At 40.9% G+C, this 144,179-nt stretch overlaps 1 protein-coding gene and 2 long non-coding RNA genes across 9 annotated transcripts; all 3 read left to right on the forward strand.

Annotated features, from left to right (window-relative positions):
* The first annotated feature begins 11,958 nt into the window (after window positions 1-11,958).
* On the forward strand, window positions 11,959-13,624 carry LOC307220552. Its single transcript, XR_013840907.1, has 2 exons — window positions 11,959-13,194; window positions 13,391-13,624. It is a non-coding gene; the product is annotated as an uncharacterized lncRNA (long non-coding RNA).
* A 3,481-nt stretch (window positions 13,625-17,105) lies between these two features.
* On the forward strand, window positions 17,106-113,278 carry OLA1 (Obg like ATPase 1). 7 transcript variants are annotated; one of them, XM_079981231.1, is made up of 11 exons: window positions 17,106-17,263; window positions 18,372-18,472; window positions 20,375-20,518; window positions 25,090-25,217; window positions 61,751-61,926; window positions 71,252-71,332; window positions 71,613-71,710; window positions 104,596-104,736; window positions 105,418-105,514; window positions 107,427-107,549; window positions 112,743-113,278. In XM_079981231.1, the coding sequence occupies exons 2-11, from the start codon at window positions 18,372-18,374 to the stop codon at window positions 112,842-112,844; spliced, it is 1,191 nt and encodes a 396-aa protein (XP_079837357.1). In that variant the 5' UTR covers window positions 17,106-17,263; the 3' UTR covers window positions 112,845-113,278. The 7 variants fall into 7 exon arrangements, with proteins under 7 accessions (XP_079837357.1, XP_079837359.1, XP_079837358.1 ...); XM_079981233.1 differs by lacking the exon at window positions 17,106-17,263 and adding an exon at window positions 17,353-17,493; XM_079981232.1 differs by lacking the exon at window positions 17,106-17,263 and adding an exon at window positions 18,069-18,219.
* Window positions 80,427-85,574, forward strand: LOC307220809. Its single transcript, XR_013841114.1, has 2 exons — window positions 80,427-82,689; window positions 84,346-85,574. It is a non-coding gene; the product is annotated as an uncharacterized lncRNA (long non-coding RNA).
* Window positions 113,279-144,179: the final 30,901 nt, after the last annotated feature.

A 144,179-nucleotide genomic window follows, 5' to 3' on the forward strand; every position in this document is an offset into this window, starting at 1 on the left:
ACCTTTATTGAACGAACAGAACTGGACAACAGGGGCAAAGCAACTGCTTATATACATTTCTGAAGGCCTGGGCCACTCCCACTCCCCACATGATTGGCTGTCTAAACTTCCAAGCCGCGAATCATGACTCAGAGTTTAAGGGCCAATGGCAGAGGCCCAAATCCTGAAATGTTCTGTGACTGGATATCATGTATCAAATCAGAGCACAGGAGCTCAGAATCCTTAGTCCTCTCTCAAGCTCAGGCAAACATAGACCACTGAATATATAACATCCACCGTGGGCTCCTTTGGGGAAAGGGTGGGATATAAATTGAAACCGTCACTCTTTTGGTTTCTACGGCCACAGCAGGCACTGTAACTCTCCAATGGCTTGCCTTTAACCCTCTCCCCTCTGATGGCACACTCTTCCATTGTCTCTCAAGTAGCATCACCATCTTAGCACACTTTCTTCCCTGTTCAGTGGGGAACGGTCCACTGAGTTTAATACTCCCTGGATTGTACTTGCATGTGAGGCGAGGCTTCTGGGAGATGATCACACTCTCGACACCTTTAGCAGTCTCGGGTTGTGCTTCTCTCTCCCCCCCCCCTTCTTTCCCCTGCAGTGGAATTTCTCCCTCAAGATGCAGTCTCGTCTCCCCACTACCCTCCTCCTTAAAGCATCGCTATGATGCTCTTTGCTGCTCTAATGAGTAAGGCTACAGGAACATGTCACCGCTCCTTTAAGTGCACTATACTGACCTCTGATAGCATACAGCCAGTTTTAGTCTCCATCATTATTGCAGAAAGTGCTACCTTTTAAGCGGCACAGCTGTTTCAATCTTGTAAGAACTCAGGCTGACCTGCGTTAAGGTTGCAGCCTGTTCCAGATCTTAGAGAACTCTGTTATTTTTTGAATAACACTCTTTCCAGCTGTTGTCCTTGTATTTCTTTCTTTCCTTCACACACACACACACACACACACACACCAGCACCAAGAAACATAAGGCACATGTTATAAAACAAAATCAAAATTAAAGCATATCTTAAAAGGACAACAAAAATCAAAGAAGCTTAACAGTATGATTTTAAGCTTAACAGTATATAGTGATTGCATTTACTGCCTTTATTTTATATTTTGTGCCAAACATAGTTTTGTCTTGCAGACTTCCTTTGAAAAGCCATTGAACTGTTTTTTTGCAGGCTTGCTGAGGCTGTATCGCTTTATTTGCCTTTTATGCAACATGAGAGCCGTCCCTGGCACAGCCATCCTGCCCGACTAATGAAACATTTGCTTAACCTCATCCCTTGTCCTTTGTTCAAACATATTTCACTAATTCACATACATATTTTTTTCCTTCGCTTTCTGACAGCAAACCTGATAGCCACATCACAAAATTATGACATGTGGGGTATAAATCATAGAATTCTTCTTCTTCTTCTTCTTCTTCTTCTTCTTCTTCTTCTTCTTCTTCCTTAAGGCTTTCATTTGATCTATAATCTACCATGCTTTTGCAACCACTATCTTGATCTAGTGACTCTTTACAGAGATGGTGGGTCCAATTACACATGGGGCTTTGCAGGTAAGACCCAGGCCACCTTGGCTTAGCTGTGTTGTTACCTCCATGCAGCATCATATATGATTTGACCGGAGGCGGGTGGTTCTGTGGTCTAAATCACTGAGCCTCTTGGGCTTGATGATCAGAAGGTTGGCGGTTCGAATCCCCGTTTCTCTGTCCCAGCTCCTGCCAACCTTGCAGTTCGAAAGCACACCAGTGCAAGTAGATAAATAGGTACCGCTGCGGCAGGAAGGTAAACAGCGTTTCCGTGCACTCTGGTTTCCATCATGGTGTTCTGTTGCGCCAGAGGTGGTTTAGTCATGCTGGCCACACGACCTGGAAAGCTGTCTGTGGACAAACGCCGGCTCCCTCGGCCTGAAAGCGAGATAAGCACTGCAACCCCATAGTTGCCTTTGATTGAATTTAACCATCCAGGGGTCCTTTACCTTTTATATGATTTATTTCTGAGCAGACATGTAGATGATTGTTTGGTATGCATAGGACTGCATATCTATGTTTATCCATGTTTAGTAATCCCATTGGTGCAGTGGGTCCTGTTCCCAGGTAAGGTGTGCACAGAATTGGAGCTTAATGTATATGAAAAGCTAGTCACCAGGCAGCAGTCGGCGAAAGGTTAGCAATGTCACTCCCTGCCCCCCTCTCTAACACCTCCTAGCAGCTCACAGTACTTATTACCCTGAGTGAAGCCCGGAGAATATTCTAAAGAAAACCAACCCCTTATTTTTGCTGCAGACTTTGCGGTAAATATATGTTCTACCCAGGAGAAGGGAAAGAGCATGTTGGTGACACAAACCACAAGGTGGGTCTTTTTTACTTTTATTTTGGCGGCATCACTTTGCTGCCTTAAACATTGTTTTTAATCAAGCAGAGTTGCTGAAAGACTGCTTGACTTCGGCACGTGTTCCCGTTGTACAATGAGCTGTGTGTTGGGAGAGTGACATTGGTTTTCAGGTCATTCTGTTGAGGCACTCTCTTATTTCCACTTCCATGAGAAGTGGAACATTTCTGTATCTAGAGCTATAATTTTCTGAACCATCCGTAAGAAGGGAGCAATGCACTGCCATGGAGCTACACTGGCTCCCAGGACGTTTCGGAGCACAATTCAAAGTGTTGGTGCTGACCTTTAGAGCCCTAAATAGGCCTTGGCCCAGTATACCTGAAGGAGCATCTCTACCCACATCGTTTAGCCCGGACACTGAGGTCCAGCTCCAAGGGCCTTCTGGCGGTTCCCTCATGGCGAGAAGTGAGGTTATGGGGAACCAGGCAGAGGGCCTTTTTGGTAGTGGCACCGCCAGATGTCAAGGAAATAAACAACCATCTAACTTTTAGAAGACATCTGAAGGCAGCCCTGTTCAGGAAAGTTTCTGATTTGATCCCTGAATGCCCCGCTTTTCCTTAGGATATCTCTATTTTCATTGACGAAATGTTGGAGGGGATGGAGTCATCCGACCCCTGAGCCATCTGATGGCAATCCTATATAGGGAAGGTTTATTTTATTTTATTTTAAAGTTTAATGTTTTATTATGTTTTTATATATGTTGGAAGCTGCCCAGAGTGCTGAGGTAACCCAATAAGATGTGTGGGGTATAAATAGTATAATTATCATCATGGAATGGGATGTTCCTATTTTCAGCATGGAACTGTTGGAGGGTATACACTCAGCTAGGAAGCTTACTTAATGACTTGAGGCCAGTCATGGTTTCTCAGCCTAACCGACCTCACTGTGTTGTAAGGATAAATATTATGTAAACTGTCCTGGATGGGTGGGATAAAAAAAATGTAATGTAGTTTTGTGTCTCTTCCATCCACAAATAAAATAAAAATGAGGGATCAGTGTAACTTTTATATAACCATTTGCCAATTTGACATTTAGATTACAACTCTTCAATATTTTTTGTAGGTAGTGTCAGCACTGCAAGTTTTAAAGATGTATTTATAGTTTTCACAGGATTGCAAAGTTAAAGGCTTCCTTATGGGTTACTTGTGCTACATTCACCTTTTTGAAAATTTTTTATTATTATTTAAGATTGTATCTGCCATTGATGTCAGATTGTGTTATCCATTTAAAATAAAATAAAAACTCAACGCATCTAGAGACTTTTCATGTGAAATGGCACAAATACATTTCTTCATATTTTTTTTGTGGCTATATCCTAACCTTGACAACTTTTCAAAGAATCTCTATGGGAATTTTATTTCATAGTCTTAAACTAGGACATACCGTAAGAACAGCTTTTATAAGCTTTCTGTCCTTCAATTTTCTTAGCAGGCATACGCTTGACAGCGTCTCTCTTTAATAGTTGACTCAAAAACTTAGGTTTGTGTTTCTTTTTAATATCCTTACAAGTCTCTTTATCTACTGTATCAGATAATGATTTTCTAATACTATAGTAGTATGGTTCCCCCCTCCCCAATTCCAAAAACAAGAAGCTCTCAAGTCAAGGAAACAGCTAACATCTATTAATTTATTGTCTACCACCTTTTATATCCATTCTGTTAATTGTCATTTCCAAAATTCATGCATTCCTCATCCATTGAACATGTGGGTACCAAATTAGACATTCATCTCTGAATTCTGTGTGTCCTATGTCCTAGTACATTTGCTTGGGATTTCAGCCGTGCTGCCCAAACATATGTTTATTCAGAAAGCAAATACGTACTGCAGCTGTGCAGCCTGATTGTAGGCAAGTTGTGAGCAAGCCTTACAGACTTCAACGGGCCTTACTCACAAGCAAGCATAGGAAAACCACAACTGCAGAATTATTCCCCCCCCCCTCTGGATACTTTCTGATTTTTGACACCTTGTGCCCAGAAGTTATGCACTGATAAGCTCAGATGGAGTAAAACGTTCACCATGTTGCTGAAAACAGGAATAGATTACGAGGATAGAAGAATCATAATTTACACAAAACCCAGGCAGCTATTCTTAGAGTAAATTACATTGAACAAAGAGCCAAAATTAGTAAAGAGGTCTGTCAAGGGTGCTTGCTGTTCCCTGTACCATTTAACATATTTATAGAGGATGACATCAATAAAATGGGAAGGAAGGAAATTGGCAATGCTTTTGCTGATGATCCAGGGGAATAATAGTAGGTATGTAAGAAAACTATAGAATACATGGAATGCAAGACATTTGGTTTTTGAGAATTTCAAACTAAATAAAAATAATAGCATAAAGGTTTTAGGGGCGAGTGAGAAAACTCCTGTTCCAGGGTGTGTGCATACATGTGCAAATAATGTCCTTGAAAGAATAAACTTTCTACCAAAAAGAAAACAAACACCTCAGTCTGGAGGATAGATAAAACGGAAGAACGAAAACTGGCAATGTTGGAGATGACTGGTGGGAATTCAGCGTCTAGAGACTTTCAGATCTTCTCGCTAAAGATTAACTGTAATGTCTCCTTCTGCTACTGCTCTGAGAAACTGTGAACACGTTCAGAATGCTGACGTGCCCATTTTCTGAGTGCATTTTTATAGATCCAAAAGATAAAATACAAAAAGTGTGCCATGCACCATAGTCATGCTAGACTTCCACAACGGAGATCTTTCCACAATGTATGTTAACATCCGCATACCCAGGGGAAATATTTGTGGCTTTTGTAAATGCTCCTACCTTTCCTTTTTTTCATCTCCCACCCTCAAAAAAGCAGAGCAGGGCAAAGACAAAAGGGGGAATCTTTTCCTTTTTAATTCCCTGCCCCACCCCAATTTCCCCAGTCCCTCTATTGTTCAATCCAGCTGAGGAGATTTGAGTGTGGCCTTTTGCTACGCCAGTGTGGTGCAGTGGTTAAGAGCGGTAGTCTGGTAATCTGGGGAACCGGGTTCGCGTCTCCGGTCCTCCACATGCAGCTGCTGGGTGACCTTGGGCCAGTCACACTTCTCTGAAGTCTCTCAGCCCCACTCACCTCACAGAGTGTTTGTTGTGGGGGAGGAAGGGAAAGGAGAATGTTAGCCGCTTTGAGACTCTTTTGGGTAGTGATAAAGCGGGATATCAAATCCAAACTCCTCTTCTTCTTGGTGGACTGCAAACTGCATGCCTAAATGCGATGTGCGACCAAGAGCGCATCTAAACACAGATGCTTCCTGTCTCCACTGCATTGGTACGGTGTTGTGGTTATGCACATACAGGTTCACACCTCTACATTCCTTGAAAACTGCACAGTGCAGATCAGTGCTCATTCTGTCGCGCAGCTGAACACATCCTGTGCTGCAGGAAGAATGCATGCCGTGGGAATGAAGTTTGTATGCAGCTGGCCATACGAGGCTTAATAAGGGGAGCCAGGTGGTTGCTATGAAGGATGACAATGAGGGGCAAAGGGGTGGGAGGGGGGAGACCAACGGCAAAATGGGAGCAGCGGAATTGGCCTGCTCTTTCCGAATCACGGCAAGAGTTTGGGTTCTGGTGGTTGTAGAAGCTCTGGGGCAGGCGGGGTGGCCGCCTCTCGTGTTTCTTCCGCCTGAGGTGGCGGGTTCCCTGTGCCTCATCTGTGCTGGCTTTCCTGAGTGGTGGTGCTCTCACTGAGTGAAAGTCCCAAGTGAAAGGGTGTGGAGTTTATCTGAATCTCTGAGTGAGAGTTTGAGTTTGGGGGACAGCAACCTGGGTGGGAGAAGAGCTGCTGCAGAAAACCATAAGAAGAGGCTGCTGGCTCTGGCTAGTGGCTCATCTAGTCCGGCAGCCTGGTCTCCACAGTGGCCAGCCAGTTGCCTGTGAGAAGCCTGCAAGCATTAAGGCCTGGACAGCTCAGTTGGTTAGAGCATTGCACTGCTAATGCCAAGGTTGCAAGTTTGATCCCCACATGTGACAGCTGCATATTCCTGCACTGCAGGGGGTCAGACTACAACTAGATGATCTGCAGGGTCCCTTCTGACTCTATGAACACACATCTATATGACTAGTGTGTGAGAAACTAGATGCTTATTATAGTATGATTCTTTTTGTAGTTATTTTTATGTTCGCTGGCTGTGTATTTTAATGAAATGAGCAGAGTGAATGTTTATTAAGCTATTGGGTGTGTGTGGGTTTGTGGGTTTGAATGTAATGTTTATCTTACTTTTTAGCTGCTTTTTAAAAAAGATTACTTAAAATTGCTTTATTGTTTGCTAATTCTATCATACCTCGGGTTGCACAAATTTGGATTGCGCACCGCGCCGAACCCGGAAATACTGGAATGGGTTACTTCCGGGTTTCGGTGCTTGTGCATGCGCAGAAGCGCTGAATCACAACCCACATGTGCGCAGACACGGCGCTGTGGGTTGTGGATGCTGCAGGTTGCGAACGTGCTTCCCACACGGATCACGTTCGCAACCCGAGCGTCCACTGTATATAACCTGTGCTGGTAACTGTGATGTTTTATCACATGCGTAGGCAAACTAAGGCCCAGGGGCCGGATCCGGCTCAGTCGCCTTCTCAGTCCATCCCGTGGACAGTCCGGGAATCAGCGTGTTTTTACATGAGTAGAATGTGTGCTTTTATTTAAAATGCATCTCTGGGTTATTTGTGGGGCATAAGAATTTGTTCATCCCCCCCCCCCAAATAGTCCGGCCCCCCACAAGGTCTGAGGGACAGTGGACCGGCCCCTTGCTGAAAAAAGTTTGCTGACTCCTTATCATGTTGCTATTGCTTGCAGTTTATAAGCCACTGTGGGGTTCGATTGAATGAAAAGTGGCAAAGAAATACAATAAATCAAATCATGTTGATATCCTGCGTATGTGTACATGACACATCCACTTTACAAATGCGGTGGGTGGGTTATAAACCTTTCTTGGAATTGGGTGAAAAGCATTGCTGTTCAGCCCAACTTTTGAGGATTTGTGACTTTCTCTTCTGCTGTGCTTCTGGGATGCTGCAAACCAAAAAGAAAACAAAGGAACATGGAAGTATATTTCTCAAAAGGTGGCACACAATATTTTCTCTCTAGGTAAACTGGCCCTGACATTTCCTTTTCATTTAAGTTATTGTTTCCAGAAGTGTCTCGGCTGTTGTTCACAGTTTCTTTACAGGCAGTAATCATCTCAAAAAGCTTTTGGAGATCACAGTCCCTGAAAAAGCCTAGACGGATGTCCTAAATAACAGCATCATGTATTTTGACAGGGCCTATTTAGGTGGAAAGAATTGTTGTTTACTTGCTGAACGCTTATTTTACTTGGCATATTCGCTGAAGGACATGGCATATGAACTGAGAATCAAAACTAGAGCCATTTTCTTGTTAAACCAAACACTTAAAAAAAAAGGGAAATATTCTAACAATGCTGAAATATGCATATATTTCTAAGGATACATTTAGAGTAGTCATATATATCCGGTCAGCAAAAAAACATGGCCAAGTCAAAAAGGAGACAGCTTCCTTAAATTATTGGGATTGAAAACAGTTTACACTCACCCCGCAGAACTGAATATAGTCCAAAAGAGAAATCCCTGATTGTGGTATTTTAAAGGCAACTAGCTGCAATGCCAGCAACCATTTGTGTAAGGATTAGGCTGTGGCTGAATCACAACAAAATTGAATTGATGAAGTCATGCAACTGCAACATGAGCAGTACCCTCCAATATTTCCAGATCCTCCAAGTGTCTCTATTTTCCAGGGACAATCCTGGATTTACAGAAGCCGTCCTGGTTTCTGATTTGATCCCAGAATGTTCCACTTTTCTTTAGGATGTCCCTATTTTTATGGGAGAGATGTTGGAGGGTATGAAATTATGTGGCCCTGAGCTAAGGAGATAAATAACTATACAGCCTTTAGAAGATGTCTCTGAAGGTAGCCCTGTATAGTTTTATTATGCTTTTATATGTATTGGAAGCCACCCAGCATGACTGGGGCAATCCAGTCAGATTGCCTGGGTATAAATAAGAAAATAATAATAATAATAATAATAATAATAATAATAATAGAATAAAGGGTAAAGGGGACCCCTGACCATTAGGTCCAGTCGTGACTGACTCTGGGGTTGCGGCGCTCATCTTGCTTTATTGGCCGAGGGAGCCGGTGTACAGCTTCCAGGTCATGTGGCCAGCATGACTAAGCCGCTTCTGGTGAACCAGAGCAGCACACGGAAATGCCGTTTACCTTTCCGCCGGAGTGGTACCTATTTATCTACTTGCACTTTGACGTGCTTTCGAACTGCTAGGTTGGCAGGAGCTGGGACTGAGCAACGGGAGTTCACCCCGTTGCGGGGATTCAAATTACCGACCTTCTGATCGGCAAGTCCTAGGCTCTGTGGTTTAACCCACAGTGCCACCCGTGTCCCAATAATGGAATAGGACGTCTCTATTTTCATCGGAGAAATGTTGGAGGGTATACAGTAAAGATACAATAGTAATAAAATTCAGTCATGGATGATTGGGGGTCCGAAGCAACTGCTATCTAATGGTAGGGCTGGCCCAGCTTTACCTATGCTTTCCCCCTCAAAATTCTTCTTCCTCCTCCTCCCCCCCCCCCCTCCTCCTCTTCTTCTGGCCAATTGCCTCCTGGTGGGAGGCTTCTGTGACTGGAAGTAACCCCCAGGCAAAAACCAGCTTGAAAGGCCGATGTGTGTGCTGGGGGGAAATCTAGCTTCTTCCTCCTGCTGCCCCCAGAAGAGTCTCAGCATACAGGCAGATTCCTGCAAGCTCCTTTGTTATCTTAGCACCCAATTTTCTTAAACACCCAGTTATACAACACTTTAAAGTTGAGAAGAATGTTTCCTCAGCCAGGTCAGGACATCTGAACACTTGGAACAACTGAGAAAAGATCAGCTTTTCCAGAAAAGAAGTTCCATAATGGCGAGAAACTGGCGGCTGAGCCTGTCACCCTACGTGTTGAAGCAAGCGTTACGCAACTGTGGGAATTTATTATCTGTTCAGATCGGTTCCCCACCAGCCTTTTCTTTCTGTCAACCACTTTGTCCTTGAATGTTGTCCCCCCACCCCATCCCATTTCCACACTTCATTTCACTCTTCGAGGTTGTTAGACATTTCCACATGCTTAGTGCTTCGTATTAACTTTCCTCCGCCATTCGTTCCCGGCTTGAATCTTCCCCGAGATGTGGAAATGCATTTTGCTATTATCTCTTTTAAAAAAAATGCCTTCGAGGGTTTGTTTCTCTGACCTATTGCTGTTCCGAACAGACAATGATCTTTTGGCACGTTAGCACGTTGTAACTGGGCCCTGTGACAGAGAAAATGCTGACTTAACAAGCACTAGGTGAGGAAAATACGCATTATCCCTTTATTCTGAAGATTATGAAGACCCAAAATGTTTATTTTGTCTGCAGCTTCTCTGATTAATGGCAGCTGTGTGTGCTTAGAGCATGGTGCTGATAACACAAAGGTCACAGGTTCGATCCCCGTGAGGGACAGCTGCATATTTTTGCATTGCAGGGGGTTGGACTAGATGATCCTCAGGGTCCCTTCCAACTCGATGATTCTATGATTCTGTCACTTAACTTGATAGAGTAAGAGAAAAGATGAGGGGTGGTTTTAGGGTAGCACAACCGGTAAGATTGCACTGGGCACAAAGTAGGGGGCACCAAAACAATGCCAAAGAACGGAGTGCAAGAGATGGGGGAAACACCAAGTTTTAGTGTAGCACAGGGTGCCACTCGGTCTGCTACCGAAAAGACTATTGGCAACATAACAATTTCACCCTTTTATCAACTTATCAGGTCTGAGTTACCGTATTTTTCACTCCATAAGACGCACCTTTTTCCTCCTAAAAAGTAAGGAGAAATATATGTGCGTCTTATGAAGCGAATGCGTGGTCCCTGGAGCCGAATTGCCCAGGGGTGAAAAGCAGATTGTGCTGCTTTTTTTTTTTTTTTAGAAAAAGGGAATGGGGTGTTGAAACAAAGCTGCTGAGCAGCTGATCAGCAAGCGATCAGGAGGGGAGATAAGGGACTCTAGCGATAAAGGAGGCTGCCACAGCACGAACCACAAAAAACATACATCCACTGTTTCGTTCAGAATATTTTTTTTTCTTGTTATCCTCCTCTAAAAACCAGGTGCATCTTATGGTCAGGTGCATCTTATGGGGTGAAAAATACGGTACTTTGGACCAACACAGCAAAATACAGTGGTACCTCGGGTTACAGATGCTTCAGGTTACAGACACTTCATTTTTTTAAAAAAATAATTTTTATTAACTGGCCAATCACATCAAATTAAATCACATAATATAAATTCCGAATTACAAAGCCAAATTTTTAAATTTTGTTGGGGGAACCCATACTTCAAGATCCAAAGGGGAATTCAGATCATCTTCTTATTACTGCGTTAATGTCCAAATCAGTCCCAATCAGTCCAAACAAAGGTCATAATTCTATCCAGTCTTATCTTGGTGTTGCCACATCATATCTTGTTCGTATAATTTCTCTTTTTCCTTTACGATCTCTTTTGGCATAAATTTTGGCATTTGTCGCTCTTAAGTCCCACCGAGGAGTTGATTCACGATATGTAAACAACTCTATTTCTCTCTTTCTCCTCCCAGACCCAAGAGCTCCCACAATGCCTCACAAAATGGCGAACGGCATATTTTCCTGACTGCGTCACTCCAAAACTCTTAGCTTTCCAGCTTCATCTTGAAACATTGCTTTGGATCGAAAGTTTATCTCCACACAGCCTTAAATCCACAGCTTAAGTCCTTAATTTCTGACTCATTAGGGGAGGGGGATTCTTGTTAAGTCACATAAAAAGGTAGAGGCAGGTTTCCCCCCCCCCCTCCCCCCTCAGTCATTACCGTATCTTGACGTTCTTCTCGTATTTTATTGTTGTCTTGTTATCAGAGATCTCTTCTGTCAGCAGTATTTACTCCCCTTTTTCCTTGATGTATGTGCAATTAATCATGTCCAAATTATTTCTTTTAAAGATCATTGCAACCAGCGGCGCGAATCGGGGACGGCGTCGAGGAGTGCCGAAAATCCCACAGGAGGGCTTTGTGCCTAGTGCCCCCACCCCCACAAATTCGGGGGTGGTATAGGGCACAGCAGGCAAGGGCCGTCCCCCCCATAATCCTGGGGGGGTTAAGGAGGCTAATTACCCCCATCATAGCCTCCAAATTACCTCGTGTGGGTCGGAGAGATGTTATTGTCAGCCATCTTCCGATGCGCCACCTAGTGGCCCCCCAGGTTACAGACACTTCAGGTTACAGACTCCGCTAACCCAGAAATAGTACCTCAGGTTAAGAACTTTGCTTCAGGATGAGAACAGAAATTGTGCTCTGGCGGCGTGGCAGCAGCAGGAGGCCCCATTAGCCAAAGTGGTGCTTCAGGTTAAGAACAGTTTCAGGTTAAGAACGGACCTCCAGAACGAATTAAGTTCTTAATCCGAGGTGCCACTGTATATGAATTAATCCTGTTACTCTGCATAAAGCAGGTTTAAGAGCAGGCATCGCACAATCATATTTTATTAAGTTTCAACATTTTTAGCACATACAATCAAATCACAATTACTCATTTTTTCCTTTTTTCTCTTTATTTCCCAATCCCATCTTCCATGGTGCTGCTGTTTCTCCCTTTCTGCTGCACCCTATCTTCTATCAATTAAAACATAACCACAATATTATAATCTAATTACTTCTGTTGCTCATAGATCAAATCCTGCTCACGAGTTCATCATATGATAGTGTTTCTTTAAGTAATCCGAAAAAGGCATCCATTCTTCCATAAAACACTCATTGTTAGATTCTCTTAATCTTGCTGTTAAGTTTTGCCAGTTCTGCATAATCCAATATCTTGCACAAAACAGGTTTCTACATACAAGTCAGCATTATGTTCCATGGGGAGGCAGGGAAAACAGCTTCCTGAAATTGAGTAAAGCTTTTCCAGCCTCCGGGCGGAAGACTGTATGTAATAAGGTTGCCATATTTCAAAAAAAATGAAAATCCGAACACAAAAGTTGTTGAGCTATTTCTAGAAGTAGTAGTAGTAGTAGTTTTGGAGCTATTTTTAAGAAAATTCATCAAAATCTAGATCCCAAGCACTTGGCACCATCATTCATGGCAGAGGCCATGCAAGATGGATGGACATATGCAGTCAGATTATAGCTTGTGCTTATTGAATAAGCCAATGGAAGTAGATTTCCACCAATTGTTCTCCAACAGGCTTATTTGCATAGATTCTATTCTGTGGAAGTTTTGACAGTTGGGATTTCAACCATGAGCGTAGCCAGGATTTTTGTTAGCAGGGGGCAGGTCTTTTGTTAGGGGGGGCAGAACAGACGCGATTGGTCAGTTAGCTAAGTAGTCCTATTGTTTTACTTGAAGGGGAGGAGCTGCCCCTACCTGCCTCGCCTTGGTTATGCCCATGCTTTCAGCTGACTAGCGGTTGGAGGAAGAACAGGTTGGACTAGCAGTTGGCTGCGAGGGGCTGTCTGGTCTAATCTGTCAAGAAAAAGAGAGAGGGCGTTTTGGAAGAAAACGTACTAATTCCTCACAACTTGGAGAAGTTTCACTTGGCTAGTATTGGAAGTGGGCTAGACTGCAAATTGTGCCTTTGAGCAACATGGCAAGATCCTGTTGCCTCGACCTAGCTGGTATTTCCTCAGATTCGTTTCCAGGGATAACCGCTTTCTTGGGATTACTTGTGAATTGCTGGCGGATAATTTGGCAGTTACTAAGGACATCCAAAGAAGTGACTGTGGTGGTGACTTTGAAGTGACTCTTAAGAGGTATTGCTTTCATTTGTGCTAATCATTTCGTAATTTTCATAAGCCTAGCTCTGTAATCCTCTGCATGGTGATTTGAGAGGAAGCTGTGTTGAACTCAGGGCAATTTACTTCTGAGTAAATATGCAGAGGCTCAGGCTGTACATGGAACAATGTTAGTTTTGGTTAACATGTGCTTTTTTTCTTTAAAAATGTTTAGGGGTACTCTCATTTTGACTCAAGAAAATCGCCTGGAAAGGAAATGAAGCCGCCATCGGAGGTAGTGGCAACGAAACTGACCAATCACCGTGCTAGATTCCAACTCCTACTTCACACATTAAACACTCGCTTCTGTCTGAGACTCAGGAAACACCATGACAGGAAATGAGGCCGCCATCGGAGGTAGCAACGGAACTGACGATTCACTGTGCTAGAGAAAAAACTACTAATTAAATTTTTTAAAAATTAGTTTCTTCTCCCATTAGGTTCACAAAATGTTTAGGGGTATGCGTACCCCTGCATGCCCTCAGAAAAAAGCACTGGTGTATACAGGCAATGGCCATTGCAAGTGTTATTCCTGCCCCCCTGTGTGTGTAGGCAGAGCGTGCACTCCTATTCTATCCTATTCCTGGTCGAAAAGGACCCACACATCAGTGATTTTGCATCAATTTGATGCGCCTAGAATGGTTGCCACCTGTTAATAGGTCAGTTAGGTCTGTGGAAACATGTAATTGGGGATGGATTAAAGCTCAGTGGTAGAGTACAGTGGTACCTCAGGTTAAGAACTTAATTCGCTCTGGAGGTCCGTTCTTAACCTGAAACTGTTCTTAACCTGAGGTACTACTTTAGCTAATGGGGCCTCCCGCCGCCGCCGCGCAATTTCTTTTCTCATCCTGAAGCAAAGTTCTTAACCCGAGGTACTATTTCTGGGTCAGCGGGGTCTGTAACCTGAAGCGTCTGTAACCAGAGGTACCACTGTACATGTCTTGCATGGTTGTAAGCATCTTCAGTTAAAATTATCTTTAGTAGCAGACCAGGAAAAAGCTGGTGATCTTGAAGAGCTGTTACCAATCAGTAAGAAGATAGTGTTACCTTGGGCTACATATGCTTCAGGTTACATATGCTTCAGGTTACATACGCTTCAGGTTACAGACTCGGCTAACCCAGAAATAGTACCTTGGGTTAAGAACTTTGCTTCAGGATGAGAACAGAAATCGTGCTCCGGCGGCACGGCAGTAGCTGGAGGCCCCATGGCAGTAGCTGGAGGCCCCATTAGCTAAAGTGGTGCTTTAGGTTAAGAACAGTTTCAGGTTAAGAACGGCCCTCCGGAATGAATTAAGTACTTAACCCGAGGTACCACTGTAGTGCTGAGATGGATGGACCAATGATCCTGGAAAGCAGCTCACAGATGCTGCTCTGTGCAAGCTGAGCTAAACCAAGGTTTGGCTTAGGATGCCATCCAAACCAGAACTCATGGTTAAGCTCTCTGCTCACTAATCATCAGCTTGTAGCCAAGAACAAACCTTGCCTTAGCACAGTGCAGTGCAGCAGTTTAAAAAAAAAACTCCAGGGGAAACCAGAGCAACTATGTGCTTCTCTCCAGGAGCCTGCATATTTGTGTGTTTCCAGTAAGTAAGTTTGGCTTACGCTGCTGTGCAAACTAGGCCTGTACGCAACGTGGTAAGGCTATTGTGAGGATGCAGCAGTGGGACTATATGGTTCTTCAGCAAAACACTGATTCAGTTTAAATTTGAATTAAAAGCAACAATTTGCCAACAAAAATAGGGGTTGTACCAGCTGATGTCCAGCACTGCAGAGAGGCAGAGGCACTCAATAGTGAGGGCAAGGAGGAAGAAATGCTTTCAAAAATATGATGTATAGGTAGAATCTACTTGCTAATATCTGCCCACATCCTGTGAAAATAATGTTGACCTGCTTGGCATTTGCTGCTTGAAATGGCGAAAGGACTTGAATGCAACGGTTTGACGTGGCAGCTTGTGTGGAAAGGAAGGGCAGATGGCAATGAAAAACTGGGGGGAGGGGGGAGATAAAGAAAGAACTCAGGTGTGGACAGTCTTAATTTGGCTACAGATTAGAACAAATTCACAGTATACTATACACTTATTTCTGCCCCTGTCACTCCATACAGCAAATTTTAGAGGAAAGGGCCAAGGCTGATGTATTAGCAGTTCTTAGTAAGCACCTTTGCCCTACTAAGAGCATTGGCTTTTTTGCCCTGAAAGTGATGATAGTTGTGTGGAGTGCAGTAGAGGAGGCAGAGGCCACACATCAGAAATCTTAAAGGGGCTGAATAAAGCAACAGGGCCTTATGTTCAACACCCATGGCTTAAATCTAATTAGTTCTCAAAGAAAATAAATGAGATGTAACCTAGGGAACTTCCTGTCATTCCAAATGACACAGTAACTTGTTTTCTTTCCATTTGTGCAGAATGTTTTAAATTGCTGATGTTGGCTAGAGAGTGACAATGAAGTGAGGTATTCGGTGCTTCGGCTGTCATTTCTACATGTCAAATGACCAGCACTTGGGCTTGTTATTTTCAGAACAGATTATTGTACAAAGCACATATGGGGAAAACAGTCTTCGTCTTCTGCTCCTGATGTAGTTGGAATGGCAGTTGTAAAAAAAAAAAGTGACAAAAAGAAACCCATACTGGGATGGAACTGGTGTTTACTCAGTCTGGAAGAAACCAGGGCCACAAGCATCCTTAGTTATAGAGATTCATCGTTATAGAAGATCTGTTTGGCAAGGTGCAATCCTGTACTGTACACATTCACTCAGGACTAAACTCAATTGAACTCAGCAGGTCTAACTTCCATGTAAACACGCACAGGACTTCATAGCCTTGGCTCCACCAGGATTGGCAACGACAATCCTATTCCCCCAGGTGGTCACCTCACAAAGGTTTGCCTGACCTCTTAACACTTGTTAATTTGGCTAGATTACAATGTCCAATACACAACCCAGGAAGTGTGCTTACTTATCAGTGGGTCCACCACTCCCCTTACTACTACGCTCTAATACACACGAGCCTGGCATTTTCCACTGAGGAAATTAGCTCTGACACCCACTAACCTTAATTAAACTATAGCACCTATAAATCTCTGACAATACGCAACTTCTGAGGATTTCAAAAAAGAAAACTTTATGTTTCCCATACTTGGGAAACTTCAGCTGTGGTCTCATGCACACTTTTCTGGGAGCAAGCCCCAATGAATTATTCCGCCTCCCAAGGAAGTCTGCAACAGAAAAGAATCAAGAGTTGGTTTACTCAGAAGCAAGTCCTATTGATTTCAATAGGGGTCATTTCCCCAGGGTTTAGGACTGAAGCCTTTGTGACCTCTGAGGTCCTCTTGCTGTACAGCTGGGTTTCCCCAAACTTGGGTCTCCAGCTGTTTTTGGACTACAACTCCCATCATCCCTAGCTAGCAGGACCAGTGGTCAGGGATGATGGGAACTGCAGTCAAAAAAATAAGAAGAAGCAGCAGCTGGAGAGACCCAAGTTTGGGAACACAGGCTGATGCAGTTTCCATTCCAGGTTCAGGCAGGCAGGCAAAACCCCTGAGGAACCATGCGCAAGAGTCGGGAGGAGGTGGCACAGCAGGAAGCAGCGGCAGGGAAGCGATGAGAGTCTTTGAGCCACGTCCATCTCCTTTTGCGTCTTTCCAGGTCTGGCATCCCGGAACCCGGAAGTAAGAGGCGGCATCGGCGTCGCCACCTTTCCCTGCCCCCTCCCGCCCCCCACCCCTCGCGAGACCCGCCCTTCCTTCCTTCCTTCCTCCCTCCTCGCGCAGGTATACTCAAGGCAACCCAGTCCTTCAACACACACACACGCACGCGGGCGCGCACGCACGCACACCCCCACCCCTCCTGCGTCCCTCCGCTTCCCCTGCGTGACCTTTGCCCTCGGGCCGAGTCCCCGCCCAATAGGGAAGCTGGCAGTCCCGCCTGTTCCGCCGGCTGGCTGAGTCGGGCGACAGGCAGCGTGTCGGCGCGCGCGAGGGGTCTTCTCGCGGTGGGGGAGAGCGCGAGCGAGAGTCCCAACCGTCCCTCCCTCCCCCCTCACAGGCAACGGTGAAGACGCTCAGCTGGGCCCGCGCGGCTTTCGTGAGGGAGGCGGGGTGGGGGGGTGGGGGGTCCGCGTTTCATTCTTCGACGCGTGCCTCTCAGGCGGCAGCTCGGAGGAGGAGGAGGAGGCCCAGCTCGGCTTTTCCCGCCTCAAGTTGTTGCGGCGGCGGCGGCGGCGGCTGCCACGCGGGCCGGGCCGGCTGGAAAGAGAGAGAGAGGCCTGCTGCTGCCCGTCGGTGCGTTGCGTGGCTGGGAAGCGACCCTCTGAGGCTGCGTCGGGCTCCGCTTGCCCAGCGCCACCTGCCAGCCCGCTGTGGTTTGGGGGCCGTGGCCGGCGAGCCGCCTGAGGTGGGGTGGGCTGGGCCGCATGCCTTACTGGTTGTGACGGGGCGGGGAGGAAAGCGAAGGTGCTCCCCATGCCCGGTTCGTGAGGCGGCGGGGTGGCTTAAGGTAAATGGGCCGCTCGCTGTTTTCGGCCGCCCGAGGCCGTGAGGGAGGGCAGCCGGCGAGCCGAGCCCTTTCTCCGCGTGCGCGCAGGCGCGGTGCTGGCAGGAAAGCGGGCGGTGTTGGCTCGCTCGGCTCCGGGGTTTGCTGTAGGATCCTGCTCTCCTCGCGAGCCGCCAAGTTGTGCTTCTCGCCCGGCCGGTGTGCTGCTCCCTCCGCTCAGCCCTCCCGCCAGCTCGTTTGACTGCCCGGGGAAGCCTCTGCGGCTGCCACTCAGAGCCGAGCACGTCAGGTGGAGCCTTAGCGGGTGCTGAATTTCAATCCGTCCTTTGGGATCCGAGCCGGTTATTTTTAGCACGGCATTTCTAGGGACTTTGCAGAAGCTGCAGCAGCAGCCCAGTCTAGCTGGCTAGGGATTTGTGGTTGCAGGAAGGGTGCCATGCGCAGCCCTGTTGTGCCTGGCTGGTGGCTGGCCCTTGGGCGTCCCAGAGGATATTCTCCTTGCCTTGCTGTTATGTGTAGATGCCATGGCTCCCAAAAAGGTATTGGGCATGTTTTAGAAAGCTGACATGTTCGCCTCGGTTTATGTATCAGAACGCATGTTGCCTTGGGAGTCCTGGAGGTAAGTAAGGGAGTTTGGGATTTAAGTGGCTTCTGTTTTTCATTTCAGATGCCCCCCAAAAAGGGAGGTGATGGACTCAAGCCACATCCAATCGTTGGAAGATTCGGGACAACCCTGAAAATTGGCATTGTTGGCTTGCCAAATGTTGGGTAGGTGATTCAAGGGGGATAAACTTTGCTTAGTCATCCTAAAGATAGTAGGCCCTCCTGAATAAATTAGTGTTATGCTGCAGTATGAACACTGTGAAATATTGGTTGAGATTAGCATTTATGCTTATAAGTTCATGCTTATGTTTTACTTAAATTAGATCATTTTTGAACAAAAGGTGTTTTGAGTTGCTGTTTGAAAAAAGATATATTCTCCTGAACTGGGCTTAATGAATAGATTGATAGATAACTGATAAGAAATGAAATTATTTTAATGAATGGAAATACCTTTATAAATAATTGAATTTTCTCTACAAACATTTTAAACTTAATTATCCAACAGTTGATTTTTATTGTGATGTTATTTTGCCTGTAAATTATCTGGAAAGGAATAGTTATTTTTATTGGAAATATGTGTAAAAGAACACAAGTCTTTGATTCATATAGGCACTTTTCGTTAGACCAGCTTCCTTGGATTGTTTAAAGATGTGAGGAAATTTAAACATTTACTATTAAAAGCAATGCTGCACTGAAAGCACACTAGCTGACAGCTTCTAACCTATTTATGGCTGATACATGCAGAATAATAATAATAATAATAATAATAATTTATTTATACCCCCCATCTGACTGTATGGATACAGCAGGTGGAGAGATGAAGGTAAAGAACCTTGTCAGACTGTCAACTTTTTTTCTGTTTAGTTAGGTATTTAAACTCTACTTGATAAAGGTAATTATACTATGCAGAAAGAAGGGGCACAGTTAATCTAGAAACTTTCTTTTGGGGTCTGTCTCTTTCAGTATTTAGTTCCAACAGTGTACTAGATGTTCTGAAGAATTGGTGCTGTGGCCTCTCTCTAGAGCTTGTGAAGTCTGAGAAGAACTGACAGATACATATTGGGGAATAGTAGTGGAGAGAGGTGTAGCAATAGTAATATAGGAATATATGTTGGTGTGGTTCACAAACAGAAAGGAGACCTGTTTTGGAAATGGAGCAGTATAGCTGAAATTGTGGGAATAGTACTGGAAGGTGGAGACAGCATTTAAAGTTGTTTGTAAATAGAATTATGATGGGTTAAGATGTAAGAGACACGGAGATACATAAGAATTTTGCCACTGATTTCTGTGATAAGAGATGCTGTCATGAGATATTGATGAAATAGTGGTCACAAATTGTATTGTGGGTACATTATTGCACTTCAGGTCTTCAAATAAGTGCTTTGAGTTAGAAACCAATGTGACCTAAAACACACTCATCTTTGGTAGAAGTTTTTGCTGATCTGCCAGTTTTGTTAAGAGTAAATAGGCTGACTTCGCTTTTACCTAAGCTTCTTTCAGATTATGCCATAGATGCCATAATGATGCATTAGACCAAAATGTTGGAATTGTTTCAGCAAAAGCAACATTTTTTTTTAAAAAAAAAAAGTTTCAGCATGAATAACTGTTTCCCAGAAAGAAAGAAAACTTGGAAGAGGCCCTATAACTGGGAAGTTACAGTGGCAGATGGGTATTGGTTTCATGTTTGTGGGCTTCTCAGAAGCGTGTGATGGATTGCTGAGGGAAGCAGGATGCTGGACTAAATGGAGCTTCTGTATGATTGAATAGGGCACTTGTGATAACCAAAGCCTGAACATGAGCTGTCCAAATCTAGAAAGTCTTTACAGTGGGTAAGAATTTGAAATGTAACTTTAAAGAATTGCAACTTTGGAGGGATTCCAGTGGAAACCTGGAAAGACTTAGATGTTTCCCATGCTGTCTGTGCAAAAATAATGCAAAGGTATAGGCGGCATTAAAAATATAAAAGGACACGCCCAGCATCCAACACAAATGTACACTATATAATGTTGCACATGTGGTGTTATTGGGAAGCTGATCTCAAATTTTGCAACATTTTCTTTTTTAAAGGAAATCTACCTTTTTCAATGTATTAACCAAGAGTCAAGCTGCAGCAGAGAACTTTCCTTTCTGCACTATTGATCCAAATGAGAGCAGAGTACCTGTACCAGATGAAAGATTTGATTTCCTTTGCCAGTACCACAAGCCTCCAAGGTTAGTACCACACATGTTATCAGTTGGTTGTTTCTACATAAAGAAATAAACTTCCCAATAAGCAATATTTTCACAAAATCCATTTCTAAGTATTTAAGTGTTTTGAAGTTGTGTTGTTTGGTTTTTTAAAAAAGGATTGCTTTTGAACAAGAATCTAGTGAGAGGACCTCATAGTTTGAAAATAGGAATTCTTCAGGCAACTTGAAATAATCTTGCAAGCAAGGCAACATGCCTGAACTTTCTTATTAGCCTGCTTGTTCATACATGTGAAAGCCATTGTGGCACATGAACATCTGAAAAGAGTGGGGAAAGGACTGTGTTTCCATCTACAAAATTCTCCTTACCTGGATATTATTCGTATTTACCACATACAAGTGGCTGCTTAGATGTCTGCCTTTAAAGCAGATCACATAAAAAGCTTCACTATTGCCTATTTTCTTCATACCCTCATATCTAAGGCAGAGTTAACAGTGAACCAAGAAATTAAAACCACAATTTGTTCCTTTAGTTTTAAACACTAAAGCTAAATTCTTTCCAACTTCTAATTGCATTTGCCCCTGATATTTGGAGCATCAATTCCCACCACTTTCCCACTGCTGTCATATGAGCTGATGGGCCTTCTGGGATCAAACAAACTTCTCTCCCATGGAACTAATTCTTGTAGAGTCCTCTGCTTGTGACCTATCTCCTTCTATCACCATTCTGTATAGTGTAGCATATTCTTAGGATGCATTGCAGGGGGAAGTTCTTCTGCAGTTGGTGGGACTTGTTTCTGAGTAAACAGGCTTCACAACTGTATTGTTTAAAAAAGCTATGTTGAGCTCCTGGCTCTTTTAATCTGATAGTCTGTTAAATCATTTTTGTTAGTAAGAAGTTAGTTTGTTGTATATTCCAAGCTTTAATGGAGTTAAGGCATGCTAACGTGAATATAATGTCTGTAAAGATTTAGTAAATATCCTATTTTTCCAAAGGACATTCTTTTAGTTGAAGATCATTAGTAAAGAACAAGAAATTCCAGTTTTTATAATCATACATAGATAACTTTTTTTGGTGTCTAAACATTTTGATGTGTTTTCAGTTTTTGTTTTGGTTGTGGGTAAGAATGCATTCCAAAGTTTATACAAGAATATACAGTATGTGAAGTATTGTCTGATGTCTCCTTTGTGAACTAAGACTCTTTAACATAAGTGTGGGGAATGTCAGGCCTGGGAGTCAAATTTGGCTCTTCAGTACTCTCTCTCTGGCTCTTGGGATGCCTCACTGGCTCTGCTGTGTGTCTTCCTTGAGTGCTTGTGCTGTGCTGTGTATTTGAATTGTGATAATGTGTCTTGCTTGTCTGCAAGCTGTGATGTGTTTGGAAATTGTCTGCATGGTATGATGTGTTTGGAAATTATTATTTTTTAAATTTTTTATTATTAAATTTTATTGAGTACAAAAAAGAAAAAATATACAAGTAACCAACTACAAAAAGATAAAGAAAAGTACATGTGTTTGGAAATTATTTGTTTTAGGTGTATGGCCCTAAAATATTAAACAAACAATAAAAAACCCAAATCTGATCTACTGTACAAAGACAAGAGTTCACCCCCCCTTTTTTTTTTGTTTCTCTGGTCCTGCCCACTGTTAAGGCATGATAGCTCAGTTGGTAGAGTATGAGACTCTTAAATCTCCAGGTTGTGGATTCGAGCCCCATATTGGGCAAAAGTTTCCTGCTTTGCAGGGTTGAACTACAAGACCCTGGTGGTCCCTTTCAGTTCTACAGTTCTATGATTCTGTGAGGCACTGTGGCTCCTGCCTGAAAAACATTCCCCACCCTAATACTTAAGTCATGAGCTAAAGTTTCTGACTTTAAATAACCATTTAGGTATTACCTTGAAGATTTCATGATCATGCTATTAAGCCCAGGAGCTTAACATACTCAAAATGCCCCTTTCTTCAGGAGGAATTTTCTATCCTTTTTTTAAGTTGTCCCACCCTAAAGGCAAACTAAATCATAACTATTTATGATTTAAGTTAATACTTAGCAAAATGGCATTAGAAATATAATTCAGATTTTTATTAACCTGTAAGTACTTGGGTTATTGCTATTGTGTTGCAAAACATGTTAGATATAGTGCATAGTTTAGCTATATGTCAGCAATATTAAATATTTATATGAACTACTTATCTTGTACTTTTCTTTAGGAAATGAATGTTTGCCAAGTAGAAGTCTGATTAAAATCAATTCTATATATAAAGTGCTGGTTTTAAGCTTTAAAGCAAGGGTTGCTAACCTGAGGCCATCCAGATCTTGTTGCCATGCTGAGTGGGAGCTGTAGTCCAGTTACATCTGGAGGACCACAGGTTATGCACTCTTGTTTTAAAGCTTTAAATGGCGTGGAGCAAGGTTACCTGAAATAATTGGTTTTTCCTATATATACCTATTTGAAGCTTAACATCTTCCTCAGAAACCCTTGTCTAAGTGCCATCCAAGATGAGGCAGGTAATCACCAGGGAGAGACCTCTTTGGTAGTAGCCCAATTATGGAAAGTTTTCTCATACAGGTTTGCTTGATGGCACCTTTGTAGTCTTTTTGGAACTGGAGGAAGAGTTTTAAAACCACACACAACAACTTAACATATTATTATCTGATTATCTTATATTTAAAATCTTAATTGTGCTTTTAGTTTAAAATCATTTTTAATGTATTATAAGTTTTTGTTTTGTATTTGTTTTGTAAGTCAGCCAGGCAACCTATGTTAGGGAGCGGCTATTTAAGTTCCATTGGAATAAGATTTATCCTTGCTGGTGGAAGTTTCAAAGACTGGGAAGGCCTTTTTAGGGTGGCTTACATAGAAAGGATAATTCCAATATAATACAATCAAACTTAAAAAATGATTAAAACATTTCAAAAGCCAGCACACACCTATCTAAAACAAAATATCAAGCAAACTATTAGTTTGAAACTAGCAATAATATAAAACCCTAAAATGATTAGCACAAAGTAGCTCAGAATAAATAGGTTTTAAAAGCTTGTTCAATAGCCAGCATCAAAGGGGTTAAACATATGTACCTTGGGAGGGATTTGTAATCTAGGATTTGTAATCTAGGAGTCATATACTTCCTATAAGTGGCTTTTTAAAAATAAAGGCCTTACCACCACCTCTTTAGGCCTAGTGGAAAATTTCCCTCTTCTTGAGAGGCATTGACCACTTCCATTATTTTAGTAGCTGCTGCAAATAATAATAATAGTTATTATTATTATTTATTTCTTATATCTTATTTGCCAGGAAGGACAAGGGTTGAACGTCCACTAGTGGCCAGAATTGTGGAAACCTTTTTGAAAATATATATTTCTGAGTTTTGACACCAGTCATTTTTAGAATAGTGCCATAAAATTATCTATCATTAGAAATATAATTTAATGCATAATATAATGCAATAAACTGTTGAATTCTCTTTATTCTAGTACACAGAAAACCATGATAAAGGGTATCTCATAACTTCTCACCATTTCTGTTAGTACTTAGTGTGGAAACCTTTTGCTGCAGTTACAGCCCTACAACGGCATCCCATTGAGTGAACCAAAGATTTTAGTTCATCAGGTGTTATAACGTGTAACCAAGATTGTATGATTGCTTCTATCAATTGTGCTCTATTCCTTGCTTGCTTCTGACTGACAGGTTTCTTTAATCGGCTCTACAGATTTTCTTTTGGATTCAGGTCAGGGCTACTACATCGCTTTCTAGGTGACCAGTCAACTCTTTTCACTCTGTTTGTCATTGGTCAATTTTTAGTTAAAGAAATCCCCTTCATGTTACATAAAGCAGTTGTGCTTTCTTTTTCTGATTATTGGACTATAACTTTTAATAGAATAAAGATAATTTGACAGAGTTTGTTGCATTATATTCTGCATTAAAATTTCTTTCTAATGATACAAAAATTTTATAGTATTATTATAAAAAAGATGGATGTTATGAGCCATCAGACCTTAGAAATGCAACTTTTTCTAAAGGTTTCCACAATTTTGGCCACAAGTATGCATGTGGTAAGCCTCAATTCTTAAAGAGTCCTTTCCACAACTTTAGGATCTGCAAATTGAAAAGTCTACAACAGGAAATATTGAAGTTACAAGGGGTGTATGTTTTCTTTATTACTAGTTTCAGCTGTTCACTTAAAACTGCATATAGGTGTTCAGAGTACAGGGTGGGTGGCTAATTTGTGGCCCTCCGGGTATTTCTGGACTCCAGCTTGGATCAGCCCTAGCTGGCATGATCAGTAACCAGGGATGATGGAGGATATAGATGGAGGATATATAGGACTATATGATGTATAGGGAAGTTTTTAATGGTTGGTGTTTTTCTGTGGTTTTGTATGTGTTGTAAGCAGCCCAGAGTGGCTCGGGAAACCCAGCCAGTTGGGTGGGGTATAAATAATAAAATTATTATTATTAGTCCATCAACAACGGGAGGGTCACATGTTCCCCAGCCCAGCATAGATTTTTCTGGGTGTGTGTGCTCTGAAGATACTTGCAGATATGTGGTAATATTGAACTATGTTTCTAATTACAAAAATCTTAAATTATCTTTCAGCAAAATTCCAGCCTTTCTGAATGTAGTGGATATTGCTGGCCTTGTGAAAGGAGCCCATGCTGGACAGGGACTAGGAAATGCCTTTTTGTCACACATTAGCGCCTGTGATGGAATCTTTCATCTACTGCGTATGTAAACTTACTTTTGAAATTTTTTTATATTATTTAAGGATGTGGCTTGCCTAAGAACTGGGGCCTCAAAAGACAAGCTACTAAAGCCATATTAAATGTGCATCTGCTACGATTAAGTCATAAAAATATGATAACCTTACTCCACCGTGGTATTCTGAGGAGAACACAGTACAGTGGTACCTCAGGTTACATACGTTTCAGGTTACATACGCTTCAGGTTACAGACTCGGCTAACCCATAAATAGTACCTTGGGTTAAGAACTTTGCTTCAGGATGAGAACAGAAATCGTGCTCCTGCGGCACGGCAGCAGCAGGAGGCCCCATTAGCTAAAGTGGTGCTTCTGGTTAAGAACAGTTTCAGGTTAAAAACGGACCTCCGGAACGAATTAAGTACTTAACCTGAGGTACCACTGTAGAGGCTTCTGCTGAAGAAAGGGGTGGGTGAAACTCATTTTTTGGCTGTTTTCCCCTTGAAGCCACCCTCTCCCCAGCCATTTCCTATACTATTCTATAGGGTCCCCAGTCCACCCAAGCAGATTTTAGGGGCTCAGGAGGATATAGGTAAAAGAGAGTATCAGCAAAAATAACCCACCCTCTAGCAGCTGAAATGTCTTGTTAGTGGAGTTTCAGTGCTGAAAAATATGGACCCAATCCTGTGTTTCCATTGTAATGTGTGGCTTTGCCCAAAAATACTTTGCATTTAGTACATCATGAAGAATAATTTATTTCAGAGATACTGAATTGTATTTTTCATAACATTTCAAAATGCTGAGCAAGGTAACAGTATTTATTTAAGATGTGAAGGAAATAAGCAGCTATCTTATCTTTAAAAGACATCTGAAGGCAGCCCTGTTTAGGGAAGTTTTTGATATTTAATGCTGTATTGTTTTTAACACTCATTGGAAGCCGCCCAGAGTGGCTGGGGAAACTCAGCCAGGTGGGCGGGGTATAAATAATAAATTATTATTATTATTATTATTATTATTATTTATTAAGGTATAGGACCAGGGAATTATTATTTAACCATAAAGAATAAATTTTTCATCCAGTCTAAATACTTTGAGGCAAAACGTTTCTTATGTCCCAGTGAAACTATCCATTTGATGTTCAAAAGTCAAATCCATTTAGAATAAGTAGCAGGGGCACCGACTTGGGCCCCAGATTCTTGGTGCCCAGCGTTCGTGACATGACGTCATGACATCATGTCCCCTGTGGCCTCAGGACCTATCACTGGAAGTCAGATCCCGAGGTCTCACAAGGCTTCGGACGTGACTTGTGGGTGCTCGGGCCGCCAGGGCCCCCTAGAGATGCTGCCACTGATATTTAGGATAATTTCCCACTGCTATGGATTTGTAGTAGTTTTTTCTTCTTCATTTTGGAAAAGCACTGACTGCCAGAACATTTCTAGTGTAAATATATGCAGATTAAATTTGGTTTTTGTTGCCATTCCCCAAGAGTAGCAAAAACATATTGGTGAATCAAATTTCATTAGGATAATTGTGGTTTGAATGCATTGAGGATCAGAGGTTAGTTCTACTGTAAGGTAAATCTGTAAATAAATCAAATCTATCTACTGATATTGATTATTGGAATTTGGTCTGCTGAGTCAGTTAATATTAAATTACTGAATAGTGCTAGATTGAGTATTCAGCAAATGATATTTCCCATGGGAATAAAAGTTGATATTGTTCTGCTACACAAAGTAAACTTAACAACATACATAGCGAAAAATAATTTTTTCAAGATCAATACACTGTAAAGCAATGGAAAGATAAAATTACTGTCAAGTCTACTCAGCTCTTGTAGTCCTACTTCAGACCTATTTTTAAACAGTTATCTGCTGTTACAAGCAATGCTGAGGTGTAAGTTCAGATATGAAATGGTGGTTACTTTATATCTTATTTTCTCCATGGGAGCCAATGAGACAATATTGGTCTCTTATCCTTTACTGTGGTACCTCTGGTTACAAACGCTTCAGGTTACAAACGCTTCAGGTTACAAGCTCCGCTAACCTGGAAGTAGCTGCTCCTGGTTGCGAACTTTGCCCCAGGATGTGAACGGAAATTGTGCACTGGAGGCTCCTTTAGCAAAAGCGTGCCTCAGGATAAGAACGGTTTCAGCTTATGAACGGATCTCCGGAACAAATTAAGTTCATAACCAGAGGTACCACTGTATTGCATTCTGGTTCTTCCATGAAGTCAAAATGAAGTAGGGGTGTGTGTGTGTGTGTGTATTTCTTTAAACACAACTGAGGGCAACTTGTTTAGTTTGTAAAGGTTTTTTATTTTTTATATAAACTCTGCTCAGTTTCAAGATACATCCAGGAATATGTTTGCACTTCCAACTTAAAAAAATATGTTTTGTAAGACTTGTTTGTTTTACCTCCTGCAAGCTGAGTTTTTGTATAATGTGGTTGCCAAATGGTGACAGCTTACCTAGATGTCCTCTTTGTGGTTAACACACTGTTGTAACAAATCACAATTAGCTGAACGCTACGTATACATTTTTGCTTGAACTTTTGGCAAGTTTTCTTACTTAAAATGTATATCAGTAGTGCAATTTGCCAATACATGCTGTTGGAACTCAAAAATTATGCTTTCATGAATGTGTCACAGCAAAAATAAGCAATGTGCTCTGCATTAAAGGTGATTTGAAAATGCAAAGTGTTGTGAGAGAGATTGGTTGGTTTGACAGTCACTTCAGGAAAAAGCTTCTACAATGACTAAAAGTGTGGGGTGTGCACTGTATTTTCAGTAATCCTGAAACTAAAGTGGGCCACTTCAGATGGATTTGGGGCTTATCCAAGCCGAAGAGGAATCTTTCTTAAGCTCTTTAAACTGAAGAGGGGATCTCCAAAACGTTTTTGAGATTTCTGTGTTAAACTCTGCAGACACAGTGTCTGCAAAACCTGAAACTTTTCTCTCCCAAGCTTGTCATGCAAGGAAAACACTGTCAGGAAGCTCTTTTGTGTCCGACACATCTTGCTTCTTACCAGAGAAAACCAGGATTTAACCAGGTCTCTCCAATAACATTGCTTTAGGGTAGGGAAGTTGAAATAATGGAACATTTTTATTGTCTGTTCTGTGGTCTTTTGCTAGTTTTGCCTAGTGGTGCTTGGTTGGAAAATGCCAAAATATTCAAGTCCTGCCTTTGTGTAGCATGTCCACAAATCCTCTCATGTCAAGCCAGCTTGGCATTTAGTTTTTGTGACTTTGGATGGCAGTTCATCAGAACGCAAGCCCGAAGCTGTTCATTTTATGCATCAGAACTCCTTAGCCCTTACACCCAGCCTTCTTAAAATTTGCAAGTTATTTTCCCAGGAGCACATATTCATAAGAAAGTTGTTGCCCACAAAACTAGAGGGAGGGCAGCAAATCCCTTTAAGTTCACCCATGCCAACAAAGTCAACTTTAAAGGTGCCTAGCACAAAAACTGCCATATACCAATCTGTAATTTGGCAGATTTCTTACTTAGGGACATCTCTGTCATGTATGCTCTTTTATACAAGTTGCTCATAGAAGAATAGGGGAGCGTAAGTGAATCCTTTTAAAAATCACTCCCCAACTGTAAAGGCTAGCCTTTCAGGAAAGCCACTGCAATTTTCCTTCTGAAATTTGGCAGGACTCAACCTCTCAGAAGGGACAAACAAACCTGCAAATTTAATCCAATTCACTCCCCCAAATTTTTTAAAGACAGTTCCTTTAAAAAATAAATTCTAAAGGTGACCAGCCACCAACCCTCTGGACCTATTTGTCTGTAATTTTGCAGACTTTATTTAGTCAAGTGGGGCAACTTTGCATGAAAATTTCATCCAGTTCTGTCGAAAGGGACTTGGATGTAGCATCTGCAACATCTTCCTTTTTTTCAAACTCTGTATTCCCCAGGCACATTGTATTTTTATGTTCTCAAAGTAGAAATCATCCCTGCTGATAGATATTGCTGGAAGCTGCTTGCAGCAGAGGAGAGACGTATGATGATATCACTTAGCCACACTCCATTGCACCACCATTTTAGTGAACAAAGCAAGAGCCACATCTCATCCCCTCAGCATGTGTGGCTTTCCTTTGCCAATTATAGTAGTACTGTTTGTGCAGCTCTATTTACGCTGTGACACTTTAGCACATCTCTGAAAACTTGTAACTTTAGGTGTCACATGCATTTTGAGATGAATTTAAAATCGCAGAAGTGTCAACGTATAATGCTTCATTCAGGTAGGATATATTTTTATTCATTAATGCAGGGGTGTCTAATCTTTGGCCTGAGGCCTCTGAAACATATTTATCTTCCCTCCACCCCAAGAAAAAGCAGGCACAGTATTGGGCATGAAGAGAGGTAAATTTGGGTTCTGTGTGGTGCATGTGCAGGAGTGTGGGGTGCCCACATCTACGTTTAGCCATACTTACCCCTAGAAGGCTGGCAAAGAGTGAGCGCTATCTTAACGACTCTTGATTTAAGGACTGTAAATCTTCCATTATACATGCCTAGACACTGTTCTGAAACTGTCATTATTAGTTAAAATCTTCTATCTCCTTTTTAGCTTCTGAAGGCTTAGACTTGGCCAATACCTTGCCTTCAAACAGCTTTTGATTGATACAGACCAATACCTATTCAGTAGATTACATAGATAACAATGGCAGGGACTGAAATGGATGCAGGGGGTATGCTGTACAAGCACTGGAACCTTTCAGTTTCGCCTTATGCTATCCATAAAGCTTCTCCTGAAGGTTGCAGAGCTTCTAGAATGAGATTTAATGTGGTATAATGATATTTTTGGAAATGAAAATGAGCAACTCCTCCCCTCCTCTGTGTGTGTGTAAATAGTAGTGGCTGGTTCGGCAGCATGGGCAGGGCAAGCATTGCTCACCTGGCTTCCCATTGCTGGCAGGAGTGTCATATTGGCTCTGCTTTTGCTTCCACACTGCATTAAAGTACAGTGGTGCCCCGCAAGACGAATGCCTCGCAAGACGGAAAACTCGCTAGACGAAAGAGTTTTCCGTTTTGGAGGTGCTTCGCAAAACGAATTTCCCTATGGGCTTGCTTCGCAAGACGAAAATGACTTGTGAGTTCCTGCGGTTTTTTCCCTCCCCCCTTTTTTCTAAGCCGCTTATCCGCTTATCTGCTAAGCCGATAAGCCGCTAAAAACCGCTAATAGCGCTAATCCTTGAAGCCGTCAATGGGCTTGCTTCGCAAGACGAAAAAACCGCTAGACGAAGAGACTCGCGGAACGGATTCTTTTCGTCTTGCGAGGCACCACTGTACTCCTTGCTGCACCCCTCCTTTTCTTGCTCTTGGTAACTAGCAGCAGAGAGGAGAGGGTTTGTTGCGGTTGTTTCTGGTTGTTCACATCACTTTTAAGTTTAGCATGATGTCTCTGCATGGCCCATGTGTCTTAAATATTTGTGGCCAAGAAATGTTGCAACTTTTACATTACAGTTTAACACGCGATTTAGTTTTGCATCTTACATGGTTCTGTTTGTTTGGGGGGCGGGGATGCTTGACTTGAAAGATTGTGTCACTATGAGTATTTTGAATCTACCATTGCAACAGGCTTGTTTTTGGCGAGTCATAGGTAAAGGCTAAGGGTGGCCTGTTTTTAGTATTTTCTAGCTTGTCGCGGTCTTGAGTAACTTCACAAAATGTGAACTTGTATACTGCTGTTTTATTTTAAATTGTGTACTCTGTTTTTAAAGTGGTTAAAACTGCTAGAATGTGTGACCTACAGCACATGGCCAACGTACGTGCTTCATTGTTTCAGAGTGACAGATTCTGGAGATTGAGGACAGATATCTACATGGTCCAGTCTTCCTCAAGCTCAGCCCTCCAGATGTTTTGAGACTACAATTCCTATCATCCCTGGCCACTAGTCCTGCTAGCTAGGGATTATGGGAGTTGTAGACCAAAAACATCTGGAGGACTGAGTTTGAGGAAGCCTGACATAGTCTGTGTTACAGAATTCCTTACCTTTCCCTTCTGCTTTCTGTCGGAATTTTCATCACATTTGCTATTCTAACAGTTCGTGCAAACAGCCTAATGGGCACCCTGTAGATTTTGGCTAAAAGACAGAAGAAGGCATAAAGAGGACCAAACAACTTGGAGAGAAGTGTTTTGGGGTGGGAGTTGTATCCTGAGCATGTAATTTCTCACAATTCAAAATAGGAGTTTATGTCTCATTTTGCGTTTGGTTTTCAGCAACATGAGATTAAAATGTTGTTCCTATATGATGGTTTCTCCTTTTGTTCTTTGGTCCTTAGATGTGGTAGTGATGTGGGTTTTCGGGAAGAAATTGAATTTATTCTTCCCCTTCCCCTGTATAACCTTCTTATGCAAATCAGTAGTTTGCACCAGAATATTTTCAGTTTGCATTGGAAAAAAATTCTGACAAACAATGTACCCACCCAAACACCACAAGCATGTGATCTGAAGTATTTGAAAGGAGGGGAGGAGGAATTAAAGCACATCTGATGTGCCTTTATGTATAATTTTTAATTTGAATATTTGCAAGAAAACAAAGACAATAGCATGTTCTTAACTTACATTGTTTAAAAGTGAGAGTTGGAATCCAAAGGTACACACTAATACATTTCAACAACCCAAAGAACTGTTCATGATATGCTGACTTACATATTTGCTAGGCATAATCCCTTGAAAAACATTAATACAGCTTTGAAACTGTTGTGCTTGCCCAGTACTGTAGTTACAGCTGGCATCTATTAATTGTTACCAATGAACTTGGGGAATTGAATGTTGTTAGTGGAAAAAGAAGGCACGGGAAAGTTTTCTGCTGTACATTCTTGAAAGTTAACTTAAAATATTGCAGTTCTTGGTGAAGAGAAGACTTCATGCAGCTACACTCTTGTTTTACTTTAAAATGCAAGTGAGATTTATTTTAGAAGCTTATATTCTGTTACTTTTCAAAAAAAAACTTGGAAGTGGCATTTAACAATAAAATATGCATACAGTTTGCACTTTAGTCATAAATCTTGTCAAATTGAGTGTACAGCACTATATTCTTTGTGTGAATTTGATGATATCACTCTGTTCTAGCCTAGCTTAGCCTAGCTTTGGGACCAAGATTGTTCTAAGCACCTCTGATCTATTTACACAGCAGATAAATCATAAAAAGCCCATATGTCTGAAGGACAACCATCTCTGGCAATATAGTAGTGACAAGTGGCATACTATTTATAGACAGCATTTGCTAAGTTTCCCAGCAGGGACTTATATATCTGACATTGTAGTCCAGAAACAAGAGAGCTGCCTGCTAAGCAACAATGACAGTTTTTCTTACTATTCCAAACAGTATATCAAGATAATATACTGTACCAAGAAGGTTGAAGAGTAATGTGTTGCCTTACAAAGCTTACTATACTTTTTATGGCTTCTTTTGGAGTGAGTTTTAACTTTTTAATCCAAGCTCCTTGAAACTGAAATGACAAGTCTGCAATTAAAACAACAATCTGGTGAAACAGACCCAAGAAAGACCAGGGGGAAGCTCATCATTCTGTTTCTTATCCACCAAGGATCCATTTTTTTGGGATAAAGGGTAGCATATAAATTTAATAAAAACAAAACATTAAAAATGCCCTGCTCTGTCAGGGTAGTGTGCATCCCACCCTGTTATAATTGAAAGTACAGGGGGCAACCATTTTGCTCGAGGGTTCCGTTCCTGGCCTCCACACACATTGGTGGAGGAAGCCAACCTCACGTTTCCATCTTCTGGGTCCAAAAGGACCTGCATGTCAGCGGCCGCGCGTCAATTGGACATGCACAAAAAGGTCACCCCACCTGTACTGTAAGGGTCCTTCCCTGTCCTTCCTATAGACTTCGTACCCAGAGCTAATTGTGCCCCACTGATTCTCTCCTGGTTTTATTATAATGCCTAGGAGAATACCTTCTACAAAAAGGTCACCCCACCTGTACTGTAAGGGAAGTACTAATTCTTCAAGAGTCCACATTCTCCCAAAGTCCCACTGAATCACTGAATCTGGCTTTGCACGAAATGTGAACCAGGTCATTCTCTGCTTGCATTTATTTTGCCAAAGTTTGTGTTCCTTTTTGTTCTCATTTGGACCAGATTTTCATTTTCTGAAGGAAGCCTTCTTGCCTTAGCTTCTGACATTCAACTTGTTAACCATGCTAGAAGTTTCATGACCTAGTGAGTATTCTGATCTGTGGTATATGTTCTAGCTGAGCTTCTATTATTGTGGATTTTAATTATCACCCTAAGCATTCTGGGGAGATTTGACCCTCTTGACTTTCCTTTCAACTTCCCTTTTACCAATCCCCTCATTTAAAAAAAAAATTCTCTTTTGAAGTGAAATCTGACTGTACTAGGCTTTGTGAGCAATTACTCACTTATATGTTAAATTTGAAAGCACTATGGTCACTGTTTCTAAACTGCCCACAGCGCTTTTATATTGCACCAGGCCCTGGGCACCACTTAAGTCCAGGGTTGCCTCCCCTTTGGATCAACTCCATGACCAACTGTTCTTGAGCACAGTCATATAGGGTATCTAGAAATTTTATCTTAGTTGTGACGGGAGCAAGCACTTATCCTTTTTTTTGTTTGGGCAGTTGAAGTCATCCATTACTACCACATTTCCTCCTTTGATGCTTTTTTGAATTCATTATCTCAAGACCACTCTAGGCATCTTGGTCATGGGGATGGAAATACACCCTCTTTCCTAAGCTACTCTTGGGACTTGGTGTGCCACTCGCATCTATTCTGTGGTGAAATCTACCCCTTTTGGGATTTTCAGCTCCTTGAACACTATGTCCTCTTTGATGGTGCAGAGTAGCATTGTCTCCAGCATGCCATTCCCTGTCCTTCCTATAGACTTTGTACCCAGAGATAATTGTGCCCCACTGATTCTCTCCTGGTTTTATTATAATGCCTAGGAGAATACGTTCTACTAAAGTGCTCACTCACATTGAATAGTCATGATACCATATGATTTATTTACTTGATTGCACTAGATTTTAGCTTCACACATTTTATATTTCAGCATTAGGTAGCTAATACTTGCATATTCCAGCTCTAAGCTTGATTTTAAATGTCAGTGCTATTGTACTGGTTTCATTTAAATAATTTTGCTTTACTATGTAAGTCTATCAAACTAACATGTTGAGTGTTTGGCTGTTGGAGACTTTGTAGGTGATCTAATAAATCATTTTGTAAAAATGCTGCTCTGAATGGGTTAAAACAGTTCTTTTCAGTGTTTCTTTTTACAAGCCACCTGTTGCCTTCGATGCATAAGTGTATAAATTTGAACAAAGTGCTCATCACTTGTCAGCCATCAGTGGCAGCATAAAAATTACTTGTGGTGCTTGCTTTGCAAGAAGTTCTTTTGTGTTTGTGACACCAGCTTTGTTTTATACAATTAAAGTATTACACGCTAGAATAATCTAAATTGCAGCCACTAAACGGTGATGTAGTTCTTTTTTTTCATAGAGCTGAATTTGTTTACTGATTGTATGCAGCTATTGACTACTGCTTTAACATGACAGGTCCCTTGAAGAAGTGCTTTTCCCCCTGCTAGTACGGAAAGCTTTTCATGCTCATTAAAAAGTTCATTTATTTATGATTAGTCTTTTATTCCCTATATTTTTTTAAAATAGCAAACTAAGAGCATTTTTAAGTGATTTTGAGATCTATAATAAAATGAAGTAATTTATACTTCAAGGGGGATTGTATAATGTTTCACAACATGGTTAGCAGTTATAGTGTATAACATTAGAACTGTGCTAGTCCCTTAAGGGCAATTGGGCTCATGTACCAGGTGCAGCTTTATGCTAAGTGACTCTGTCTGCTGCACCTCCAAACTTTGCAGTTCTTTATATATATGTGTGTGGGGTGGGTGGGTGTGTACACCTATCTATATTGAAAATCCTCCCATCCAAAACATGTAAAGAAAAACATTGTCTACAGCTTGGCTCTTGGAATCAAATGCACCTTCTACATATCCACATGTAATTGATTGCAACACATGTAATTGATCCACTGGGCTTCCATTGTGTCTAGAGAAAACCTCCTCCATCAAAATGAGGTGTCAGTAAACAAAGAATGTTTCTCATTTGTGGTAGCTTTCCATATATCTTCCATTGTCTGGCAATCAGAGAAAGATACCCCTGGTTAGCAAATTCTGAATGTCATGCTAAAGCTGTCAACAAGCCTCCTGGTAACAGCATTTTGCCAGCCTCCAACTAAATACATGCAGACTATCAGTGAGAGCTTTATTGAATCCACTTAACAACATTCCTGGATCTCATCTTTGTAACACTAAATACTGTATCACCTGTTTGCATCTCATGGAAACAGCTACTTTCAAAAGCACCAGGACAGGTAGGACATACTACATCAAGCAGAATATCATTTCCAGGTCCTGCAGTATAATCTCTATTGAGTGCAAAAAAAAAAGGATGTCATATCCTGTACATAGGTAAAACTACAACTGACCTATGCACACGTGTTAGAAACCACAAATCTAGAATTTTGACAAAAAGTCGAGCAATCAGTTGTTAAACATTTCAGTTCTGAGAAACACAGACTGTCAGGCATATCAATAACTGCTATAAAGGTGCTAACAGATCTAACAATTTTGGTTAAGAGGGAAAACGTCAGACTGGGGACATGTGGTGCCAATGTGTCCAGTGTGTACATGCAGGAAGATAATACTAGTATCACTTAGCATCAGCAAGTGAAGCCTGTTTGAGCATTCCATCTTCATCACAGCAGCTGATGAAGGTGGAAGCCAAAATGTTTTGCCACATAATTTTTAAAAATACATACAGCTTGGAAGAATCTTTTCTGACTTGCCAGAATAATCTGAAATTGAACTGGTTTCTCCAGAGAACATTTCTTTAGAAAGCAGGAATATAGAGGAAAACCCATGATCAGCATTCAAAAATCCCCATTGTTCTAGGTACATTTTGTGACAGGGAATTTCCTTAGCGTGAGCAGTTTCTGAGCTCTGGGCACAGTACTGCACCTAAGATATCAGATTAAAACTGCAGAGTGGAAGGAAAGGAGGACCTTTTTCTGCCTCCCGACTTCCAGCTACTCTCTGAAAACTGGAGAAGATACCCTCTTAAGAATATTAGGGGTGTGGGGAGGGGATGGACTAGACCATGTGAAAAATGAACACAATATTTTAGCTGCAGTTCATTCATTTTTAGCTTTGAATTCTTGTTATAAAAAAAAGCACCTAGACATTCCGTTGTTGCGCCCATAACCTAGGTTTAAGGTGCCATTTAGTTCCTAGCTTTCATATCTCAGTTTCTAACACTGCCCAAGAGTGTCTCAAGTGAAAGCATTCAACAATGGAGAAGGAATGTAGCTCAGTGGTAGACATTTGCCTTGCATATCAAGGTCTGAGGCTTCATCCTCACCATCTCCAAGTATAGCTAGGAGACACCCCTATCTGAAACCTCGAAGATCTGCTACCAGTTAGTGTAGACCGTACTGAGCTCAATGGAACAATGGTATGACTCAACATAAGGTGCATTCCTACATTCTTATGTCCCCAAGCATGAAATTGAATGATCAGGATCTTCTACAAGTTTGTTCTGGTATCTTTTTAATGAGATACAGTCAAATAAGAAGCTAAGAACAATTTTTTTGTAGGGGAAGTGGAGAATCTAGGCCAGTTTTCCCCAATTTGATGCCCTCCATAAGTTTTGGAGTACAGCTCCCATCATCCCTGATCATTGGCAGTGCTGACTGGAGCTGATGGGAGTTGAAGTACACAGCATTTGGATGACACCAAGTTGAGGAAGACTGACCTTGGCTAAAAGCAAGCCTCCAGCAGGCCTAAACAGTTGCCCTATACTAGCATAAGATTTCGAGGCTTTATATGTGAGTCCTGAGAATCATTGCAGGTTGCAGAAGGTGCTTGTGTGAGTAAGCATTTGTGTATTTCGGAATCCAAAGCTCTACAAAACAAGGTTGGTTCTGTCCTCCCCCAGTGTGCGGAATATGACATGTATCAATTCAGTTGCTAACATATGTCCCTCTTGCAGGCCAATCTTCTGTGTGGGGGATTATGTAGCATGCTTGGAAGTTACCAACTTATTGAATTGTTTCTGGGTTTGCTTTATGCCATAGGCATATCCAGCAGGTTTCTTGGTAGTGGAAGTAGGAAGTAGGTATTCTGGCTTTCTTGGTCGTGGAAGTCGGAAAGGGAAACCAGTGCCCTCTTGCATTGATGTTTTTCATCTATCCCATAATTTGCTGGAGATGATCAGTAATAATGGTCAGCAACAGTGTGTAGGAAGAGAATTGCCAAGATGCTAAAGGTAAAGGTAAAGGTAAAGGTAAAGGTACCCCTGCCCGTACGGGCCAGTCTTGACAGACTCTGGGGTTGTGCGCCCATCTCACTTAAGAGGCCAGGGGCCAGCGCTGTCCGGAGACACTTCCGGGTCACGTGGCCAGCGTGACATCGCTGCTCTGGCCAGAGCCAGAGCCAGAGCCGCACACGGAAACGCCGTTTACCTTCCCGCTGGTAAGCGGCCCCTATTTATCTACTTGCACCCGGAGGTGCTTTCGAACTGCTAGGTTGGCAGGCGCTGGGACCGAGCAGCGGGAGCGCACCCCGCCGCAGGGATTCGAACCGCCGACCTTTCGATCGGCAAGCCCTAGGCGCTGAGGCTTTAACCCACAGCGCCACCTGCGTCCCTCCAAGATGCTACAAAACTCGAAACAGCAGAAATTGACTCTTCCAGTGATGGCTAGCATAACTGGTGACGATTGTCAGGAGCAGGGTAGGGCAGTGCCATTAGTCCCACATAATCAAAGGCAATAGTTGAAGCTGGAAAGTGGAAGGCATTGCACACTAAATCTGGTTCTAAAACTGCTGTTTAGTAAATTAACCCATTAAGCCGCCCAGGAGCTACTAGGGTGGCACTGGCTGCCAGAAAGGCGGTGGGAGTGGAAGACTACATTTTACCTTTGTATTTTAAAACTACAATAACTTTGAGTGTTAATGGAACAGAATTGCTATCTTCAAGCAAATTATTGTTGATTTTTAAAGAAACCTTTTAAAGTATTGCTGTTAGGCTTCTTTAAGGCTATTGTTACAAACTGAAAGTACAGTGTAAGTACATTTAGTAAGGTAAAGGTACACCTTCAAACTGAATTGACCTGACAACCCCCACAGTGATTTTGTTCACTAAAGCGCTACAGGATTTCAGTGATTAGACCCTAAAAGGAGCATGCAAACAAGGTTACTACCTGTTTTGATTGTTTTCTAAATGACAACCTGAAACTAGTTGGAAGCTTTAAGCATATGTGAGTACAATTTCCTATAGTTTCTCCCTATTTTTGCGGTGTGCTTAGTGTGATGTTACAGTGGTAAAAGTGTCATCTACGGTATTTGTAGAGGTAAAACCGGCGGATGCTGGCAAATGTGGTGGAAGAAGAAAAAGTTTGTATAAATATATAGAACTGCTAGCTTCAGTGTACATTTGTGTGCTATTTGTGTGGGGCAGCAATGTATGTCTCAGAATTATGAGAACAATGAATTATGCGAACAATTGCAAGTTCTTTAATTTTGCAATTGAGATTGAAGATACATCTGCAGAGTGGCTTTGAGATTTTTTAAAACTAAGACCTTAAAATATTTTTTTTAAGAAAGTAGCTTCCAAAAAGTAAGCAAGAATGGAAAACGTAAACAACCTTGTTACATACATTGTATTGGCCTCCTTGTTTTGTTTTGTTTGTTCAAATATTCTTCACCACTGCCAAATAAGGAGAATCTGATTTTCCTATTAAAAAAACACATGCAGCCATCAATATTTTTAGAGAAATTATTTTGATATTTCCATGTATTAACTTTTCTGCTACTTTACATGGAGTGAAATGGAGCATGTATATAAGAGTAAGGCACTGTGAGTGTTGCTGCTGGTAGTAAAGGGGCTGGTGATGTTTTACCCCAGAAATTATACCCTAGCAGCACATTGTCTGGTTCTTCCATAGTTTCTTATACAATAGGCAGTTCAGAGATCAACAGTACATTCCTAACTATGTCTACTCAGAAGTAAGTCCTACTGAATTAATTGGAGCTTACTCCCAGGTAAGAGGATTTAGGGTTGCAGCCCAAGTCTCAGTTCCCTAACAGGTAGATTTTCCATAAGCGAAATTCTGTCCATTTGTAAATTGAAAATATTCATATATTTTATAACATCATTGGCCCTCTGCTAAGTGAAGTTTTTTTATACTATTAATTAACTAGTGAATATTGTTTTCATTATTCTTCCATTACTGTATGTTTTGAAATAATTGTAATAGCTTTCTGGATTGTTGACGGTGTCTTAGCACATCAGTGAGATTTAGGTGGTTGCAGAAGAGGTAAACAAAAAAATGGTACCTTCTCCTGGGTTTCCTAATAGGTGACTATTAGGTAATAGTTACAGGTGACTAATAGGTAAGAGTTACAGACTGTCTACAATATTGGAGTGCCCCTGTAAAGTTGTGGCCTATTGAACACAGTTCTGTTTGTGCTCTTGACCTTTTGGTTCATCCTATTCTGCTTGATGGGATGCGGGTGGCGCTGTGGGTTAAACCACAGAGCCTAGGACTTGCCGATCAGAAGGTTGGTGGTTCGAATCCCCGCGACGGGGTGAGCTCCCGTTGCTCGGTCCCTGCTTCTGCCAACCTAGCAGTTCAAAAGCACATCAAAGTGCAAGTAGATAAATAGGTACCGCTCTGGTGGGAAGGTAAATGGCATTTCCATGCGCTTCTCTGGTTCGCCAGAAGCTGCTTAGTCATGCTGGTCACATGACCCGGAAGCTGTACGCCGGCTCCCTCAGCCAATAAAACAAGATGAGTGCCGCAACCCCAGAGTCGGTCACGACTGGACCTAATGGTCAGGGGCCCCTTTACCTTTACCTTTATTCTGCTTCATATTTTAAGCAAAAATGGATTTCTATATACAGTATAAAACAAAAGGGAATAAGGTGTGCTGACTGTGTTCATACATCATGTTAAACCATAGTTAATGTATAACTATTGTTAATATGAATGGGAAGTGTATTGGTGCATGCTTCTCAAAAGTCATTGCTTCATTTCTTCTCTGCTCCTAGCCATGCCAGGAGCAACAAACCACATCACATATGTCATCTGAGCCTGGGCTTATGGTTTTAAACTCCAAAACAAATCAAGAGCAGTAAGCAAAGAATGAACACTGCTTATAATTCCCACAATTGTGCCCATGATACAAAAGTATTTGTATGTCACAGTAACTACATGTGGTTTTACAGGGAATTTCCACATCAAGGATCTATAATAGGCTACCTCTGGAACTTCATATGAAAATTCTATATGAAAAATCAGATCATTTTTGCCATATATAACACAGCCTGGCTCACATAGAAAATATAGCATCAAAGTGAGTCTAGGGCCTGGTTCAGACTGTCATTCCAGGCTTCATAAATATGGCTTATTTGCCTGGTTCATTAACTGACAAGCATTAAGCCAGAGTTGCTAATTATGGAAATAATTGTGAACGCGGGCTTAGTGCCATCTTAGATCTTGGTTCAGAAGCTGGTGCACAGTGAGAAGAGAGATGGGGAGTTGCAAGAGAGCCATGCTTGGCCTAGGTGGTCACACCCAACTTCACAAACCATGGCATGACCCACGTGGTTAAACTACTTTAGCTTCCCTTTAGACTTATTAAATCTGAGTAAAATAAACAATCTGTGGCTTATGAAGCCTTGAATGGTTGTTTGAACCAGCCTAAGTCTGTTTGCAGTGCAGATTAATATGGGTTTTAGACACAAATGCAGATCAAATGCATATTCGTCCAAACATAAGCTAATAATTAGAAACAAACCTATTTCATTTTATTGGCAGTTACTGGTTAAACCTCTTTTTGGTCTTATTCAGTCTGGGTAATTAAATTTTATAGTTTATTGTTGAATTTGTTTTAAAAAAATATTAGGACTTGAATCTCTCTAAATTGGTCCTTGGTATATTTTACTAAGATTTAAACATTTAAAAATTTAAAACTATTTTTTTATTAAGCAGTAAATGCAGATTTCTCAATAATTAAGCAAAATCTGGTGAAGTTTGTTGTGTAGATTTTATTAATGTTGGACTAAAATGTTAAGAATGTGCCACCTACCACATTTAATGCTTTAGTAATTAATGGCTGCAGTACTTAAGAGAAAAAAATGTTGCTTTTCAGGAGCAAACCAATATGAGGAATGCCTTAAGAACATTATTAATGCTTTAGTTTACAAACTTTACTGGCACGTATTCAAACTCCTTCAGAATTTTACTGATCATTTCAATTCTTTTTAAGTGCTTTAAGCCAAATCTAGTATATAGAAATTTTCATTTATTTGCTTCCATGCATTTGTTTTTAAAGAAAAGTATGAATACAGCCTTTTTACTGTTTGTAAGAAACATTTACAGAAGCAGGCTTAGAGTGCAGAGATGCATGTCAGTATTCAGAATTCATATTTCCCTTGAACAGATGATTGTGATAAAAATGGTGCATGGTGTGTTTTCATTGCCTGTTGAAAGACTTGCATGCAGTTAAAATAAGCATTTTGATGGTGGTTGAATTAAGAGTTTTTTTTGTCAGTCTCTTCTCATCATGGATGATTAGACTAAAATGTCTGCTTGTCTTGACTTGAGATCACCACAGCTTCAGATAACATGCTTTGTGATTGAAGGTCGAAATATTTTGAATTCTAATAGGCTGCCAGATGAATTGCTTGAAATAGACTGTAAAATTTCAAGGCTTCCTTTTCCATCTGCTGTGAAAAGAACCATTGGGAATGGTCGAGCTTGATGATCATAGAATTACTGGATGGTGATTCTAAAACCCTCAAAGGGAAGTTGCTATGGCGATCTAGTTCCAAACTGTGAAATGATTCACCTTTGAAAGGCTTCAGGGTCTGAGAAGCTGAACACATCATTGTTCAGGTGGTCATTGGTTAGGAAATTGCTGGTGCCTGTGTAATCAGCACTCCTGTGGTAGTTAACGATCTAAAAAGGTTTGTTCTGAATGATGTGGGACAACAGCAATATGCATGAGATGGCTTCTCAATCTTAGTTTGTTAGTCTGGTGCTTGTAAAAATATAGTCAACTAAATGCGGGAGAACAGAACTGCTTTATCTGGAAGCCTTTTTAAAGAAAGAAATTTGCTCCATGATGGATGTGGCATGTAAAGTGGATAGAAGTGGAAATACGGTCTTCTAGCATCCATCTGGGCAAAAATCCTTTTTAAATGAATGAAGGGAATATGGTGTGTGCATTGGGTGGGGTATTCATAATCACATTTTTTTTAAAAAAAAAAAATGTAATACTACTAAAATGTGATTTTATTGTAACGCAGGATCTACACAATATTTAGAATGAGCCCTATTACCAAGCAAATCCCAATTGTTCTTGGGCCTTCAAGGAAATACGCTGGTTACATTCTGCTTATGAAGAAGTAGACTACAATTGAGTTGGGGTGTTGAGCAAGGATTTAAACGTTTTTGGTTATTTGGCATCTTGTTGTTCAAGATGGAGAAGCTAAGAACCTCAGCTAGCAAAGCCCCCAGTTTGCTGTTATCAGGAAGGATGGACCTGTGTTCCTTACACAGCTGACTTGCCAATGTTCACTTATTTATTTAATTTGTATATTGTCCAGTAACACATGTTCTCTGGGTAGTTTACAAGTGTAAATTCAGACAATGAGGTATAAAAACAGGACTTGAAATCTGAAACAAAAACAAATCTATATATAAAGGATGCCAATTCACAATGATATTAAAGGTAGTGACGGATCCTACAATACGGGAAGGAAATAAATTTATGGAAAGAAAGTTTCCCTTCTTCTCTGCTTCAAGCAATCTTTTATTTTATTTTAAAATTTTTGTTTCCAAAATACAAACACAAAGAACAAAATGGTTACATAATGCTGTTACTAACAGAAGGTGATGATGTATGTAAGATTCTTTGGCATCTTGGCAATTTTCTGTATATTTTATCATAATATTACAGCTTGTACTTAATTTCCCTAATCTGAGGAAAGCCCACTGTGAACAATGTGTTTGATCAGTCATGGACGGATTGCTGCTGGGGAGAGTGGGTAGTTGCCCAAATTGAGACACCTACTGGTTTGGGGCTGTAGCAGATCCTGCCTCCCCACCAAGGCTTTTCAGGAGACTTGGGAACCACAGGGGTGAGGAAAAGATAGAAAAGTTTTCTTCCGTTAGCTTTTTGCTGTTCACATTTTAAGATCCAAGCAAGCATCTTCCAGACTTCAAAATCTCCTTTTACAGATTAATTGGCAGATTCCAATCATGCTCTCAACAGTCCCATTTAGGCTGCAAAGTTGATAACTAGTTAATTGCAACATGCAAAAACTGTAGTTCTGGTTGAGACTGCTTGAATTTGCTAGGCCATTCACTATTGACTGGATCAACCTTTTCAGATGTTTCAGCAGCAAGAAAAGCGTATTTCTTAGTTCTCATCACCCTTTCTTAAAAAGAAAATGCCACTATTAACATCTGAACAGTTAGGTGCTCCTCTTCCATAGCAGATCACTATGCAACGTCTATGCACCTGCAATGATTGCAGAATTTACTCAATTTGTGCCCTCTTTCAAAATGGCTAGATAACCCTTCCCCATAATCAGGTATTATTATCCAGTTACTCTACTCTCTCTACTTTACCCCCTGCATAGCTCCTGTGCCGTACCTTATTGCTTCATCTCCAATATGAGATAATTGAACTAATGACCATTAGAGGCCCATGATCCCAATGAGGTTGGAGAACACATTTGGCAAATCTTGGATCTCCTTCTGACTTATACACACATGGTCTAAATTGTTCTCCTGTGCTAGTGCCCCACTTGATATTAGGAAGGCATTTTTATCTTTTAGCCCTGCCCTGGTTTGAGAACAACTGGGTTAGTTATCATGATGACTAAGCTCTTCCCATTCACCAGCAGTGCATTTCTGACATAAATTTAGTACTTGCATATTATTAGTCTTACCGTTCATAAAAGTAGGGGGAATTGGGACAAAGAGATCCTCTCTGATCCTTGCAAGATGAAGGTAGATGGGGTGGGTGGGTGAGTAAGCTAGTATTGCTATCACTCAAACCTATACAGTACATATTTACTTGGAAGCACTTCAGAGCCTTTGTCCTAGTTCTTGTGTGTTTCTTATTTGTCACTGGCTGGGTCCCTTGATCCTCCCTAAAGGTTATTACAATCTAATAGAATTTCAGTTAACATTAGAATAATCTCTCTCTCTCTCTCTCTCTCTCTCTCTCTCTCTGTGTGTGTGTGTGTGTGTGTGTTTGTCTGTCTGTCTCTGTGTATAATGTATGTACATTACGTATAAAATGTGTGTGTTTGTATGTGTGTGTGTATAGATATATAGATATATAAGTTGCACACACTATAAGTTACTAGTTCATTAGAACTAGTGAAAAATTGAGAATTAAAATATTCTTTAGTGGCACAAACTCTAAACAGGACTTGTAAATCAAACAAAATGATTATTTCCAAAGTCACTGAGTACTTCCATTTAAACTATATTTATACATAATATTGAAAAAAATATCTAGTTAACTTTAAAATATGTAAGTTCTTGCCATTTAGGGTTCTATGAAGCTGATCATCAAGAGGGTTGCAAATCATTGACTGTTTCTATTTTCAGAATTCCACATCCCTGAGTAATTTGCTTTAATTTCACCCAATCTAACCTATACTTCACACCGTCACCATTCAGCTCTTAATAGCTATGTTCTGTGCATAAGAAAAGCATATAAATGTCCACAATTACACTGCAAATGATTACAACTAGTTAGTGTTTTATGAAGCACTGTAGAACCAAAGTTATAAAGTATTTGAAAAATTATTCTCCCGAAGGCATTTGTCAAGAGAATTTTCTTTTTCAGCTATATATTTAACTTGTTGACATGCATGCCTCTAGCTGAAAAAAAATGTTCATTCTTACAAAATGCTGAAGTAGAGATTGCATAAATTGACTTTTAATTCTTTCAGCATATGTTTATGTGTTATCCTCTTTACATAGAAATTTATTGTCATGGAATCAAAGCTAGACTTCCACTCTGACTTCACAATATTATCTCCCACGAAGTTTATTTTGGTCTCAGATTCTATACTTTTATCGAACAATTCTGGGAAGATAGTGTGTTAGGCTGAGAGAAGGCATTCCCTCCTTTCAATTGAAAGTTTTGAGCAGGTTTTAAAAAGTTTATTGAACAGGTGCATCATAATACTAGCAATTGGACTGAGCAGCCAGTGTTTTATCTTTCCCAATTACTGGAAGCTGTCTGCGGACAAACGCTGACTCTCTCGGCCAGTATGAGCGCCACAACCCCAGAGTCGTCCCCGACTGGACTTAACGGTCAGGGGTCCCTTTTCCTTTAATTACTGATGAGTTAGGGGGAATAACTTTGGCTTCATCAAGAGGAAGCCAAAGCAAAAATGGACAGAAATGCTGGGAAAGTAGTTCAGGTCACTTAGCCAGTGTTTTCTGCCTATTACCTGATTAAACCAAGAATGAGCTTTTCTCTTTTTTGGCAGAGTTGAAGCAAGAGCAAAGAACTTGCATAAATACTTTCCAGGCCTTGAATCCAATATTAGAAACTGGGGTAGGAATGCTAGGAACCATGTGGTTCCTGGGACCTAGGTTGTGGGCACCAAAACAAATGGTTTAGGGACCTATTGTTGTTGCTGCTGCTGCTGGTGGTGCATCAGGTGGTCAGCAGGGTAGCACGGTAGGAAAAAGAGGCTTTTGCTACCTCTGTACCCTGCCAAACACCTGATTCACCTGGCAGAGCAGTGAAGAGCTGTTTGGCTGGGATAGTTCTGCAGCAAAAGATGTGTGTCTTTTGCTGCCATTGTGCCCGGCAGACCAGCTGACTGCAGCCAGGCAGGTGGAGATGCTAGGCTTCAAGGGTGACACCTGACATCTCCAACGAGTCACAAAAGACCGGTTGCCAGTTGCAAAATGCTACTGGAGTCTGGCAAATTCGAATGCTGCTTGGATCTAGATGTCTTTTGCATGATCAGAAAAGCACTTGTACAGTACAGGCTTGCCAAATTCCTCCAGTTTTCCCATTCTTCTACAGCCCCCTGTAGCCCATCCTACACCATTTTAGGTGGAGCATCAAGTGGGGTGTTTTTTTGGGGACGAGGAATAGAATAGAATAGAAGCCAAGAAATCCTTCCTGTGCAAACAGAGGTCTGCTTGATTGCCTCTGGATCCCACCTTGTGGTTTCATTTTCACATTTCTCCTTCTGGGAGAGTCCAAATATCCAGCCAGGCAACTCTTATGTCTCTGCATCAATAGCCACAGGTTACAGGTCATTTGTTTGTTAGAGAGCAATTCATCCCTCATGCTCGCTAAGCAGGGGGGCCAACTTGAGAAAAATATTGTGGTGGCCCAGGTAAGCCTCACCCCTGCATCACATGAGGCAATGCCCACACACAATTTGAATGGGAATGCCCATCAACTTTGTGAGGGTACAGCCCCCTCAAACATTTTATTGGGGGATCAAGCCCCCATGGCCCCTAGGTGTTGGCTCCTATGTTGCTGAGCTTTCCCAAGGTATATATAGAAGCTACAGTATACTTACATTGCAGGCTAATGTTTTGTAGCTGAATTGGTATTTTTTCATCTACAGAATGTATCAAAAGAAAGAGACCAGTTTCTTTCTAATGAAAGTATAAAAGTGAAATAAACAAATTGGTAGGTAAAAGGGACATGTTTAGAAAAATGTGAAAGAGCAGATTTGTCTATTGGTCCATAACAGTTATTTATTCCATGTTTGCTTAGAGACATAAATATCAAAAGTGAATTGGTGCACATATTATTTTAGTTTTCTGCATTACTTTCCACAGTAGACAAAGCACAGGCTCCTTCATATTTAAGTCAAACTAGTTTCCTGTGCTGTATCATAAAACTTTCAGTCCAATCAGCAACTGCATTTAAATACTGCAAATTGTAGCAGCAAAACAATAATTCTGCTGATTAGCCCCTTTCCATTTCTTGTAAGTGAACTGTTTATGCTGTTGAGTACCTTTTGAAAAAAGAAAAAGCCAAAACAGCCTTGATTAGTCAAGGAGTAATTGGATGACTTGATTTTAGCAAGAGAATGAATTGGTTGATGATAGCCTGTAACTAAGTGTAGTGGTTCTGTTCAGAGGAATACATAACATAGAGTCATCAGATCTTGACAGGTATAACATAAGCACTGGCAAAATCTCTGGATGTTTTGAAATAATTGTCATATGGACGGTGTAAGAAATGGCAGAAGAGTGTGCATATTGTAGAATATATCTGAAGGCAACTTATAATTTAAAGTGTGCATACAAAATGTAGATAGATTTTGCCATACTAAAATATGGGGGTGGGGAGAAGCAAGGTAGACTGCTAAGAATGTCTTAGAAGATCATGGTGCTTTTACTATAGTGCAGAAAGAGAAAATTCAGCCTGTGATTGAGAAAAAAAGTGCTGTTGGTGAGGTGTGGTCCTTAAGGATGGGAAAAAGACCCTGAATAAAGCTGCATAGAGTAAGGAAAGAACTCGGTGTAAAGAAAGTGTTGCTGCTGAATATTTGTGGTTATTTAAAAGTTCTGCTTAGGTGAATCATGAATTGGGCAAGGAAAGGAGGAGGAATGCACAGTCATTGAGACTGCTGCTCAACATTTTATCAAGATCAAAGGAGTAAAGTGATGAAGACAAACTGGAGATGGTGTGAGGTGGGATGCTGGAAATGTTTGCTCCTGGCAATGATGCAAGAAAGGGAATTTGCTATCTGATAGGGGTCAAACGAACTACAAGAGTACTCTTTTGAGGCAGACTTACTGTGTGGCCAATGCAAAGCTGGGATTTCAGATCAAATGGAATTGAGTTGCTTATTTGGTTTATTAAAATCTGTAATGATTTCCTTGAATAGTTGTTGGAAGGTGTTCTTGCACCTAGTTAGATAAAGATGGCCTTTATAGCTGTTCACATAATTTCTTCGTTTCATACATTAGGCATGGTTCCATGGTTTCAATAGGGGCTTGCTTAGGAATTTTGAACCTAAACATGAAGAAAACTTGTGCTTTCTATGTCTGTGTCACAGGAACATCAGTCATTGAATCCTTCTTCCTTCTCTTGTGACTGTGTCCTCCAAGAGGCAGAATATTGCTCTTGCATTTGAGAGTTGTACTCTCAGTGTACAAACTCAGGACTTGCTTGTACAAAGTGTACACAAATTATAATTGCCTGTTACTGTACAAAGCCTTGCATGGAGGGATGTGGCTTACCCCGCTTTTTTATTTTTTATAATATTTATTAAATTTTAGTTTAACAATAAAATACATAGGTAATAACACAATCTTTTCCCAAATTCCACATTTCATATTCATCTTTGGACTTCCTCACAACCCTTGTTCCTGCTTTCTAAACTCATAAATTTTACCAGCAAATTATTAACTTAATTTAATTCATATAATATAATTTTTCAATATTAATATCTCAAATTTTAAGATTTAACATACTCTTATCGAGACTTAATTATAAAATGTTACTTGTCCAAAATTTATCTTTTCATCTTCCAATTAGATTTAACATTTATATTCTTTATAACTAGTTTGTTGAAGCCATGTTTTTGCTAATCTTACATCTTTCTTAACAATCATACAATTTACAATATTTTTGTAGATAGTCCTTGAATTTCTTCCAGTCTTCCTCCACCAGTTCTTCTCCCAGGTCTCGGATTCTGCCCGTCATCTCCGCCAGTTCCATATAGTCTATCAGTTGCATCTGCCATTCTTCCAGTGTGGGTAATTCTTGAGTTTTCCAGCTTTTAGCGATGAGTATCCTTGCTGCTGTTGTAGCGTACATAAAAAAGGTTCGATCCTTCTTTTGCACACTCTGACCAGCAGTGCCCAAGAGAAAGGCCTCTGGTTTCTTAAGGAAGGTATACTTAAATACCTTTTTCAGTTCATTATAAATCATTTCCCAGAAAACCTTCACTCTAGGGCAAGTCCACCAGAGGTGAAAGAATGTTCCTTCAGCTTCTTTACACTTCCAACATTTATTATCAGACACATGGTATATCTTTGCAAGCTTGACTGGGGTCATGTACCACCTGTATATCATTTTCATAATATTTTCTTTCAAGGCATTACATGCCGTAAATCTCAAACCTGTGGTCCATAACTTTTCCCAGTCAGCAAACATGATGTTGTACCCTATGTCCTGTGCCCATTTTATCATGGCTGATTTGACCGTTTCATCCTGTGTATTCCATTTTAACAGCAAATTATACATTCTTGAAAGTATCTTAGAGCAGTGTTTCCCAACCTTGTCCCTCCAGCTGTTTTTGGACTACAATTCCCATCATCCCTTGCCACTGGTCTTGCTAGTCAGGGATGATGGGAGTTGTAGTTCAAAAACAGCTGGAGGCACAAGGTTGGGAAACACTGTCTTAGAGCTGGGTTCTAACAGTTCTGTTTCTAACTTTGATTTTTCCACCTGGAATCCTACCTTTTTATCCAACTTAAAAACTTCTTTAATCTGAGCATAATGTAGCCAATCTCGCACTTTATCTTTTATTTTCTCCATACTCTGCAACCTCCAGTTATCTCCATCTTTTTCTATTATTTCCCAATATTTAGGCCATTTGGCCTCCATATTGAGTTTTTTCAAGGCCTTAGCCTCCATTGGTGATAACCACCTTGGGGTCTTGTTTTCCAATAAGTCTTTATATTTCAACCAGACATTAAATACTGCTTTTCTGACAACATGGTTCTTGAAATTCTTATGTATTTTAGCCTTGTCATACCACAGATATGCATGCCACCCAAACGCATTGTTGAATCCTTCCAAATCTAAAACATCAGTGTTCTCAAGAAGTAGCCAGTCTTTCAACCAGCAGAAAGCTGCTGATTCATAGTACAACTTTAGGTCTGGCAGGGCAAATCCCCCTCTTTCTTTAGCGTCAGTTAATATCTTAAACTTAATTCTGGGCTTTTTGCCCTGCCAGACAAATCTTGAAATATCTCTCTGCCACCTCCCAAAACACTCCATTTTGTCCACAATCTGCAAAGTTTGAAACAAAAATAACATTTTTGGCAATACATTCATCTTAATTGCAGCAATACGTCCTGTCAAAGAAAGTTTCAGTCTTGACCAAGCATCTAAATCCCTTTTAATTTCAGACCAACATTTTTCATAATTGTCTTTAAATAAGTTCCTATTCTTCGCTGTTATATTTACCCCTAGGTATCTCACTTTTTTAACCACATTTAATTCTGTCTCTTTCTGAAACCTTTCTGATTCTGAAGAAGTCAAATTTTTTTCCAAAACTTTAGTTTTTTGCTTATTAAGTTTAAATCCCGCCACTCGACCAAAGGCTTACCCCGCTTTTAGATCTGTCTCTGCAAATATCCAAGAAAACTTCTTAAAAATAGCCCGTTGATGGTTCTTGACTCCAGTCCACCTTGCACATATAAATAGACTTGTTTCCCCTATGTGTTGTGAGGGGATGTAATGAAAATGGAAGCTATTAGCACATGTGACGGTGTTGTAAACATGTATACACATTTTGGGAAAAGATGATGAAGGAAATCTCTGAAGTAATAGTTTTACCAGTGCCTTTAAACCCCAAAATTATGTCTTTTATCAATATGCACTTAATTTGTAAACAACATGCAAGTTTTCTGTTAGTAGATTTTGTTCTACCATACTACAGGACTGGAAAGAATCCTCAGGTTTTTCTTTAAATATTTGGTTTAATAAAGTTATTTTTATCCTCATTTCTGAAAAAAAAGACTAATAAATTACAGATATCTCAGGTTGCAGCGAAACCTATGGGGTTTGCCTCCATTTGGCAGCCATTTGTTATTTATATCATATTATGCCAATTCTGGGAATGGCAAACCTTGGTGAAATATGGCTTTATTTGATATTCATAACCTTTTTTTTTTTTGTGCAGTGGTACCTCTGGTTATGTATGCGTTGGGTTACGAGCTCTGCTAACCCGGAAGTGGTTGCTCCTGGTTGCTACCTTTGCCCCAGGATGTGAGCGGAAATTGCGTGCCGGAGGCGCCATTGGCAAAAGCGTGCCTCTGGTTGAGAACGGTTTCCGGTTACGATTGCACCTCCGGAACAGATTAAGTTCGTAACCAGAGGTACCACTGTATTCTCTTTGTATCACATCAGTTTTATAGTAACATACAATTTGTTGCATTGTCTCTAGAAATTGTACTTTCTTTTAGGTGGTAACGGCTGTGAAACCAGTTTCTTGTTTTGTATAGGTTTTCTTTTGTATTTTTTACAGAATTGCTATTTCAACTTCATAATATAATTTTGATTTTTTTATTTATTTAAAGAATTGGGTAGATGATCTGTTTTATATGGGAATATTTAAGGAACAGTTTTCTCACTGGAGGCTCAGGTGGCTTCAGTTATTCAGAGTGCCTTTTTTCATCTTCATTTGGTTTGCCATTCTACAGTCATTCCTGGACAGAGATAGCCTGTGCTCTGATAGCTACCTATTTTGGTTTACTGTAATTGCACCCAACAGTCTACCACTGAGATATGGGTGGGGCTGTAATTCAGTAAAAGAGCAACTGCTTTACATGCAGAAAGTCCCAGGTGTGAACCCTGGAAACATTGGTGGGGTGCTTTACATGGCCACCATAAGACCTGACAATCAGCTGATCGTTGGGTCTTGTGAAGCCCTTATGAAGTGCCCCACAAGACCTGATCAGTGCTGTGAACTGTGTATTTGTTTGCATAGTTGGATTTAAAATCATGTGGGTTAATAAGTGTTGGCTGATGTCATTATTATGTCATATTTAGCCTGCAAGGGGTGGGATAGATAACAGTCTGACCTACCGGATAGATCCAGTTCACCACTTCTGCTTTATATGTCAACAGATGCAAAACGTGTGAAGTGTAATAATGTACTATAATGTTGCAATGTTCAGTGAATTTGTTTGTGACTTCCTCTGTTATACAAAACTTACTCTTCAGAGGTTTTGACAAGCATTTGCTTCCAGAAATGGAACTCACTGAGTGCTTGTATTCAGTCTCCTACCTAATGCAGTTTGTACTCTTTGAAGCAACAGCACCACTCATTTGATTGATTAGTTCTGCATTCTCTTGCAGTGCTTTCTGCATATCAGACAATATTTTCCAGATCTTCTCTGCAAATGTAAAAAAGAAAAAGAAGGCAGCTTTGTCAATCTACTCAGGACACATATTCCAGAGAATGATGTGTATTCTAATTATGTGTACATCTGTTCATTAGATGTTGTGCCGAACTATAATATGGTTCCTCTTACAAACTCTTGATTTCAGAACCCTGAAGGCCATATTCTGGAGCTCTGTTTCTAAAAGTTGCAAGTGCCGCAGTTACTCATGGAGTTCCCTTCATCAAGCCACCTTGAGCAGCATTTGGTAGAATGTGAGCTACAAATGTAACGAATAAAGTAATAATATCATTGTAGTGCTATCTTATTGCCCTGTTCCAGTGTGGCACACTGTGTATCGGATGGAGGACCATGTGTATAACCAGATGCGGCACATGTATTTCCCCTATCTAATCCAGTAGCTGGGAGTGCATTCCTGGATTTTAGAGTACTGAAGAGAGCTCTGGCTAGGATGGGGAGTCTCTCAGTTCTCATTGTAGATGGTATATTGGTCACTACTCATGAGTGCAAGTTTTATTTGATGTCAGGGACTGGTTGAAGGAATGGCGGAAGGAACCAGTTGCGGAACCCTCAAGGGAAGAAGGCTCAGAGCCCGGGGATTGGTGGTGGGACGACAATGAGTGGTCAGAGGGCAAAAACAGGGAGGAGGAGGTGTTGGAAGCTGAAGAGGTTACAGGGCTTAATGATCAGTGAGAGCCTGTGGCAGATAGAAGTCCAGAATCAGAAGCTGATGCAGGAGAGTGGGATGAAGGAGGCCAAGATAAGTTTGACTAGTGAAGCGGCATGGGTGCCTCCCCCTCCTGCTGCGACAAGCTCCTGTCCCCACCAGAACCAGGAGAGGCATGAAGAGGGCAGAGGAGAAATTCGTGTCACATAGGCACAGTCTCAGATTGCTTAGGGAAAACCCTGGAGAGGAGGTGACTTTAGGCAGTTGGGAGGGGAGGGCCTGGGACCTTCTGGAGATTACTTACTGTGCTCATTAGGCCTGGCACTGCTGTGAAAATCCTGTTCCCTCCTCCTAATAAAGAGTTTACTTCTCTTTACTGCTGGCTTGTAAACATTCAGCCTTGTTTAACTATGTTTTTAAAAAGCCTTTTTTTTTTTGTCTAGAAATAACACTTAAATAAGCTGCCTGATACTTAGTCAGCCTGTTGATCCATCTAGTTCATTGTTGTCTGTGCTGACTGGCAGCAGCTCTCTAGGATTTCAGGCAGGAGTCCTTTCCAGCCCTACCTGGAGATTTTGGGGATCTTCTGCATGTGAAGCAGCTGCTTTGTCATGAAGCCACAACCCTTCTGCATAACACCACCTCCTTGTCCTCCTTCCTCAGGCTACAGAGAAACACAAGCTTGATTTAAAGCATTTTGCATATGATTCATAAACAACAGATACCATAGTTTTCCGAGTATAAGACTAGGTTTTTTCCAATAGAAAAGAATGTTCAAAATTGGGGATTGTCTTATACATGGATAATGCAGAGGGGGCACAGGAGATTGGTTGGAGCCATGAGCAGGAGATTTTCAGCAGCGATTGAGCAGGTGACTGGCGGCTGCGGCAAGGGCTGTTGTTGATTGGCTGCCACTGCGGCAATTGTGCGGGTGATTGGTGGCGAGCGGGCAGATGATTGTTGTCTTCAGCAATGCATGAGATTGGCAGTGGCATTCTGGCGGGTGAGTGATTTTCGGCACCCCCCCCCCCAATCTCAACAACTCTGGGCAATCTCCCCCATTTTCTTAATTTGGAGTCCCCAAAAATAGGGGTCGTCTTATACATGGGGGCGTGTTATACATGGAAAAATACGGTAATTCTGGGAAGATAGTTGAACTGGTGGCTTGGGACTGCTTTTGCTGGGTGGGTGATTTCAAGAATTCAGCTCTAAATGCATACACTCTCCTCTTCACTGGAAATTCACATTGTCCCCAAATGGCAAAGGGACACAAACTATTGATGCTTTCCCACCACTATATGCTGTGTGCATAAGGAGTCTGGCAAGGCAACTCCTTTTGTTGGCCAGGTGGCATTAGTTTGAGTAGTTGCTAATCTGATGTTGTTTTTGTTTGTAAAATACATTTCCAGGATATGTGGGGAAATGCTACAAAATGTAGGAAAGGTTTGATGGCCATCGATCAAGGATGAAGTACTAGTACATTTCCTGAACTGGCAGAGAGTTGGACCTTTAAGATTCTTACCAAATCTGCTAGACTGTGTTAGTTGAATGGAAAAGGCAAGGGGAGGGGGTAAGAATGCATCTACTCATGGAATCTGAGAGAGAAGTTGCAAGTTCTGAGGATTTGCAGCCTATTATCTCTTCTGTTGTTGGAAAAGCGTGTTTGTGATGACCAGCTTGTTCTCTTGACAGAACTCTATTAGCCTTTGCCCTGCTTCGTTTTGATCTCCAAGGCCAAACTTGCTTTTCCAAACACGCTTTTCCAACAACACAAGAGACGACTCTACACATGGACATCACCAGATGGGCAGCATAGAAATCAGATTGATTATATTCTCTGCAGCCAAAGATGGAGAAGCTCTATACAGTCAGCAAAAACAAGACCTGGAGCTGACTGTGGCTCAGATCATCAGCTTCTTATAGCAAAATTCAAGCTTAAACTGAAGAAAGTAGGAAAAACCACTGGGCCGGTAAGATACAATCTAAGTCAAATCCCCTATGAATACACAGTGGAAGTGAGGAACAGGTTTAAGGATTTAGATTTGGTGGACAGAGTGCCTGAAGAACTATGGATGGAGGCTCGTAACATTATACAGGAGGCAGCAACGAAAACCATCCCAATGAAAAGGAAATGCAAGAAAGCAAAGTGGCTATCCAATGAGGCCTTACAAATAGCGGGGGAGAGAAGGCAAGCAAAATGCAAGGGAGATCGTGAAACATACAGGAAATTGAATGCAGATTTCCAAAGAATAGCAAGGAGAGACAAGAAGACCTTCTTAAACAAGCAATGCAAAGAAATAGAGGAAAGCAATAGAATGGGAAGAACCAGAGATCTGTTCAAGAAAATTGGAGATATGAAAGGAACATTTCGCACAAAGATTTCCATAATAAAGGACAAAAGTGGAAAGGACCTAACAGAAGCAGAAGACATCAAGAAGAAGTGGCAAGAATACACAGAGGAATTATACCAGAAAGAAACGGATGTCTCATATACCCCAGGTAGTGTGGTTGCTGACCTTGAGCCAGACATCCTGGAGAGTGAAGTCAAATGGGCCTTAGAAAGCACTGCAAATAACAAGGCCAGTGGAAGTGATGGTATTCCAGCTGAACTATTTAAAATTTTAAAAGATGATGCTGTTAAGGTGCTACACTCAATATGCCAGCAAGTTTGGAAAACTCAGCAGTGGCCAGAAGATTGGAGAAGATCAGTCTACATCCCAATCCCAAAGAAGGGCAGTGCCAAAGAATGCTCCAACTATCGCACAATTGCACTAATTTCTCACGCTAGCAAGGTTATGCTTAAAATTCTACAAGGAAGGCTCAAGCAGTATGTGGACCGAGAACTCCCAGAAGTGCAAGCTGGATTTAGAAGAGGCAGAGGAACCAGAGACCAAATTGCAAACATGCGCTGGATTATGGAGAAAGCTAGAGAGTTCCAGAAAGACATTTACTTCTGCTTCATTGACTATGCAAAAGCCTTTGACTGTGTCGACCATGGCAAACTATGGCAAGTTCTTAAAGAAATGGGAGTGCCTGATCATCTCATCTGTCTCCTGAGAAATCTCTATGTGGGACAAGAAGCTACAGTTAGAACTGGATATGGAACAACTGACTGGTTCAAAATTGGGAAAGGAGTACGACAAGGCTGCATTTTGTCTCCCTGCTTATTTAACTTATATGCAGAATTCATCATGCGAAAGGCTGGGCTGGATGAATCCCTAGCCGGAATTAAGATTGCCGGAAGAAATGTCAACAACCTCAGATATGCAGATGACACAACCTTGATGGCAGAAAGTGAGGAGGAATTAAAGAACCTTTTATTGAGGGTGAAAGAGGAGAGTGCAAAATATGGTCTGAAGCTCAACATCAAAAAAACGAAGATCATGGCTACTGGTCCCATCACCTCCTGGCAAATAGAAGGGGAAGAAATGGAGGCAGTGAGAGATTTTACTTTCTTGGGCTCCATGATCACTGCAGATGGTGACAGCAGCCACGAAATTAAAAGACGCCTGCTTCTTGGGAGAAGGGCAATGACAGGCCTAGACAGCATCTTGAGAAGTAGAGACATAACCTTGCCAACAAAGGTCCGTATAGTTAAAGCTATGGTTTTCCCAGTAGTGATGTATGGAAGTGAGAGCTGGACCATAAAGAAGGCTGATCGCCGAAGAATTGATGCTTTTGAATTATGGTGCTGGAGGAGACTCTTGAGAGTCCCATGGACTGCAAGAAGATCAAACCTCTCCATTCTGAAGGAAATCAGCCCTGAGTGCTCACTGGAAGGACAGATTGTGAAGCTGAGGCTCCAATACTTTGGCCACCTCATGAGAAGAGAAGACTCCCTGGAGAAGACCCTGATGTTGGGAAAGATGGAGGGCACAAGGAGAAGGGGGCGACAGAGGATGAGATGGTTGGATAGTGTTTTCGAGGTTACCAGCATGAGTCTGACCAAGCTGCGGGGGGCAGTGGAGGACAGGAGTGCCTGGCGTTCTCTGGTCCATGGGGTCACGAAGAGTCGGACACGACTAAACGACTAAACAACAACAATCTCTTCTGTGGTTAGCTGATAAGATTTCACTTGCTGTAGGTTGTTTTTGTTGTTTTTGTTTTGTTTTTATAAATGAGAAAATAGTTTCAGCAATTTGTTAGTGTAAGCTCTCCTAAAATTGTATATTGTGATTACTATACATACATATTTAAGCTAGACCCTAGCAGTTTATTTGTATAAATAAAATGTTAAAGAAAATTATTATTACAGTTGTTCATTAGTATAAATAAATGTTTAAGAATGTTGTTATTATTATTTCAGTAATATATAATAACCTACAATTATTATAATACATTGATAACAAAATATGTAATAAAATATGTAATATGTAATAACTATTATTATTATTATTATTATTATTATTATTATTATTATTTATAATTTCATCCTTCCCCAAATCGTCCCAGGGTGGTTTATGCACAATTACAAGAACGAAAAGAGTAAATACAGAAAACTAACAGCTAACACTGGGGCAAGACTGTTTGAGCATATAACGCCCACCCTGACTTGACTGCACTGGCTGCCTGCTAGTTTCCGGGTCAAATTCAAAGGGCTGGTTTTGACCTATGAAGCCTTAAATGGCTCAGGACCACAATACATCAACGACCACCTCTCCCCATATGAACCGACCATGACCCTGTGATCATCATCTGAGGCCCTTCAAAATGTGCCGCCTCCATGAGAGATCCAGAGAGTGGCAACATGAGAATGGGCCTTTTCTGTGGTGGCTTCCTGAATGTTCTCCAGAGTGAAGCTTGCCTGGTGCTTTCATTACATATATTTAGGTGCTAGGCATAAACATTCCTTTTCTTCCAGGTCTTTGGCTTAATAATAATAATAATAATAATACCGCGCCCATCTGGCTGGATTTCCCCAGCCACTCTGGGTGACTTCCAACAGAATATTAAAAACGCGGTAAAACATCAAACATTAAAAACTTCCCTAAACGAGGAATTCCCTAAATTAAACAATCTATGGCATTTTAAGCTGTGTGTGTGTGTGTGTGTGTGTGTGTGTGTTTTAGGGTTGCTATATTTTAAAAAGTAAAAACCAGGACACTCCAAAAGCTGTTGAGTTGTTTTTTTAAAAAACAAAACAACGTGATTTTTCGATTCATTTGTGAAAGTTGCTATGCTATGTGATTTTCTCTTTTTGCACTTTGAACTGTCCTGTGGTCCTTGGATGAAGTGCAATATTATTATTATTTAACAGTAATAAATAAGAATAAACATGTTTGAAGATCAGGAGGAATATTTTAAATTTCGTGTGAAAAACAATTGGTAGGCGATGCAGCAGATGATAAAGAATGAAAATTCGCTAGATATGATGAGCAAAAATTTAATAAGGACCATGGAGTTCACAGAAATGGAAGGTTTAATGTGTATGAGAAAACGGCATAGAATATTACAAAAGTTAAAATGGGAGATGATACTTCTAAGGCTATGGCCCAGGTTAGCATCAACAGAGCGAGAGAGAAGGTAAAAAATAGAGATAAACCAAAGAGATTCCAAAAAAAGAAACACTTACAGGGATTTTTGCCTTTGAACAATGTTGTACCTTTTAATGTCCACATGGCAAAATGCATCTGATTTGCCCTCAGTATGCTAATTGAGAAGCTGCTGTTAATGATTCCAGTTGTGTAATTAGGACAATTTTTTTTTAGCTTTACTCTTCCATGGGTCCTGAGGTGTAAGTATTGTGACATTCCCCATATGAGGGGAAAGTGATGTGTGAATTGTCTCAAAATGTGGCAGACTTGCATCTCTCTAAAAATATGTAGTAGATGTTGCTTTATTTTTTATGACCTCATATGAAAATACAGTAGCTAGCATTCATTCTTTAAAATGTTTTAAAGTCTCATTTCTAGAGTCAGTGGGATTGTTACTAAATAGTGCCTAAAATTTATGTTGTACATTAATTCATGACTAGGTCTAAATTTTTAAATTATAGTTTGCTACTAAGACATATTTTTAATTTTTGTTTTCATGCTATTATTTATTGATAACTCAAGAGTATCTCAGTTGAATTACATTGCCACATTATGTCTTTAGAGGGGCATAAAGTCAGTACACATGCTTCAGTAATATCTGGTTGTTTTACCCTTATGTTTCCATTGGCAATTTGAAATTATGGCTTCAACTGCACTTTAAATATGTGATAATAGCATGTGTTTCTAATAAGGGCCAGCACCATTTTGTTGAGATAGTGTGAATGGTTGTCACTCATATATGACAAATGCACCTTCATCTGCTTCTTTGATGGCCCCCTAAAAACCATACCCTCAAATCAGACCGATGAAATTAGCTGCTGTGTAAATTGTGTGTCTGAGTGGTTCATTATCTAATCACCGTCAGAACCATAGTGATAAAGTAGTTTGAAGCAGAGAAGAGGTCTGCCAGATGATTTCAGGCCTCCCCCTTTTTTGTAAATCCTGTTTCCCTTGGAAACCCATTAGTGCTGTGTAGAACTTCAGAATTCTTTGACATAAACTTCATAGCAATTCTATTTTTTTTTATATAAAATTTTTATTAGGTTTTCAAATTTTATAAAACAAAAACAAAACATATATATTTTTAAACTCTTATTTTCATTACCCCCTTTCCCTGACTTCCCCCCACCCCCTCTTCATACATCCCAATTCCAAAAATTAGTTCAGCAAGTTCTTATCTCCCATCTTTAACATATTATTGTTATTTTTAAACTTAATCCTTTTTACTTATCCAAATTTAATTTATCCAATTCTCTTTTAAACATTAAATCTTTTTTTTTCTAAGGTCGACCTAATTACCCTTCCACGAATTTCTCCCTTTGTATTTTTGTTAATTATATGTCATAATGGCCAAATACAAAAATCATAAAATTTTGAAATTCTGTTCTCCCCTCCCTCCCTACCCCAGTTTCCATCCCTTCCCAAGCAATTATCCTAGCCCGGATTCCTCACATCAGAGGCCTTCAAGTCTCTGTCAGTCTCTCTCTGCCGATTTTGTTGGTAGCCCTTTTTGTTGGTCCTCAGGTCTCGAAGGAATTCTATCTCAGTCACATCATATTTTCTTCCATCCAAGATACTTAATAGCAGTTGCTGCAAAAAGTCAGTTGATCTCCCATACTCAAGGAGGAAGTCCCAATCATATTTCTTTACTCTTTTGAATTCCAATATTCCACGTGCTCCCGGGACTTCCTCCTTCATCTTTCTCATCTTTCGCAGATTTGTAATCCAAAGATCTTCTTCTTTATTTCCTGACAATATGGGCTTCTGATTGATATTTTCCTGCACTTTTTCCATTCCTTCTTTTCTCTCCACCAGTTCCAAAAAAGTTTTTTCTGGTTCAGCTGCAGATTCCTTATCAGGCAAATCCTTTATGCATTCAGCAGAGTCGTTTGTTTTGGAATTCAAGGTCATAAGTTCTTTGTTCATAGCCGTACTCTGCTCTTGCAGGATTCCCACGAGAAAAAACATTCTATCTCTACCAGTAATTTTCCCTCTGCAGCCATTGTAATGTCTCTAGTTCCCCCTTGGGGGATTACAGTTGCTTGATAGTCCTTTTCCAACAGCCCGTTACTTTGTTGTTTATGATTACGTTGTTTCCAGCCACCTCAGTTCAAAAGCAACACTTTTAGTTCAGAAAGTTATTAAATAACAAAGTTCTTAAATTTTAGCCGCCCGTTTGACAGCTCCTTTGACAGCTGTCAAACTCCTTGTTCTTTTTCCTCCGGCTCACACACAGGACGCTCCCGGGTTCGGGAGGGGGGGGGGTTTACACAAAAGCTTCCAAAACTCCCCACTTTCTCTCCAGCACAAAGACTTCTTCTGTCAAACTCATGGAAATATTTTTTATCTAACACCAAAAACAGTACTCTCCACCTTAGTCCACCGATCCTTGCTTTAGATCGTTTGTAGATAGGGGGGTGCGGACTTCCCTTTAGCACATCCCCCGGTTGTACCGAATTCAAAGATATAGATTTTAAAGTCCAAATTCCATTCTACTCACGGGTTATTTGTTTCCAGTCCGAATTTTGGGGAAAAAGTCAGCGCTGTCCGGCCATGGCACGCGGCTTCGCTCCACTGAAGTAGCGGTCTACTCTCAGCACCACGCCGCTCCCCGTAGCCTTTAAAAAGGCTCTTCGTGGGTCAGGGAGGGCGCTTAAAGGTGCCCACCGAGTCACCAAGTCCGCAGGCTTCCGCGCCTGCGGTTTCTGAGGGTCCCCGCGTCGCCGGCGCGGTAGGACCCGTCTTCAGTAGAGCCGATTACCTCCAGAGCTCGGAGGGAATCCGCCATTAGCCGATCGTGCTAACCCGGAAGTCTCAACTTCATAGCATTTCTAATGTTTACTGTATCTAATGAATGACTTAAAATGTTCCTGTATTATTCTGAACCATTTATTTATTAAGTGCTATATAAAAAATACTTTTATTTGGCCACCTCTAATACATTGTAAGATGCAGTGACCCCGATACTGAAAATTACTGACAGATTTCTTGTTTGAAAAACACTTAAAATGCTTGTAATTAAGTTTTGCTCTGCCCTGTTGCCTATGACTGGTAGATTGTTTCTACTTTGTGTATCTTTCTTTCGTCGTCGTCCCCCCTCCATTCAGAATACTGCTTAACATCTGAATTTTGCTCCCCCTCAAAGGATCATTTGATGATGATGATATCACACACGTTGAAGGAAGTGTTGCACCTGTTCGTGACATTGAAATAATACATGAAGAACTTAGGCTAAAAGATGAGGAAATGATCATGCCCATTATAGACAAACTAGAAAAAGTGGCTGTACGAGGAGGTGACAAGAAATTAAAACCTGAATATGTAAGTAAGAATATCTTCAATTTTTAAAAGATTTTTTTCCAGTGTAGGAATGATTTTACACAGGCATGGTGCTTATCAGCTGCAGACTTTATTGTACTGGGAAAAAGGTGCTAGTCTCAGTTTTAAGACACCTCAACTTTCTACCTCAAAATTATTCCATCTACTATGTACCATGTTGCAATGTGTTAGTTACCTCAATTCTAGTAGCAAAGACCATTTGCTATGCCTATACATTTTCCCCCAAGAAATTAAATTGCTTTGAAATGCTGTATCAGTGTTTTCATCCTCAGTTTCCGATTCTACTACTTAATGTATTTTAGGAGAAATCATAATTGTTCTGGTCTCTTATAATTTCCACACTGTATTTTGCAAAAACACTCCTATATGTTCTGTTCTTCTATTCATATTTCTTTAGTTATTTCTGTATCTAAAATTTGGTCTTTGTATGATATGTATTTGTATACCAGTTCCAGAGTACACAATAGGTTGTATCAATAGAATTGCAAGCACCCCTTCTTCTGCTTCCCAGAAAGCCACTCCCGATGCTCAGGAGACCCACTGGAATGAAGCAGGGGCGACTGAAATTTTGTGCAGCTCTCATACTCATCCCACACATTTTACAGGCTCCCCCAAGCTTTAAGAGTGGATTTTTTGGGAGTGCAGTAGGAAGAAGAAATTCATTTGTGTGAACATCTTCATGCCCACATTTCCAATAATACAATCTAATATGGGTATTGCATCTGATTTCACATATACGTTTCTCATTTAATATTTTAGAACAGCAAGTTGTATTCACTGTAGTTTAAGTATTGAAAGTGGTATAGTAACATGAACACTATTGAGCTATAGATTGATTTCCATGAAGGTGAAAGGATACCTTAATGCAGAATTCCTATATTAATCACATTGTTAATTGGAATAATATAAGTGACCGTATATATCCAGGTAAGTAAGACTGTCAGCCTGGCTGTTTGATGTTAGAAATCTAGATGTAGTCACAATCTAAATTCAAATAAATTGCTATAAATAACATAATATCCTCTCTGTGTATTTAAAATTTTGCTCACCACAGTTAAAAATCAAGAAAACCCTATAATTTTAGTGCTTCTGAAAGGACAATGGGACAGGGTAGTTTATAAAAAGAAGAAAACCAATGCAGGTGGCAGAACATGGTAAAATGCTACAAACAGGAACAAGACAATTGTGTCTTTGAAGCGGTGAATTGATTCCAGGGCCTTCCCATGGACATTGTTTCCAGACCACTTGGAAAATGTGAAGGAGGATTTGAAGACCTTTGGAGATAGAAGGACTCTTGTTTCTGCTCTGAAGAGGAGATTTGTGGTGGTAGTTGGTGACCCCACTACTGAGAGGGACCGAGACAGTAGTTTGTCCTCCTACAAGTTGTGGGATGTTTGTGGTTTCCGAGGTGTGTGCATTCAAAATGTCTGCAGTCTACTGACTGTTATCCCTTCCTGTGGATCCATGTGGGAACAAATACTCCTGCTAGGCACAGAGTTGAAAGTGTTACAAGCCCCTGGCTCTGGGTAGGAAGAGGAAGAATATTGGGGCATGGGTGGTGTTTTTGTCACTTTTCCTGTTGAAGGTTATGTCTAAGGAAGAGAGAGAATACTGGCTATGAATTTGGTATCATTGGGAAAGGTTTGAATTCTTAGAACATGGTTTATGCCAGGATGGGCAGACTGTGGTCCAGATTCAACTAACTCATTTTGTTAGTGGAAGCCAGCTCAAGGAGTCCTGCTGGTGCAAGCTTTCCCCGTTCTCTTCCTCCCTTGTGTAGCTGCTGTCCCATCTCCCAAATCTGTACTGGAGGGAGGGGAGAACCCCCAGAACAGCCCATAGAAGAGGGAAGATTGTTCCATTGGGAAGGCAGAAATGCTTGCACTTATGGACTGATCTCCTTTGTACTACTTTGAATTCTACCCAACTCTAAGAATTAAGGGTAGGATCGCTATGAGCACCTGATTACTCCAGAACAAAACTCCATTCTCTTCAACATTTGTAAGTTCCAGCAGCCTAATTTAGCACATGTCTGGGAAGCCTTTTAGTTGTTGTTGCTGCTGTTAGACGATTGGGATTCAAAACTCTTGCCGATGAACTGCAAAATCACCGGGGCATCTACCAGTGGACCCTGATATACCTTCTGCCTGGTCTTTACTTTCAAGGGAAGGACATTTGGCAGAAGTTGGATTTGGACTTTTGGCAGAGGCACATGACAAAAGGTTTGGAAGTATAGTATGTGTTTTGCAGGAGTCTCCCAAGCTTCTTCAGAAGGTATTTAAATGATTCCTTGGGGGGTGGGGGGTGGGGTGGCAATGAGGTGCTAGACAGCATGACTCCATGTACTACCAGGAGAGTGAGTGAAAGTGGGCCGGTCCCGCAGACATATAGGGAAAAACTGCAAGGGAATTGTCAGTGTATAGCACACAATTGTTGATGTCGCCATACTAACAGACATATATACACACAATTAACTTTTTATAGCCTGGTAGATTAAGGAAATTATGGGGGGTGTAGTTTATTTTGATTTCGGCAAGACTTTGAAAAGGCCCCCATGATAAATTTTTGACAAGCTGGTAGAATATGGGCTAGATGCTGCTACTGCTGTTTGTGGCTGGTTGATGGACTGTACGAGCCAGTATCAATGACTCCCTGTCACCCCGGAGAGATGTGATAGCACAATTTTGTCCTGGGCCCATTGTTTAACATCCTTATAAGTGAATAGGATGGAGAAGGAGAGGGAATGCTCATCAGATCTGCAGATGATACCAAACTGGGTGAGTTATGAAGAACCTGTTGGATGAGGCCAGTGGCTTCAAAATCTTAAGTTCAGAAATGGCAATACTTTCCTTAAACAAATATTTAAAGTCATGGGTAAACAGGAAAACATTCAAGGTGTGTGTTTGGAATGTGAAAGCTTGGTTACACTATTGTTGACAGTTCATCTTCTTTTTGAAAAAGGGAGTAAAGAGAGTTGGCCATCCAATTTTCTTATTATTATTTTTGCTGTGGCATGTGATTTTATTTTCATGATGCTCCTGTAGTCTGGCTACCCCCCCCCCCCGAAAAAGAGTACATGCACATTGTTAAGCATTGAGGAGCAGACCTTTCTTCCTGCACATAATTACTTCGAAGTCTAAAGATGGGGGTGAAAACATAGTATCAAGTTATTTGTCTTTTAGTTTAAAGCAATGTTAAGCTAACCAGAATAATTAAGTATTTATAGAAAACACTGTTAGTTAACAAAGGCAGTAAGTTAGAATTTGTTTTTAAAAAGAAATGAAGTTTAGTCCCTGTCTCTCACCCCCTAAAGCCAGAAATGTAAAATTATCTGAAATGCTGTTGTTGGCTCCCAACTCACACCTTTATTCCATGAATATATGTACTAGAAATGAGTACCTTAACTTGCTTATCAGTGTTATTGTTTGATTAGGCTGTGATTCATGATTTAAAAAATCTTACCCTCTCATTGTACTGTTAAAATGTAACTGTTAAGCTATTATATATGTCATGTGAGATGTCCACATTTCTCGTTTGTGTGACAGGCCTTTCTGCATACTACCTCCTTGCTCTGAACTAGGTCTCAATTCTAGGTGACAGAGTTGATTTACAAGCTTTGTTCAAGTTTCTGATCTGTTTTGGCTGCTTGTTCTCTTTTTAATACTGTTTGGATTTTTGGAAATAAGTCACTGGTGAAAGAATTCTCCTGCATTTGCAGTGTAGCACAACAGGCCCTAGCTACCATAAGCTTTTACAAATGGAGGACCCCTGAGAGACAGATCTAGTTTTCCTCTGGTTTCCCCAAAAGCTACTGTCATCACTTTGCCAAACTTAAAAATAGTTGTTAGAATGTTGAAATCCAGGAGAGAGATTACACCCAAACTAGCTAACAAGCACTTTGTTTTTGCAGATGCCATTATGGAGCAATTTAGGATCCCACAGTCAGGAGCTCATATAATAGCCTTGCTCCCGAAGCAATCATGCTAGCTTGATGGTGAAGGATTTCACAGGCTCTCCTGCATTGAGTGAATCTTGGCAGTTCTCAAGAAGGGCTTTGAAGTTTCCGCTGTGGCAGTTTTGCACATTTAACAATTCTCTGTTCACCAAGGTTGACTGGAGTGTACCTTAGTTTGGAGAGCAGAACCAGATGTGCCCCAATACCATGAGGTATTGAGGCTTTCAGTCACATTTGCCCAGTTTTCTTTTGGCAGGCAGTAAGGTCCTTTTGCCTGTCCTGGTCAAACAAAGTAGGAAGAAAGTCTTCATCTTGACAAGGCAGAGCTACAGAGCTAAGGGAGGTTCTGAAGGTCTGAGATGGGCAGTGTGTTGTGATAAAGAATTCTTCATTTGTCCATGGACTTCCTGAGTAGGCTCTGAATTGGGTAATCAGACTCTGATCTGTTCTCCTTTTGAATTGACACTGCAGTTCGGAGGTTCTCATAGGTGGGTGCACTGTCAGCCAATAAGGAATTGTGTATCTTCGTCAAAATGAAGTATTGCTCAGGTCTTAGCCTTTGCATGTGCTAAAAGTCATGTTTTTCACAGGTCTTAGAAATTTGATTTACCAAAATTCTGCACTCATTCAAAGGGGGTGGCAATGGCATTAGCTTAATCATAGAATAATAGAGTTGGAAGATACCCTGAGGATCATCTAGTCCAACCCCTGCACTGCAGGGATACGCAGCTGTCCCATATGGGGATCAAACCTTCAACCTTGGCATTATCAGCACTATGCTCTTAACCAACTGAGCTATCCAGGCTGATGTGAGAAGTGCTCTTACATTCTAGCCTGTGAGAACAGCTGACACCAGAGAAATGAAATATATTTTCTAGGGTTTCATGTTGCAGGCCAGAAAACGTCATGAAGGCTTAAGGAGGCCGCCATTTCTGCTTGGGGAGCGGTGGATATCAGCTGCTGGTATTACTGCACTCACATTGATACATAGCATTTGAGGGCAGGTTTCTCTTGGAGGAGTTCTATAACTATGCAGTGTTAGCATCTCCTCACATATGTGGACATCCCATGGATGGAGGCTTCTGTTTACAGAGTTGTGACCTTGCATAAAGCACAAACTTACTTGAGGGAGAATACTGGGTTTAATAAGAAAATTCCAGATAGAGAGGGGAGCCCTCTGTACATGGTGGAAGGGAGGAGAGTGAGACTATTACTTAGCATATTTTTTTGTTCTTCTAGGTGTACCAAAGGTTGCTGGTCTCCCCATAATTTTGTGTTTTGCATGATCCACACTCATAGGCACCACACACAGTTTCTTGTTTTTACTGCTTTGGTTCTTTTCTCTTCTTAAATGTTACTGTTTTGGTATCTGGTTATGGTTATACTTCGTTTTCCAGTTACTGTGATCCTCCCCCGCACTCCCACACCAAGTAGTTTGCTTCCTGCTCCGCCAGTTAGGGTCAAGTAGGGAAACCATCCTCTTGATAAGATCAAATTTTGTTCGTCTCTTCCTAACAGAAGAAGATGCTATCCCAGTTTTGTTTTGAAATATTTATATCCCACCTTTCTGCTTGGCATCCAAAGCAGCTGAAAAGAATGAAATAACCCCAAGGCAGGTTATAAATAAAACAGTAAAGTAATTAAATTCAAAATACAACACACCAATTCACAAAACATGATAAAATGAATAGTCACCAGCATATTAACTCAATCCCTACCAAAGGCCTGCAAAGAGGTGTGTTTTGAACTGTTAATATAATGGCATTCTCCATACAAAACCCTCCCCTGGCATATAGGTAAAGGGGCATTAGAAGGGAAAGATGGGTTGGAAACCTCCTCCTTGAGACTCAGCTCTATACCTACAAGATGTATTTTTTTAAAAAAACAACAACCATGTAGTAGCATTCAGGTATGTGACGTGTTACACACATAGGTTTAACTACCTCTCTGAAAACTAGGTTGGTAGAGACTGCGTTCCATACACTTAGGAGAATGAAAAACTAACTTCAAAGTTCCCTTTTCAACCACTATTCAAATATGGTTAATAGTTCAGAAGTGCTCCCTCTGTACCTTCAAACTATTCACATTACATTATACTTATTTTATTTACATTTCCAAAAGCCTGAACATTGCTTCAAAAATACCATTTCTGTTTCTTTGTTTGAGTCATTTATCTGGTCTCAAAAGCAGAAAGAATGTCATGCAGTACTTTACTTCAGTAGAATACCATAATCATTCATAATGGCCATGGTCCAGCAAGTCTCCAGAGCACATGCTGGTGACTTTATTGTTTTTTTCCTCCAAAGGTTTTGAAGTACGGCTTTTCTGTTGGGGGGTGGGGGTGGAGGCTGTGGGGGGGGGGGAGAGCCTGCTAGAATGGAAAGAAGAGGAGAAATCCCAGCAGCTCTCACAACATAACTTGCTGGATCATAGACAGCATGTTGTAAGGTTTGCTGGTAACTTTCCCAACCTTTCCATTATTTTGGTTTAATTTGGTAGTTGTGTGCTCTTATTCCTATGAAGCAAAATATTTGAAAACTCTTAAAACCACCAGACGGAACAAGAGGAAGACCAACTATAATTCACGTTGCTCAGGATTATCTTTTAAACCTTATTTTCTGAGATTTGTGAATTAAAAAAAATATCAGATGCATCTTTATTACATCTGTTTAGATTTAGATTTGGGACTGTACTAGTATATTAACCACTTAAGGATAGGACTTCAAAATTCTCTCTGTTTATTTCATGTTCAGTGTTAACTTTCATTGGAAAGCTTGATTTCAGTAGCACATAAATGCAGTACATGAAATATAAAACATTGTAGTGTGTGTACTTAAATATCCATGTTCATGTCTGCTTCACCCTGGTCATTGAAAACCAGCCCAGAGAAGTCTTACAAACAGTTTTTAGCAGATATTTAGGCTCAGGTTTGTGACATATTTCCAGGGGAATTGAGTTTGACTGTTGAAAAGCATCTACGGAGTGGCTCTCTGCCTATTCTTTATTTTTAGTTTTGGGAGTAAAAGGGTATATTTTCACTGATCTGAAATATTGTTAGAATTACCTTTAAACTAGAGCTAGTTTGCCAAATATGAGTTGAGGTACCTAAGTTTAAACTAGAGTAATATATTGTGTGCTGTTTTTCATATTAACAGTGAAGACGGTCGACAATTGGGGCAGTAATGGAAAATCTACATAGACACTTTAACTGCTGTTTGCTTGTGCAGAGATAATTGAGGGATAAACCAAATATAAAAGACAGCTTTCTAGTCATTATCATGCAGAGTCTAGAACCTGAACTATTCAGTCCCAAAGATTTTACCATCTACAAAATGGAATATATCAGTGTTTTGGGGAAACTATAATACTAATGGCTTTTTAAAGATGAAATTTGTAACTAACATTATGTTCTAAATTGTAAAACTGCATAAAATTCCACCACTAGTAAAGAAGGATTACTTGAGGAATTCTTCTAATAACGAAGAGAAGTTTGGCTTTAGAAGTGCATATTTTAAACTTAAGTGAAGTATTTATTTATTGAATAAAGCACAAAACATAGATAGGTCCCCAAGATAAGATAGTTCTACTATGTTGTTTTTTTTGAAATGTGTAATCTTGTTGCATGTCTCTACATAAGCTATTCTGGCCACTCATCATAGTAACCAGCTGGGCCATTTCACCTGCTGGAGCCATTAAAGAGGACTCTCTCCCCCTAGATTAATCCCCTCCGACATTAGTTTTTAGCTATGACAACTGGAGCAGGCATTCAGAACTTGCAGGTGGCCAGTGTGACGCACATAATTGCCTACAATTTTAGGCAATGAATAAAAATGGTCTACATTACTTGTCAAAGGTTGTATATGCAGTGCCAAGTGAGATCTATGGGAAGCCTTTTAGGGTTTAAAGAACATTTAATAGCAAGGCTGCACAGTGCTTTTTTAATCATAATGCATTTGTAATATAGCACTTTGATCTTCTCCTTGTAGGAAATGGTGTTACATTAGCCACTTTTAAAACATTTATGAGTGAAAATCAGTTATAGGAGAGTAAAAGTGATTATTCTTAGGCAGAACGTGTTATATTTCATTAAAAGTTTTCAGCTAGCCCCTTTCTTGTTAAAATCTGTGGGGAGCCCTGTTCCTGGAGGGTTACAAATCAGGATCTAAGGATTTAGAAGAGCTTTCCTCTTGTTTTTCCCCTGAAGCAGTTGCGAGATGGGAAACATTAGTACACTAAATACTGAAGCTGTGTGTTTGTAAATGTTTAACCTATTTATTGAGAAGGTAAACATGTGCTTTTGAGAAAATTCTGATGACTATAAATCCATTTAAAATTATCTAATTGAATATCATACCCGTGGTAAATTTCGTGAAATGCAATATTTAAAGCATGACCATAAATTATCTCTGGCAAAAATTGACACTAAAACGCACTACTTCTAGAAGAGCTTGGTTTGACCTTTCAGACCTAAGAGCCTTTTATTAACACCTGCCTGTAAGGCAAACCTTGCCACACGCAGCTTTCAGATTCAGAGCCACAAAACTGATGAGGAAAGGCTTGAAGGGTTCAGTTTGTGTCACTTGCTGTTTGCCGTTTCCATTTCACAGATGATTAATCTTTCTGTGAAGAAAGGCCAGAGAAACAAAGCACATTGGGCTCTTCCTGCAGTTACTCCTTCTGAATGCACACTAGCTTGCTAACTAAAAGGCCTTTAGATTTCCTGCAGGGAGAGATGTTCTGAAAGTGAATGCAGCTGGTTGGAGGTCACTAGTGCAAAGCTCTTGCCATTGTGTAATGGAAGCTTTGGCAGGTTTCATTTTTGGAGGAAAGGAGAAGGTGTTGACAAAAAAAATTAATGTAGAATATTGAGGCCTTTGGCCATTTGAATTAATATCTTGAATGGTAGATCATCAATAATCAGCTCAGTTTCTTTGGCTGTCAGTGGTTTTTTTAAAAAAAACACACATCACTTTTTGCACCTATTTCTTTGTCACAGCAGCATGTTACTCTCATATATGGTTTCTTATAAGGGATGCTTAATTACTACACCAATACGCAGTTTCAGGAAACAAAATTATTTATACATGTAATATTTCATCCAGCTTGGGGAGCAGAAAATATTCGTATTTCTCAATGAAGTCACTAAAAGGTTTATTTCCTGTTCATCTGCTCTAGCCCTAACGTGACTCCTGTGTCCCTTTCTCATTCATTATATATGAAATTTCAGTTAGAAGGCACATAATATTTTGTTACCTAAAACGACTCCCTCATGAGAAATAACTGATAACAGTCTGGCATATAACAGAGTATATTCTACTTTAATGTCTTTTGTTTCTTCCTAATTCTGTGCAGGACATAATGTGCAAAATCAAAAGCTGGGTAATAGAAGAAAAAAAGCCTGTCCGTTTCTATCATGATTGGAATGACAAAGAGGTAGGCTTATGACTATTGCCTCATCCACTGTCTAATGCCTTTCCTTTAAAAAACCAACAACAGCACAAAAGTATATCAGATCTTTGTGTAAACCTTTTGATTTACCACCAGTAAATTAATGCCAACATTTGGAAATAATGTGCATTCTTTTTAACAATTTACTTTATACTTCAGATGTTAAACAGATTTATTTATTTATTTATTTATAATCTAATTCACAACACAACACTCTTGTTTCTTGTTGTCTGTGTTAACGTAGCTTTTATTTTCTTACTTTTAGATTGATGTGCTGAACAAACACTTGTTTTTAACTTCAAAACCAATGATCTACTTGGTTAACCTGTCTGAAAAAGACTATATTAGAAAGAAAAACAAATGGTGAGTTTGTTGCCTTTATATTTTGTAGAAAATTCACGATGCGTCTGAAAGGCACCTTTGTCAAAATAATGGTTAGTCGTGATTTTTGTACTAGGAGTAAATCTAAATGTCTTAAAGCTAATACTGGCAATGTACCTATTACCTTGTCTTTGGAATGCAGTAAAAGTAATAAAATAAAAAAAAACTCCCTTGAAGATCTATAAAACTAAAGTAGCAATTTTCTCTCCTACCTTTTAGTTTATTTTGCAATATTGAAGGAAAAATAACCATAAATAGTCTTGTAAGTTGTCTATAATATTTAACTTTAGAAAGAAGTCATTTTTCATGCCAACCTTCTATTTATTGGATGTTGAAGGGTAAAAATGATGCCATAATATGGTTGGTAATATGATAAAAAGGAGATGGAGTGCTCCACATATATGCATAAAATCATGTGTCCCATATAGTTCAGGGTAAATTCAAGGTGTTTACAACATTCTGCTTGCTGGGCCACTTCTTAAAATGCAGCAGATGTCATGCATATGCTATTCAGAAACTTTTATTAATGTTGTCAGTATGAATGCATATATAATGGCTGAAGAATAAGATGTCTGTCAAACAGGCAGTGACCGGGATGAAAATCCAACCCCAGAGTGTGAGGATACATTAGAAATGGAGAGTTTGAAAATCATGCTGCATTTGCTTTTTGTGCAAAAGTTTCAGATGAGATAAAACAGTAGTTTTAGGGAAGAGGCGCTTAAACTGTTGCTTTGGAAGGAAACATTAAATCACTCTTCTTTTAGTTTTGTTACACATTTTCATAGCGTACAAAATTACAAAAATATCACTCTGAAACACATTTAACATTTGCTTATTGCTTTGTCAGAGTATCCAGACCAGTGTATCAGAATTCTCTTAGAACATACCCTTTCGCTCTCCCTGTACTTCATTAAGTACTTAGATGCACATGGTTTCAATTTTCCATTAAAATTTCTCATTTCCATATGATATCAAAGAGTGAGAAGGCTTTAAACTGAAAAATAAACATTCATAGACTGGAAGCCCAAGCAATAATTAATGTCAGATGGTTAACTCCAATAAGTTATTAGAATAAATTCTGTAAAATAATTTCAGCTGAAAACTGCCCTGCTCCTAGTGTTGTGCATTTATATTTATTCTAAGGAGCATAATGCAACTTTAAAAATGGTCACTTTAAGGGGATTTTAAAACTTCTGGTTCAGAATCTTTCCCCATAATGAGTTAGTGTTTTTGAAACTGCATCTAGCCTTCAAGAAACTTTGTGCAATCAAGCAACTGTGCCTTCAATGTTGTGGTCTGGAAGGCATTTTCAAGTTTCACACAAATGTAATGCAGTAAATCTTAGCATTCTTTATTAAGGGCTCTTGTAGAGGCTTCTCAAGTGCCACAGTAAAGATAATAAGCATCAGAATTTATTTGAAAATGGGCAGGTTAGTTTCCCTACACAAAATGGATCATCACATCTACATTAGGGTGCTCACAGGTAGAACTCGCTGCCTTTAATTGTATAGTAAATACCTTTTCTCAGACCTTAATGGTAGACAGTCTGTTAGGAGACGCCAGTCTGTGATTTAGCCGTCTCCAGAACCACAACCACCCAGCCTTTTTGGGTGAGACCAAGTTGTGATGATGGAATGGAAAACTTAGCATATATATTACAATTTTTAAATTTATAACTATTTTATTTATATTGTGAAATCATAGTAAAAAAAAATCTTACTGTGTTCATGCAGAACTGATGGTTGAGGTTTGGTTTTAAAAAAAAAATATCCTGGTTTTACAGATGTTAGTGTAATTGTAGCTGAAAGATCAAAGCCTGGGATAGCTGAGTGATGTTCCAGAAGAAAATTTACCACATAGCCATTTTCAGTACAGTTTCTGCTGCCTGCTGTTCCTATTTTCCCTCAGGCTAGCCATTGACAACCCCCTGTGCATCCCTGCTCGTAAAAAATGATTGAGGAAGTATTTGTCATGTATTTATGAGTGGGAAACATCGTCTGATATGGAATGGCATCTACTGAAGTCGGAATGATGACCAGTTTTTCCTCCCTTCTGGCAGAGTTGCTGATCTTTAAATCCACTCTTTTTATGTTGTATATATATTTTGCATTAAAAAGCAGAATAATTTTTTTTATTATGAATTCTGTAATGATGAGCCTTTCATTGTTTTTGGCAGCGTAAGCAGATGCAAACAATTAGAATATATTTTATTGGCAGATGTATTTTAATTTGCTTTTTGGTTCATGTTCTTAATCTGAACTACAGTTGGATTAGTTGCTCAGCTAGCACGACATATTTCTTGATTTAATTTGTGGTAATGCTATAAGGAGGTTAATGTTAATTCAGGAAGGATGCAGCAGTAAATATTTTCATAGGGTTTTTTCTCTTTTTTTTACAATGGAGTAGTATTTACATCAACATCAAAGAGTTGTTTTAAGGTTGTGGCAGAAGGGGGATATGGAAAGCTAAAGTGATCATTTTTTGTTTCCTGTATATCACCTTTTTTCAACAAATGAACATTTTTAATTGCTAGTAAAACACACTAACATTTAAATAACATGTCATTTTTCAATCTTAGGGGAGAAAACAGTGTGAATGATAGGACTTTTGTGTACTAGAGAAGGTAGCGTATTGACCTTTTGAAAGGTATAAAAACTGGAAGGACTCCAAGGAACTACTTACTGGCATTAACAATGTTAAATTAGTCATTCAGTTGATTTATGATTAAGACCTTGTTCCTGAGGTGAAGCTGACATGGCAGCTGTGTTAGTTGCACTTTTATTATGATCAGATGACACTAATCATGATGTATATAGGAATCTACTTCAGCATTTTAAAATACAACTTACTATTCTTTAAACAAATAGTTAAATAATCAAAAGCCTTTACAGTAATTAAAGCTTTGTTTAGAGAATGTAGAAATGTAACTTTATCTAGTACTATTTCTATACTATATACTGGAAATAAAGTGTGATTTCTGCTAGTAAAATGCTGCCTTGTAAAACCTGAGCTATGAAACTGGATGGGGCACAAACATTCTTGTGGAATCAATTGGGGATTAAATTTATTGTAGCTGTGTATACCAGGGGGCCATTGCAGTGCATGCTGACTGATCATCTTATACAAGAGTACATATGTCACCCATGTGTTCAGTATGTTGACACATTCTCCCTTTAGAACAATAAAGTGAATTGTATATTATGTACACATCCCAATGCAGATTTTGGAAACACATCTTCTCTGTTAATGCTTGCATTTATTTGAGCTAACATTTGCAGATGGAAAGATAATTTTGTATTCTACTTTAATATTATTTTTGAACCTCAGAAAGTTAAGTAAGTTAATAAGTTTGCACATTCAAATCAAGCAACGAAAGAATATTTGGGGAGGTGAGTGCTTTTTAGTCTGGGCTTTAGGCTCTTAACTCTTGAAAATCCCAACACACATGATGACCCTGACATTTCAGGAATATTTGTTGTGTACCAGTCAACAGGATAAATTTGTGGTCTTCTTTAGTTGTATTTTTAATTCTAAAGTGAACAAATTTTAAAGTATTTAACTTTAAGGTTTATTTGCTTCTCAACAAGTTTCCCAATTTCATGATAAAATGATGAAAACATTACTAGTTTCATGGTATAAGGATGAAAACAAAAATCCATGAAACTGCTTCCTATGCTGTTGCAGTGTTGCTGAACACTGTAGAGTTGTTGTTGTTGTTGTTACTTTTTCTTCTTCACTGTTCACCACAAGGTCCCAGGTCGGTTTACAACAATATTAAACATACAAGAAGAATAGATTGGGTCATATATAGGGTTACAAAAATGAGGGTAAAGAGCTGCATTGCCAGCATATGATGAAAGCTAGGGTTGCCATATTTCAAGAGGGAAAAATCTGGACACAAAAAGTTGTCTCCAGCTTTTTTAGGGCAATTGCCCGATAGCCCTGCCATTGCCCAAGCCTGAGCCCAGGCCATCCACGCCAGAGTCTGAATCAGAGCCTGAGCCTGAACCAGAACCCGGGCCGCCCATGCCAGAGCCAGTGCCTGAATCAGAGCCCAGGTTTCTAAAGCCTGAACCAGAGCCACCCCAACAATTTTCCCCCCAAAGAAACAAAAAATCCAGCACATTTGCTTTAAAATGTAAAATTCCCCCTGGATGGGCATGTAGGACCCCCCTCCCCAAAAGAGGACACCTCCGGGAATTCCCGGATATATGGCAACCCTATGAAAGCTATGCAATTAAAGTGCCAGATGCAGACCTGTAGGGAGGCTGCAACAGAGAATTCCCTCCCCTGAGGTGCTGCTTCCCAAGTTTCTAAGGGTGGTGGATCTACCAAGAGGGTCCCTTGGCGAGCCATAACATCTGAGAAGGTCTGTAGGCAAGGAGGCAGTCTTTCAGATATTTGTAGCCTAAGTTGTTTAGGGCTTTAAACATTTAATGTCCTTGTCCCCTTGCGATGCATGTTTGTCTTCCATGAACACGGTCTTAACAGTGAGTCTGTAAGTGACTGTGGAGGCTGATTCTGGATCCCCACGTCCTTCCACAGTAAGGACATAGGTTTCCGGGCGGGAGTTGATCACAGTGAGGGTTTGCCAAGAGTGCCTTCCTCTTAGCTCGTTTCAGTTTTTGCCCTGAGTTTGTGCTTCTTCAAAGTCCGCAACACCTTTGGTAAAGGCTGTTCTCCTGTTGGAGCACTCACAGGCCAGTGTTTCCTGTTGAGTACATGACGCATGTATTCACTATGCCATTACTAGAAATGGAAGGCTTGGAGGTGAAGAAATTTGCATTGAGGAAGGAAGATAATATGCATCAGGGGGGCTCGATACTAACGCATGAGACATGCATTTCTTGCCATGCATCTGTCATAATGATGGAAATGATGGAACACTCCTTCTTGAGCCTTGTGTGGTCATACACTGTGTCTGCAAAATAATAATAATAATAACATATTGAAGCACATACAACCAGTAAAATCAGACTCATCTGCTCCAGGTGGGTGTAGTAGACAAGAGGAGGCAAGGCATTTGGGACAGACAGCTTAGTGTGGGATTCAAGCTGAAGCAAGTTTAGAACATTGCTTCAGCAATACATAACCCCGCATGGACTTAAATAAGGCAGCTCAGTCTGGTGGGTAGCTCCACCCCTAGTAGAAGGAGCTTCTGGTTAAAGGGACTTTTCCTGTTCTAGCAGCCATAGACTCCTAGTGTGGGAGAAATGATAATTCTGTTGGAGCTTCTGGACTGGAGTTCTCCGAGCTGGATGGGCAGCCGTGCAGTGACCCAAAGCCAGAAAGGTATTGACACAATGGCCACCTCCTATGCTGGAGCTTCCAGTGTATTTGGGGGCCATTGTGCCCGGCTCTGTGAGCAGTTCTCTTTTACCATCTGGTTCTTCCATAAAGTCCATGGCCTTGTCGCTTAAAGGGGAGAAGTTGAACTCTGAGGTCATGGCACAGACAAACCAGTACAGCTGATAGAAATGTAAGGATGTAAAAAGAATATCGAAGGAAGAATTCCTTCAGCAGCCTTCACTGTAGAAGATACTGGAAATAATCCATACTGGAGTCCAGGTTATTTGAACAGCATGTCCACAGTCTAACCAAATAAGATTTCTTCAGCTTCACCATGGAGAGGTAGAGAATATCGCTCCAAAAATGAGAAGCTTCCAAAGTTATCCAAGATTTTTCACTTCAGGACCAGTTAGCTGTTATTTTACCTTTTTTCTTTCATGTTTTAGACTTTCAATAAGTGAATGAAAATGAAATGATTATAGTCCTCGGGAGCACACTTTCCACTCAACATCCTTACTAATTTGTACCTCATATATTTCTCTAACATTTCTTCTTATGGCGTAGAGAGGGCACTGTTTAAAAAAGTAGCCTAAGATTGGAGCTAAGTAGCCCGTTCAGACAACTGGACTTTACGTTACATCAGTTGTTAATGAACAAAAGGTTAATAAATGTGAAAATACCCAGCATTTATCCCATATGGCAAAATTTGACTGAATGTTGTGGCTAAAGGCAGGCCCCGGGGAAAAACACTTTGGTTTGGGGTGAGAGCAGTTCACCCCAAAGCAAATCAGAGTAGAGGCCATTAGCCATAGCATGTACCAAGAAGTCCCTGAAGACTTTTAAGCTCAGCCTAGAACCAAGAAATATAAAAAATCAGTGTGGCCGTAGAACAACTCAGTCTGCATTGCCTCAAAATATAGCAATGGCAAATGCTAAAGACTGGAAGACATCAACCTCAGAAGCAGAAGAACCAGAAGAAGAATTATCCATGGTCTCATATGCCTTCCCAGATTTTCCTGGAAAAAAAATGATTAATTGGATCTTTTCCAGTCTGGCTTAGAACTGAAATTGCCTTGGTCATCATGGGTTGACCTGGAGATGAGTAGGGGAAGTTGTTGCCCTGTTTATTGTTTTGGACCTCTCAGTGGCTTTTTATATAATCAGCTGTGAATATCTTTCTAGAGGGGGAAGCCTCAGAAGGTGTTGCTGGAATACTGCTTCTTTGTGCCATCCAGCCAGCATCTGTGTTATCGCTTTTGGTAGTGGTCTGGATAGAGGTGGATGAAGTAAGACTTCAGTCCACACAGATGTATGGCTGCTCTTCTGTGATCACCTGGCAGGGGTGGCCAGGAATGCTTTTTAACTGATATGCCAACCGTGACCATATCATTTAAAAAATGACCTGGCCACAATTATTCAAGCTATAATACAGTAACATCCATATTGAATTACACCAATATGCTCTACACGAGGCTGCTTTTGGAGAGTGCTTGGAAACAACTGGCCCAAAATACAGCAGCCAGACTTTTAGCAAGGGCTCATGGCATATGATTCTGATTTTATCCCAATTTATTTCAGTTTGTAGCCAAGCCCAGTTCAAGGTGCTGGTGCTTTTAAAGCCCCAACCCGTTTGGGGCCAAGATATCCAAAAGACTGCCTTGTCCTGTATGTACCATCCTGTGCGCTCAGATCCACACCTGAGGCTGTTTCCTTTGCGGATTGTGCGTTAGGCAGAAGAGTTGGGACCTTTTCAGTTCTGGTGCTGCATTTTAATTGAATATATTTAGTTCATTTGTATCCCACCTTTCTTCCGAGGAAGTCAAAGCAGTATTCATAGGCTCCCCTCTCCACTTTATCCTCACAATACCCCTTGCTATAATGGAGAAATCATGAAGGTTCCCCAGTGAGCTTTAGGATTGAGTGTGTATTAGAATTTGGGTCTCCCCAGTTCTAGTCTGAAAGTCTAACCACTATGCTACATTGGCTGTCAATACGCTTCAGAATGTTTTTCCAATAGAGATCTGCTTGATCGCTGCTTGGCAAATTGAACTCTTTAGAAAAAAAAAGCTATTGCTAATTGTTGTTTTATTTAGATGCTGATCTTGTTTTATATAATCTGATTTTGATGTATATTTTGTCATTTTCTAAAACTACTTTGGTACAAAAACCATAGGATGTTGAATATACTAAATCAAATAAGTATATCAAGCCACCTGCACTGGAATCTGCAGTCCTACGCGCACTTACTTGGGATCAAGTCTTGTTTTAATTCATTGTTACTTAAGGTAAAGGTAAAGGTACCCCTGCCCGTACGGGCCAGTCTTGACAGACTCTGGGGTTGTGCGCCCATCTCACTTAAGAGGCCAGGGGCCAGCGCTGTCCGGAGACACTTCCGGGTCACGTGGCCAGCGTAACATCGCTGCTCTGGCGAGCCAGAGCCGCACACGGAAACGCCGTTTACCTTCCCGCTGGTAAGCGGTCCCTATTTATCTACTTGCACCCGGAGGTGCTTTCGAACTGCTAGGTTGGCAGGCGCTGGGACCGAGCAGCGGGAGCGCACCCCGCCGCAGGGATTCGAACCGCCGACCTTTCGATCGGCAAGTCCTAGGCGCTGAGGCTTTAACCCACAGCGCCACCTGCGTCCCTCATTGTTACTTACTTCTGAGTAAATGGTTTTTGAGGGTAGACAGTAAAGGAGATAAGCGCATAAGATAAGCCCTACTTTTGCTGTGGAAAAACTTAGACCAGCAAAATAGTTAAGTTGACAAGTTTTGAACCATCTCTGGCTTTTAGTGTCTCATCTGCTGTGACTCCCAAATCAATTAACTACATCTCTGCTTATGCAACATAATATGTCTACCTATAGCAGCCATAAATATCATCAAGGTTACCAAGTAACTATGTTCTTCCTGCTTTCCTCTAGTAATAGTGACTCTAGAAACTACTGCACTGCAAGAAACTTCTGTAACTTTTTATTCTGCGGGCCTTTGAAAAGACTTCGCCTACAATGCATTTATATCCGGGTGCATACTTTTTTGTTCCAAGCTTATATTATTTTCATTATCAATCATCTTCAGTCTAGAAACAGACTGTCAACCACTGCAGCTAAGAGAACACCAATTTTACTTCTTCCTGCCAAAGGGTAGGCAGCTGTATTGTAGGCTTGGGCTTCTTTATAGAGAACCAAAATATTTACATTTTATTTTAACCTTAATAAGGGGGGAAGTGGTTATGTTGGCCCCGTTGGAATAATACATGGAGTAAGGCACTCTAGAGTCTAGACCATGCTCACTTGCTGCTAAACGACAACTCGCTAAATTGTGCCCAGAAATTAATCTCAGTATCAGTTTTAGACATTCCCACTGGCTTACTCTTTAGATGTAGCTAAGTATTTGAACTCATCGTTACCAGGACTTCTGTCATAATGGCCAGGAGTGGCTACAACTAGCATCACAGCCTGAACTTAGGAAAAAGAAGCCCTGGCCATTTTTTTTCCTTGCCACCTGGAGCAATGGTTGGTCCAGAAGCACCTCCAGTAGCATCCGCCTCTTAAGTGGTTCTCTAGTGGGAACCACTTGCTGCAAGTGCATCATTACTGACTGGCTAGCACTCAGCAGCCTCATTTTAGAAATCGTGAAACGTGCTTCCAATGTGCTAATTGAGCTGTCTAAGGTGATCGAGAGCAGGGAAGCCGAGGGGAGAAAGTAGCTCCTGCCAGACCAAGACTTCACTGGCCACTGGCTACTTGCCGCCCTTGGCTTCCCTCAAGGCTGTTCAAGAGTCCTTCAGGAGAAGTGCCAGCCTTATGCAACAGAAAATACAACTCCCCGATCAGTTTAGATTGACAATCACAGGGTAAATTGCCTCACTGCAGATGTTTCACAAGCCTACCAGGACATGAATAACTTTGGCAAGATCACTATTGTGCACGCCAAAGTCCTTGTGCAGGGCTTCTGCTGACGGGACTCGTTAGATTAATCCCACTCAGAATGATGGACTAGATGGACCTTTGGCCTGATCCAGCAGTCTTTTCTTATGTTTTCCCTTGAATATAAGGATCTGCTTGCTGAACTGCCATTCAGCACCTAGAATTAAATGTGCATAGGGTTTTGCACTTGAATTTAGCCGGGTATTTCATTTTGTGTTATTTCCTTTGTTACTTTTTGTTACCTACTCTGAATTTTTTTGAAAAGCTAGCAGTTTAACAGCAGCAGCAGCAAAATAGTGCTAATAAATAAAAATAATAACTTTCTTTGAACCACACATGATAACATAACCAGTAGGGGCATTAAATACATAGATTTTTCAGTCTCTAGATTACTATATGCTTCTCATAGAAACTTTATAAGCAGATTGTACATTTTGAACCTACTGCAAATGACTGAATAGCCTTTGTCTTGTGAACAAAAATCAAAACTCTATTCAGTGGTACTAGCAGTTAATATGAAATTCAGGTGTTAATGCAGTGTTGGCTCACCTATAATTTGGGGGTCTTAATTAAAAAAAAACATTTAAAAAAAACCTTTCAGTGTGATAAATGTTTGTCTTTGGCTCCCTCTATCAGTCTCTCTTATTTGACTTTGGGAATTACTGATTTTCCACAGCGCATGCCTGTCTAGCAGATTGAGTAGCTATAAATGTATCAGCAGGTAGATCCCTCCCTGTGTGTTCTGTTTGGTTAAATAAAAATATAATAAATCAGATTGCAAGGGGTAGTATGTATCTAGCTGCCCCTAAAAAATAATTACCATATGTCAGTGTGAGGCCACCTTAAACATTTCTTCTGGCAAGAAGTCTGCCATATTCTAGGGTATCAATATGTTATATATGAAAGTCTTCCTTGTTTTTTAAGTGTGTGTTTTTTTTCTTTAATGGCAGTGCATTATATACATTTGAGGAGTTTTAATATCCAGCTATTTCATTGCCCTGCTGACATTGTGGGTAACTGGATTGTTCTATTCATGGTTTGCAGCAGATCAAAATGATTTGATATGCTAAGCTTTTCTGACAGAAGATACAAAGTTTTGACAAACATGCATGGCACAGCAAGTGTCCAATTCTAAAGAGCAAAAATAAATGCAAACCACCATTATGGGGAACACAAACAGGCTGAAAGCAAGTTATTAGTAAGCAAATAATTGTTGAACTGTTATGAATGGAATAGGATGTTGAAATAAGACATGATTGGCTGATGTTACATATGTCCTTGATTACCTTCCCTGTGCTTTTATCCTAATAAGTGACATTCTTTGTATTCCCTTGGATGGCTAGACAGTCTGACACTAAAGAAGAATAAATATTGCATGTGGTACACATTAAGCTGTCATCTAAGACAGCATTTATAAAAAGTAACTGGAGAAATTCATAAGAAATTCTGCGGTGCTACAGTTTCCTGGCTCCAGTCATAATTGTCAAACTTCTTGACACATTCAGGTCTTCTAAATGCCTCCGGTTTACCATGGCTTAGTGTGTGAATATTTTCATGGATTTTTATTTTCAAATATTGTTGACTATTAACATTGGTTTATCTTAATTTAATCTGTTAGCTGCTGGATATTTACTTTAATGGAGCAAGGCAAAGAAATAGTAGTAAAAGACCTGGAAATGCATTAGATGGAAACCCTGAAAGCCTATGAAGAAAATAGAATACTTTAATGCAGCCCATCTAATATGTAAGTCGATATCTATGTACAGGCTACTAGTTGAATCTTATAGAGCAAAAGCAACTAAGATTGGAATTCTTTATAAAATGATAGCAGAACCTCTCTAGAATGGTGTTAGGTGGTTTTTTTTGGGGGGGAGGGGGTGTGCATTTTGCTTTAGTAGAGCAATTACCATTCTTTTCTGGCAAACTAAAATACATAGTATAGATACCTTTCATTGGTGTAACATGATTATAAATACAATAGTCAAAACAAGACCTGGCATTTATGTGCTTAAGAATGAATGGCCAGATCAAATATTGTAACAGTTCCCAGAAAAGAAGCAATGGTCCTTAATGGTGCCCATTGACATTTGAAAGCCCACCACTCTCTATAGTGGATTCTACCTTTACTTCGAAATATGACTGTTCTGAACAAACCTTGCTGGTGTCCTGCATTTCCACCATCAGATTGGCCCTTTGAACGATCTAATATTTATCTACTGACTTAAGTGAATTTCACTTTTAAAAAGGAATTAGTAAAAGAACTTGGGTCTCTAGGTAGTTTGTTCTGTAGAAGAAGGAAATCCATAAAGTTACAAGTTTTGTACAAGAATGCAAAGCAGCATTGTTGACTTGAGGCGTTATATTGCAGCTGTAATGTATATTCTAACAATCTTTCGTATTTACCAGCTTTCTAGATTACATGTAAATATTCCAGATTTTTCTTTTTATGGCGTGTTTTCAATAATTTAGTTCTAAAATACTATGTTTCCTATGACTACCAAGTCATTTTTGTTGCATTATATCAGTGCTCTTACTGTGACCTGAAGAAATATAGCACACGCTGGATCAGAATTTACTTGCACCGTATTTTTATTATTCTAATATTATTTTAAGGGCATTGCCTGAAAAAGCAGATTAGAAGTATTTTAATTTATTAAATAAAAACTCCATGTTCAATTTTATATAGTTTCTGGCAAAGTGATTTTTTCCAGGTAAACAAAAGACAAGTTCAAATATTACATTTCTGCAGTTTCCCCTCCCACAGATACAGTATTGACTTTTACATCCGCAAAACTTATAAAACATAAAATTTGAATTAGCATACCTGCAATTTAAACGTTATTTCCCTAGAAATAATATTGATATGAATGAGTTTTATTGTAAGTAAAGTGCCAGGGATTGGGATGTAAATAACCTATTTGGCTTGAAGAAACTTTTCTCCAAGTATAACACTGCTCAAATGTTAGCTGTAACTGTTAACTCTCTAGACCACTACAGAGCACAAAATATTTGCCCAACTGGTAAATTGAACTGTAAGTCCCACTGTGGGAAATTGCTTTGCTGTGCTCCAAACAGCAGTTATCTTAGTAATTGTAGCTGAATTCTTTTGTAGCTAATAGACCACTGATGCCCTTTTCCAGTGGCAGAATTATTTTATCGTTAGTATTTTAATTGCAAAATGAAAAATACACCATGTGTTCTAGTGATTTAAAAATGATTAAGCAGCACCATTTTAATTGGCGTTCAGAGATAGCTCTATTTTTGTTCCAGTTTATAGTGTACATACCTAGCATTTCACATTCTAAACTGGAGCTCACAACAAGGAGCTTATCAGAGCAAATTGTCTAGTCCATCCCCTTCCTCACTCAAAACCTAATGACCCTTTATCATCATGGTTTAGATTGCTGGACACAGATGTGAGAAAATACAAGTAATCTACAGGTAACTACAGTAGCTGCACTGATGTTCTCGGAAAACTGACTGCTGAGAAGATAAAAAGCTTCCCACAGAGTTTGTGACTTTCCAGCAGCAAAGCACATCATGAGCTCATACATGAAGTTTTATTTGTTGAAGACTCACAATAAGATGCATTAGGACATTCAGCAGGGACTCTTTTTAGATGAGCTCAAAATTTTTGTGAGGTTGATGCACTTTTAGTTGATGTACTAGTGCATAGTATCAGACATAATAGTTCCAACAATGCCAATAAGCTTTTCTTTTTTGAAAAGACTTCAAGGAGTGGAAACAAGCAAAGGAGTATTAATATTGAAATAGCACATTCATTTGCTAGAGAATCTAATGTAGTTCTGGCATTCCTTTGTTATAATATTGAAGTATTTGTGCTAAGAGGCATTTTTTGTACGTTGGAGAGAAGTTTTCTGAAGTTTTTCAATGAATGGTATTTGAAAGGAATTGTTTATGGGCAGACAACTGCTTTTCTATTCTGCTTTTGACTGATCACAATGCTAAACACAATGCTAAATGTGTTAAACTGCTAGTTGCAAGAAAGGGGGTCTTTAGTCTGAATCAGGAGTAGTCAACATGATGCCCTCCAGATATTATGGATTCTTATTTGTGCCCATTGGACATGCTGGCTGAGGTTTATGGGAGTTGTAGTCCAAAACATATGACGCTACCCCTACTCTAAAGGACGGTGTTCACCTCAGTTCTTGTTAGCAGCTGCTTTTGCATCATGAGGAAGCACACATAATATCTTAAAAAGTATTTATATTGTTGTGACGTTAACATATGAGAGTGCTGGAGGTGAAATAGTTAAACAGGTTACCCAATCAGAACCTAGGGGGGTGGAGTCAGAGGGACTATAAAACCAGCTCTGGGAGGGGCAAAGTGAGGAGTTCGTTGGGAGCTGGGTGGTTGGTTGGAGTGGGAGTGAATTGGGATAGAGTCTGTGGGTAGGTTGAGTTACTGTAGCGAAATAAGCTGAGTCAGGAACAGTTAGGGGCTAGGAAGACAAGTAAATATGTGAGAGGTGGTTTAGTGAGTTAGAGCAGGGAGCGGAAGTTATAGGTCTGGATAGGCACCCCATGAATGTAATTGACCGATACTGTTTATGAAACCACACACTTGTTAAACTGCAATAAATAAACAGAAGTTTATGTTCCAGTTTAACCCTGACTGGACTCAGTATTGTACTAGGTAGGGCCTGGGTGGTGGCAGTGAGAAATAAAGTGGTGGCACGAGGATCAATAGACGGTGAAACGTCCGGGGACCCTGTGTGATCGCCACAATTGTCACAATCTTACTTTAATGTTCTAGTGTAGGCGCAGGAAACTTGTGAACTTTCAGACTTTGTTGGATTCCCAACAGCCATCAGACTCAGTCAGCATGAAGGTTGATGAGAATTGTAGTCCAGCAAGATCTGGAGGGGCACAGTTTTCCTATCCTTGTAGTGAATGGAAGTAAGAGCAGATGCACATCTTTGTTCTTGTCAATAGAATAATAGAATTGTAGAGTTGGGTGTGATCCCGGGGGTCATCTAGTCCAATCCCCTGCAAGGCAGGAATCTCAACTAAAGTATCCATGGCAGATGACTACTCAACCTCTGTTTGAAAACCTCCAAGGAAGGAGAGTCCACAACCTCCCAAGGGAGTCCGTTCCATTGTTGAACACCTCTTACTTTCAGAAACTTCTTCCTGATATTTATAATAGTAGTGATTATTGATTCTGTTTACTTAAGCATAAATAGTTATTATTTATTAAACATATCATTCACGTTTTAAACAAAAAGTAACTCAGACTTAAAACAAGCAAAATAATTGATAAAGTTTTGTGATTCAGCTATACAGATGAAAGACTTGACTTCTACTATATATACTTTTATTTCAAAAATGAATAGGTGGCTTAGACTCAACTGAGACACCAGTGGGAAAACAACTTGGGCACCAACATACATCCTGCACATGTTGTGATCTTCCGTTCTTTTTAAATCTGTTCCTACCGGGGTGAATGAACAATCCTTAAAGACTGTATATAGATTGTACCTGATCACCCTTAGCGAAATATCTTCTTCCAGCTCTCCCACATGCTAGAGGGAATGTAGCAGATTAGGTACATATATTCACATGGGGGTGGCATCATCCACTTGTTGAGACATTTTGGAAGAAGATATTTTAGGAAGTTAGTCTTACTACAATTCACCAAATTGCTCAGAATCCTGGAATAGCCCCCCTTTCAATATTTGATGAAGAAGATTCATCATTGTATCTACATTGAATTTTATTTACAGCAGCCAGGCTTAATGTAGAAATATTTTGGAAGTCTGTATTGCCTCACGTGCTTGAGGCTTGTTTCCAACAAATTTGGACCTTGGTCAGCTCAACATTAATTTAGAGTAAAGAGCATGTGAGTAGATACATTCAACACAATGTGGTATAGTTTTATTATATACATAATTAGAACAACATAATTATCAGTCCCTGATAACACATAGTACTTTATGGAAACAATTGGATACTTGCACTGTATTAAGTGGTCTCTTTGTAATTGAACATTGTATTGAATCGAAGACTCAACTCTTCTTATACTTTTGGTTTTTGTTGTTGATGTATTTATAGTCTGAAAATAACATTTTAAAAAGTGCTATAGTTGTCATGGTTTATGAAAGCTAGCTGAAATCATAAACCATGCTTTAAGTTAGCTTGTTTCCTAAATCATAGTTAACACCAAGCACATTTGGTCTGGGTTTGCATAGAACAAGTAACCATGGTTAGCTGAAACAGAAGCAAAAGTTTCCAGTCTTTGTAACCTTGAGACTCTGTCATGTTACGTTAAACCATAGTTTAGTGTTATGTGGAAAGTGCACAAGGTGTTAGCCTTATGCTGTACATTAGGGAATAGGCTCTGTTGAGCACAATGAGACTGAATCTCTACCATAACTTTAAATACATTACTGCATTGAGGAAGGTTATTGTACAGTTCATCAGAAAGGTGTTTTAACAGACAAATAAAATAAAATAAATAAAAATCAACCATAAATTTCCATACAAAAACCAATGGTATATGATTAGATTTAGTGGTCCTTGTTATGCACATGTCTTGATCTTATAATAGATAAAAGAAAATATCAGTTTCATTCTGGCTACGTTTAACTAGAATGCAAACATTGATCATATTTTGCAGCCTTCCTGAATATGTGTGTTTGCATTAAAATACATTTCCTGGTTGGAGAGGATTACGATCATCAGAGGCATAACATTACGCAGTCCATTGCCTCCTACGTGCAAAGGAGTCCACTCTTCTGTTAATTGAAATCCTACCAGATTGTGAGTGTTGTGATATCGTCCAGTGTTGCTTAAAGTCCCTTCTCATTTTACATTTGAGGTATGGGATCACTGCCATGCACCTTCTTCCTGTGCTGCTCAAGTAACACGGGAAGCTATATGGGAGGAGTGCAGATTGTGGCTTCTTACACTTTACAGTTGCTCCTGACAGAAATGGGAAACAATATTGGTAGAGGTTGGAGCTGCTCCGTAGCAGTTCCTATGGTGCTGATGTCACAAGAGAAAGAAGCTTTAGAAGAGAGGAGTTTCATAAAGTCAGCTATTACTGTTTTCTTCTGTCTTTGATGAAGTAAAGGTAAAGGGACCCCTGACCATTAGGTCCAGTCGTGGCTGACTCTGGGGTTGCGGCGCTTATCTCGCTTTATTGGCCGAGGGAGCCGGCATACAGCTTCTGGGTCATGTGGCCAGCATGACTAAGCCACTTCTGGCAAACCAGAGCAGCGCACGAAAACGCCGTTTACCTTCCCGCCAGAGTGGTACCTATTTATCTACTTGCACTTTGACATGCTTTCAAACTGCTAGGTTGGCAAGAGCAGGACCGAGCAACAGGAGCTCACCCCATCGCAGGGATTCAAACCGCCGACCTTCTGATCGGCAGGTCCTAGGCTCTGTGGTTTAACCCACAGCGCCACCCGCGTCCCCTTTGGTGAAGGGGACTTTGACGAAGATGTGACCTCAAAGCAGGCGACATCATTCAGTTGGCTCTGTGGGGATGTAGTGATGATATTTCCTAGCAATAACTATGTTTGTTAGTACACAAAGATTGGCTCTGACCCATGGGAATTGTGAGACAATAGCCATTACTGACCAGTGGCTTGCCATTGGCTCCCCATGCTTCTCTTTGCTTTGGGGGGGGGGTCAAATCCTTGCCTTGGTGAATCATCAGTAATATGCTTCAGGGCTGGAAGTATTGAATGGTGTAGTTACTTTCCTTCAGCATTCCAGACTATATGAAATCTCATTGATGGATCTGGATCCATATTATACAGGTAGCTGTGTAAAGAATGATTGGGAAGGAGATCAGGCTGGTAGGAACATGTAGATGTAGCTTTAATATTAACGTTCTATCAAGATGACCAAGATGGTTTCAGCACTTCTGCAATGAGTCATGCTGTATTCAGTACAATAGCAAATCAGTAACAATAGCAGAGCCCTAGACTACTACTATAGGAATCCATTCTTGGGTATTGCACTGATAGAATCTGAAATATTGCTTGATAATTTGCATAATACATTAAATGTGTATTCAGTGCCTGAATGAGTATGTTCATTCATTTTATCACCACTTTTTTCCCCTAGGAAGGCAAAAGATGAGAACTGGCATGTGCTTGTAGTCAGACAGCCATGTGTAATCCTGTTTTGAATCTGTTGGAATGCTATGGATGGATAAGGATGAATAATGTTGTCTGAGCTACAAATTTTCACGTTTTATTACTTTTCTAACCATATTTATGAAAGTGTAGGTGTAATAAGTTGCTGTATTGCATCATTAAGTCTTTCATAGCAACTGTTTTATATGGCTGTATAATGCAAGAGACCATCGCCTGAAACCAGGAATAAAAATATGTGATATTAGCCATCTGTGGAATTCCCCCCCCCCGCACCTCACCCCCTGGCATTCTTCGTAGCCAGATGATATGTTTTTGTGTTCTGCGTGCTTGTCTCTCTCTACCTGCTACTTAGGTGGTAGCCACATATAACTGCGTGCCGGAGGTAGCCTTTTCTAAATTGAAGCGCGTGGGCTGCAATTCAGCAGCAGTCTTCAGTGAAAACTACACAGGGCAACAGATGTGATTAAAAACAATTGGTATTGGCAAGGAGAAGCTCCCACCCAGGCGAGTATCGGGGAGGCGGGGAGTAACTTTTTGTTGTAAGATTTGCTTGCTAGTCATTACTTACCATTTGCACCAGACACAAGTAATAGCTGGTGGCAGTTAATAGACTTAACTGCCACCAGCTATTACTTGTGTCTGGTGCAAATGGTAAGTAATGACTAGCAAGCAAATCTTACAACAAAAAGTTACTCCCCGCCTCCCCGATACTCGCCTGGGTGGGAGCTTCTCCTTGCCAATACCAACAGCAAATACAGTGGTACCTCGGGTTAAGAACTTAATTCGTTCCGGAGGTCCGTTCTTAACCTGAAACTGTTCTTAACCTGAAGCACCACTTTAGCTAGTGGGGCCGCTACGCCGCCAGAGCACGATTTCTGTTCTCATACTGAAGCAAAGTTCGTAACCCGAGGTACTATTTCTGGGTTAGCAGAGTCTGTAACCTGAAGCGTCTGTAACCTGAAGCGTATGTAACCTGAGATACCACTGTATAGTCATACCTCATGTTGCATCCACTTCAGGTTATATGTTCTCGTGTGGCGTCCCTTGGCAACCCAGAAGTACCAGAACAGGTTACCTCCGGGTTTTGCCACTCACGCATGCACAGAAGCATTAAATTGCGCTGTGCACAGATGTGGCACTTCGGCTTGCATCAGTTCCATGTTACTGACAGGCCTCCAGAACCAATCCCGTCCGTAACACAAGTTTCCACTGTAGTAAAGAAGCTGAATTAGTTCATTGCTTCACCTTCCGTTACAGAAGATGTGCAGAGGAGGGCAACCAAGAAAGATAGATGATCCAAGGGTCTGGAAACCAAGCCTTATGAGGAACGGTTAAGGGAATTGGGTATGTTTAGCCTGGTGAAAAGGAGACTAAGAGGAGATGTGATAGCTATCTTCAAATATATGAAAGGGTGTCACATGGAGGATGGAGCAAACTTTCTTTCTCCTGCTTTGGAGGATAGGACCTTAACCAGTGTATTCCAAGTTATAAGAAAGGAGAGGTCAACTAAACATTAGGAAGAACTTTCTGGCAGTAAGGGCTGTTTAACAGTGGAACAGACCCTCCTTCCTTGGAGATTTTTAAGCAGAGGTTGGGTGGTCAGCTGTCATGTATGATTTAGTTGAGATTCCTGCCTTGCAGGGGATTGGACTACATGACGGTTGGGGTCCCTCCCAACCCTACACCTCTATAATAGCATATTGTGGTTCGAGGACCCGACCCCCGCGAAGTAAAATGAAGACACAGGGACACGTGATATAAGGTTAATGGGCTAGAAAAGGCCACAACTTTATTGATTACAGCAATGAAAAGGTATTGGCTTAGGCATTGGATCGCGAAACAAGTGGGTTTATTCACCAGGGGTTCATCACCTGTTGATGCTAATCCAACTATAGGCTCACCCCTGATGTCACCGAGGGTCGTGCCATGGCCTCCCGCCAAGCAGGCTTCGGACGGAATACACGACCGCCAGATTCCATTAACGGAATACCCCTAGAAATTGAAGGCATAGGCGATGGCCACACCTAGCACTTCGACACACCGCAACACATTATTCCAATGCCTAACCTACCCACCAATACCACCAAAAAGTTGTGACGATTGCTACGAGGTAGGCGAAAAAACCAAAAAGCCTAATGCCAAATGGAAAAACTCCTACCAGGCCCCCCGGGCAACCGGGGTGACCAACCTATGGTCCATAGCAAGGCCAATGACCTAAGCCCTAACTCAAAGGGAGTGGAGGGTGGGTGACTCGCCCAGGACGACAAAGAGAAATGAGGCCGGGGAGAGGCTGGCACTGCAGCATAAAGGCTGCTGGACACGCCCCCCCCCCATGGCACCTGGTTGGACGGCCACCGGGGGGGGGGGCGTGAGTGCCAGCCAGGTGAGCTGGAGGCAGGGGGCAACGCCCCCTGCTAGGAGCGGTGCTCGGGCTCCCGTCCACAACCACTCCCCTCTCTTTCAGGGAGGAGAGTCTTTGACATTTGAATCATTACTTCTCCCCCCAAAAAGATGGCAGCTGTGAAACTTTATGACTCATTGACATATTTAAAAGCTTTCCTTTATACGTAGACCTAGGGGGCATGGGAGATGGTGTGGTCTCACTCTCCTGCTGCATGTGTGTGGATAATGTCGTCACATGCATGAGACTGTTTCTTCACCTTCTGATGGAAGAGAAACATGTGAATGGAATTTACTGCATTTACCTAAGAATTCCTACTGCAAATGTGGCCTTATAGAACTATTAACTAAATATTATTTAATAGCAAATATTAAATTTGTTACTTCTCACTAGGTCAGACCCCTTACAAGTGGACTTGTAGATGACAAGTCTTTATAAAAGAGGAGTAATACAGTTGATGCTATACTTGGGTCGACATAAAACTTTGACGTTGCTGAAAATTTGATATTTTAAATACTCCAAGCTTAAGTTATCGGAGCACAATCCTGTCCTGTTTGCTTGTATTGGTTTTGGCTTTTCTCATCTACCGAAGGATGTGTTCAGGAGTTATGTCCATTTTGCAAGCTGGTCTCAGAAATAGGTAATTAAAACCAGAGAAGGGACAGAATAGAGCAACTGAAATAGCCAGAGCTCACTTGCCATGAAGAAAAGTTTTAAGATGTTGGGGCATTATATATATATATATATATATATATATATATATATATATATATATTTAAAAAAAGACAATTGGGAGTATAATAGATATTTATAGCACTGTGGATTGTGTGACGAGAAAAATACAATGGTGTGTCTGAAGAAATGTGCATGCATATGAAAGCTTACACCAGAACAAGCTTAGTTGGTCTATAAGGTGTTACTAGACAATTTTTTATTATTTTTATTTTTATTTCGACTGCATCAGACCAACACGGCTACCTACCTGAATCGAGAACAAGGATGGTGTGATTAAATCAGTTGGCAAGTGGATTCAGGGCTAATATGCAATGCATACCTCAAATAGGAGTTTCAGTGGCACAGAATGTGGGAATGGGCACTATCATAAGCAGGTTTTTTATGATTAAATAAATTTATAGAGGAAAAGGCTATCCAGGGCCATTAGGTATGATTGCTTAAAAATGAAAGGTCTATGTCAGAGGCAAGGCATCCTGGTTATCAAAATGCTGAGGACATACTGGCTACCTCAGTACCTCTTACTATCTGTTGTGTGTGCTCGAATAGTAGACCCTTCATTTGATTCAGCAAGGCGATTCTTACAGTAGCTAACATAGAAAAGTGGTGGTAGTTTAAAAGAAAAAGCCAGGACTTGAATATAACACAATACTGAAAAGCATACCCTTTCTGAAAACACCCCCCCCCCCCCATTATATGGAAAGGAACTATAGAAGTAAATACTCCATTAAGTCTTTTTTTATTCCCCCCCTCAAGAGAGTAAGAGATTATTGGGTCTATACATGTGAAATGCAATGAATCTATATTTTTAGTGGCCTTAAATTCTCTTATACAAAGATTGTCTGTTATAAACTTTTGTTTGAGCTCTTTAAACTGAATGATTAGCAGAAATAATGACCCTGTCAGACTTAATCACATTAAAATGTGGTTAACATCATTTAATTTTTTCTACTTAATATGCGAAAATTTCCAGTAGATTTGCAGTGAAGGCCATTGAAATTCCATTAGAACAAGAATAAAAATTTCAGGCATCATTTATTCAGAGAAGGAATAAAGGTCTTGATTGAAAACTGCTGAATCTTTCTATTAGAGAACCTATGAATCACTACATTGAATTGCACCTTCAGTTTCTGTAATTCTGACTGTTAGGTTTGGAGGGACAGAAAGCATTTATACTGTGCTTTTATTAAGGGACAACAGAAATTTGACTAATTCTATACATGATAGAAACAAAAGGTCATTCGGTGTTTTAAAGTATTGTGTTCAGAAAATTTAGTTTTAAGTTATCTTTCATAGTTTACACTTTTATTGTCCTAATAATTGATAATTATGAGTGTTTATAATTTATGTAATGGCCAAGAACCTTTCCTTATAATGCACAGTTGTGCAGGAGCTGTTTTCTGTGCATCCAACAATAAACCATGCTTTAAGGCTACACTTTCCTCTGTCCAGTTAGTTTACACACCAGTGGACGACTGAAATGGAAGTGATTGAGCTGCACACACCAGCCTATAGCTCATGTTCAGTATGCTTTTATTATGCCACAATTATTGGCTTACATGCACATTTGACCATTGGTTGCAGTCTGCTGTTATGTGGTTTATCATGACAGCAACAAACCTTAGTGCTGCTTCTCTAGTGTGGTTGCACAGAAACTTTTCTTTCCGTTTTCAGTTAACTATAATGTAGTGTTATCTCTGAAACCTAAACTGTGGTTATTCTTAACTATGTTTTGTTGATAACTCATGGTCTGAAGTTGGCTTGTTCCAAGTAGCCCACAGTTAAGATTAATCGCAGCTAATTGTAGAATACAGTCATACCTCGAGTTGAAGTAGCTTCGGGTTGCGCATTTTTGGGTTGCGCTCCACAGTGACCCGGAAGTAATGGAGCACGTTACTTCCAGGTTTTGCCGCATGCGCAGATGCTCAAAATGACGTCATGCATGGAAGCGGGGACCCGCGCATGCGCAGATGCAGGTTGCGTTCGCTTCAGGATGCGAATGGAGCTCCGGTCGCATCCAGAGGTACCACTGCAATATGACAAGCTGTGGATAATCACTTAAGCTAAAGTTTCTGAATTCTTCATAATGATGCTGGAGAAGGGAGGGAGATGCTCACAAACACAAGGTTTGCCCTAGATTTGTTCCCAACAAAATGAGCCATCATGACATCAGAATGCAGCTGCTGTGAAGCCTAGGTAAAATGATTAAAGCTGCTCGTAGCGAGTATTGGAATCCGGACCTTTCAGTGTATGTCATTTTTCACTGAATCACATATGCTCTTTTGGGGAAAGTTGCTCAAGAGGGTGGTAGCTATGCAGTTTCAGATGTACTTGGATGAAACTGATTACCTAGATCCCTTTCAGCCAGGCTTCAGGCCTGAAATCAGTTTAGACACACTGTTTTCCTTGAACGCTCAATGGATTTTGATCCCATTGACCGTGGCATCCTCCTGGACCAGCTCTGTGGTTTGGGAATTGGAGGTGCAATGACACACTGGCTCCTCTCCTTCCACTTCTGGAGTGTGCTGCTTAGGCCCATTGCAGCTTGCATGGAGATTCTCTAGAGTTCCATCTTGTGCCCATCACTTTTTATGCATAAGAATGTGCACACATAAGAATGCATAAAAAGATGTCTGAGCACTTATTTTTACTCTTCATGTTTGTAACCATGGTTTGTTAATGTTTGTAGCTGTAAACAAACTATTTAAAAAAACAACTTGAAGGGAAATCTTTTTACTCTCCATATATTAAACTTTGTGTATACAGTGGTACCTGCGGTTATGAACTTAATTTATTCCGGAGGTCCGTTCTTAAGTCGAAACTGTTCTTAACATGAGACACGCTTTCGCTAATGGGGCCTCCTGCTGCTGCCGCCACCTCACGATTTCCGTTCTCATCCTGGGGCAAAGTTCGCAAGCCAGAGCAACTACTTCCGAGTTAGTGGAGTTTGTAACCCGAAGCATTCGTAAGGAGGGCGGTATGTAACACGAGGTTCCACTGTACTTACAAATGTCATTACATTTATAAATTTTCCTTCCAATTATCTATATGCAAGGGGGAAATTAAGTGCAACAAGGGGGGGGGACATTTGAAACATGGATGTACTTAGCAATTTGTGTTTAGGCAGACACTGTCAACACTTGCATTATGTTGAGATTTTAAAAACGTTTTTTGCTGTATACTCTTCTTCATAAGCTTGAATTTCATCTAGAGCCATTCTAGTATTTTAGTAATTATACAGCAGGTTGTTGTTGTTTTGTTTTTTAAAAATGGTATATTGTTACAAAGCTATTTCAGCCTATTATGTAATTATACTGCTTGCTTGTACAGTAAGTGTATCATCAACTTCAAGACTTTCAAGTGTGCGCCTTTGCTGGTAAATTAGCAAACAAAGTTTATAATGCGCAAACTGCAAAGGTATAGGAACGGGTCATCTTTGTTTTCTTCCTTAGCAATTCAAAAAGATGTAGAATATGTGAGCATAACTTTAGTTCATTACCTGATGAGCTGCTTTGGTACACTTTCAGTGTTCTTAAGCTTTTTATTTGTTTGTTTTTAGTGAACTGGGGATTAGTATATCTCCAGTATTGGTACCATCACCATGTTTGCTTTGTTGTATTGAGGAGGGAAGCATGAATGAAGAATTCTAAATATGCTTCCTCCTGGAATTTATGTACTTAAAACCCAGAAGTACCGGACGTGGGGGGCAAAATAAGGACGAATGATCCAACCAAAAGAAATCAACAAATTGGGTGCACTATTTGCTTATACCAAAAATGGATCTTGGGAGGAGTATGTGTCCGAAATGTAATAGCTGTAGCTGACTCTTCGTCTGCAATGATACAACCCTTGCGCTGATTAATATTCTTGTAATTGCTATAATGCCAACAACATTCATGACTTCCTGTTTAAGATTCCATTGAGATTGAGCCAGCGATCATGCATTCATCAGGAGCAGGCACTGAAATAGGTAGTGGAGTGTACCTCATGATGATCCACCACGTGGATGGTTTCCGGTGACCGCTTCCTAGGCTTCATGGAAATGCCATTTCCGAAGTTTGTCTACCTCAAGAAGGTGCGGAAGAGAGATAGACATTTTAATGGAATTGGCTATCCATATGGAGGCTGCAGTTGACACAGGAAATTATTTGAATGGTGGAAGGAAGGAGATCATTCTGCTCCACCATGTTGAATTAAGCTCTAGAATCTGGTGAATGTATGAACCAGCATATTCATTTGTTTGTTTAGAAATATTTATATCAAAGACTATGACTATATGGAGCAGGCTTATATGGAACTAACAAGTCATAAGGATGGACAGTGAGTGGCATCCAGTGCACTTGTTTTGTTAGCACAAAGATTTACGCTTGCACAATGGAACTCACCAAACCCTCCCCCAATCTGCTTTGGAGGGATGTGGGAACAGATTTAAGGGCCACTGGGGGAGGAGAGAGGAGAGCGTAAATCCTTCTGCTAACAGAACAAGTTACTTAGCGTTGCTTTGGATACAATCCATTATCACTAAAGAACATGTCTATAATAACACAGTCTTTGCTTTGCTGCCAGGGTAGCCTGTTTATGTTGCTTCTACATGAGTTTAATTGCTGACCTTCGAAGAAATACAGTGAAGGAATCCATTGGGTTGTTCAGTGGCCACCTGCTTTTATTCTTGGGAGATTTGCTGGGTGTACACTACTAAACTTGTGTATCAACTAGAAGCTGGATTTGGCAAGTGGGCTAATTTTCAAGCCATTGCATCTGAGACTGAGGATAGCATTATGTCGGGGTGTGGCCCATAGGGCTTTAAAAGATCTACATGCTAGATAGAATCCTAGCAGCTTATATATATTCTATCCCCAAAACACAGCTCCATATTTTGTGGAATTGTCAAATCTTACACCCCTTTTCAAAAAGACAATATGGAGGCTCACTGCATCAGGGAACGGGGGAAATCCTGAATCAGGAAGGTCTAAGATGAAAATTATCATTTATGCTATCAAAACAGCCTGTCTATGGAAAGTAGGCCTAGCTTCAGCCATGAATGCACTTGTTACATCCAAGCTGGACTACTGTGAAGTACCGTATTTTTCGCTCTATAACACGCACCCGACCATAACACGCACATAGTTTTTAGCGGAGGAAAATCCGTAGGCATGCCACCCGTAGGCATTACCTCCATAACACGCACAGACATTTCCCCTTACTTTTTAGGAGGAAAAAAGTGAGTGTTATGGTGCAAAAAATACGGTACTTCACATGGGGCAGCCTTTGAAGAACACTCAGAAATACTATGATGATTATTTCCATTTACACACTGCTTACCTTCTGGAGTTCTCAAAATGGTTTACAATAAATAAAGATGCATAATCAGTACAACTTTTAAGATACCTTCTGAGTCTGTCCAGACACCAGTGTTTGCATGTGTAAATAAGTATTAGGCAGCCATGCCAAAACCCTTTGCTTCTCATTTTCTCATGCCATTATCCCCAATGCAAACTATTTCCAGATTTCTGTTGAAATATTGAAGCAGCATAATTAAATTTAAAAATTAAATGTTTTGAAATTATACATATAAGGCTTTGCTCTGAAGAGACAGGTTTTCAGTGTTTACTTCATAACTTTGAAACTCACACAAGTACAGAAGATTCCTAAATGGTATAATTATCTGCTTACTGTCCTTGATCCTTATAAAGCAGAAAAGCAGCAAAGACTAGATCTTTCCAGTCTTTGCTTTTTACTGTTTTGTGCGTGTTTTCATGAGATCTGCAGAAGTGCAGCAAGAAAATCCATTTTCAGTTTCTGACAGATATCTAGTAGTCATAATGTATTTTACTTCATTGTGCCTTGTTCCAAAGCCAATGGTTTCTCTTCTTTGGCGTGGCTTTGAGGATGATTTGATTTGTATAGGTGAAAATGTGTCAAAATCATTAACTGACTCTGTTCAGGAATTAAGCTTCAGTTTATGGGATTGCCTTTGAGCAAATATTAAATATATCTTTCCTCCTTTTAAGGATCGTACTCTTACCTTCTGTCCTGTATCTCTTCCACTCATTAAGTGAATGTAAATGAGCAAAATGGCCTCTTGGGTGTCTCATGCCGCTTTGCCAATGGGACAAAAACTAAAAAATTAATTCTAAAGACTTCTAGAAATGCTGTGAAATTCTACCTTAATGGAATTTTTGGCCAGATTTCTGGGTTCTGATTGGGGTGGACATGCAAATATGTTCTGGCTCAACTCCAGAAAAAACAGGTGAGAAAAGGCACTGTCTGATGATGTCACTAGACATGCACGGCTTCCCTGCACACTCAAGGTTTTGAGGAATTTGGAGTGGTTCAGAACCAGTTTATTCTAGGTTTTAACTCATCTTTTACAATCAAATCCCAGTGCCTCCTTTCATTTCTAAACACTTTAGGAGCACATCAGGAATCATAGTTTCCTATTTTCGTTTACTTCTGACATTTTTATTTATGATTGTGGAAGTAGGAGTCTGGAACTGGGTGTGGCTGAAAGCATTCAAGTGCCAAGCCATAAAACCTCAAAGAGCCCCATTTTGCACTGCCTTGTCCTGTACTTCAAAGCAGCTGTGCAGGGAGGCAAAGACTGAAGCACCTCAAAGAAGAACCTAGCAAAAAAAGAGAGCGAGAGAGAGAGAAAGGAAAAAACTTGACATTCTTTAGGTGTGAGAAGAGACCTCTTAAGTCTACATTATCTGCATTTTCCAGAACCTTTTTTATTCAAACTGCTGTATTTATCTGGAAAAGAAAATAATATAGCTGTGTCTGCAGAAGTGAGTTGATTATGGAGTTGGTGTTAGCATTTTTAGATGAAGTTTGGTAGACAGATTTTTTGGGTTGATATGTGGAGCCAAAGAGCTAGAAGTTCACTCTGGCAAATGGATAGGCTCAAGTCTTGCAATCCAGGACAAGTGATGCTTCACTGTGTAGCATACATGGAAAACTAAATGCCTTTTGCCTTCTCTCTGACCGATTGCTATGCTCTCTTTCATAGTGCAAAGAATGATGTTGGGCAATGAATCCTTTTAGTTGTTATTATTATTAGATAATAATTATTTATTTAGTCATTCTTATTAGATAAACCCAGAACTGGTTTCTGGAGTAGATACGATGGAACGGAATACCTGTTTGACTATTCAGTTTTTTGCTTGTTTGACTATCCAATTGACTACACTACACTTAAGAGGGGTGATATGTTGGTGTTGTTTGATATCAACATAGCTTTGGATAAGTATCCTTTACAATGGTGGTTTTGTTGACCTAAACATAAGAGATTGCTGCTTAGAGACAGCAGCCACCTTCCATTTTAGTTTCATTAGTTTATATTAATGTTTTGAGTATTCTGTAATGCATCTTTTAAACTATTTTTTATTTTACACTGAAAGTCACAAAAGTGAGATGTGCAAGCAAAGAACCTGTCTTTACAGGATGATGCAGTACCCTATTTGTGTACTGAGCTAGTGGCAGGTCTGATGTCAGTCACTTCAGAGACCTTTAGACCTCCATGCTCATTTATTGCTAAAATGTACCAGCTCTGCTTCTGCATTATGAAGATCATCTGTCAACACTCTGAGATATTCTCCTTTGTTATTAAGCTTGTGATGCTCTACACACTGTCAGGTTTTTTGCCAATTATAGTTAAGGTACAATAGTGTATTCACTGGATCAAAGTCTCTCACTGGCAGTGGAGGAATGATTTGTAAGTCTTTATTCATCTGAATTGTACAATAGAATACCTGAGGAATGCAAATAATCTCTCTAAGGACTCGACAGAAAAGCCCTTAAAATGAGTGTAGCACTATTATTATTCGGAATTGGTGTTTTAGCCAAAGTAATTATTTCTTATCTTGTTCCACAGCATTCTTAGTTTTAGTTATGATGACCATTTTTAGAAAACAAAAACCCGTATTGAATTTTAGAAATATATTAAAACTGCTTTTTGCTTTTATGTTTTGTGCTTTCTTTTAGATGTGGTCACATGGTACATTATCTCAATTAGTCCAAAAACACAGCACATTGATACAAACCCAAAATAAATGCTTGCACACCTCTGCACATTATTAGGGAATTTTTTTTAGTAGAATGGCAATCTGGTCGCTTGGGATGAAATTCTGCTGCCCCACACACGTTGAACTAAAATGAAGGCTGCTCCATAGAAGTTAGTATAGACCTCTTACCATGCTGTCCCGCACCCTTAACCCCCTTGTTGGGGCCTGCAGCATCGCCATTAGCCCATACAAAGCTTTCTTCACATTCCCCGTGTGCACGTTCAGCAGTGAGTTCTCCCACCGCAGCGCCACAGTGTGCAGGCAGCTGCTCAAAGAAGACTCTGCAGAGCTGCAAACAGTGTCCTGGGGGAACAACAAACTTTCTGGAAAGGAATCGTGAGACCCTCGACTTGGAATGGGCTGGCTATTGCCGTGTGAGGGGGTGTTATGAAATTGCAGGTGTGGGAACTTTTGCTATCCAATTATTTTATAGACCAAAGCTGTCATACCTATAAAATAAAGCTGCTGTTAAATTCTTAAAATGCCAACAATGACTCAGTAACTGTCTTTGGTGCTAAACTGTGCCCTTCCAATATTCTGGAGAGGAAGCAGCAATGCAATATAAAGAGCATTGAAATCTATGGACTGGGCATTTGCACAAGTAACGAAAGGACAGTGTTATGTAACACACGTGTGCAAACTGTTGAAGGAACTTCTGTATTCTTTGTCCACCGTACACGTAATCTTATAATAGCTCTGATCTCCTGCTGTTTTCTTTGACAAATGAGAACTGATGAACTTTTGGTTTCGTTTAATTTCGACATTTGCATGAATTATTTAAAGGTTTGTATGCCCACAGTTTCAAACTAGGTTACCAAAATAGCATAAAACCCATAGTCCAGAGCTGGAAAATGAATAGGTCTAAAAATCTAAATAAAACTCGCTTCAGGCCTGTATGTGGCTTGCTTCCTTATATTTCAAAGTGTGTGTAACATCCACAATATTACAACCCTCACATATCTAGTCTTAATCCTCAGACAACTACATTTAAATTACATCCGAATTGATTGTGTACTATGCTACAAGCATCATGTGTCCACTAATGTGAATTCTGTGGAGTTCAGCAGCAACATGAGACGAACAAAGTCTTGTTTCCCACAGCTAACTGCCAACCAGGAAAATGGAGTGATGTATAATGTGCCTGGGCCTGCAGCCTACTAGTGTGAATCTTTTTACCAGCTGGAAACATTGTTCCAGGCCTCTGATGTCCCTGTACCTGCACTGGGTCCTGCTTGGCCACTAGCAGCTATTAATTAATTTACAGGGTGCTGACTCAGTTGTCTCTGCTGTTGTCTCTGAAGGCAAACAAGCCTTCTGTTTTCCTCTGTAGTCAACTGGCTATTAATTTTTACTAAGCTGGCCGCTGATGATCGCTTGTTTTCTGGCAGGATTTGGACATTGTCCAAGGCAAACCACAAGTGGTACAAGAGGCTGTTATGCCCATTACTCTCTCCACAGCCTAGATCAGCCTTCCCAACCTAGTGCCCTAAAGGGTTGTGGGTTTTTTTGGACACATGGGGCTAAATGGAGTTAACATCCAAAACCTATAGAGAGCACCAGATTGGCCAGTGGTAGCCTAGAAGATGGCATGAAGAAATTGTGTTCACCACTGTATAGGCAAGTAGGTCAGGGGATAGGCTGTGCCTGAACCTAGTTTACTGTTTAGGATGGGCATGTATAGAGTTCTGCACCAGGTTGTACCTCTGGTGATCATAACGTGCTCCATTAGCAGCCTTATACGTAAGCGGTAGGGAGGTTTTCAAGTGGAAATGTGTTTGCTCACAGCTTCCTCCTGTTGGGCTGGAGTGCCATCTGTTTGATATCCTAATATCTTGTCTGTGTTTATAACCAAGCGCCATTTTCACACTGACATTTTTGCTTGTGGAGGAATGTTGTGTTTCTTACCCCCATCACCAAGGTTTTAATCTATTCCACGGAACCAACTTAGCATCAATGTTACACTCAAATATTACTGCCATTTGTTTCTTTTGCCATATATGCATTATTGTACTAATACTGGTTATTGCTGTTTAATCTGGCAAGACAGTAACCATAGATAATGAAGTATTTTGTATATTGAAGTGCAGGGGGGTTACTGGGTTGTTTTTATTTTGATTTATGTATTTTGTGGTTTTATATTCTGATTTTATCCTGTGAACCGCCCTGAGACCTGCAGGTATAGGGTGAATAATAATAATAATAATAATAATAATAATAATAATAATGGGCTAGTTTAGCACATAAAACCTAAGAGGGGAACACTCCCAAAAGCAGCCCATTGAGAACAGAATGTTCACTTGGCACAGAATACTAATTATTCTCTGAACTGCCCTAAGATGCCCGGCTATAGGGCGGTATATAAATTCAATAATTACTACTACTACTAATAATAATAATAGTAATGGTTGAGGAGGGGATTATGGTTGAAGAAGGCATGACTATAACTGGTAAGAACTCTGAACAGGAACATTTTACACTGCAATGTTTTGTTGCAGTTTTGCAGTCTAACGTTGCCATTGTTGGTCGTTACAAAAACTGGCACATGCGCTGCTGGTACCGCAGTGACTTAAGTAGAAAAAAGATGGTGGATGGTTTATTCAGAATGTTGACCAGGTGTATGGCAGCTTTGAAAAAGACAAATTCCGTGTTGGAAGTTCAGTAGGGAAAATAAAATGAAAATTAAACTGCCAGTATCCTAATGCTGTTACGAAGATCTCATGGTGCAACCACGCTTCAAATATTGTGTACAGTTCTACTTTTTGCAACTCAGAAATTACATTGCAGAGTTGGAAAAGATGCAGGAAAGGGCAGCTGAAATGGTCGAGGGGCTGGAGCAGCTCTCTGGTGAGGAAATGCTTTGGGGGCTTTTTAGTTTAGAAGAAGAGGAGAAGAAGGGCGGACATGATAGAAATGTATAAAATTGTTCATGAGTGGAGAAAGTGGACAATTTTTTCTCCCTCAAAATGTTAGAACCTGAGGTCATGCAATGAAGCTGAGGATTCAGGACAGGCGAAAGGATGTATTTCTTCATACAAAACCTGCCACAAGATAATAGCGATGACCACCAACTTGGATGATTTTAACAGGTGATTTATGGAGGATGACATTATCGAAGGCTGCTTGCATTATTAGTGTGTTCACAACATAAAATCGCAATATAAAGACACAAAATACACAATGGAAACAAAAACAAAAACCAATAATCCCCCTCCAACACATTTTAAAAAGGGCACTGGATGTCAATCAGCCATAGGCCCGGTTAAAGAGGAACGTTTTTGCCTGACGCCTAAAGGTGTATAATGAAGGCGTCAGCTGAACCTCCCTGGGGAGAGCGTTCCACAAATGGGGAGCCACTGCAGAGAAGGCCCGTTCTCGTGTTGCCAGACCTCTGGACTTCTTGCAGAGGAGGCACACGAAGAAGGACCTTAAGAGAATTTGTAGGTCATATGGAGAGAGGCGATTCTTGAGGTCTTGCGGTCCTGAGCCATTTGAAGGTTTTGTAGGTCAAAGCCAGCACTATGCCTTTGTATAGGAGTTGCTGGGAAGCACAAGTGGGGAGAGCGCTGTCGCCCTCCAAGTCCTTGTGGGGTTTTCTTTAAGTATCTGGTTGGCCACTGTGAGAACAGGATGCTGGACTAGACAGGCCTTGGTTTCATCTATTACTAAATGACATTTGTAAGCATATTTGGGGGTGGGAGAGGGTAGTACAGTGAAGAGGATGTGCCTTGTAGAGTTAGCGGAGATGTAGGTAGTACTGGGAAAAAGATCCTGAATGCATTTGTAGCCATACAATACACATGGCAGAATGCAGATATTGCCTGGTCTGTTGTCCACAGATATTTTTACAGTTCCTGTAGCTGCTCTAGGCAGTTGGAAACAGTAATAAAAAGAAGGCCTGCAGGGAATTAAGGCTCTTTTTGGTGTGATTTTTTATTTTTTTATTGTAACCAAATGGATAGCCCTACTTCTTTGAGCGCAAGACACAACGCTTGGAGCACACCTAAAGTGTCTTTAGAATGTGCAGCTTTCATTTGTGACCCCTTTCAAACCCTAGCCAGATTTCGAGCCCGTTTAAAAATCCGTCCGTGTTCCATGTAGATTATAATGTGCGAGAATAAAAGCAGATAACAGTAAAATATTAATGAAGTACACCTGAAGCAATTGCTGCCTGTTAATGCCTTGACCTTGGAAAGCAATACACAAAAAGATGGCATCATAAAACCGTGCAATTCTTATGAATATGTATGTGCTACTTGATAATAATGAATGTGGTACAGTCATGCATGCACTACAAGATAATGTTGTGCCCTTTTTTGTCTACAGGTTGATAAAAATTAAAGAGTGGGTGGACAAGCATGACCCAGGCGCCTTGGTCATACCTTTTAGTGGGGCCTTGGAACTCAAGTTGCAAGAAATGAGTGCTGAGGAGAAACAGAAGTATCTGGAAGAGAACATGACACAAAGGTTAATTAGCATTCATTTTCCCTACACTTTATTATCAACTATTTCCTTGCAGTAATTTAATTGCTTGCGCTGATAGAATAATAAATGACAGAGTAATTACCATTATAAAGAGGGAATCTTCTCCTTTCTTTACCATGAGACAGAGTGAAAAGATTTATTTTAAATTAAGTTTTTAACTGTCATCTGTCATCTCTGTACAGTGTTTTAATTATACCATAGGTATTAGTTATGTATATTTTTTAAAAGGAATGATCACCAAAACTCTCTGGTCATCCACAGGGAGGAGGCTGAGTTGGGGGGAGAGAGAGAATATGTCGCTGTTAGTTTCTCTGAATAACAGCAATAAATTATTTCACTGTTTTAATTTTAGTCAAATAACAATGCTCTCGCGACTTGGGGTCCTCCAATAACGGGAGACCCAAACGCTGCCTTTCTGCATTTTGCCAAATTTATGAAGAAATCAAGTATGATTTCTATGGCTGCCATTTCAGAATAGCATCTGAGAGCTTTTATTATGCACTTATTACAATTATCAGTATGCTTAAAAGTAGAGATGAGAAGAAAGATTCAGAATCTTTCGAATGGATAGTCTCTTTCCCCCCTCCCAAAATGGAATGGTTGAGGCATTTAGGTTTTTTTCTTGTGTATAAGTTGAATGGCCTTGTTTCCATTTTATTTTAGTGCTTTACCAAAGATCATTAAGGCTGGGTATGCAGCACTCCAACTAGAATACTTTTTCACTGCAGGCCCCGATGAAGTGCGTGCATGGACCATCAGGGTAAGATTCATACTTATTCATCAGCTATATCCAGTTCCACACTATTGAATTCAGATTGATATCACTGACTTTGAAGTTTGTCATGGTGGCGGTTAGCTAGTCATTACAGATGAGGTTTTTGTCCAGGATAACTTTAATTATTTGTGAGCTGCTGAACAGTGAAAGTGGAGCTGCATTGATTGAGGCAGGTAACAATTGATTCTGCCTATTACATAGTCTGAATTTCTTCATCCTGTAGAATCTGTCTACCCTCCTCCTGTGGTCAGAGATAAGACATACCAGTATTGTGCTTGCTTAATCTGTGTGACTGGGTTTGTCTGCAGTGAAATTGATGTTGCTTTTCATTTTGTATTCGCTAAGTTTGTTTGGGTTGCGGGTGGTTCTTTCCTCCTTTTGCTTTGCTCGGATTACATTTTCAGCAATAAAAGCAATATAACATGATTATACTCTGTGCGGGTACACAGTTCTGCTGGGGGGGGGGGGAATACAGATTTGAATATTTAGGAGTAGTTTATTTTGATGGTTTTATGTGTTCATATCAAGTCTTTACATATGCCTTAAAAATGTATATTGATGTAAACTGATTACTGTCAGGGTGGCTAATTTATTCCCCGAGGACAGTAAAAGCTGAGCTGTATAATGGTTTGCTTTTTTAATGTAAATATATTTTAATATAGAGGGTAGCTCTCTTTTCAGATGCATGTTACTACAAACTCTGTTTTTGATCTAATGAAAACATAAGTTCTTCAAGATAGTAAATGCAATATTTTGTCCATTAACATGCTTCTGCTTCAGTTTGAGTTTGCTATGTGACGGATATTATTAGTACTGTTTTTATATCTTTTTATAATAATTTGGTTTGGCCTGACCAACTTCAGTAAATTTTAAATTAAAATAATGCTGCAGATATTTAGATACTTCACAAGAAGCACACTAAATCATTTTGAAAAACATAAAAGCGTATTTAGTTTGATGGTGCACTTTGACATAGCTCAGGATAATGTGTTCAAAGACACTTGCTCATAGAGTAGCAGAAATGCCTTTCCTTTGCTAGAAATCTGAAAGCTGGTTTATCTTAAGACTGATTGTAAGTATCTTTGATTTAATGTGCTGAGAGATTTAGTCAGGTAAGCATCAGTGGGTAGCCATATTAACCCAATACATCTTTTATTGTAAAAACTATGCTTTACAGTGTCAGACTCCTTAGCACTTTAACATGGTTTATTAAGCAGCCTTTAGGTCACCATTATTTCTCAAATTTCTTTCCATGCTTGTGTGTGCATAGAATAGATGCCCTTGTAGTTTAACACATGAAGCAATTATAATGCATTCTTCATAATTTAAATATATCAGGGCTATTTGCATGTAAATAGGTGGTTATGGATTGTTTCAGTTGTTACATCGCATTTTAAATATACCATTTAATGACTTTAAAATGTTAATTTTTAATATACTTTATTTCAGTGTTCTCATGCTTAGACAGTGTCCATGTTTTGGATCAATGCTGTAAATAAATTGTTTTTATAGAATTTTAAGATAATCAGAATCATTTATTTTGAACTAACACCTGGGACCGTATAGTTTTTAAAGTTATTTAACGTGTTTATTTCTCTTTCACTGTAAAGATTGAATTCCTGCAAAACCTACACAGTATCCAAAATCAATATAGCAGTTGATATGCATTAGGAAGAAACAAAGCCTGCCTTTTTTTAATACCAGTTTGTTTATCTCTGCTAAAAGTGTCTGCCTGTGGCCCAGTGCTGAAAATTAGCTATTTGGATTCCTGACGTTTTAACTGATACGTAACTAAGTTTCAGCAGATCTTGAAAGCACATTACAATAGAGAAATCTCGCTTGCACAATCAATCTTCCTAAATACAATTAATTTTCTCCTGGTTTTTCTCTTTGACAGAAAGGGACGAAGGCTCCTCAGGCTGCAGGAAAGATTCACACTGATTTTGAAAAGGGATTCATTATGGCTGAAGTAATGAAATTTGAAGATTTTAAAGAAGGAGGTTCAGAATCAGCTGTCAAGGTGAGCTTCCCTTAACACAATTTTCTTATTTTAAGACTTGATTGGAGAGAAGTCAATGCTAAAAATAGAGCACATACAGTTTACATTTTGGCCAAGAATTAAGATACAGTTAAGATATGGCATAATATGGTATGACAGTTACTAGGACAAATGTAAACATTAAAGAGCAAGCAATAACACTTGATGTTTCAGACTGGGCAATAATACTAACATTTTAACTTTATCATTGCAAACTGCACCACTTGTTAATGCTAGCATATATAGCAGTTGTTAGATCATTGTTAGATCAGTTAAAGAAAGATAATATGTATCTGTTTGTTCTGTTACATCTGTTTGCTGTAACAAAACTATAGTTCTTTGGCAAACATTTAGGGATGTATTTTATATACAGCATGAACGGGATATGATCTGTTCTGTTAAAATGGTTAACCTATTTGTGGATTGAATAAAACACCTGAACACATAATTAAGCAGGTAATTTCTGAAGTATAGTAAGCTGCAAGATTTTCTTCTAACTGTAGCATCTGAGAACGTTACTTCCTGATTGTTTCCTTTATTATTACTTCCTTTATTGTAGCCACATAAATTAATGAGAAGGGAACACTTATTCTAACAGATGGTTTGTATGATGCCTTACCTTTATGAAGATGGGGAATTTCATCTTCTTTCACAACACTAGAGGGCAGAAACTGATTAGGTGCCCAAAGTTGTGCCCTGCTAACAGCCCATAACTGTGTTGTTATCAGATAATAACAGATACAATCAGATTTAGATCTTACTAAATCTGGAGTTAAATAACCACATTTTTGTTGTTGCAATATGGTTCAGATTTTCAGTCTTTTAAGGTGGTCTCGTTTGGGCTTTCCTATCATGTTTGCTAGCACGGTGAAAAAGAAGAAAAGAGTTCAAATTTGGCAATATTCAAAGCATTCTTTCAGAATGCATTAAAAGGTTTAGAAGATTGTATCTCTTTGTCTTCTGTTTGATAGCTTTTCAGGTATGCAGTAACATAATTTGAAATGTAGGTTATTCTCAGTAGTGTCACTAAAGAAGATTGTGCTGAGCAGCAGGGTTTTAATAGGTCTGTTTGAACCCCGGGAAGTGTATGTGATGCGGGGGAGGGGAATCCCATTATAATTGGTTTGTTGTGGCACGCGAACCACCTTATAAAAGTGAAATCAAGCTCTAGCCAAATAAGTAAAATGCAGCCATAAATAAATCTCACATTATTTTGAAGCCAGGAAGCTTATTCATATATCAAATAATAAATTATACAAAGCACACACATTACTGTTAGTTACAAATGTGAAAAATATTTCGTATGAGGTGTCTTGTGATCACCTAAAATTCTCTGAAGACTTTTCTGTGCTTTGATCTGAATATTAAATAAATTTGCCTTGCTTAAAGAAATCTTGTAAAACTGCAAATCTCGAAATATTTGTAAGCTGGAAATCCGAATAGTTAAATAAATAAGCGTGCAAGGTACCTCTGTAATTTTTAACAAGGTACACTTCAAAAATGCAGAGCTCTAGGAGTGTATGTTTGGGAAAGCTACACTTTTCATAGGCTTTACATTGGAACAGATTGTGATTGTAGACAATACAGGCCACTATTTATTTCTGTTTATATATCAAAGCTGATTTTGGGAGTTCCCAGATTTGGCTGAAACAACAGTGGTCATGGCTGTTGGTTGTTTTGTATGTTATGAATCTGATCGATTTTCAAGTTTATTTTGTGTGTGTCTAACACCAGTACAGCATAACTAATTTAATGCCAGTGCTGTGAACTATACACTGAATAGCTCTGTGTGGGCTTTGTAGTCTACAGGGATATCACATTATTAGCAATCATATCTGCTTAGGCAAAGCTGGCTTCTACAGATGGCTGCTTTCAAGTGCAAATGAACTGGTTAGACGTGTCTTGTTTAATACATACTCAAGACTCACAAATGGGTATTGATTTTTTTTTTCAGTCAGTGTTTCTGATAGCAATGAAAATGGATTAAATGGCCTCTGGGGAATTTAAAGGAACACAGCCACTTTTAATTAATTGTGAACTGGTAGCTAAAATACATAATACTTGTATTAGTATGTCAGAATGTATTTCATTAAAAGTGACTATGCCCACTTTGCGAAAGCAATGAACACAGACACTTTGAATGAAACAGGCTTATCCCAAGAATGCTTGTACATTAAGCCACTCTACAACAGAAAAGCTAATAATTTCCTGGCCATCGGCTAGTTTTACTGGTGGGATCTAAAGTTGGCTGCCGGCAGGTCCTGTTGTGGTTTGCTGTTTCAACATCCCCACCCCCAATTCTCTCAGATCCTCCTCCTTCTCACCCCGTAGGAAAGAGAGGAAGGATTAACAAAACAGCCTTGCCTAGCGATGGCCTGATATGTCTCATCCTGGCCAGATAGTCCAGACCTTACAGAAGTGCACAAAATCTTCTTGCCTCATCCAACTGGGTGCTTCCTGCTCTCCTGGGTTGCCAAACCCAGAAGCAAGACAGTGAGGAACCTTGGCCTCTATACCTGAATGAGGATGTTACACGCATGAGATAAAGAAAGCCAAGTGATCCAGCCTTACACTTTTATATGCCTCTCAGTCGCCAACCCCTGCGAGAGATCGGGGCTTCCCTTCTGCATTGCCTGACATGGTTTCAGGGATAGGAAAAGACGGCTTGTGAAATGAGGCTGTAACACACACATGCAAGCCCACGTATTGGAACTCTCGGGCCATCAGATGCAAGCGTTGAATTGTATAATCTTAAATTTTAACCATGACCACAGCTTATATTTGTAGAGAACATTTTCTACATGTCACTAATTAAACTACTGTATTTTTCGCTCTGTAAGACGCACCAGACCACAAGATGCACCTAGTTTTTGGAGGAGGAAAACAAGAAAAAAAGTATTCTGAATCTCAGAAGCCAGAACAGCAAGAGGGATCGCTGCGCAGTGAAAGCAGCAATCCCTCTTGCTGTTCTGGCTTCTGGCATAGCTGCGCAGCCTGCATTTGCTCCATAAGACGCACACACATTTCCCCTTACTTTTTAGGAAGGAAAAAGTGAGTCTTATAGGGCAAAAAATACAGTAATCACTCCTGACTTTTGGCATGGGTGTAGTCTTCACAGTCAGAATACTGCTATGCCTGTGTTATCTATCAAATGTGTAGAAGACTATTAACTTAAAACAGTTAGAACTTGGACTAATTTGGTAGTAATAAATGTGCTGTCACGGGTTAAAGGCAGCTACTGCAGCACCCAATGCTCAAAGAATAGTGCATCCTTCCTCAACATGGTGCTCTCCAAATGTTGTTGGATTGCAGCTCACATCAGTCCCAGTCAGCATGGCCAGTGGTGAGGAATCTTGGAATTTGTAGTCCCAACAGCATCCAGAGGGCACCAGGTTGGGAAAGCCTGGTGTCATGTCTTGTTTCTGAGATGCTTCTCAGTGCAGTCCTGTACAGGTCTACTCAAAAAGTAAGCTCCACTGAGTTCACTGGGACTTTCTCCAGTGTAAGTGGGTATCGAATCAAGAACCTGTATGTAGCATGTTGGACGTATAATATGGCATAATGTCAGATTGAGAACAATAGTAGCAAGTTTATAGATCTCTATAATTCCTGTCACTGAAGTACAAGAAGTAGCTTGTTTTGAAAAGCCATTAGCTTCACAGAACACTTGTCTTAAAGTTATTCTTGTCTGCCTGTAACTTGTATTACTTACATTCCTGCCGATAGATTGTTATAAAAGTTGCCTCTGGAAACTGCTGGATAAGATAGGCTTGTTTCTAGTTTTGCCTTTAAATTGTAAAGTTTTTTTTAAAAAAAATATATTCACTTCCTTTGCCTCTTTCCCTTATTTGCAATGGTCCATGCTTTCCCTTCAGTACTTAGAATCGTTTGCAAAAATGATTTAGGTCATAGAGGAAAAAATAATCAGTCCTGCATAATAAATTCATTCGCTGAAATACTGATTGCAGGTGTGTGATTTAGTTTTGTGGACAGGCTCCGTGTGGATTTATCAATGCAAATCTTTTCATCTGCTTCTGGTTGCATTACAACCTATCCATGCTAACTCACGAGGTAGATCGTGGCCCACTTGCTTCCTTAAAATCCATTACTTGCACACAGACTGGATCCCAGGTACACTTCCCCCAACACGTATTTAACAACATCACATTAAGATGCTTATTCTGCTCTTCCATTTTTTAAGTTGGGTTGTTTCCAGGAGATATAATAAATGCTAATTTATTATCTGCACCAACCAAGCTACTTCCTTTGTTGAGTCCTCCCCTTGCCTGTTCCTCATTTGATGCTCCCCTCTCAGCATGCTGTAGGAATCACAGGGCCCAGTAAGTTGTTTCCTCTCTGTCGTAGAGTATGAGAACTGAAAGTGATATTGTATTAGCTCCCAAGGTACCTTTCGACTATGTAAAACAGTGTATGTTCATTCTCAAAACCTATTTATGGTTTGAGTGTCTTCACAAGAACCTTTTTTTTTCATTCTACACTGTTTCTTATTCAATAATGCATCCCCAATATTTGGGAAATAGTATTTGCAATATGTCTCCCATTCATTTTAGCACAAGAGAACACAGAAGAGTTCTCCTTCCACTCATAGTTCTTTGGATCCAATGATGTTTCCCCATCACTCCTTTTCCTTGGGGAAAGAAGGGGATTGGCTGTTTTCAAATTGCACGCTGCTTCATTGACAGAGGGGAAGAGAAATATATTTCCCTAACCAGTTTAGTCAAGACATATTTACTCTTGTTGATTGAAAATAACTCTTAAAGTGCTGGCTCATCTGTTTATCAAGAAAACTGAGAATATATTTTTTTTAAAGAGGAGGTAGGGAGGATTTAAAAATACCTTCTGTTAGCTTTGTTTATTTTAATATAAAATAAAATAACACCTTGCTGTTGTTTTGAGGGACCCAAATCAAATACTCAATTGACATTACATGAGAAAATCTCAAAGCAATGTTGTTTTCACTATCAGCAGTGAGGAATAAATTGTGATTATATATTTGTCAATCAAATTCTGCCCAAGTCAAGAAGTTTGCAGCTACCAAGTGTTTTTCTGAGCGGATAGTATTTTATTCAAAATACGCACTGCATTTCAAAATAGTGGTTTTTTTAAATACTTGCATCATTTTAATGCAGTAATCTATTCTTCTATCTCTCCTAGGCTGCTGGGAAATACAGACAGCAAGGCAGAAATTACATAGTTGAAGATGGAGATGTTATCTTCTTTAAATTTAACACACCTCAACAGCCTAAGAAGAAATGAATATCAGATCTGTTCATTACTCAAAATTAAACTCTGTTACTTTAAAAAGCATATGGGTTTTTTTAAAATTTAGATAGGGATATCTTGAAGACAAGAAATAAAATAAAAAATCTGTATACATAAGGACAAATAACCCCCACAAATGAAACCCCTTGTGTTTGTTTTGAGTTGAATTATGACACCTCCAGTGAATGTACAAGTTCACTTAAATGTGAACAGCTCTGCATTTCAAATGATTAAGACTACTCCAAATTGCAGGAGCTTTTCAGGAACCATATTACTCTCATGATACTTCATTAATCTCCATCATATATGCCAAGCCTGACATGTTTGACAGTGAGGACAATATGGCTTGCTCCTTTTTGAATCTACAGATAATGCATGTTTTACAGTACTCCAGATGTCTACACTCAATAAAACATTTGACAAAACCAGCCTCTGTGTGTTTGGGGATGTCTGTATTGACTGAATGTGGTGTGCTGAATGTGATATGGCGCCTGGCGAATGCTGATTACAGAATTTTAAGGGATGTGTATGAAACAGTAACTGTCAGTGTGGGGCAGCTGCAATTGTGTCTTAAGAGGGAGCCTTTCATTGGAATCAGATGATTAGGATGCCAATGATTTGTCTCAGAAAAGTTAATGCATTTGCAGATTGCGACTACCTTCAAGTGGGTGGCTAATACGATAAAAAGATACACAGTTTAAGTGATTTTGAGAGAGGGCAAAGATTGTGTGCTGAAATCATATACTTTCAGCACTTGAGCAACAATATTTTGAGCATGGCTTTCTTTGAAAATAGTCAGATTGTAGCGCTTTAATGCGTTCCCCTTTGAGAAGCAGGACTGAAAAGGAAGAGGCTGCATTGCTTTCCTGGTTTTGTATTTCTGGTTCCATGCTGAAACTGTAGTCAAGTCGTCATCTATGAGTTGTAGAAGAATGAATTGATGAATGGGCTGCAAAAGTTTTAACTGTGTGTTCCTTTCAGACTCTGGAAGTACTGCAGTTCATTTAGATAACTTGGGGAAAACATTGGAGTGAAAATTTTAATCAGGCCCCAAGGGGATATAAAGAAAAAATTCTCAAGACATACAGAAATTTCTCAAGTCATACGTCTGCAGGTATTCAGCCTGGAAGAAATGTTTCCATAAAGACCCACATATTTGTGTATAGGAAACACTAGTGATGTCACAAGCACCCAGCCTGCTCTTGTTATTCTAGCAGCGTTCATTTAGGCTTCTCTTTGCAGCAGACCAGACTCTAGATCAAAGTCCATTATGCCATAAAGCTACCTATTGTAAAATATTGGCAACTGTGCCTGAGTGGCATTTGATACAGGAAATCTGTGTGTGTCATACAGATGGTATCTTTTTTGTCACTGTGGTGAAGAAATAGCAGTTTATATGAAAAAGGGAAAAGATCACACTTAAGAGTTAGAAATCCTAACAGATTTCCAAAGAACAGTATTTTCAGATTTATTTATTTTTAACCAACATGCTCTCTTACAAAGCATGTTACAGGTCTGATTTTTTCCCCTCTCCTTAAAAAATAAATATAAAAGTGTATATACTGCAGTGAACATTATGAGCTGAAATGGACTCTATGGTGCTATTGCCACATTGTCTACTCTCTTGGTTCAGGTAAGAACATCAGTACGTTTCCGAGCACAATTCAAAGTGTTGGTGCTGACCTTTAAAGCCCTAAACGGCCTCGGTCCATTATACCTGAAGGTGCATCTCCACCCCCATCGTTCAGCCTGGACACAGAGATCCAGCGCCGAGGGCCTTCTGGTGGTTCTCTCATTGTGAGAAGTGAGGTTACAGAGAACCAGACAGAGGGCCTTTCCAGTAGTTGTGCCCACACTGGAATGCCCTCCCAGCATTTGTCAGACAGATAAACAACTACAGTGGTACCTCGGGTTAAGAACTAAATTCGTTTTGGAGGTCCGTTCTTAACCTGAAACTGTTCTTAACCTGAAGCACCACTTTAGCTAATGGGGCCTCCTGCTGCCGCCGTGCCACCACCGTGCGATTTCTGTTCTCTTTCTGAAGAAAAGTTCTTAACCGGAGGTACTATTTCTGGGTTAGTGGAGTCTGTAACCTGAAGCACCTGAAGCGTCTGTAACCCAAGGTACCACTGTATGTGATTTTTAAAAGACATCTGAAGGCAGCACTGTTTAGAAAAGTTTTTAGTGTTTGATGCTGTATTGTGTTTTTGTTGAGAGCTGCCCAGAGTGGCTGGGGCAACCCAGTCAGATGGACAAAGAATTATTATTATTATTATTACCCAGGCCAGATACTCTGTTCTTTGTTGCCTTGGAGGAATGTAACCAGCCCCCAGGTCCATTTCCCAAGAATGTAGCTTTCTGCCATCACAGGCAAGATGCGTTATCCATTCCCAAGATCTGCCTCTTGGGATGGGATGCTTTCACCCCTAACCATTTCTTTCTCCCTGCCCCTGATCTTTTGTAACTTGAGAACTGGGAATGAGACCTACTTGGTGCAGGAGCCAAACAGTCAATCTTCTTAAAAAATAATAATAATTTATTATTTATACCCCCACCCATCTGGTTGGGTTTCCCCAGCCACTCTGGGCGGCTTGAGATAAACCCAAAGTAGCAATTCCATTTCATCCTCATTCAGTACAGAGATGGGTGCCCTCCTAGTTAAATTTATTCTTCCAAATACCAAGCAGGCTGACGAACAAAAACATAGGATCATAGAATCAGTATTTCCAAAGTTTAAAATGCACAAAGGTATGTTCTAAGCAGTCACTAATAGCAATAATAGCTGTGGGTAAGTAGTACATCTAAAGAAAAGGAGTATTTCTCCCATGAAAGTAATTTTAACAGCCCCAATGACCTGGTAGTTGTTAATATTGCTGACAAATACAGAAGGCTTTGTGATACAAGTTTTATATAAGTTCTGCTGTGGTTTCCTATAATAAAACTTCCAGAAGAAAAGAAGAAATATAGCGTAGCTGAGATAGCTTTTAACGTCCAGTCTGTGGCCTAGAGTCATGTGGCAAAAGCTATCCAGCAGGTTCCCGTCTCATGGCTCTTTCTGCCTGAGCTGCCAGGGCTAAGGCAAAGTGCAGAAGGCACTCAACTCTCAGCAGGTAAGGCTTTTGCCCATAGCAGAAATTGCTGGGCAATCAGGACCGTATTATTATAGCTTTGAAGGGAGCTCATTTAAGGCATCACAGCTTGAGCATCCTCATTGATACAAGAATCCAACATAATATGAAAAGAAACATTTTGCAAGGATGCAAAACAAGGCTCTCGTATTGCCACAGTTTCAACGCAAGTCGCACTGAAGTCTTTTTGACCCTACAGAATTAACTTGTCTCCAGCCAAACTGCCGTTTGCATTCGTGGTGAATATTCAGCTTACAAAAGCAGGTTGCCAGGCACAGATTTGTTCAGAGGCTGGGAGGGTGAGCGGCCAATGTCAGTGGGAAACGGTCAACGTTAGTGATTTAAAGAGAACTATTCCGCTATTCCATACACTTTGAGTCTGATGGTGCTGAATGACTTGTATCAGCTGTGGTTTAGTTAAGCAGCGGCTAAAGCTGAAATCACGGATCCCACCTATATTCTATTCTGTCATGATGGATGCTTTAATTGAGATTTCTGCATTGCAGGGGGTGTGACTAGACAATCCTCAGGGTCCCTTCCAACTTTACAAAGCTATGATTCTAAGCTGAAAACCTGCAGGCCTTTGTACCCTTTCTGATATGAGGACTATGAGATGAAAGATGGCAAGATTCCTCAGAAACCACATGTGGTTTTCCTCTTTCCTAGATTTTAGCATATTGATATAGACTATGTATTATTATTATTAATAATAATTCAATTTATACACCGCCCTATACCTGGAGGCCTCAGGGCGGTTCACAAACAAAACCACATCATATAAAATCAAACCAAAAACAATAACCCAATAACGCCCCCTCCCCAAAAACGAACCACATTCTAAAAGGGTGTTGGATGTCAATAAGATCAAACACAGGCCTGGTTAAAAAGGAACCTTTTTGCCTGGCATCTAAAGGTGTATAATGAAGGTGCCAGTGAACTTCCCTGGGGAGAGCATTCCACAGATGAGGAGCCACTGCAGAGAAGGCCCCGTTCTCGTGTTATATTTTTAAATGTGGGGAAATAGGACCCTCTAGACCTCTGCTTGATCCTCAGTATTCTTCTCAGCCATGCACCCTGAACAGCCCTGTTCACACCTTTGTGTGCTTTTGCCCTGGTGAAATGCATCCTTGAACTCTGGTCGTGTCTTCAGCTTGCCTGGCTGACAAGATGTGTGCAAGTATCTGCAGAAATCTGTGACTCTGTAGTCTACAGAGCTGAGAGTTGCATCTGTCGTGGCGCCTCTTGTTCCACGTCCCTGGCATGTGGGCCCCAGAAGATTGCACTTGAAGGCTGAAAAGGGTTCTCTACCCCTGCTTTAATGGAATACTTGCATGTCCAGTCCAGCACCAGTCATCTAAGATAACAACTTAAGCCCCCAAACTTAACTGGACGGCATGTAAACCAGAGAAGATCTAGTTACTCTAGCTGTGATTTATCACAATTTTAAGACCTACAAAAGAGCTTTTATTTTTATATAGCGTCTGAGAGGATGTGACATGAAAGCTTTCATAACTTTGCGTTACCGTGACACCTCTGTTTAAGAACAGTCCGGTTTAAGAATGATTTAGTTTACAAACTCTGCAAAACCGGAAATAGTGTCTTGGTTTGAGAACTTTACCCCGGTCTAAGAACAGAATCTCAATGGTGGAAGGGCACCGGGGGCGGGAGGCCTCATTAGGGAAAGCATACCTCGGTTTAAGAACAGTTTTGGTTGAAGAACGGACTTCCAGAACGGATTAAATTCGTAAACTGAGGTACCACTGTATATGCTGAGTTTGACATCCTTCAACAAGCTTGGGAAGCAGGATTTGGGAGTATTCTAATGCTTCATTGGTCCCCTGGAAATACTCCCACCCTGACTCTCCCATTCCTTTGCATCAATTTCTAGCAGTAGAGATCACCGCACCTTTCGCTGAAGAACACAAAATCCCCAAGCATTGCACACTTGAAAAGTTGCAAGAGAAACATGCAGTGGAATAATATATTTTCTTGAAACAAAATATTGATTTAAGAGTTTTAAGGCCCATTTTCTTCATCAGCTATAGGTGCTCAGAGCAAAAATAACAGCTATTATAAGTTGGGGCTGTTCTTAACAAAGCTGTCTCATGCTCTTTTGAACAAAGGATCTGGAAGGTGTGAGTGAAGAAGGGTAAACTGAATTGGAGGCGATCTTCCATTTTGCTCAGTGGATCCAAGTATGTAGACACATTATACATTCTTGTCTCTTTTCCCCTGCCCCCTTTCTCAAACCAGCAGGAAAGCGTAGAAAAACTCCCATGGTTTAGTTTAGTTTGTGTTTTGTTTTTAATCTCCAGTACTGTTGAGTTTTACAGGACCGTTTAAGGTACAAAAGTGACTTCAAATGAGTGAATCGTAATATTATCACAGCAGGAGATAAATCAGAAAGCACACTGAGGTAAAGAATCTTTTCGGGTCAAGCTAAGGATGACCACGTGACTGCTACTATAATCTCTCTCAAGAACAAAGGCAGTGCCTGAAAATTGTAAGTAATACATGGTTGGCTGATCAATAAATTATAAAGACATCAGCTCTCTCAAAGCTGAATTGAACATGTGGGCAATGGCACTTCAGCTGCCATGAGTGGAAAAACTAGATGTATAGGATTGGAGAATATGAAATAATTATGCCCCAGAGGTGTCTTCCTAAGGAATCCACAGCACCGACTGGCTGGAGATCGCACAATCACAGGTGTAGTTTTCAAATCACATAGCAACCATGACTGAGAGCGATTCCTAGCCTTTTCAAACTCTTAGAATTCATACAGCGACAGAAGTGAAACAGCTGTAAATGCAGCTAGCGTCTACTCTGGAGAATTCCACGGTGCTCCTTTCTGTTACAGCTGGAAAATCTCTGCCAAGGTATTTGCCACCTCTGGTTTTCCTGTGTGTGCGGAAGTAGTTTCTGTGACAGTGTTAAGCTTTAAAAAGAAATGTAGTTATAAAAGAAATGTGAAGCCGGAGTTATAAATCCCATGCTACTTCTAAAAGCAGTGCCAGCATAAACCCAAAGGCCAAATTGTATCTGTAAAAAGAGGTGCTACCCTTCCAATGTGGACAGTCACGCCTGCCATTTCCCTGTTAATTCTTTAGCGCCCGCCACTCAAGGCATTGCATTTTACAACTACAGGGAAAAAATATTTTTACTTAGATCACCTCTTTTGCAGGTGCAACATCATGCCTTTGTTATGTTTAGATTACTTGCAGGATCTGGATTACAGCCTGACCCCCACAGCTCTACCCAACTTTTACCCTCTTGTGATATAGTAAGAGAATCATATTTTGTAAAATAATACATTTTTTGCCATATAGTGTTGAACTCCGTACAAGGAAAATGGGAGACGATTCCAAATCCTTTTGTTTTGCAGTGCGACGGTGGAAAAATGAACAGTTCGATTTCAGATATTCCAAGTGTCCCTATTTTCCAGGGACGTCCCTGATTTAGAGAAGCTGTCCCAATTTCTGATTTGATCCCAGAATGTCTCACTTTTCCTTTGGATGTCCCTATTTTCATTGGAGAAATGTTGGAGGGGATGGAGTTCTCTAACCCCCACTCTGAGCTGTCTGAAGGCAATCCTGAATAGAGAAGGGTTTTTTTAAAAATGTTTTATTATGTTTTTATATATATTGGAAGCTGCCCAGAGTGGCTGGGGCAACCCAGTAATATGTGTGGGATATAAATAGTAAAAGTATCATTATGGAATGGGAATCCCTATTTTCATTGGAGAAATGTTAATGGATCTGCAATTTGTTTTTGAAATATACAGACCTATTCATTTCTGATCTGCTGCAATTCATTTTAAAACAACAAACACATTCCCCCATCCTTAAAAATAATAAATCCTCAGGTTATCTTACTAGCTGAGCATTATAACAAGCTAGCAATTTCCGTTGTCCTATGACAGCATTCCTAATCTTGTGATCTCCCCCCCCCCACTCCCTCCATGGTTTCTTCCTGAAATAGCTTCAGCCAATCGGCAAAAGAGAGACAAAGGAACAATTGATTTGTCTGATCTCTCCTGTTCCCGGATTTGTCCAGTCCCTCTCCCCTCCCTCTGTCCATGGTTTCCTGCCTGAAAATGGCTGCCGCAGACCATCAAAAGCACAAACAAGGAAGTGGGAAAACTCTGGCTGTTTGGATATCTGAATCTGCAGTGTGTAAAGTGAGGTTTGGACATAATTCTTTATGTTCGAATAACTTGATTTTTTGCACGAGTGAGCAGATGGTGGAACTTGCATGTACACCCAAAACCATCTTATATTTTCAGCTATTACTGACATGTATTTTTCTCAAAGCACAACAGTGTTTGAAGAAGGGGGACTTGGGGGCTAGGCCTTTAACGGAGAGAAGGCAAACAGAAATAACTGACATCCCTCCCTGGCGTAATAATAAAAAATAAGCAGAGGGGCACCAAGTGAAAATCCAAAACAACAAATTATAGCAGACTTTAATCCTATGCACCAGGAATGGGAAGCGTTTTTCACCGCCCAAGGGCTACATTGTCTTCTGGGCAATATTTAGTGGTGGGTGGTTCCAAAGGCAAAAGTGGGTGGAGCCCCTAATGTATATTTTACATTAGATTACATTTATGTTGTTTCTAGGGACACGGGTGGCACTGTGGGTTAAACCACAGAGCCTAGGACTTGCCGATCAGAAGGTAGGCGGTTCGAATCCCCATGACGGGGTGAGCTCCCGTTGTTCGGTCCCTGCTCCTGCCAACCTAGCAGTTTGAAAGCATGTCAAAATGCAAGTAGATAAATAGGTACCGCTCCGGCGGGAAGGTAAACGGCGTTTCCGTGCGCTGCTCTGGTTTGCCAGAAGCAGCTTAGTCATGCTGGCCACATTACCCGGAAGCTGTACGCCGGCTCCCTCGGCCAATAAAGCGAGATGAGTGCCACAACCCCAGAGTCGGCCACGACTGGACCTAATGGTCAGGGGTCCCTTTACCTTTATGTTGTTTCTAGATAGACACTATCCAGCAGTGGCGTAGCGTGGGTTGTCAGCACCCGGGGCAAGGCAAGTAATTTGCGCCCCCTAACCCGTGGATTTGCCCTAACCCCAGATGTTGCGCCCGGTGCGGCCAGCCCCCCCTGCACCCCCCACACTACGCCACTGCTATCCAGGCAAGCAAGCGACCTATCGGAATTCAAGGCCAAAACACCCAGGGAGGTGAAGCAAGGCACATGAACTAAATGGGACTTGCTTCTGAGTAGACATGCATAGGATTGCACCGTTAAGTTAGCTATTCACATGCTCCAAATGAGCATGTTTACATTTCTCATTCACAGGCATGTTTGCAACTCTTGAGCAGATGTCCTTTGTTTGTTCTTCCCCCTCCTCCCTCATAAATAGAAACGCATTCCCCCCCCCCCAGTGCTCTGTATCATATTGATAAGTTATAAAAGAGACATTTATTCAACACATACCTCCTTTTCTCAGGTCCTAGGGTCAAGTTTCTGAACTGTGGATTCCCGCTGAGTTTATGCTTATAGCCACGGCCACTGTCTGCACAAAGCAAGGTGGAATACCTCCTCCATAAAGATTACGCTTGCATTTCATGCCTTTAGAGATGTCATTGAGTTATTATTTCCAAGGCATCTCTAACCGCTTACCATCTCTACGCTTTCTGTTCTGATTCTCACTGGATGGAAATCATTTGGTTTTGGTGAACAGCGGGGGGCTGTGGTCTGTCTTGTTGTTTGTTTGTTTTTTAATACATAGAAATATATAGATTGATATTTTAAAAAAGCAGATATCACAACCTACTTCATAATAGCTTCATCTTTAAGTTCATGCAAGTTTGGGGGAGTTGTAAGTGCCGATGGAGTGGCTCTACGATTCACTGAGTGATACAAGAAGTGAAATAATAAAGGAGTGAAGGAGACATAGACCTTTGCCCATTACATCAAGAAAATGAAAAAGTTAGAAAAGGGGAGGGGAGAAAGAGAGATTCCGATGTGATACATTTCAAGTCCTTTCTCCAAAAGGAGGGGGTAACCAGCCTATTAGTATAGGTGCCAAGAATCTTGCTTTTGTGACATTCCACCAAACACACCTATATTCCCTGGACCACAAGAAGATCAATCCTGTTTGAAAACCACCCATTACCTAAGACATCTAATTTATATTAGAAGCTCACAAAAAGGCACTGTCTGGCCTCCCAACCTCCCCTTACGACGATAAAGAGGCTGTTTTACACCATGTGTGACACTTAATCAAAACCGATATGCTTTAACAAACCCTTAACCTCTCGCACACAGGAGTCGCCCGGGGCCAAGGGACAAGACACAGACCCAGCTCGGGGTGGCAGATCCTTTGATTAAGATGATAAAGATTTCCCGGTTTGTTCCCCCCCCCCCCTTTATCAGAAGCGAACAAATTCTAGATATGCCCCTTTTTGATTTGTCAGCATTAAATCCCACTAAGAGGTTCAAGCTAGAGGGAGACCACGGACTAGTTCTGTCTTCAACTGGGTATTAGGAGATAATTTTCAAGAACCCTTGACTGCAATGCTTTTCGTATCTTCTGATCTTTTTGGAAAGCAAGTTTTCCCAGAGAATCTGGATTTAAAACTGGTTACAGGCTTTGCTTGCATCTGGGTTATTTCTGAAAGGGGGAGTGTATAAATACACTTATTCTATCAGTTCCAGATCAGACCTTCCACCCCCTTTCCTTGGTCCTTTCTCTCTTTTTTTCAAAGAGGGAGATCGTCAAGTTAGTTCTTTCTCCCTCCCTCGGATTTCTAGTGCATGGAGGTTTTACTTTCCCAGCATCTACTGTACTTTCACCATAATCTATGGCAGGCTCTGCTGTCTGTACTGGAATGCTTGCTCAGGCCCCTGTTTTAAGTTTCCAGGTACTATTCTAATGGTATTATACTCAAAAATGATCCCTGAAAAGATAGATTACCTTCCGACAGATAGCTGACTCTTTGGTGATTTATAAGGTGTTTATTTGTATTGGATGTTGCAAGGATCTGTGCAAAAGTGCTTTCAGAGATTGCAAAGATTTGTGCAAAAGTGCTTTCAGAGATAGATTAAACAGAATTGTCATGGTGATCCCCTGATTTGATTATAACTTTATCATTATTTTTATTGCTTTGCGTCGCTTGTTTTTCTCATCCCGTTGTGCTTTTTTTAATTGCTTACTCTTTTTTAAAACCCATCTGACACCTATCCACTATGTTTTTATATACATAGTACAGTATATAAATAGCATTTGTATTTGCAAATGTGATTTATTGCATACTTTGTGTCTCTATGGATTTCTGCAAAGGTCTTTGGTTCGTAAGCGATAAAAGTTGGACCAGACCTGAATATTTACGAAGTAGGGCTTGCAACAAAACGTTGGCAGGTGATGTCTTATTGCTCAAGGTTCCTGCCAGCCAGCTAAGCCCTCCATTGTATCCCCCCTGCCAGTTTTTCTGCCACAAGATGGTCAGTATTCTATATCCACTGAGCATGCTCAGTCTTTGTTAGGCTATTGTAGGTGTGTGTATTGGCCCATTAGGTTTTCTTCCTTACTACTTTATTTTGGGGCGAGGGCCGGGCAATAGCTGGTTTTCAACATCGTGATATATCACCAGCTAAACATTGTGATATACCAATATATCACAGTGTCTAAAATCAAGGTGGAGCTATGTAGAGGCATTGGCTGGCTTCACAGGTTTTCCAGCAACAGAAAAACCAGTGCCTGCTCTTGTGATTTGCTGCTTCCTACAGGAGGCAGGGGACACAGGTGGTGCTGTGGGTTAAACCACAGAGCCTAGGACTTGCCGATCAGAAGGTCAGTGGTTTGAATCCCCGCGACAGGGTGAGCTCCTGTTGTTCGGTCCCTGCTCCTGCCAACCTAGCAGTTCGAAAGCAGGTCAAAGTGCAAGTAGATAAATAGGTACCGCTCCGGCGGGAAGGTAAACGGCGTGTCCGTGTGCTGCTCTGGTTTGCCAGAAGTGGCTTAGTCATGCTGGCCACATGACCCGGAAGCTGTACACCAGCTCCCTCGGCCAATAAAGCGAGATGAGCGCCGCAACCCCAGAGTCGGCCACGACTGGACCTAATGGTCAGGGGTCCCTTTACCCTTTACAGGAGGCAGAGGAGAGCAAATCTGGCAGAGTTAGCAGGGCCTACAGGAATCGAGAGAAGCATTGGCTGGCTTCACGGTTTTTCCTACATTGTGATTTTTTGCATAGCATGCGTGCACATATCATGATTCACAATATACTGCCAGGTCAAAAATTATGAAACCAACTTCAAACTGGTTTTGGATGATATATCAGTATATTGCCCAGCTCTACAGTTTGCATAGTCATCAGCACTGCTGTCACAGGAATGGTTACTAGGCATTGCTTATTAGAAGCAGCTGCCTAAGCAGCTTATGCAGAAGTTTATATCTCTTCTGCATAAATCACAACTCTCACTTTTTAAAGGTGTCTGTTCATTGCACTTTGGTCAGAACGCCCTTGTAAAGAGCATGATGTGCTGACAGAATTGCTGAATTAGGTGGCACCCAGCTGCTGGGAGGGAATGCCTAATACACAAAAAGGCATTCACATGCAACACACAGCAAACGTCAGTTCCTATCGCACTCTCTGCTGCGGCGTCCGGTGCACAGCCTGCATGCCATTGCTGTCTTTTCTGGGTTCTGCAGTTGCTTCTCTGAGGCCGCAGTGCTTGCAAATTGGCACCCTATCCTCACTAAACCTCTGACGAGGAAGGGATGGGACTTTAGGAAATGTACCGTATTTTTTTGCTCTGTAAGACGCACCAGACCACAAGACGCACCTAGTTTTTGGAGGAGGAAAACAAGAAAAAAAATATTCTGAATCTCAGAAGCCAGAACAGCAAGAGGGATCGCTGCGCAGTGAAAGCAGCAATCCCTCTTGCTGTTCTGTCTTCTGGGGTAGCTGCGCAGCCTGCATTTGCTCCATAAGATGCACACACATTTCCCCTTGGAAAGTCAAATGGAATCCGTTCCAGAAGTCCGTTCGACTTCCAAAACATTCAGAAAACAAAGCGTGGCTTCAGAAAACAAAGCTCCTGCAGCCAATCGGAAGCCCCGTTGGATGTTCGGGTTCCAAAGAATGTTCGCAAACCAGAACAGTCACTTCTGGGTTTGCGGCGTTTGGGAGCCAAGACGTTCAAGTACCAAGGCGTTCTGGATCCAAGGTATGACTGTACAGCTGCAGGACTAGCAGTGCCATTTGTTCTGACGAGACCAGTTTGTTTCAGCCAGTTTATTGAACTTTTGATTTATCATAAAGCAGAATTGCCGGGGGAAGCGGCCTTCGTATTTGAATATGGAACATTTGTAGGACAAGGTAATTGGTGCCAGGGTCCACTTTCTTGACAGTAATTCTTGACATGAGGCTGGAGACTACTGGCTTTCCGCTCCATTGAAGGCCATTTAAGAGAAACCATTTTTAACTTACAAAGATGCACACAGTCTCTCAAATACAGAGTCTGCTTTACAGCAACTAAAAGAGAGGCTGTCAAGAAGCAAGACCGGGGAGGAAGGGGGGAAAATCATACTATTACATGGCAGGGATTTGAAAAGTAAGGCTGTCATCTGTCTTCTATCCATTACAGCAGAATATAGACAAAAGGCATCCATTACGTTATATGGCATTACCGCTTCGTGTTGACATTTCCTATGTTCGAGTGTCGGCAAATGTTAATAGCAAAAACTCAATTAAATATTAGGCTCCAAAGCAAACTCAGTTTTGTAATGGCCTGGTGATTTGGGGGGGGGGGGACTTCTTGAATGATGTTGTATGATGTGTCTATTAAAAAATCAGAAGAATATACCTTGGCTGCCTTTTTTTTTTAAAATAATAATAATAAGAGGAGTAAATGACTACTTATTTTGCAGCTCCAATTAGGTGGCCGTGTAAAATTGCTGACAGTTTCTCAAAGTGATCAAGGTATCAAATGTCCCAGCTTGCTGTAAAGTAAGAGAAGGGAAATGGCAAAATGCAATCTATTGCAACAATGTCTTACGATACGATACAATACAATACAATACGATATGATACGAATCGAATCTTTATTGTCATTGTCCCATACAGAACAACGAAATTGAAAAAGTCTACATCAGACATTCAGAAACCAATAAGCCTGCCATCCCAGCTATCCCAGCCTGGTTAGCCCCCTAAAAACTCTGATACCCCATAATTAAATACGATATACTCCCACAGAGACTACCTTATACTGTGTTTAAAACCAAATTCGCATTTGAATAGAAACTGTTTCTCAGGCAGCTAGTCCTAGTCTTTATAACCCTGTACCTTCTCTTTTGTTTTCTTTAAGTTAAGGAGTAAGTTGTTTTTCCTGCACCACTCCCCCAACTGCTCAACTTCCTTCCTATAAGCCGCCTCCCCCTCTCCAGCCGTGATTAAACCAACCGCCGTTGTATCACCGTTGTATTCTTTCAAGCACAACCCAAAGCAATTGCTATGGAAGTTTGTAATTCCCTGTACCTGGGTAGCAGGAACTCCCCCGCCCCCGCCCACCTTTTTAATGTCCCTGAGTGGTGGTTGTTTTTTAAATATATTTTTATTTTCCCATATGTGGTGGTTGTATGTAGAAACGGCTAGTTTTAGGCTTAAAGATGGACATTTCTATCAATTTATCTGAGTTTACAAAAATCAAAAACATAATAAAACAAAGTGAAAATATATACGTGATATGATAAAAATTAAACTAAATTTTAACTGGGCAGCCCATTCCTAAGCAAGCACCCATCATCTCTTAAATGGGTTTCCTCCCTCACAATTTGAACCCTGGACAGGTCAGGTTTATCAAGTTAACCTCACAATCCCCAAACAAATTGACATACAAGATTTCCTTCCTTACTGTGTGAAGAAGCCACAGTGAGTCGTTATTTCTTTTTGTGGCTATAGGGAGGAGAGTGGAAGTTTTAAGCTCCAAACTTTGCATCCAAACTGAGGGAAACGTAGTTAGTTTAAACTGTAGCTGGTGAATCAGAAACTTGTGATTTGATCCTAGTTAGAAATAACTCGCATTTAAACAAACCACACTTTCCTGAGTTTGGATATAATGAGGAACTTTTTTAAAGACCTATTGTCTCCCAATTTGTCTGCTTTTATATGGTTAAGATAATCAACAGAGGTTATTTGGGGGCTGCTCTCTCTATCTATGGTGGGTGGCTACTGGGGAAAGGGCTTTCTTGGTGGTGGCACCCCAGTCATGGAATACTTTCCTCAGGACCCACTTTGATGTAATTTCAGTGTTAGTTTAAGACCTTCTTTCTTTTCCCAGGGTTCTAAACACAAATTATTTACCTTTGCTGATCACTTTTACGCTGTTTTTATATTTGTTCCGCTGATCGCTTTCAAAGATTGCACTTTTTAACTTTTGCTGTTTTCAATAGTTTAGTTTTATATTTGCTTTGTGGTCATTTTGATTCCTTGTGAGATGCTCTGGGGATTATTTGTAGGGCAGAGTATATGCCCCTGTAAATAAACATTAAAGTGTGAGCTCTTGCTCAACTCCATGTGATTATGAATTTGGATGAGAGGAGAGCAAGAATCATGCAAACCCAAGCTTGCTCACATAGCAGAAAACCATGGTTTCCTGTTACACTTGAACTGAGCCATGTTGCACTCCCAACCGTTCATGACAAAGCTGGTGTTGTTACAAGTATGTGCCTGAACCCACATGCGTGTCTAGCACTTGTGTATTCACACACACACTACAAAAAAGGTTCGGGATCTTTTGCTAGAGTTACAATGTGAGTTTTTTTTATGAATATGTGTTTACCCATATCTGTCAGGTACTGGGCAGAGGAGGCATGATGGAGACTGGCTTCCCAGCTTGACCCTTCCAGAGAAGAAGACAGTTCAGAATTACAACGGGTTTGAGGGAGGTGACAGCTCAGAGGCAGATGAGGGGGAGAGCTGGGAAATAATAGGAGAGGAGGAGGAGGCAGAGACAGAGCAACTGGCTGACACATTATCACTAGAAAGCATTCCAGACCCACCATCTCCCAGAACCTGGCGGGCCTTGAAAGTAGGAGAGCAAAGAGCTCGGAGACAGATGGTCCTAAGTGGCAACCGTAAGAGGGGGTAGTGCTGTTGAATATTGAATAAAAGCAGATGGTAAGGACTTTTCCTTGTCTTGTCTGTTCCTGGCAACCTGCCATGGGGGTTGGTTTCTCTGCCGACATTATCCTATGCCCAAAAGAAGTTCCCACACAAAAGGCATAAAGAAAGTTTGGCTTATTATAGGACATGAACGTGACAGAATAGATAAATGCTGCTTCAGACAGCAACATTACAGTTCAAGCAGGCAGCAAAATCCTGCAATAGCCTTGAGCTAAAGAGTGAGAGCATCTATAACTATTCTCGGAAGCTGACAGAAGTGAGCGGGACAATTTTGCCACAGAACTCGCACTAATAGAAAGTTTTAAAATGGTGGGTGGGAGAGAAGGAGGGTTATACCTTTCCTTAATGTGACACAGGTGTGGGTTCCTTGAATTCTCGTTGGACCTTTGAGAGGTAACTAAGCATTCAAAAACTAGAGTTTTCGTACTATTTTTAGTCAATGCACTCCAATGGAGAAGGGAGGGGGCTTTGAGATGAGCAGTTCCTATAATTTCCACAGTTTCCTTGTGCTGTTGTATCCCAGAGTTTCTGGCTTCCTTCCCACTTTGCTCATCTTGCTTAATTAACAGTGGAAAGAACATAGTTTTAGTGAAAATGACCAAACTGGCCATGCTTGTCGGGCTGCTGTCTCAAAGTTATCCCACCATTATCATGATGGCATCCATTCAGGTGTTAAGCAGATTTTAATGGTAGCTTGAATTACATGTGCCGATCCTTATACTGTATAAGGTGCGAGGAGCTAAGGATTTTTCTAAATGTCTTCCAGGATAAATTTTTGAGATCAGACTGGTACCAGGGTCAGGAAAATTCAAAACGGAGGGTCTCCTGTCATATTAAGTTATGCCAACCTTTTCACTTATGCAATGATCTGCAGCAGGACTTTTGCTTCAGCTGGAACTCACCAGAACTCACTTCCAGTACCTCTCAGGTCGGCGCCGTTGCCATTATAAGAGAACAAGGGAGGCGTTCATGGTGAGTTCTGCTGCCTCTTTTTCTAGAAAAATAGCACTGATAAGCCACAGAGAAAGTTCAGACTGACGTGCACCTATTTGCGGTGTTTCCAAGTAAATTGGCCTGTGCCATCTCTCGCATGGCAAACAGAATTTACAAACAGCAGCCAACAGCGTTCTCAAAGTGTAGATAAATCAATAGTTTTACTGCAGTCTGAGCTGAGCAAAATCAAAACACTTATATTAAAGATGTTTTCCCCATTCCTTTTGGTCTGTTACTTAACAGTATAAAAATTCAGCGGCAACACTTGAACGCTATAAAGAACATTATAGAACACTTCAGAAATCTGACTCTCAAATCTGATTGGAATACAAATCCATCCAAATGTTCTCATGAACCAGGCTGTGATTACTTTGATTTGGCGACTTCCTCCCTCACAACAACGGTAGCATATTTTCAGCATTTCTGTGCTTACCAGACAGTCACACTGCTTTTTTTTGGGGGGGGGGGGTTTCCTGTAATTTAACACATCTTTTGATGATAGCAGGTTCCTGTAATGCTCCAGGTAATCTTACCTGGTCTTATAAGTACTTCGCAGATTGCTATATGCTATAGGTGCTTGGTTCTAGGTGATATTGGTCATTGTCACAGCAAGAGTTTCTCATGCTACCCTCATCTCTTGTCAGGAGGACTGATGCTCAGTAGGCTCCCACAGTTTTCCCCCTCAAAAAGTGGATTCTTTCAGCTTCTGTAAGCACCATCTGTGAGTATCGCTTTCTGTGTAGCAATTATTCGCACAGTTGAGGTGATCCTTCTAATGCACTGAGCAAAACAATGTCTCCTTCCTTCTGGAAAAAATAAAATAAATCTACACAGCCTAACCACCTGGCTTTGTTTCTAGATAATGTGTGCAGTTTCTAGGTCCAAAATGAAGTCTTTTATAAATGGAACCTACAACTAAACACACATACAGTGGTACCTCGGTTTCCGAACGTCTCCGTTGACAAGCATGTCAGTTTTCGAACGCTGTAAACCCGGAAGTAAATGCTTCGGTTTTCAAACACGCCTCAGAAGTTGAACATGAAATGTGACTTCCATTGAGTGCAAGATCCTGAGGCCTCGCTGTCGGGTACAGTGTTACCTTGGGTTACAGATGCTTCAGGTTACAGACGCTTCAGGTTACAGACTCCATTAACCCAGAAATATTACCTCGGGTTAAGAACTTTGCTTCAGGATGAGAACAGAAATTGCGTGCTGGCGGCGTGGTGGCAGCAGGAGGCCCCATTAGCTAAAGTGGTACCTCAGGTTAAGAACAGTTTCAGGTTAATAACAGACCTCCAGAACGAATTAAGTTCTTAACCCGAGGTACCACTGTATTGAGTTTTGGGTTTTCAAACGTTTCAGAACTCGAATGGTCTTCTGGAATGGATTACGTTTCAAAATCGAGGTACCACTGTATTTGGAAGTCAGCCCTGTTGAAGTCAATTGAACTTCAGGTTGGGGAAAAACATGCATAAGATTCTGCTATAGGTCTTTCTATTCTGTGTCAATCTGCATGTAGTCAAGAGATACAGATTTTTCAGCAGTCCTGACCTGTTTTTAAAAACCAGGATATGACAATATATTGTATTTTTATTGATTTGGGCATATTTCACATTTATAGGGCATCTTTACGAACAGAAGTCTCCCAAGCTGGCTTGTACACAAACACAAATTTCCACAGTGATGAGATGAAATACAGTACAAACATTCCAGTATAACCACAACATTAATAAAACTACCCATAATAAGTACCTAGCCAGCCCAGAAATAAAACACAGTTTGAACATCAAATCTGTCAGCTGAAAGGAGGGCAGTAACAAAAATAGCTGCTTCTTTTTTTCACTCATTCATTTTATAGGCTTATCCACCGCACAATAAACAAAGTGTTTAGGCGGTGAACATCACACGCCCATAAAACAACATAAAAGGCCTGTGTAAAGAGACTGGTCTTAAATGGGCAGCTGAAATAAAGTCCTGATGCTACTTCCTTAATATTATGGTGCATGGTGTTTGCTGTTTATGGTGGCATGTTTGGATCACAATTTATTTTCTTATTATAGAATAGAAACATCCATTTAAGGACTAAGAGTTATTTTTAAATGTGTGCGGGTTATGATGAACCATCAACAGGCAACCTTACACAGTTCTTCTCAGAATTAACCTCTGTTGAGTTCAAAGGGATTTGCTCTCCGGTAACGTGCACAAGAATGAAGCCTAAAGCACTAATTTATTGATCTTGGTGGAGCTGTGCTCTGCTTTGTGAAGTGACTACTTTGAATAGTTAGAAAAAAACACTGCTTCCTGTTTATTAACTTTGTGAGAGCTATTCCATTTGCCTTTATCCGTTTTATGTCTCCCCTTCCATGTGTTTTAGGAGATAGAGTATACTGCATGAACTGTTAAGATAGACTGTAAATCAATTTTATTCAGTGGCACATGGTTGTAAGTACAGAGCATATGTTTCAAACTGGGACAGCAGTCAATGTAATAAGTGTTTAGATTGCAAATCCTTTAGGAAGAGAATGCATTGTTTATACACCCGAAAATGCTTTGGGCAGCCTATCAAATACTAGGAGAAGCATTCGCTCAACTGCTGTGATGCCACAGCATGTTCACAAACATTTTAATTGCTATGGGAAAATAGTTGTAATAGCTGCTATTATAATTATATAATGTTAACTATTATCATTATTAACTATAATTATAACTATAGTCAGCTGTCTGAGGGAAGAACTATATGACTGGAGCTGCCTTGTCTTCGTGGCCTGAAAATGTCACAGGATCTATTCCTGGATCAGACCTGACCGGGGGGGGGGGGGGGGGAGTGGGCAGGGGGGACAGAAAAAGCCAGTGTTGGACTCCTATCATTAACATATACCCTTCAGAGATCTTAATATGTACGATACAGTTCACCCACCTAGAAATGTACTTTTCTCCTTCTGTACCCTCCCTGATTTTTTTCTGGTAGCACCTGTGTCCCCCCCTAGAGAATTCAGAGAACCTTTCTCTTTCCCCCCACCCGATTTAAACAGACCCTTCAAGTGTCCCAATTTTCCAGGGACGGTCCTGGATTTACAGATGCTGTCCCGATTTCCGATTTGATCCCAGAATGTCCCACTTTTCCTTAGGACGTCCTTATTTTCTTCGGAGATATGTTGGAAAGTATGGTAGGATGTCTCTGTTTTCATTGGAGGGTATGGAGTTATCGAGTCAAGAAGATAAGTAAGTTATGCAAGCCTCTAGAAGACATCTGAAGGCATCCCTGTACAGTGGTACCTCGGGTTAAGAACTTACTTCATTCTGGAGGTCCGTTCTTAACCTGAAACTGTTCTTAACCTGAGACACCACTTTAGCTAATGGGGCCTCCTGCTGCTGCCATGCCACCGGAGCACGATTTCTGTTCTCATCCTGAAGCAAAGTTCTTAACCCAAGGTACTATTTCTGGGTTAGCAGAGTCTGTAACCTGAAGCGTATGTGACCTGAGGTACCACTGTATAGGGAAGTTGTTTTTTTAATGTTAAAAACAGGCCAGTTTTTAGTGACTACTTTCAAATGCGGGTGGTGCTGTGGGTTAAACCACAGAGCCTGGGACTTGCCGATCAGAAGGTCGGTGGTTCTAATCCCCGGGACGGGGTGAGCTCCCGTTGCTCGGTCCCTGCTCCTGCCAACCTAGCAGTTCAAAAGCACGTCAAAGTGCAAGTAGATAAATAGGTACTGCTCTGGCGGGAAGGTACACGGTCTTTCCGTGCACTGCTCTTGTTCGCCAGAAGCGGCTTAGTCATGCTGGCCACATGACCCGGAAGCTGTACGCCGGCTCCCTCGGCCAATAAAGCAAGATGAGTGCCGCAACCCCAGAGTCATCCGTGGCTGGACCTAATGGTCAGGGGTCCCTTTACCTTTACCTTCAAATGGCAGTGCTCTTGCAGGCAGATGCTACCTAGCTCCTCCAATGGCGTCCGTTCTCACTGCAAATATGCTTCACAGCATGGTCAGGTCACAGCTGCAATCTGTCAGAGGATTGTGAGGCTTGCCAACTGCCTGGTGAAGGAAGGGGGGCACAAAAGCATGCAGCACTGACCTGCGCTTTGTTCCTTTTCAGCGAGATACCTCCACTTCCTGTACGTCTGCTGCAACAAAGCAGTAGCAGTGGGAGGCGGGATAAGGCTTGGGATGAGCCTGTGTAGAAACTATGCATGTGGGCCATGTCAAACACAGGACAGGAGGAGTAGACAGATCTGTCTATTTCTGGTCCATTGCAATGTCACACATGCTCATTCATAAGCCCTTGAGAGGCTCCTCCTCGAAAGGTCCAGAGGGTGGCAACACGAGAACAGGCCTTCTTTTTTAAAAAAAATTAATATTTATTTAAAATTTAAAAGGTTACAAAAAGAAAAAACACCAAGTTAAACAAAACCTTCACAATAAGGAAAAAAAGAAAATAGAAAAAACAGAAAAATAGAAAAATAGAAACAATTAAAAAGAAAAAAAAGGGGGAAAAAAGACATAGCGAACCTTCCCATAACTTATTTTTCATTTACTTGTTTCCTTGACCTCCTCACACCTCCCTTTTTAATATTCTAGTTCGTTTAGCTATTTCAGCAAATCCTTTCCATCTTTCCCAATTTTTATCCTGTAATTTATCTTAATATAATGTAACTTTACCTTTCCTCCTTTCATCCATTAACAGTCTATTTTTGCTTAATTCTTTATAATATTTCTGCTAAAGCCACATAACTTCATTCCAGCCTCCTTCTAACATTCCTTAATTTGACAATGTTTCTGTAAATAAACTTTAAATTTCTTCCAATCTTCTTCCACCGACTCTTCTCCCTGGTCTCGGATTCTGCCAGTCATTTCCGCCAGTTCCATATAGTCTATCACCTTCATCTGCCATTCTTCCCGGGTGGGTAGATCTTGTGTCTTCCAGTACTTTGCAATAAGTATTCTTGCTGCTGTTGTAGCATACATAAAGAAAGTTCTGTCCTTCTTTGGCACCAATTGGCCGACCATGCCCAGGAGAACACGAGAACAGGGCCTTCTCTGCAGTGGCTCCCCGTCTGTGGAATGCTCTCCCCAGGGAAGTTCGCCTGGCTCATTCATTATACACCTTTAAGCGCCAGGCAAAAACGTTCCTCTTTAACCAGGCCTTTGGATGACCCGATCAACATCCTCTACCCTTTAAAATGTGGCTCTTTTTTGGGGTGGCGGCGTGTTATTGGATTACTGTTTTCATTTTTATTTCATATAGTGTGACCTTTTTGTGAACTGCCGTGAGACCTCCAGGTATAGGGTAGTATATAAATTCAAATAATAATAATAATAATAATAAGAAGAAGAAGAAGAAGAAGAAGAAGAAGAAGAAGAAGTATGTGTGTGCATGTTTTTAAGGAAAGGAAAATGCCAACAATGTGTATTTAAACATGCACTTAAGTTTATCAAAAAATTTATCATATATGTTTTATCTAAGTGTATGTATGTCTGAGCCTATTTTATCCTAAAATATGGGATTTTTAAAGAGACGGGAACCTTATTATTATTATTATTATTATTATTATTATTATTATTACCCCACCCATCTGTGTGGCTTCCAAAACATACAAAAACATAATAAAAAATAAAAAATGAAAAGAAGTGCAATATCTGATGATTACTTTCTGGTTCGTGTTGTAGCCCAGGAGTTGCAAATATATGTCTGTTTGCTTAAAAATGAGGACAACAAAATACTTGATGATGATCTGGCCCTACAAGGGAGGGGACCAAGGAAGTCTTTACTCCAAACCATGCCCCCAGGTCTACACCTGCCTAGCTCCAGCACCCCCACAATATCCAGAATATTCCCTGAGCATCCTCTGGTTCACTGTAACTCAATTCTCCTTGTGCAAAAACCTTGCTAAAAGATTGCAAGACAGGAAAGAGTTATCTGACAAGTACAAATGAATGATAGATTTAATTAAGAACAGACAGCAGGAGAAACATATTCATCAATAGTTCTATAAATACGAATGTACATAAAATCATATCATTGCCCATTTAATTCCTCATATTGAATTATGAAATCCATTAAATACAATATTGCACAAGAGCCAAACATATGTGAATGGTATGATAGCCTATTATTTCGACAGCAAAGAGAATTTTCATAAGTCATTCATACTCAACTGAATTAATGCTAAGACTTACTGCTGGCTGTTAATTATCCTCTATAAAGATCTGGTTATTGTGTTCAGCCTTAGTAAAGGGAACAATCGTTATTGTGCTTGTTGAATGAACGGTTCCTGGGGGAGAGCTGGGGAAAAAACATGCTTCCATGAAATTTCTAACTAGCAGGGCTTTGCTGCACAGAAGGAATGCTTTAGCTGTGATTTTAGCTCTCCATTCTGAGATTTGGATGATGAATGTTTCTTTTTGATAAAAACAGCGGACCATGAATCTCCTCTGCGCAGGGTGCGTGTTGCTGTTAAAGTTAGGAACATGGAAAACTGACATACTGAGTCAGAGCATTGGTCTATCTAGCTCAATATAGTCTACACTGACCGGCAGAGGCTGTCCTGGGTTTCAGGCAGGGGTCTCTCCTAGCCCTACCCAGAGATGCTGCAGATTGAGTCTGAAGACCTTCTCTTTGAGAACCAGAGGCTGTATCACTTAGCTATGGCCCTTCCCATTGGAACGGCAACCAACTGAAACTGCACCCAGTATTTCAGAACCTCAGTGACACCTATAGACTAGGACAGGCGTAGGCAAACTCGGCCCTCCAGATGTTTTGGGACTACAGTTCCCGTCATCCCTGACCACTGGTACTGTTAGCTAGGGATGATGGGAGTTGTAGTCCCAAAACAGCTGGAGGGCTGAGTTTCCTTATGCCTGGACTAGGAGGAGAGAGCAACAGAATGTTGTTTGATGCTCTGCATGGGCTGCTTTGCTAAACTGTGAGTCAGCAGCAAAAAATGTGAAAGACGTTTCAAGCACCATAGGTGTAAACAGTTTATTGTAGCATAAATCCTATCAGATTGTAACAAGTGGACCAAGAAAGGTGAGTTCTCTCGGTTTCAACCACAGATGAATTTCTTAATGGGGCAACCGTCTTTATGATTTGTCATGGGTTAAGCGATATATTAAGGGACGCAGGTGGCGCTGTGGGTTAAACCACAGAGCCTAGGACTTGCCGATCAGAAGGTCGGCGGTTTGAATCCCCTCAACGGGCTGAGCTCCCGTTGCTCAGTCCCTGCTCCTGCCAACCTAGCAGTTCGAAAGCACGTCAAAGTGCAAGTAGATAAATGGGTACCGCTCCCGCGGGAAGGTAAACAGCGTTTCCGTGCACTGCTCTGGTTCTCCAGAAGCGGCTTAGTCATGCTGGCCACATGACCCGGAAGCGGTACGCCGGCTCCCTCAACCAATAAAGCGAGATGAGCGCCATAACCGCAGTCAGCCACGACTGGACCTAATGGTCAGGGGTCCCTTTACCTTTAAGCGATATATTGGGGGGATGACCCCAGGGTCAGAGGAAGGGGGTGCTGTGGGGGCACTCTGCCCTGGCTGTCACCACTGAGGGGGGTGACAAAATGCCGGGTTGCACTCACCACGGGGCCTGCAGCACACCTGAGCCATGCGTCTCTCCTGGGAGAGACCCGATGGCTTGGGTGTGTGCAGGCATTGCGCTGCCCAAACGGTCCGCCCGCTGCCTCTCCCTCAGCTGTAGGGCGGCTGAGTGGGAGGAGGCAGGCAGACTCTGGAGGCCCTGCAGTGCGCACTGCACCTATGGGTGACTCGCCCCGCCCCTAGGCGTCTCACCCCAGGCGCCTGAGCAGCTTCCTCCGCTGCTGGATGACCCCAGCTGACATGCAGGTATTCCCTTTCTGAATTTAAAGGTAAAGGTAAAGGGACCCCTGACCCCTGACTAAGCCGCTTCTAGCGAACCAGAGCAGCGCACGGAAACACGGTTTACCTTCCCGCCAGAGCGGTACCTATTTATCTACTTGCACTTTGACATGCTTTCGAACTGCTAAGTTGGCAGGAGCTAGGACCGAGCAACGGGAGCTCACCCCGTTGGGGGGATTCGAACCGCCGACCTTCTGATCGTCAAGCCCTAGGCTCTGCGGTTTAGACCACAGTGCCACCCACGTTGAAAATTCACCAAACTTATATAGGTACACTTCTGTCAATTGAGCATGGCACACCTATGTCTGAAACCCTTTGGACTGATAGAGCAGGATACAAATATATGAAATAAATGCACAAATAAAATGTTTAAATGGCTGTTTCCCCCCAAACAGGAAATGCAGATGTGGTAATCAGAAAAAGACTGAGCTGCTCTTTCCATGTTTATTGTTGGGAGATGACATTTTGGTCTTAGACTTGGGAATGGGAAATTCGGGAGTTTTCCTAGTTTCTCGTTTTTCTAATCAAAGTTCAGTTCTCCACATTTATGCATCAGTTTGCAATTATTTTCTTTCTCTCCCCCACCCAAGTTCTCATGAAACTTCACTGGCATTTCAAGGCAAATTTCTCCTAATAGACATTTTGAGATGCAATTTTGCTTAATAGACACATTTGTGCAAAGCAAAGCAAACCCCTAATGGAATTGATTCTTTGTATGTTATTTCCACTAATATGTGTTCTGTTCAGCTTCTTTTTCCAATGACAGAATCGTCCACTGAATTCTAGTTCTGCAGCTTTCCACTTCAAATTTGTTTTCGTACATTGGGTTTCTTTTTTGCTTGGCATTTTGTTGTTGCTGCTGCTGCTGCTGCAAACCTGCTAAGGATAAACACATTCATTGTGTCACAAGCCATACCAAACATGTTCTTCAATGCAATGCAATGTGGGAAGGAGAAAGGAAGCCCTCTCAACCTGTTTCTCAACCTTTCCTTGGCAGTTTTTGGTTAATAGCTATTTCCCACTGTATAATAGACGTGTGCACTAGTGCCAAGATTTGCCTGGAATCTGCACTTAAGCAATTTTAAAAATTCTGATCTGTTTCCGTGTGGCTCTCTGCTTTGAGAGAGTGTGTGTTTTGGGTTCTGAGCCAATCGGCACAAGATCCCCATTCACAATTATGAAAAATATAGCAATAATATTCCCCCCTTTGGACCAAAATGGATGAAATTTGCAAGGCGCTGGAGTCCCTCGAGAGTGGATTCTGCCTGCCACGTTGCAAACAAATAGATCCATGGGCTTTTTTTGTGTGGGAGGAAGCAAAAGGAATTAACTTTCCTCCATAAAAAAGGTAAAGGGACCCCTGACCATTAGGTCCAGTTGTGACTGACTCTGGGGTTGCGCGTTCATCTCGCTCTATAGGCCGAGGGAGCCGGCGTTTGTCTGCAGACAGCTTCCGGCTCATGTGGCTAGCATGACTAAGCTACTTCTGGCGAACCAGAGCAGCACACAGAAATGCCATTTACCTTTCCGCAGAAGCGGTCCCTATTTATCTACTTGCACTTCGTGCTTTTGAACTGCTAGGTTGGCAGGAGCAGGGACCGAGCAATGGGAGCTCACCCCGTCGCGGGGATTTGAACTGCCAACCTTCTGATCGTCAAGTCCTAGACTCTGTGGTTTAACCCACAGCGCCACCCGCGTCCCAACGTTCCTCCATAATCTCTCACAAACTGTGCTTGTGGGGAGACGGGGGAGAGAATGAGTTTGTTTCTAGTTCTATTTTATCTTAAAATACAGTAATTGAAAGGTGGCCTAGTGGTATGATTCTTGCACAAGTGCAGCCAGGATTTATGGGGGGGGGCAGGGCACCCACCTGTCCTGTTCCAGAACTGAGCTACCTGTGACGCGATTGGTCAGTTTGTGGAAGCCACGCCTATCGCTCAGTCTCGTTGCCACTTGTGTTGCTAGAATCCACTGCAGCAGCATCCATGCGACCTCTGCAAGCATTTCAATTTCCAATATTCTGATTATTTCTACTTTTAGTTAAGTATTTTTTATTTATTTACTTGATTTAGGGAGGCAGCTGTCCCCACTGGGGCAGTGTTTCTAGATAACGCTTTAAATATGCTTTCTTTAAAAAAAAAAAAAATTACTTAGTTGTTTGCTACCCGAAGTTCCTTGGGAGGAAATGTAGGACAGAAGTTTAACAAGTAAGAACAGGAAGTTGGCATCCTCCAGCTGTTTTTAACCACAACTCCCATCAGCCCCAGCCACTATGGCTGGGGCTGATGGGAACTGTACAGTGGTACCTCGGGTTACATACGCTTCAGGTTACAGACTCCGCTAACCCAGAAATAGTACCTCGGGTTAAGAACTTTGCTTCAGGATGAGAACAGAAATCGTGCTTCAGTGGCGCGGCGGCAGCGGGAGGCCCCATTAGCTAAAGTGGTGCTTCAGGTTAAGAACAGTTTCAGGTTAAGAACGGACCTCCGGAATGAATTAAGTACTTAACCTGAGGTACCACTGTAGTCCAAAACACCTGGAGGACACTGGGTTGGCGAAGGCTGATGTACTGTTGTAGTATAAACACCAACAACTGGGAAACACTGGCCTGTGAGTGCTCCAATTGGAGAACAGCCTTTACCAAAGGTGTTTGAAGACGCTTGAACTCAGGACGAAAGGGAGAAACGAGCTAAGAGAAAGGCATGTTTGGCAAACCCTCACCTTGATCAACTCCCACCTGGAAACCAATGTCCCCACTGTGGAAGGACACGTGGATCCAGAATTGGCCTCCACAGTCACATACGGTCTCACTGTTAAAACCGTGTTCAAGGAAGACAATCTTACTCGGCTACGAGTGATCGCCAAGGAAGAAGACTGTTTCGTCACCATTCTTCCTGACAGTTTCAGTTGGGGGACATCAAATGCTTTTGAAAGCGCCAGTTCTATATTTAGCAATTATGAGTCAAGAATATGTCTGGGGTGTGTGTGTGTGTGTGTGTGTGTGTGCGTGCATGCAAGGGAAATGTTTCCAACAGCATGCCCCTGGCTTACAAGGCACCTTAACAAACACAGTTGTGTTCTGCCCCTGATATGTGCTGCCCTTTTGCTGTGATGGATCAATTTGAGGACTGCTTGAGATTCTGCACAATGCAAACCCTTCCACATGCCCTCTTCTGTCTCTTGAAGAGGAAGGAAGGAAAAAATGAGAGAAAGAACTTAGATGGGCGGCTAGCATTGAAACTGCAGGAAGGCGATTTGCGAGCAAAGCGCTACCCCAGAAAGAAAGAGTTACAAATTCCGTGAAGGGGACCTTGAAATTCCTGATTGTTACTTAAAGAGCTGCAAGGCTCAAAAGGATAAACTGCCAGACAGTCTTGAGAAGCCTGATAACTTGTGCCTACTAAATGTGAATAGTAAAGTTTCTTGAGAAACAATTACCCTACCTTATACCAGGACCATCAAGTGCCCCTATTTTACAAGGACAGTCTCAGATTTACAGAAGCCGTCTCGGTTTCTGATGTGATCTTGAAATGCCCCGCTTTTTCTTAGGACGTATAACAACAACAACAACAATTTATACCCCGCCCATCTGGCTGGGTTTCTCCAGCCACACTGGGCGGCTCCCAAGAGAATAATAATAATAATAATAATAATAATAATAATAAAGCGACAAAACATCAAACATCAAAAATTTCCCTAAACAGGGCTGCCTTCAGATGTCTTCTAATAGCCTGATAGTTGTTTATTTCCTTGACATCTGATGGGAGGGCATTCCACAGGGCGGGTGCCACTACCGGGAAGGCCCTCTGCCTTCCTCCTATCTTCATCGGAGAAATGTTGGAGGGTATGTTATCCCTTGTTTTCCTTTCCTTACACCTTCTTTTCAGCAACCAGTGAACACTGCATAGAGTGCTGTTGCATCATTATTTAGAATATACATTTTTTTTTCTTAGCGAGCCAAAAGGTTTCCCTATTTCATGGACCAATATGAGCCTCTACACAAAGCAAATATAGTGAGTCTGTTGCATGCACCTGGTGACTATACAACTTTTAGACTTCTGAAGGCAGCCCTGTATAGGGAATTTTTAAAAAATGCTTGATGTTTCTGCTTTTGTATTTGCTGGAAGCCACCCAGAGTGGCTGGGACAACCCAGGCGGAAGGGTGGGGTGTAAATAATAAAATTATTATTATTATTAGATCCTGTATAAGCTGCTGTAGTGGGCCATCCATAACACCAAGCTACCTGATCATGATTAAAGAAAACTCTTTAACTCAGAACTTAAAATGAAGTACTTAAAACAGAAATAACATTTGCCCATAGCCATTTGCAAGGCCGAAGTACAGTACTTAGCAAAATACGTGTTCCCTTCTGGATAGAATGCTCTTTATTGATTAATTGCCCTATAAATCAATACTTTATGGTGTGGTGTTAACAACATAATTCAGGGCAGAGATGCCCTGAAAAGTTATAATCCTTTTTTTGTTTTTACTTTAAAATATCATTGTTCTCTTAAAAAGAAAATTATCAGTGCTACACCTGTAAAGGCTTTCAGCTACTGTATTTGCTGAAGTTGCAACTATAGGATTGGGGAGTAGAATATATACTTTTCCGATTTATTTCAGTTTAAAAAGAAGGAAAGGCATTTCATAATGTGCTGAAAGAGGGTATTTATTTGCTCATAAAATTGCAAAATGTAACTGCTTGGGAAGTGTCAGGGAACTGCCATCAGGGCCGGAGGGAGAGAGCAAAATCCAGAGGGATTCCAGAGAGCGTCCCGGGATTGGGAGAGGCAGCCCATCTTCTGGGGAAGAGAATCAGCGTAGCACCAGTGGAGAAGGGGGGCAGATGGGGGAAGCGGCGAGGCGGTCCCATGACTCCTTGCCGGGGACCAGCGGGGAGAGTAGGGGTCCTCCGCTGCCTACACCCTCCTTGCGCAGAAGGCTTCCGCGCAGGGAGAGTAGGAGGAGACTGGGCGTCAAAGAGCTTCTTTGCTGGAAGAAGTTTAAGAAACGCCCACTGACGGATTCTGCCAGCGATTGAGACAGCTACGCGTGAGTGGCTGTCCGGACAGAAAAGGTTCATTTAGGCAACCCAGCCAGGTGTTTGCACCGGCTTACGCACGAGCAACCCCTAGAACCATTACAGGAAGGTTGCAGTTTCATTTCATTGCTGCGAGGTTTGGCGATTCCTCTTACAGAGCTGATCATTATTATAATCCAACCAGTGAAAGATTAAAACAAAACTTTTTCTTTTTAAAGGCAGTAAATTTGGGTTAAGTTTTATGTGGCACCCTCTATATTATGCTTTGCTTGTTTTTTGGTACTGTTGAAGCAGAAGATAAGCACACGAAATGTTTTAAAAACAGATTTCTTTTTCTATATTTCTTTCCCAAGGTAAGAGTATAACGAGAACTGAACTTGAAATTGGTCCATTGCATTCATTGGAAATTAGACATCCCTTTGTATCGCCCTGATTTCTAAATTGGTCAGGCCAGACGAAACAGCAACAGTCCTATTCTGCTTATGATGTTCATAGGGGATCTTTTTTTAAAGTTGAAGTTGGTTGTTTTTGAAACTAAGAAATGAAGTTCAAATAACCGATTTCCTCCTTGCCCATTGCGGCATCCTTACAACCCTACACCAATTATAGCTTCTTAGCTCACATTGACGCCTATTTCAACTCTAGGTTTTCATTGCCTTTCGTCTCCCATAGCATATCGTCGCCCTCCCTGATGAAAAAACGTGAATGTAAAGAAGAGATTGGCAACTGGTAGCCCTCAGATTGGATCCAGTCTTCAAAGCAGCATTGTCCAGCCCCTCTCTCTTTTCTCCTTCCTATCTGAGCCGTGAAACAGCTCAAAAGGAGGAAGACATAGATCTGAGTCTGGGAGCAAGAGGAGGACTTCTCGTTTTAACTGGTGCGCTCCAATTATTCTCCCTGTCACCTTCTTTCAGGGAAGTCACGCCACAGACGGAAGACTGGGCTGCAATACTCGTATTTCTCCTTAATTGCTGCGTCCCACCTTCTCATTCCAGATGAAGGGGAGTGGCAGTTTGGTTTGCCAGAAGGCTATTTCAAGTGACGAAATGGCCATCCAAGGAATACTCCATGACAAAGGATCTAGAGCACTCGTTTCCCAACCGCATGCCATGTGGCCTCCTTGCGGTCCCCAGGATATCCCAAGAGGGCCACAGGTGACTGCCAGCAGTTCCAGGAACAAAGTATAAAAGGGAGCTGGGGGTTAATAGCTGGCAGCCTGCCCAGGATCCTTCACAGAACTTGCCCAAGGTGTTCCTCATAGCATAGATAAGAAGGTGCTGATAGAATCTCAGTAGGTTGGTAAGTTTAAAAGTAAAGGTAAAGCTAGAGGGACCCCTGACCGTTAGGTCCAGTCGTGGCCCACTCTGGGGTTGTGGCGCTCATCTTGCTTTATTGGCCGAGGGAGCTGGCGTACAGCTTCCGGGTCCTGTGACCAGCATGACTAAGCCGCTTCTGGCGAACCAGAGCAGCGCACGGAAACGCCCTTTACCTTCCCGCCGGAGCGGTACCTATTTATCTACTTGCACTTTGACGTGCTTTTGAACTGCTAGGTTGGCAGGAGCAGGGACCGAGCAACGGGAGCTCACCCCGTTGCAGGGATTCAAACCGCCGACCTTCTGATTGGCAAGTCCTAGGCTCTGTGGTTTAACCCACAGCACCACCTGCGTCCCGCAAGTTTAAAAGTAGAGAAGTAAAAAAAGAGGAAAAATTACCTCCCTGGGTAGCAAATAGCACTAATTACAGTCCTGTTATCAGCAGAGATCCGAAGCCCGCTTGCTAAGCCATCGCCATCTTGGAATCGCCCTACCTCCTTCTAGAAGAGGAAGTCAGGGCCACAGGTGAAAAAGTCCTGATTGGCTGGCTCTCCGCTTGGTCAATCATAAGTGGGTAAGGGAGGGGGGCAGCAGGGTGTGGTGCTCCTTTTTGCCATGTGCATTTTCTTGGAGCAGTGATGGTTTGTTTCCGGTGGAAGAGGGCCATCACTGAGGCTCCCATTATGACCAGTACACCCCACAATCCAGAGCCCCCAGGTCAGGTAAGTTTGGTGCTGGGGTATGGGTAGGGTTGGGCAAGCCAGAGCTGCTTGTTGCTCCCACTAGTGCTGGGCCCAGTGGCAGCCTGGGCCTGACTGCAAGGCGCAATCCACCTGTGC

Source organism: Podarcis cretensis, assembly GCF_951804945.1.
Source record: "Podarcis cretensis genome assembly, chromosome: 1".
NCBI lineage: Eukaryota > Metazoa > Chordata > Lepidosauria > Squamata > Lacertidae > Podarcis > Podarcis cretensis.

Coding starts and splice junctions, on each gene's coding strand:
- OLA1 (XM_079981230.1), top strand. Junction 20,519..25,089: donor CAGTACCACAAGCCTCCAAG/GTTAGTACCACA, acceptor ATTATCTTTCAG/CAAAATTCCAGCCTTTCTGA. Junction 104,737..105,417: donor GAAGAGAACATGACACAAAG/GTTAATTAGCAT, acceptor ATTTTATTTTAG/TGCTTTACCAAAGATCATTA.